We start from the raw sequence: 144,179 nt of genomic DNA, 5'->3' as shown, positions 1-144,179 counted from the left end.
GCATTCTAGTCAGGGACATAGGTCCATGAGAGTTTCATTATCCAGTTCATCTCCCGTTCTAGGTGAGAGCTGCAATTTTCAATTATTATTTTCAACTGCGTATATTTTCAATCACAGAATTGCTAACTGATTTCCCTGCTTACACTATGGTTTTAAAAATGAATATGCCAAGATAGATAAGGAGTGTCAGGAAGCATGCAGGACATCCACCACTGTCACCTGTCACCTCTCACTATCCTCCATCTTGTCCGCCTCTTCACCACCAGTGCTGTGTTCCCCCCAGTCTTTCCTCGAGCACCTCGTTATCTGCATGTATCTGACGGTGCTTGGTGCAAGTGTGGGTCTTGATGGGTGGTGCTGTGAGATTGTTCTCCCTCTAAAGAAGCATGGGATCATTATGAGTTTATAAACACATTTATCTATTTTGGTATTATATTGTCATTACATACGCATTAGTCATTCCCACACAATCAGTCTGTAAGGACACATTAATGTAACATCATAGAAAATAATATGGTACATACCATTTGGACTGCACACGTGTCTACTTCACTACAACTTAATCAACTCTGACTCTTTCCAAATCTTCCTTTCTATCAGTGTCAAGTCTATCAAATATACTCTCATAACTCAGGAGTGAGTGGACATCCTGGAAAAAAATGCAAATTTTTTACAAATTTTCAAATGAGAAATGTGAATTTTTCTCATGCTGCTGCCTACAGCTACTTTCTTACCAAACATGTTCTACCTGTTTGAATTCCCAGGGCTTCGGGTTGGAGGGAGGGAGGTGGTCCCTATTGCTGCTACTGATCCTAAATCCACCCATAGCAGCACAGGGAGCTACCCCACAGTCTGAAGCCTGGGAATTCAAACTGGTAGGACAAGTGTAGTAAGAAAGCAGGAGCAGTCAGCAGAGTGGGAAAGGGGTGCATCTAGGATGGAAACCAGATGAAAAGCAGTGGCCTCCCGTCCTCTCCTCCTACCATCCCTTCCCCCCACCCACCCCACAAGCCCACTCCCCACTCCCCCACCCCACAGGTTCACCCTTGGTCTGATTGGCCCCAACACGCTTCAGTTGTACAAGGTGAGACCGCACCTGGAATACTGCGTACAGTTTTGGTGTCCATACTTAAGAAAAGACATACTTGCTCTCGAGTCAGTACAAAGAAGGTTCACTCGGTTAATCCTGGGGATGAGGGGATGGACATATGAGGAGAGGTTGAGTAGATTGGGACTCTACTCATTGGAGTTCAGAAGAATGAGAGGCGATCTTATTGAAACATATAAGATTGTGAAGGGGTTGGATCGGGTGGATGCGGGGAGGATGTTCCCGATGATGGGTGAAACTAGAACTAGGGGGCATAGTCTTAGAATAAGGGGCTGCTCTTTCAAAACTGAGATGAGGAGGAACTACTTCACTCAGAGGGTGGTAGGTCCATGGAATATGCTGCCCCAAAAAGCTGTAGAAGCTACATCATTACATAAATTTAGAACAGAAATAGACAGTTTCCTAGAAGTAAAGGGAATTAAGGGTTACGGGGAGCAGGCAGGAATTTGGACATGAGTCTAGGTTCGGATCGATCATGGCCCTGTGGGTAGTGGAGCGGGCCCAGGGGCCATGTAGCCTGATCCTGCTCCTATTTCGTGTGTCTAATTCTGTTAGATTCAGGAGATGGTTCTGTGATAGTAGATTGGCGGTTAGGATCAGATCAGCCATGATCTTATTGAATGGCGAAGCAGGCTCGAGGGGCCGATTGGCCTACTCCTGCTCCTATTTCTTATGTTCTTATGTACCACCTGCATCAGTCTTTGACCGCCCCAGGCCTGCAGTTGATCTGCGATGGTTTATAAGAAGAAAGAAAGTATGAACTTGCATTTATATAGCGCTTTTCATGATCTCCCAAAGCGCTTGACAGCCAATGAAGTACTTTTGGAGTGTAGTCACTGTTGTAATGTAAGAAACGCGGCAGCCAATTTGCGCACAGCAAGCTCCCACAAACAGCAAAGACCAGATGATCTGTTTCAGGTGTTGGCTGAGGGATAATGTTGGCCAGGACACCGGGAGAAGTCTTCTTCATATAGTGGCGTGGGATATTTTACATCCACCTGGCTAGCTTTTCACCCCGGAGTGCGAGTAGCTCTAACAACGTCCACCCCTACACTTAGCCTTCCCCGGGCTCACTGGCTGCTCTTTGCCAGTGGGAAAGTGGCTGTTCACTTTTAAAGCATTGTTTCCAATTCTAATAAATCCAAGTCACAATTACTTGTCTGATATATTATAAGCACTATGGGTACTTTAAAAGTCCGTTTCCCATTGGCCAATGGCAGCCAATGAGCCCAGAGCTACCGTGGCAAAAGCCCAAGAAGGGAGAAGGCTGACATTAAGACTGGAACAAAAGGGATATAAGAGGGAAATAATGGGAGGCCAGCAGCGAGGAGAGGAGGAAAAGGGAAGAGGAAGTGAGAAATGATTACGGAGGCGAGGGCCAACAGCAAGGGAAGGGGGAGAACAGAAGGATTGAGTGAGGGGAAGGGGAGAATGAGGAAGATGGATTGAGTGAGGGGCAATAATGAAGGCATGGAAAAATAAAAGTTGTCATGGTGCACACTGTAGTTCCACAGGTGCTGGGTGATAAACTACAACATCTCTCTCCCACACACACCTGCCAACAGGAGCTGGAAATCCCTGACCCTGTTAAAGGAGCCATAGTTGTCATGTGACCTGAGTTTTGTGTGTGCACTTTGCATATTGTACTTTCACAGGAGTGGAGTGAAACCCTGGTTCCCATTCTCCATTCTCCATCACACATGTGTCCGCACGTGACTCTGTCCCACAATATGTCATTGACTCTTAATGCCCTCTGAAGTAGTCCTAAGCAGAAAATACAAAAAAGTCTTAAAAAGAGACTGTAGTTAAAAACTATGATGCAATCTGTGCTGTAAATACATTGTAATACTTTCTAAATGCAAAGTAACAAATGTATGATGCTGCAATTTGGTCAAAATGGCATTTTGTGTATGAGAATATAAAAGTCATGCACTCAGTGTAGACTTTTTATTGTAGCATACTGGATATATCGCCATAGGGACCTTCTAGAGACATAGTATGCTTAATGAGAGAGAGAAAGTAAGCCTGAACAATTCTTTCAGGTTCGCCAAAGCACCAGGACAAGAGGGTGCAGGTACAGGGTTGCAAGATTAGGATAGAGATCAGGAAGTATTTCTTTGTGAAGAGGGTGATCAATAGCTGGAATGGGTTTCCAGGAAGAGTGGTTGAAGCCAGGACACTGGACTCATTTAAGAAACAGCCAGATACTATGCTGGGAAGATAGCAGGATTGGTATTCTGAAAACTTGAGATCAAAAGTAGCCAAAAGGCCTGTTTCGTTGGAATTATCTTGTGCTCTTGTGAGAGCTCACTGTATCCTGTTCATTCTGGGCTTGCACAGTGTGTAACATGTGTATTTGAGGTTATCTTAGTAGACCAATGAAGCAAGTGGCTAAACCTTAGCCCTGTACCCTGACTAAAGAAGCTTCCCTTTGGATGGATGCTTTTCTGATTTAAAAAAAAATCTGCTGAGTGCAAAAAGCTAAATAGGAACTAAATAATTATAAACATGAACTTCTAGTCCCACCAGATAGCTGCCTTCTACAGCAATCAAAAAGCTGCTGGCACTGACCTACTTTTCAACAACTATATGCCAACTCAAAGAATTAATGCAGCATGTTTTTTGTTAATGTTAGTATCAAGCCGTCCTCATTTAGTTGACTCTTAATTCGTTTTCTTTGACCTTTTCTGCATAAGTTGCTGAGGTTCATTGAGTTTGTTAGTACCTTCTGACGCAAGTAGAATCATGCTATGGCCACATGATTCAAATATCCTGCAATGGTGCAGGGGCAAGTAGGACAGAATGTTCACTTCCGAACACACCAGTGCTTCTTAACCATTTGAATTATGTAACATTTAACAGGAGGAGCACACCTTCTGGAATATTCACTTGGACTTAACCCGCCCCAGTAAACGTTCACAATTTTCCTGTTCAATCACTAATTTGGCTCTTAGGCTGAAGGGGAGGAGGGAGGGGAAGGAAGGAAATGATGCACAAAGTGTAGTGTGGTAACCCTGCAAAGGCTGCATTAAACCAGTGACCAGAAACGAGCCTGAAATTATACCGTGGGATACCAGCGTATGATGTGTTCAGCTGAAAACCCCCTCTTTATTGTAGTGGAGGCATTAACCTCATTTAAAACAAACTGGCTAATGCCGCAACTGAAATAGCACAGAGAGGAGTTTTCAGAATGCATTAACATACATTAGTATCCCCTGATATAATTTCGGGGCCATCGTTTCATGCTGAAAACAACGCTTAGTTATTGGCCTGTGCCAGGGAAAACATTTAGCATTTGTTAAAAATAACAACAGAAAATGCTGGAAAAACTCAGCAGGCCAGGCAACATCCGCGGAGAGAAAATAGAGTCAACGTTTCGGGTCAAACCCTTTGTCAAGTCTAGTCTTGACAAAGGGTTCACCCGAAACGTTGACTCTATTTTCTCTCCACGGATGTTGCCTGGCCTGCTGAGTTTTTCCAGCATTTTCTGTTGTTATTTCGGATTTCCAGCATCTGCAGTATTTTGCTATCGTACTAGCATTTGTTAAACATGCTCGCAGTAATGGGTCAGTAATGGAGGAATAGGGTCATTGGTTTGGGGCAGCAGAGCAACCCATCTGCTCTTCATTTTAACAATTATGATTTATATAAAGGGGGAAAATATAATTCTGCGGCCTAGTTCTTCAAACTTTTTGAAAGAAGTGATTTCCTGTAGCAGGGTGTCAAATCTGAGTTCCTAGGGCCACCTGTAGCCTTGGCCAGTTGGGCCTTGAAGCCCAGACTGTGTCAGCCATGGCTCAGTTGGTAGCACGCTCACCTCTGAGTCAGAAGGTTTTGGGTTCATGTCCCACTCCAAGGGACATTAAGCACAAAATCTAGACTGATACCAGGGTAGTACTGAGGGAGTGCTGCACTGTCAGAGGAGCTGTCCTTTGGATGAGACGTTAAGCTGAGGCCCTGTCTGCCCTCTCAGGTGGAAGTAAAAGATCCCATGGCACTATTCTGAAGACAAGAAGGGTAGTATCTTGGCTAATATTCTTCCTTCCACCAACATCATTAAAATAAATGATATTGTCATTTTCTCATTGCTGTTTGTGGGAGCTTGTTGTGCGCAAAATTGGCTGCCGCGTTTCCTACATTACAACAGTGACTACACTCCAAAAGTACTTCTGATGAAAGGTCATCGACCTGAAACATTGGGGCAGAAATTCCTCCCCAAACGCGTGAGTACGGAAGGGGTACTCACGCGTCTGGCCGGAGGAAATGCCGGTTTTCAGCATGCACAGCGCATGCGCTGAAAACCGGCATTTCCTCTCCTCCTACCCAAGAGTTGAAGAGGCTAGCACGTGCGCTGTAGGGGGCAGCGCGTGCGTCTTGGATTTCCTCTGTTTTGGGGGATTTGCGCATGTGTAAAGGCCTCCGGTCTTTACGCTTGTAAAAAGCACACGTAAGTATTTATTTTTACAGGTAAGTGGTGTTTTAGTGTAATTTAGAATTTTTTTCCCACAGGTTTATTATTTTAAAGAATCTACAATAAGGTAAGTTTAGTTTTAGACCCTTTTTATTAAAAATTTATTTTTTTCAAAAAAAAAATTATTGTTTAAATTATTTCTTTTAACTTATTTATACTTAATTTAATGATTGGGATGTTTTTTAAATTTTTATTTAAAGTTTAAATAATGTTTTGGGCCCCCGTAGTTTTCATGAGTTTGACAGTTCTTACTCTCAAACTCATGAATGAACCTTCCCCTCCCCTGATTGGTTGTACAGTGCTCACCTGATCCCAGCTGGCACATCGCACTAACTACGCCGCTGGATCAGGTAAGCACTGCGCGCTGACATCTGAACCGGGCCTGTGACAGGAAATGCAAGCAGGCCCGGGCTTCAGATGTCAGCGCGCAGGGTGAGTGCAGATTGGGGGCTTGCACCCGTGGGAAGCCCCCGACCCGAATTTTTGGCCCATTAACTGTTGCTTCTCGCTCCACAGATGCTGCCTGACTTGCTGAGTATTTCCAACATTTTCTCTTTTTATTTCAGACTTCCAGCAGCCGCAGTATTTTGCTATTGTACAAAAGTATTTCATTGTCTGTAAAGTGCTATGGGACGTCCTGAGGTTGTGAAAGGTGCTATATAAATGCAAGTTCTTCCTTTCTTTCAGACAAGTCAATCCCATTTGCGCTTATATTTTTTATTTGCTGGTTTGCCCTGTTTGAATGTTGTGGGTCTGCAGGCTTGGAATTGTCTGTGTTATGTGCTGTTGCCTCCTCAGAGGAGCTTTACTGCATGGCCATCGAGATAAAGAGAGAGGAATTTAAAAGCCACTAAACAAGATGCCCTTCTCTCCCATTCTGCCAGCAGTTTTCTTCCTATCCACCTTAAAACAACTGAAACAAATATTTTTAAATGATAGATTTGCCACACACCATAGAATCTGCCTGTGCTTTATCCCTATGTGAAGGGAGAAGAGAAGATAGCTGTCAGTCTGTGCTACTTGCTTAGTCCCAAAATTAATTTATTTAAAACACACAGGAGAACAGTGGCATGCCTAGCTTATTTTCTGAATGAAGATCTTTATAACTTACTTGTGAGCTGTGCAACTAGCTGACTCTCCCCTAATTGCCGGGACACTGAAAAGCTCTTTGACGGAAATATACCAGTGCGCAGTGGAAATTTACAACATCTGTAGCCTCATGCTTTCAGAATCTTTCAGGCTCGTGTAATGGCCCTGATCTCAATCAAAAAACAAACACAACAAGGAAAGTAAACATAATCTTCCTATCTCAGGTAAATACTTTGTCAGATGAGGTTGCAATGATAATTTTACCCCTTCACCCTCTCCCCCAATCAAATGTTGGTGAGGGTTTGAACTGGAAGCAAGTTTTGGCTGGCGGGGGGGGGGTGGGCGGGGTAGTGGGGTAGTAGTGGGCAGAGTGAGTGGCAACCCCCCCCCCCCCGTCCCCTCACACCACCCCCACCCCCGACTGGATCAATTTGAGGCCTATTTTAACTCCTGGGCCTTATTTACATGCTGGTTTCCGCCAGGCAGGGGGGCAGTTATAAGATCCCCCCCTTGTCTGTGCTTATTATCTTCATGGAGACTTGTTTGACCAGCCCCGTTTACTGTTTGTTGCAGATTTTCCTCTTTTTATGCTTGGGGGTGAATAATCATCTGAGCAGATCACATCGAGGAAAATCAGACAGGGAGGATTGTACATCAGTCGTGGATCCCACCCAATTTACTGTCCATTAATTTAACGGGACGAAACATCAGCGACTCTGTTACGGGTATGTGCACCTCACTGCCTACCTGTCCTCCGTGCGCTCCACACAGCTGGTTATCACCTGTTGCACTGTGCCATACATAATCTATATCAACAATTATAAGGGGGAAGTGAAAGGGAAGAGCTATTGGGGATTGGCTGGCTTCCAATAGTTGGTTGAGCTTTCAGTCCTTCCTACCTGCAAGAAGAAACATAAAGGTTTCTCTTTTTTTGAGGTGGAACTGAGCACCAGGACATCTCCGATATAGACTGCGTTAATGCTGCTGACGAGAGAGGTTCAGTGCATACATGCAATAAGCATGGCAGAAAGGGTGGATTGCGTGAATCATCGAGGGCAGTGGTCAGAGAAGCAGAGAAATATATCAAGAAAGCAAGAAGCCAATATCATGATTCATTGTTCATAAAAATACTCCTTCACAGGCCCTTCATCGCAACCAGAAACTGGAAGGGAAGCAAACCCCTTTAATTGGTCTGATTAAAGCAAATAGAAAATAAAATATAGGAAACGTGAAGTAAAAAGAGTCAATTGTGAAAGCACACAGCAGGTGTGCCAGCACTCTAAAAGTGAAGAGACAGGTCAAGGTCTGGGAGCATAACCCCCTGCCAGCACTGTGTTCTGTGAAGGGTCCACATCTAAAATGTCAATCTGTCTCCCGCCCATCAGACAGCTAAGGTCTCAAGTTGTTAAAGTCAATATTCAGACAAGAGAGTTGTAGAGTGCCCAGGAGGCAAATGGAATACCATTCCTGAAGTTAGCACTGAGCTTGGTTTGAACAGTGTCGGAGGCCATAGAGGTGAGAGAATAATCACTATCCAAAAAAGAGCCACCAAATTTTGGAATCACCTTCAAATGAGCAACCCCCAATGCTATCACTACGACGCCCTGAAATGCCAAGAGCTGACCATAAAGAAGAATACCCTCAGTCAACTAGTCCTGGGACTCAGCGAAGTAACTACTAACAATACTAACAATAACCAGCCCCAGGACAGTGACAGGGTAACACAAAGAATTCGACCCAACACAATCGTCGCTAAGCAAAAGGAAAAATATCTGACATATTGGGCAGAAACAACAAAAACCCAAAGCAAACTCAATTGCTACTTGGCCCTAAACAGACAATACAACATAGCTGATTACCTGACCATGGTAAAGGATAACAAACTGAGAAGAACCTTGACAAGGTACAGACTTAGCGAACATAGCCTAGCGATCGAAAAAGGCAGACACAGGCAGACCAGGCTGCCAAGAGAAGACAGGATATGCTCTCACTGCAGTCAGGGAGTAGTGGAGACAGAGATGCACTTCCTCACAGCCTGTGAAAAATATCAGGACATCAGGGAGAATTTCTACCAAAAATTCTCACAAATATGCCCTGAATTCAGAAATCTGAATGACAACCAAAAACTCCCATACCTACTGGGAGAGGAGAGAAGCTGTGTAACACTGGCGGCACACTATGTTACAGCTTGCCATGAACAGAGGGACAACCAGTAAACTAAGAAAAGAGTATATATAAAAAATGCGAATGTATATTTATACACTCAGGGATATACCTGTTTATACAATGTATGAATAGAACTGCGTTTATGTGTTCAACCATAAATGTATTTTGATGCTTTGGCAACATAAGATGTACCTTATCATGCCAATAAAGCGATTTGAATTTGAATTTGAATTGAGAGCAGGAATGGAAATGATGAGTATCAAGGTGGTCAGGGTCACAGTTGCAGACAGAGTGGAGGTGTTCTGCAAAGCAGTCGTCTAATCTGTGTTTGGTCTCCTCAGTGTAGAGCAATGAATACAGTATATTAAATTGATCAAGTATATGTAAATTCCTGTCTTATATGTTTGAAGCCCTAGACAAGCAGTGTAGGAAGAGGTGAATGAACAGCTGCTGCATCTGCCACAGCTGCACAGGAAAGTGCTGGGGAAGGGCAGCTGGAAGTCATGGTGGTGGAAGAATGAAAAAGGCTATCCCAGAAGGAATGTTCCTTGCAGAAAGTGAAGGGGGAAGAGAAGATGCATTTGTTGATTGGCTCATGTTGGAGGTGGCAGAAAATGATCGAGCGACTGTGGAGAATAGTGGGGGGTGGGGGTGGGGAGAGAAGCTGAGGACAAGAGGGGCCTTGTCATTGTTGCGAGAGGAGAGAGGGGATAAGAGTCGAGCTCTGGGAAGTGTGGCAGACACAGTCAAGAGCACGGTCCATCATACCAAGCGAACAAGAAAAAGGAGGACATTTTATAAGTTCTGGTGTGGAATTTGGAATCATTAGAGCAAATTCGACAGAGACGGAGAAAGAGATTGAACGGTACAAAGTAGGCGATAGGGAATCAGCAGCCCGTTTTACACTTTGCCCGAGCTGCACTAATGCCTATTTTGTGCTGCTGCCCGAGATGAATTTGACCCCCTGAGTCTTTACAGAAACCAGATGGGAATAAACACAATCCTGGGAGTGGCAGGAATCTGTGGACGACCATTACCAGCCATATTGTAGACAGCATGAAAAGTACAGTGATGTACTGTGACCGTCCAACATTTTCAAAATGGAAAATTCTTTAAAGATAAGAATATGGGAACAAACAAATATGGAGAAAAATTCCACAGAAATGCTCAGTATTGTGAAACGCAAATCAGTAAGTCTGCAAGAAATAGCAATGATTCATAACAAAACATTAAAACCACAGTGGAAATGATGTTATGCTCCTCAAAATGGCCAAGACTATAAAACTAGTCAACAGAATAAAACAGAACTGGAAGAATTGATCAAGAGACGCATTAGATTAGCTCCTACACTTTCTTCCATCAGTTAGTTCTGTTGAAAAGTTTTATATTCGTGGCCATTTTCAGGGGCATAATGTCATTTCTGTTGTGAGGTGAATTCTATTGTGACCCTCCATACTTACCAGTATTATACATTTTCTTAGTACGTGTTACAGAATATTGAGTTCTGTTTGCCATATTTTTTCACATATTGTGAAACAAATGTTTTTTCATGTATGAGCTTTTATTTTCACGGCGATTTCGTTTTTGTATTTTGCGCTTCTCTGTCATTGCGTTAAGTTATAGGAGAAAAATAAATACATGGAGAAACTACACAAAGGAGCTTGGTTTAAGCAAAAGAAATGGGGCGCCGCTGGTTTGGAAGAAATCAACAACCATATAAAAGACATTCCCTTTGTATGACTAACACCTGAAAGCCAAACCGTTTAATCATCTGAGGGGTTAAGAGTTTTATTGATGATATTCTGAAATTACCCTCTGATAGCGTTTGTATTCATGAGAAAGTGCGTATCTTGAATTTTTAGTCTGCTTAGAGCGCAGAAACACCAAGATCCAGTCACGCAAGATAGTAATTACCAGTAATTACCAGTTACGCTTCTGTAGAATCCTGATGGATTAAGTTTATAGAAAATATATCATTGGGTTGTCTTAAAAAAAACATAATTTATAACTTTAAAAAAAATATTAAATATATGGTAGGTCAGCCCACTCTGATTTTCTTCAGCATACAACAGGCTCATGCTATGTTGGCTGAACACTATATTTATCTCTGTACTGCAGTAAGGTTTATCCCTCACACTAAAGTAGGGCTCCTTTCAAATGTTGCTACCCGCCCAGAAGTTAATAGCCAAACCTAGTAAATTTGGAAAATGAAATTAACACTATAACAGACATAACTGCAGCTTCTAAAACCCTGCTGGTGCAATTACTTTACAATTCATTTCATCAGTCAGCTGTACTTGTCACAGTGCCAGGCTAAGCAGTCTGAAATTAAAGCAGGCAAGAAACTAAAAGGCTGCAATCCACAGAGCTGTGTGCTGGATCCACAGCACCTCCTGTGGACTGCTAACATTTTACATAAGAACATAAGAACATAAGAAATAGGAGCAGGAGTAGGCCAATCGGCCCCTCGAGCCTGCTCCGCCATTCAATAAGATCATGGCTGATCTGATCCTAACCGCCAATCCACTATCACAGAACCATCTCCTGAATCTAACAGAATTAGACACACGAAATAGGAGCAGGATCAGGCTACACGGCCCCTGGGCCCGCTCCGCTACCCACAGGGCCATGACCGATCCGAACCTAGACAATTGCAGCCTCATTGTAACCTGTAAGGAGAAAACATTTATAACAACAGAAAATGCTGGAAAAACCCAGCAGGCCAGGCAACATCCGTGGAGAGAGAAATAGAGTCAACGTTTTGGGTCAAAACCCTTCGTCAGGACTGCTGTAGAAGGGTTTCGACCTGAAACGTTGACTCTATTTCTCTCTCCATGGATGTTGCCTGGCCTGCTGAGTTTTTCCAGCATTTTCTGTTGTTATTTCGGATTTCCAGCATCCGCAGTATTTTGCTATCGTAGGAGAAAACATTTGTTCATTTGCAAGTTATCTGTAAACATGCAAATACTAAGAGATACCTTTCAGCAAGAAAAATAAATGAGGATATTTCATTTATATTCTCCCCTTTTGCCCCCTCTTTGTAGTCCCAAGCCATGGCTAACAGGCAGCTAGGCAGCAGCTCCTGGATCTCTGCCAATACAACTCTATAACCGGCCACGAGGGGGTGCAAGAGGAATGACCTGAAATATTTTGGGGGTGAATTCCCTGGAGTGCAGGGAAATAGGAGTGCAGCCTTTAGAAAGACAGTTCAGCCTGCCCATTTAAGACGGAGATGAGGAAGAATTTTGTTGTTTATGTACCTTTAAGGGAATAACTGGTCTTAGACTGCAGTACCGGCAGTGACCACCCCTGTATAAAAGGCCCTAGCAGGCTTCTGTATTTTTAGTCTGACGCTGCCTCCTGTTCAGTAAAGTACCTGTTAAACTATTCTCCCGAAGTCCGTGTATTATTGAGGCGCGGACTTTACAGTGGCGACGAGTAAGTTCGAACTCACCTGCAGTGTGGCTTCATCTCACGGGGATCTCGCCTGAGAGGAGGGTCCTGGAAGGTCGTAGTCTGAGCAACGGGCGTCGACCGAGGGCAACCGCCCAAAGAATTCATCGATGTTCGGAGAATTGCGGGAGAGACTGTGGAGAGCTGTGCTTGGCTCCCCAGTTAAGGTGTTCCAGCAAATCGTGCTGGTAGCAGGTAGCGCGCTGACCCTTCCGGACTGCGGCGGGCTCAAGCTCGATCGAGCGGCTCTACAAAACGAGCCGCGCAGCGTCGCCGGGAAAAGAAAACAAGAGAGAGAGAGGGTGGAGCGCACAGGGCGCGGTCGATGCTCAAGAACAGGGCAGCGGAGAGAAACTAAACGGGGGGGAAGGAAAGCGAGAAGCGCCGAAGCTGCGGGTCGCCGCCATTACCCCGTAGAATGCTAGGAGCAGCATGGCAGCAAGGGGAAGAAGCAAAAGCGCAGGAGGCGCCATTTTATCCTGTTGGGGAAGAAGCAAAAGCGCAGGAGGCGCCATTTTATTCCATTGGGGAAGAAGCAAAAGCGCGGGAGGCGCCATTTTAAATCACCCAAGATGCCAAAAAGTGGTAGTATCACTGCTTTTGACAACGAGGTAGAAAACTGGACCACGTATGTGGAAAGAATTGAAATGTACTGCAAGGCAAGGGAGGTGGCCGATGGAAAGAGGGCGTCGGTATTATTAAATCTGATGGGTGCGAGTACGTACGGCCTATTGCGGAATTTAATTACCCCAGCTAAACCAATGGAGAAAAGTTTTGCGGAGATTGTTCATATCTTACAGGAACACCTAAGCCCTACACCACTGCTGATAGCAGAAAGATTCAAGTTCCATAAAAGAAACCAGCACAAAGATGAGAGCAATGCTGACTACCTTACGGAACTACACAAGTTATCGAAGCACTGCCAGTTCGGAGCAGGACTGGCAGACACCTTACGAGATAAGTTTGTCTGCGGGCTCCAGAGTGAAGGAACCCAGAAACGACTACTTTCAAAAAAGGACCTGACGCTAGAACAGGCTTTCAGCGTGGCAGTATCCTACGAAGCAGCAGCACGGGGAGCTGCGGAAATACAACAGAAACCACAAGAATACAGCGCTAACGAAATGGCGTATGGAGCAGAAAAGTGCTATCGCTGCAGCAGAACAGCCCATGAGCAGAAGGACTGCTGGTTTAAAGACAAAAGATGCAGGCAATGCGGAAAAATGGGACATATTGCAAGAGTCTGCAGGTCGGGAAAGAAACCCAACACGACAAGAACTACTAAGGAACAGTACAGGAAAGTAAAGAAACTGACAGACAGTAGTTCAGAAGATCAGGAGAGTGATAAGGACTCTGGGAGCAGGCGACTAAGTTGTTTAAAGTTACACAACGTGATCGCAAAGGAAGATCACCGAACCATTTGGGTCACCCTCATGATAGCAGGGTCCCCAGTAAAGATGTAATTGGACACAGGATCAGCCCTAACTGTCATGAATCGACGAGACTATGAGTGGCTATTCTCACACATACCCTTAAAGGACACGTCCATTGTATTGAAGACATACATGTATATACTACGAGATGGACGACCACCATTATTGGGACGTGAATGGATCCGAAAACTACAATTGGATTGGCATTCCATTCTGGCACTAACTGTGACTGACAAAAAAGATGATGACGTCGCACCTGGACATCTGTCACAAATTCTATCTGACGCGGAGGAGGTGTTCCAACAAGGACTTGGGACTCTAAAAGGAGTAACGGCAACCATAAAGATTGAGGATAACGCAACCCCAAAATTTTTCAAGGCCAGACCAGTGCCATACGCAATCCGCCCAGCCATGGAAGCTGAACTGGAGAGTCTGGAGCGTTCGGGGGTGCTGTCTAAGGTGGACTGGAGCGAGTGGGCCACACCCATCGTTCCTGTAATGAAGAAAGCATTGAGCAGCACGCCTGGGGAGCCAAGGAAGGTTCGCATCTGTGGGGACTTCAAGGTGACTGTGAACCCAGTCCTGCACACAGTACAGTATCCGCTTCTGCGGATAGAAGATATTTTCACCTCACTATCTGGAGGGAAACGTTTTACAAAGATTGACCTGGCTCAAGCGTATCTACAAATGGAGGTGGAAGAAGCATCTAGGAAATACCTCACGATAAACACTCACAAAGGCCTTTACCAGTACAATCGACTGGTATTCGGGGTAGCGTCGGCCCCGGCTATTTGGCAGAGGGCAATGGAACAAGTCCTGCAAGGGATCCTGGGGACCCAGTGTTATTTGGACGACATCCTGGTTACAGGCGAAAATGACAATGAACACCTTGCCAACTTGGAACCGGTGCTCACGAGATTGCAGGAATATGGGCTACGAGCCAACCGTCCCAAATGCGAGTTTTTCAGGAGACAAATCTCGTATTGTGGCCACATGATTGATGAGGAAGGGTTGCATAAGTCGCCGGACAAGATTGAGGCTGTAGTCAAGGCTCCAGCACCGGAAAATGTGTCGCAACTGAGGTCGTTCCTCGGGTTGGTGAACTACTACCATAAGTTCTTGCCGAATTTATCCAAAATTCTGCACCCACTGAACGCCCTGCTTCAAACTGGTGTAACATGGAAATGGAGTGATGAGTGTAAGCGTGCCATTCAGGAATGTAAATGCCTAATCACTTCAAAAGAAATATTGGCCCACTACAACCCAACACTACCGATTCGGTTGGCATGTGATGCATCACCTTACGGCATTGGAGCGGTGCTGTCACACAAATTCCATGACGATTCAGAGAGGCCAATAGCCTTTGCATCGCGCTCGCTAACCTCAGCCGAGCGTAACTATGCCCAGATTGACAGGGAGGCCCTCAGCCTGGTGTGGGGGGTGAAGAAGTTCAATCACTATCTGCACGGGCAGAAATTCACCCTAATGACTGATCATCAACCCCTGGTCTCAATTTGTAACCCAAAGAAGGGCGTTCCGGTGATGACGGCGCAACAGCTGCAAAGATGGTCACTTTTTCTAGGGGCACATCAGTATGACATAGAGTGCAAAGGTACGAAACAACATGGAAACGCTGATGGGCTGTCGCGCCTACCGTTGACTACGGCAGAAGAAGCACCTGCAGTGGACCCTGTGGAGATATTCCATGCGACCATAGTCGAACGTTTGCCTGTTACAAACGCAAGTATTGAGAAGGAAACCTGAAATGACCCGACACACTCTCGGGTCTATGATTTGACAGTGAAGGGATGGCCAGCATATGGCGACTCACTGTTGCCAGCATTCTCGCCAAGGAGAGAACAGCTGTCAGTGTGCCAGGGAACCTTGATGTGTGGATCCCGAGTGGTAATTCCACCCAAGTTGAGAGATAGAGTGCTCAATGAGCTTCACGAGGGTCATCTGGGAGGGGTAAAAATGAAGAGCCTAGCCAGGGCGTTTGTGTGGTGGCCGGGAATCGATAAACAAATCGAGGGTATGACCAAGAGATGCACAGGATGCCAGAAGGTCCAAAACGCTCCACCACAGGCCCCGCTAAATCCATGGGAGTGGCCCTCATCTCCATGGCAACAGGTACAGATTGATTTCGCTGGTCCATTTATGGACTCAATGTTTCTAATCGCTGTGGAAGCCCATTCGAAATGGCCAGAGTTCATTAAAATGTCCTCCACCACCACGGAGAAAACTATTGCAGTTCTAAGGACCATCTTCGCCAGGAATGGGTTGCCAGAACAGATTCGTTCCGACAATGGCCCACAGTTTGTGTCTGAGGATTTCCGGAGGTTCCTGAAGAATAATGGGGTGAAACATTACACATCTGCCCCATATCATCCAGCCACAAATGGATTGGCTGAGAGGTTTGTTCAGACCTTTAAAAAGGCCATAAAGACAATGTATAAGGACGACATACCACTGCAACACAAGGTGGATAACTTCTTGTTTGCTTACCGGAATGCGACACATGCAGTAACCAACCAAACTCCAGCCGTACTGTTTTTCAACCGGAGACTAAGATGTCGCTTGGACTTGCTCAAACCAAACATAAGACGAGATGTTGAGGATAAGCAGTTCCAGCACATAAATGAGAAGCCAACCAGGAGCTTCAAGATAGGGCAACCAGTCTTGGCCCGCGACTACCGAACAGAAAAATGGCAGCCAGGAACGATATGCACACAGCAGGGACCACTAATGTACACAGTGGACGTTGGAGAGAGCATCGTGAGATGCCATGCTGACCAGATTCTAGAGTCACAGGAACAAGCCAAACCTATACCACAAGCATGTGCACCTGGTAATGAGCCTGAAGTACAGATTGCATCTACCTCAGAAGCAGGGGTATTGGAAGCTGACGAACCAACCAATGACAATGAGCCAGAATTGACTCCACCGCCAGAACAGGATACTCGAGAAAGGCGCTATCCAGTCAGGATCAGGAAGCCTCCTCAAAGACTGAACTTATAAATGACTATTTCAGTTGATGTATATAGTACCGAGAAAATTGTAATTGTAATTAGTTATTATTTAGTTGTTAAATGAATGTTATGTACTGTTTATGTAAAAGGGGAGGAATTGTTGTGTATGTACCTTTAAGGGAATAACTGGTCTTAGACTGCAGTACCGGCAGTGACCACCCCTGTATAAAAGGCCCTAGCAGGCTTCTGTATTTTCAGTCTGACGCTGCCTCCTGTTCAGTAAAGTGTTCTCCCGAAGTCCATGTATTATTGAGGCACGGACTTCACAAATTTCTTCTCTCAGAGGGTCGTGAATCTTTGGAGAGAGCTGTGGAGGCGGAGTCATTGAATATATTCAAGGCGGAGCTTGACAGACATTTGAACTACAAGGGAGTCACGGGGTATGGGGAGAGAGCGGGAAAGTGGTGTTGAGGCCAAGATTGGATCAGCCATGATCTTATTGAATGGCGGAGCAGGCTCGAGGGGCCGATCGGACCACTCCTGCTCCTGTTTCTTATATTCTTATGTTCTTAATTCGCGCACGGTAATGCAAGTTATGGTCTGGAGAGGTATTTACACGAGGGTTTCCTGGGTTAGCTTATTTACATACCCACTGGAATAGTGATTGGCATAAATCCCAAATAAAATGGGTGTAAGCTGCTGGAGTGCAGGGAAATAGGAGTGCAGCCTTTAGAAAGACTGTTCAGTCTGCACACATTAGCAGCAGACTGGGGGACAATCAGGTTAGGAGGGAGCAGTGCTTGCCTCTCAGGTAAGTTCACTGCCTGTCTCATCAATCTTTTTACGATGCTTCCCAAGAATGTCAACAGCAAGCCCCTCTGGAGCAATCAGCCAAACACAACAGTTGGGCACTCCACCAAGGCACAAGAAGAACACAGAATTTTTCTGACTCAGCCCTCCAAGCCCTCCTCAATGAAATAGAACTAAGGAGGTTCAGGCTCCTGGAGGTTCATGCCAGCAAGCCTGCCAGGAATGTCATACGGGCCACCTGGCATATGAGGAAAAAGTCGTGGAACTCATGGGAAGGTCCTCTGCTCTTACTGTGGGAGACATTGAGCACCAGGTTAGTGGCTGAGTACTTACACTCATCCTATGAAACCCCATACAGATACAACCTTCCACTCCATTCTCTATATCCTTAACCCAAGAAAATAATGCTCATCCATTCTTAGCTTATACTCTCCTTTCTGCAAATCCACTATAGCAATGGGAGGAGGGGAGGCACAGGAGGAGGAAGATGATGATGAGGAAGAGGAGGAAGATGAACAGAGACTTGACTACCTTATGATCAACTTTGGCGATGACCAATAGGATCATGATAAAGAGGAAGATGAAAGCAGACTGAAACTTACTCATGAGTTCCTGCACAGAACTTCCACCCGTGGACAATTAGATAGATAGTGTTAGTGAGGACGTGGCATAAGGTGATTCACAAAGCACAAGGGAGCCAGAAGACTGGGAAGTGGGTGAAGATGTGCCACCTTCCCAGTGGAGGCTGAGGAGAAGGCTTCATGGGACCCAAAACTCATGGGTACTCACCTGAAAGGAAGGTTGTTCGAGGAACATTGTACCTCCATGGAGGGTCTGAGGCCAGTCTCTAAGGATGTGTGGTAAGTGACAGGTGTGACTCTTGAGTTTACAGCTCTCCTTTGCAACAACATCAGGGAAAATTTTGCTTCATTACACACATCCCACTCGCTCCATACAACTATGCCAGGTCAATCACCCCCCGCCTTTGTACCATCCCTATATGTTTGACCCAAATGCCAACAGTTATATGTTCCTTTTCGCCAAGATATCATCACCAAGTATTCCAAGAAAGGTGCAATTAGATCATTTCTCAGCTTCACATTTGTGGCCCTGCATCAATGTTTGCTTCCCTGCCGCTTGCCCTTGGTGAAAGTGTGGGACATGTGTTGTCTATTTTCTAATCTCCTGCTCCTTCTAAGTGCCAGCTCAGTGGGAGCAGCAAGTGTGGTGGCACACTGCTGCTTTTCAATGGCTATCTCCTGATTGTGACGAATGCCCTGTTTTTGCTGGGTCATGAGGTAACCCTGTCTCTTTTGCCAACAACTCAGCCTGTACTGGCTGGCTGCTCCTGTCTCCTATCTGCCTCTTCTGTAGACATCTGAGGGGCTGGCTAGGAGGGGCAGATGGAACCTCACCCTGATAGATGACGTTCTCATCCACTTGGCCTCCTGCTATAATCTAATTGCTGCCGGCCCCTTGCAGATGACCAGGGATCTGTGTGTGGACAGACCCTTGGTTGGCATAAAAAAGCACAAAATCAGCTATCACGATCCTCTGAAGCTAATCCCATAACCCCTGTAGACCAGAAGTAAGAAACTCCTGTAAGTTAGAACCAAAGGTCTCAATGGTGGCAGGCATAGGCTAGTCAAACTGGATCAGCATCTACCCCTCTGCCCTTGGTTGCCCCCCACAGGATACCCTAGACTTGTCATTCCCTGCAGATTTCCAAAACCCTATCTCATGCCGATACAGATGTCGCAGCAGCATGGCTGTACATTCTCTGACATTCCATGCGGGAAGATCTGAAGACTCACAGGGATGCATGTAAAGCTTCTGCTCATTACTGAGTGACGCTTGGCATGCAGCTCCTGTTAGGTGCAAATCTGTGGGTCCTGGAGCAGCTGCCTGTGTGGCCTAAAGCCTCACTTCCTCCAATTGCTACTCATCTGTTACTACGTCAACCTGCTGCTCCTCACTGGTGCTTCATGCTTCACCCGGCACTCCCTCTGAACTATCTAATCTCATTGAAATAGATGTATCTGAGCTGGGTGCTTGTGGGATGAGGAGTGCTTGATGGGTGCTGATGTTATGGGAGTGCTTTCTCCTCCTCCCCCCCCCCTCCCTTGTGCTGGCTTCCTCATCTTGGGACACCCCTACACTAAGAAAAGAAATCATATGTTACCATAGTGAATGCAGCTAATGGCTGTGCGCACAGTAGGGAGGTCACTTGTCAGATGTATCTGCCTGTTAGTCACTGATTGAGTGTTAGCTACTAGCAAGCAGACAAAGTTGAAGCAAATCCTTACCTGTTGGACTGGCATGGAGCCACCAAGCTCTCCCTCGCCTACTCCCTCAGTGGGAGGACCCTGCTCCTCATAGTAACTGAAGCATGGCAGGTTAGCTGATTCACCGCCAGTGTGGGCTCACTGCTGATGTCTATGCAAAGCCTTCTTCTTTGAAACAAGACCAAAAGGACCCTTTGAGAATTAGAAGGTAAAAGTAAGCAACCTACATTTCATCTGGTTTCAAAAAATTAGCAGAGAGCATGAAAGTAGTTCTAGGAGTCATATAGTGAGGTGGTGAGAAAGCATAGAAACTTACAGCACAGAAGGAGGCCATTCAACCCATCGTGCATGTGCCGGCTCTTTGACAGAACTATCCGATTAGTCCCACTCCCTTGTTCTTTCCCCATAGCCCTGCAACTTTCTCCTCTTCAAGTATTTATCCAATTCCCTTTTGAAAGTTACTACTGAATGTGCTTCCACCACCCTTTCAGGCAGTGCATTCCAGACCATAACAACTCGCTGTGTAAAATAAACCCACCTCATCTCGCCTCTGGTTCTTTTGTCAATTACTTTAAATCTGAGTCCTCTGATTAAAATGCCGCAGTTATGTATGTGAAAGGAAGCCCAAAACCTTTTGCATCCATCAAGTTGAAGGTACAGCTTCAGATAGTAGAAGGTTTAAGAAGTGATAGGTGGGCCTATGGTTTGCAGGCTGCATTACAGATGTGGCAGTATATTGTGGGCTAAATACCTTGTGTATGCAGAGTCCAGCTATGTCCTTGCTTTGAGTGGGCACTGAGAAAGCAACAGCAATAGCACACAAGACTTCGCTGGCTGACTAAAGTCAGCTGATCTAACTTGTACTATAGAAAACTGCGTTCTGCCCCAACTCCAGCCTGAATTCCACTCTTGTGAATTCCACTGCACGTTGAACGATCAGCGGTTCCAGGCTTGGCTATGACACCCACCTCCGGTGTGGTTAAATAGCCTGCTGACACTCGCTGATTACTCAATGGCTAGACTGAGACAGGAGGCCATTTGGGTGAGGTGCTAGAGGTTTTCCAGCGCCTGTGTGTAACCATAGCATTAGTCAGCACCTTCAGGAGAGGAGGAAAGGGTAGGAAATTGAGGGAGGAATATTCTTGACATATAAGGTGTCTGGACAGTAACAGCAAGAATATAAGACATCAGTTTGTTGCTTCTGCAGCCTGTTACGGTCACCTTAACAACACAGCAGTAGGACCCAATGCTGACCTCAGTGCTGGTGCTAGCCTGTGAAAACTGGGGGATGAAACCTTTCGTCACATTTTAACAAAAATAACTGCATCGTTCAGCTTCTTTAATGAAACAAATTTATTTTGTTAGTGCATTTGCTCATGTTTCTAAGTACTATAATTATTTATTTTGGCAACGGGGCTGTAATATGCAGTCACAACTGTTTCCTGCTGCACACCACTTGGTAGCAGCAGGCCAACATTTTAAATGGGCTCTTTCAGCCTCACCATGACTGTTTCCCCAAGTCTCCAGTGCTCACCTGTTTAGTAATGGCCAGTTGACTAGTTCAAATGAAATCTTATTTGCCCCTGCAATTTTTAATGTGTGAAGTAGCACCTTTTTGCTAAACTATATTGCAATTCACCCTTAATGAACACTACTTAAGAGTACACTCCTGATGAGCATAAAATGATCATACATACACCAAATAGACTTGTGTGTGTTTTTTTAATGCAGGGAGCCCAAGTAACTATCCCTTGGAACGTTAGATCTCCAAACGTTTTCTCCCTAATTCTCAGTCGCAGTTTTAATCCCTCACACTGATGGGCAAAGCCCTCAGCCTCAGTCACAGCAAAAATAACAATGGTTTGCAAACCTCAAGTCATCAATCACTAGTCAAATGGAATTCAATTTCCCTTAATTCCCACAGATAACATCGCATTTAAAATGGGCTCCAGGAACCCTGGTCAGACAAATGTTGGCTGCGGTCAAAATTGGAAATGTCTGTTCAAAAGTTACTTCTTCTGACAGAAATTAGGCTGGCCTTTAATTATTTGACTTGCGGCCTTCTGGATTTGTTTTAATAAATGATAACATGAAGTGTTCTGTTCAGTGTCAACTTCTCTTCATCAATTCATTCCACTCTATTTACTGTCAGCTTCCATTCATGTAAACATGAACCAGAATGTCTTTTGTTTTAAAGTATTTTATATGGTCTACAATATCTGGTTTCATTGCCCAGTGCAAACTAAAGTGATTATCAGATGAGTTGCAAGAACATTAATTGGGTTCATCTGCTTTTTTCCATGCTCTTCAGTAACAATCACACGTCTCCTCAGTGAAATTCTATCAAGCCACAGCAGGAAAGCACTGTTCCATCAGTAGTGCACAATAATTAAATTCAACATGCTTCTTGCCTCATTGATTTTTTTCAATCTTCCAAGTTGTTCTTTATTGCTATTGTACCCTAGTGACTACCTGTTTTCTATCTGGCAGTATTTTATTTTGGCCTTTTATACACATAGGCCTAGAAATTCGGTGGGCTGCGCCACCAGTTAGCACCTAAAGAGGGCACTCAGTGGCTTTAGCACCACTGGCCACACCTCCCGCGAAATTTAGTGGGGCACTAATGGCGGCGCTAGCCTGTAGCGCTGCGCCGCCACCGATGACGTCATCAGTGTGCACAGCGCCCCGCTACCGCCCCGAACGCGATATTGGGTCACGCCCCCCCGTAGCACCGGTCGAAAACCGCGACCGGTACAGGGGGGCCTAACTGTGGCGGTAGTGGCGCAAATTAAGGGGGAGGTGCAGGGCGGCCATTTTTTTCGGTGCCCACCTGCCAGCACCTCCTCACGCCGCCCTCCCCAGCCTCCTGATCCCCCCCCCCCCCCCGGGCAGTGCCAGCTGTGTCCTGAGAGCCCGGGCTCTTTTGCCGGCACTCGCGATCGGTGATCGCGCTGGTGCAGGCCCCTCCCCTTTAAGAAGGGGAGGAAGGCCTGCAGTACCGCAGCGCGCCGTGCCGCAGCGTGTGGCGCTGCGGCACGTTGCGCTGCGATATTCAGTTTGAACGCCCCAAGAGGGACACGGGGCGCCTCGAGTAGCGCCCCGCGTCCCTCTTGGGGCGATCAAACTGAATATCGGGGTGGCGCTCCCGGCTCCTTCCAGGGCAGAACTTCCGGCGCCCAGGCGAGCTTGGCGCCCCAAACATGGCGCCACCGAATTTTTAGCCCATAAACTTCAAAATTAACTCTGGATCATCCTGCTCCAACACTTCCGGTTTATCCCTGCTGAATAGCTTCCCTTCTGATCTTATGTATAAGATTTTCAGTACATCTAACATGTTTCCAACTCCTTGCTTTTAACTATAAACTGTACATTTATCCCATTAGTTCTTACTTGGTCTAGTGTCTCACCCTTTTCTTACTGTGGGCTAATCTGCTAGTGGGTTAACCCAAGGGGAGATCACTTTAAGAGTAAAAAATAGGGAGTCACACTCATGTATTTAGAAATCGAGGGGGCTAAAATGTCATGGCCTCAAACAGATGGTTTCTGGGTAGGCAGGGGCGGAATTTGTGATGGGATTTGTTTTGCTGATGTGCCCAGCCACACTTTTGCACTAGAATATCTGGTGGGAGTTCGGTGTAAGGGGTCCCATCACGGTTGTGCAAGGAGAGGGCAGGAGGTGAGAGCATATGCACTGGAAATGGGTCAGTCCTGTTGACCACTGTGGAAGGAAGTCTTTGACAGAGGAAAAAGGAGGACATTTCAGAAGCTCTGATGCAGAAGCTGGAGTCATCAGGGCAGATGAAATGGAGATGGAGAAACTGGGAAAAAGGGATGGAGACTTTACAAGAATGGAGCGGTAAAAAACATAATCCAGGTGATGGTGGGTGTCGGTAGACTTTAATAGATGTCTGTGAAAAGCTCATCATCAGATATAGAGAGGGAAGTCCAGAAAGAAAAGACAAGTCAGAGATGGACCATGTAAAGGCGAGGATTGGGTGGAAAATGGAAGCATAATTAGTGAAATACTCAGTATCAGAGCGAGCAGGAAGCAGCACCAACACAGGCAAGAGAGGAAGTGGCCAGATAGGGGCCTCCTGAGTAGGATTGGAATAAAGATTGTTCCATGTATCCTACAAAAAGACAGGCATAGCTGCGACACATTGGGGTTTCCATCGTGACGCCTTTTATTTGGTTGACCTGAGTAGAGTTAAAAGAGAACTTGGCCTCGATTTTAATACCCTCCCAACCTCCCTTGGGCAATAGAGGGTCAGGGTGGGGTTAAAATATCGGGATCGACCAACCTAACCCCATTCCTACACATTTAAAATTTTACTAACACAAATCAGGCCATCAACAATGCTCCGCAAAAGGCAGATGGGGGCCTAATTAAAATTAAAAAATCATGGCTCAATGACATCATCGGCGCCACAACTTAAATTTAGCAGTAAGTCAGGGGGAGGCCCGCGCTGTGGAATTCCAGCAGCAGATCCAAGGCAGGAGGTGCCAACCGGCCAAAGTAAGTGCTGAAGATCAGCTCCTTTTAGCACTCCTTGTGGGCCAGGAGGAGCAGGAATGCACAAGGAAGCCTTCGGCCTCCCCCAGCCCTGATTGCAACCCCGATGTCCTCACTCCCCTCCCCTTAAGAGGAAATTACTTTGGTGGAACAGGAGCAAGCTGAAACAATCTGTGTTCCATTACAACATCTCCGGAAGAGATGAGATCAGTATCTGTCTGGAAACTAATGGTTTGGTGTCCGGTAGAGAGGTCCTGGTCTGAACGGAGGTAGGAGTCATCATCAGGGAGTTTACATTCAGCCTCAGCCATCTAGAGAACTGTTATTATTGTAAAAGCTTGATTCTAGCCCTCTAAACACCAATGATGTCATTTTGCCTCAAAGAGACAGAACTGAGCTATTGACTGGCATAAAAGATGCATTGGTAGTAATGAGGGGGTGCGTTGCTGATGTAAATTCAGATACATTTTGGCTCCTTGTGACCAATCTCTGCTGCTCTGCAGACTTACACAGTTCACTTTAGTTCTGGTTTATCATCAGAGTGGGGGTCAGTTTGACTTCGTGTAATAGTGTAAAACGGGCAATATTGGATCAGTCGGCCGTTATACATCTCTCCTTCAATAGAAATGAAAATCGGGATGTATAATGGGAAAATAATCCACTATTGGGGTGGTGCCAAAGGACTAGAGGATTGCAAATTGTTCAAAAAAGGAGAGAAGGATAAACCTGGCAATTACAGGCTAGTCAGTTTAGCAGCAGTGGTGGGGAAGCTTTTAGAAACAATAATCCAGGAGAAAATTAACAGCCACTTGGACAAGCATGGACTAATAAAGGCGAGCCAGCACAGATCTGTTAAGGGCAAAACATGTTTGACTAACTTGATCTGAGTTTTTTGATAAGGTAACAGAGAGGGTGGATGAGGGCAGTGCTTTTTGATGTTGTGTATATGGACTTTCAAAAGGCATTTGATACAGTACCACATATTAGGCTTGTTAGCAAAATTGAACCCCGTGTGATAAAAGGGGCAGTGGCAGCGTGGATACAAAATTAGCTAAGGGACAGGAAACAGAGAGTTGTGATGAATGGCTGTTTTTCAGAGTGGAGGGAGGTATACAATGGAGTTCCCCAAGGTTCAGTACTAGGACCACTGCTGTTTTTGATACACATTAATGACTTGGACTTGGGGGTACAGGACACAATTTCAAAATTTGCAGATGACGCAAAACTTGGAAGTGTAGTAAACAGTGAGAAAGATAGTAACACACTTCAAGAAGACATAGACAGGCTGGTGGAATAGGTGGACACATGGCAGATGAAATTTAGCACTGAGGAGTGTGAGGTGATACATTTTGGTAGGAAGAATGAGGAGAGACCATACACACTAAATGGTACAATTTTAAAGGGGGCAAAAGCAGAGAGTCCTGGGGGTGTTTGTGCACAAATCTTTGAAGGTGGCGGGACAGGTTTTTAAAAATTCATTTATGGGATGTGGGCGTCGCTGGCAAGGCCAGCATTTATTGCCCATCCCTAATTGCCCTTGAGAAGGTGGTGGTGAGCCACCTTCTTGAACCGCTGCAGTCCGTGTGGTGAAGGTACTCCCACAGTGCTGTTAGGGAGGGAGTTCCAGGATTTTGACCCAGCGACGATGAAGGATCAGCGATATACTTGCAAGTCAGGATGGTGTGTGACTTGGAGGGGGACTTGGAGGTGGTGGTGTTCACATGAGCCTGCTGCCCTTGTCCTTCTAGGTAGAAGAGGTCGCAGGTTTGGGAGGTGCTGCTGAAGAAGACTTGGCGAGTTGCTGCAGTGCATCTTGTAGATGGTACACACTGCAGCCACGGTACGCCGGTGGTGGAGGGAGTGAATGTTTAAGGTGGTGGATGGGGTGCCAATCAAGCGGGCTGTTTTGTCCTGGATGGTGTCGAGCTTCTTGAGTGTTGTTGGAGCTGCACTCATCCAGGCAAGTGGAGAGTATTCCATCACACTCCTTACTTGTGCCTTGTAGATGGTGGAAAGGCTTTGGGGAGTCAGGAGGTGAGACACTCGCCGCAGAATACCTAGCCTCTGACCTGCTTTGTTGCCACATTATTTATGTGGCTGGTCCAGTTAAGTTTCTAGTCAATGGTGACCCTCAGGATGTTGATGGTGGGGGATTCGGCGATGGTAATGCCATTGAATGTCAAGGGGCGGTGGTTAGACTCTCGCTTGTTGGATATAGTAATTGCCTGGCACTTCTGAGGCGCGAATGTTACCTGCCCATTATCAGCCCAAGCCTGAACATCGTCCAGGTCTTGTTGCATGTGGGCATGGACTGCTTCATTATCTGAGGAGTTGTGAATGGCACTGAACACTTGTAGGGGGTGGCGGGTGGTGCGTGCGTCCAGTCAGTTATGCCCCTGACTGTCTGTGAGCGGTTCGAATCGCTCCCACGCCCCTGGGTTCTAGACACCGGACTTAGGTACAGGCGGCGATACAGAAAATCGAGTAGACAAGTGGTTTGGTGTAAGAAAACCAAGATTTTATTAAACAGAAATAAAACACAGTCTTATGAGAAGTCACTGGTATAAAATACAGGCAAATACAAAATTTATACTTACACAGGGAATGGGGAACACACGGCACATCGAGGGAAAACAACTACATTAACAATCCCCTTATCCTTATCCCACCCCCTATACCTAACTAGATTAAGCTATGAGGGGTCAGAATTCATGCTCACCAATCCAAAGCCTGTTGCTTTAACGGATGCGGGTTTTGAGGTTTGGTCTTCTGTCCTTTTAGGTATTCCGTCGCCACGTGGTCTCAGGGCGCAGTGCTGGAGCAACTGCTGCGACACACCTTTCTTCTCCTCAGCGACCGTCGTCGTCTCATCGCGATGGGTTTTCTTCTTCTTCTCCCTCGGGTGGTCGTCGGCAGTAACGTTGTGTTTATAGGACAGTTGGCAGTCTTCACTGCTTAGATTTTACTACCCATGCTTCGAACGCCCGTTTATTCGTTGCGGCGTGGACACCTGTGTTTATTCGCAGTGTTCAACACGGTGCTTCCCCCAAGCGCCAGCTTATAACTAGGCGCTTGGCCTTTATCGATGCGTTTTTCGCTGCCCTGCTCTGCTCTTATCGAATTGTTACCTTCTTCTTCATCTCTCCTCGTCTCGTCTCGTTTTCGTCTCGCCCCTTTTTGCGGCCTGTGTGTCCTGTATGACTTTGGACTCGGGTCTAGCTCCCCCGCCTGCAGTTGGTATGGATGTCCTTGGCTGCTTAACCCAATGCGGGGAGCGAGAAGAGGACGCGCCACGAGGCCAGGGCACAAGTACGAACGGCGGCAGCCCAAGATCAGACGAGAGGTCAGAGTCAAGAGAGTGATTGCTACAAAGGGCCTACAATTATACCCATTGCTACCACTCCTATCTGCGTGCCAAATCAGATTAGTCCATTATTTCACTTTTGGCAGGCTTTTTAACATGATTATACCAATCTAAGTTAACTGGTTTTTAGGTGGCTGTTTATCGCACCTGATGGCCTTAATGTCCGGATTTGTATTGTCATTTAATGCATTTTAATCAGCCTGTCCAGCCTTGATGGCTCTCTTGAGCTGTTTCCGATTATTTATGTGGACAAACTAATGGCCTCACGTATAGGCCTGACTGGGGTTGATCTGTCTACGATCTGACGTAATGCATATTCAGTGTTTCTGTCTGTTTTCGAAACACAAAATCCCTTTTCACAGAAACTGCATTTTAAGTTTCGATTTCCCAAAGCTGCTTGTGCTGCTTCAGAGTCCAAGCTTTTAAAATCTTGCAAGCTTTTGGTCACGAGGTGCGGATGCCATCTTTTGGGTACCCTTTTTAATAATGTTCATGCAGGGTCCCTTTTGTTAATAACCTTGGGGGAATGTGGGAATTTTGCAAATCTTACACACTTTGCAGTCATCAGCAAACATCCCCCTTTCTGACCTTATGTTGGAGGGAAGGTCATTGATGAAGCAGCTGAAGATGGTTGGGCCTAGGACACTGCCCTGAGGAACTCCTGCAGCGATGTCCTGGGGCTGTGATGATTGACCTTCAATCACCACAACCATCTTCCTTTGTGCTAGATATGACTCCAGCCAATGGAGAGTTTTCCCCCCGATTCGCATTGACTTCAGTTTTACTAGGGCTCCTTGATGCCACACTCGGTCAAATGCTGCCTTGATGCCAAGGGCAGTCACTCTCACCTCACCTCTGTTTGGACCAAGGCTGTAATGAGGTCGGGAGCCGAGTGGTCTTGGCGGAACCCAAACTGCACATCAGTGAGCAGGTTATTGGTGAGTAAGTACCACTTGATAGCACTGTCGATGACACCTTCCATCACTTTGCTGATGATTGAGAGTAAGCTGATGGGGTGGTAATTGGCCGGATTGGATTTGTCCTGCTTTTTGTGGACAGGACATACCTGGGCAGGTTAACAAAACAGTTACTCAAGTAAATGGGATCCTGGGCTTTATAAATAGAGGCATAGAGTACAAAAGCCAGGAAGTTATGCTAAACCTATAGAAAACATTATTTCAGAACCAGCTGGAGTATTGTGTTCAATACTGGGCACCACACTTTAGGAAGGACATGAAGGCATTGGAGAGGGTACAGAAGAGATTTACTAGGATGGTTCCAGGGATGAGGGATTACAGTTACATGGATATACTGGAGAAGCTGGGATTGTTCTCCTTGGAGCAGAGACGGCTAAGAGAAGATTTGATAGAGGTGTTTAAAATCATGAAGGGTTTAGATAGAGTAAATAAAGAGAAACTGTTTCCAATGGCTGAAGGGTTGATAACAAGAGGGCACAGATTTAAGGTGATTGACAAAAGAACTAGCGGCGACATGAGGAAAAACTATTTTTACGCAACGAGTGGTTAAGATCTGGAATGCACTGCCTGATTGGATGGTGGATACAGAGTCAATAGTAGCCTTCAAAAGGGAATTGGATAAATACTTGAAGGAGAAAAAATTGCAGGAATATGGGGAAAGAACAGGCGTGTGGGACTAACTAGTTGGTCCTTCGAAAGAGCCGGCACAGACTCGATGGGTCTCCTTCTGTGCTGTACTATTCTATGATTCTTTGATTCTATATCATCCATTTTGCACTATTGCACAAAGTCAAAATTACCCCCCGTGAGTCCAGACATGATTGTAGACATAAAATGGGGGATTTCCATGGAAGAGAAGATGAATAACTAAAACAGAGATATGTACAAACATATGTAAAGAAGGGTGACAAAAGACTAGAATCACAGAATCATAGAATGGTTACAGCACAGAAGAAGAGCATTTGGCCAGTCGAGCCTGTGCCGACTCTCTGCAAGAGTATTTCAGCTAGTCCCGCTCCACCAGCCTTCTGAGTAGCCCTGCAAATTTCTTTCCTTCAGATACATACCCAATTCGCTTTTGAAAGCCATGATTGAATCTGCCTCCACCATCCTTTCAGGCAGTGAATTCCAGATCCTAACCACCCGCTGCGATAAAAAAGTTTTTCCTCATGTCACCTTTGGTTCTTTTGTCAATCACCTTAAATCTGTGTCCTCTGGTTCTCGACCCTTCTGCCAATGGGAACAGTTTCTCTCTATCTACTCTGTCTAGACCCCTCATGATTTTGAACACCTCGATCAAATCTCCTCTCAACCTTCTCTGCACTGAGGAGAAAAACCCCAGCTTCTCTAGTCTATCCACGTAACTGAAGTCCCTCATCCCTGGAACCATTCTTGTAAATCTTTTCTGCACCCTCTCTAAGGCCTTCGCATCCTTCCTATAGTGCGGTGCCCAGAATTGGACACAATACTCCAGTTGTGGCTGAACCAGAGTTTTATAAAGGTTCATCATAACTTCCTTGCTTTTGTACTCTATGCTTCTATTTATGAAGCCCAGGATCCCATAAGATTTTTTAACCGCTTTCTCAACCTGCCCTGCCACCTTCAACGATTTGTGCAGGTCTCTCTGTTCATGCATCCCCTTAGAATTGTACCCTTTAGTTTATATTGCCTCTCCTTGTTCTTCCTACCAAAATGTATCACTTTGCACTTTTCTGCGTTAAATTTCATTTGCCACGTGTCCGCCCATTCCACCAGCCTGTCTATGTCTTCTTGAAGTCTATCACTATCCTCCTCACTGTTCACTATACAGTACTTCCAAGTTTTGTGTCATCTGCAAATGTTGAAATTGTGCCCTGTGCACCCAAGTCCAAGTCATTAATACATATCAAGAAAAGCAGTGGTCTTAGTACCGACCCCTGGGGAACACCACTGTGTACCTTCCTCCAGTCTGAAAAACAACCGTTCACCACTACTCTCTGTTTCCTGTCACTTTGCCAATTTCATATCCATGCTGCCACTGACCCTTTTATTTCATGGGCTTCAAATTTGCTGGCAAGCCTATTATGTGGCACTTAATCAAATGCCTTTTGGAAGTCCATGTACACCACATTAACAGCATTGCCCTCATCAACCCTCTCTGTTACCTCATCAAAAAACTCGATCAAGTTAGTTAAACATGATTTGCCTTTAATAAATCCATGCTGGCTTTCCTTAATTAATCCACATAGAGTCATAACGGCACAGAAGGAGGACATTTGGCCCATCGAGTCCATGCATTTGTCCAAGTAACTGTTAATTTTGTCCCTGATTATCATTTCTATAAGCTTCCCCACTACTGACTGGCCTGTAGTTGCTGGGTTTATCCTTATACCCTTTTTTGAACAAGGGTGTAACATTTACAATTCTCCAGTCCTCTGCCACCACCCCTGTATCTAAGGAGGATTGGAAGATTATGGCCAGAATAATTCCGCAATTTCCACTTTAACTTCCCTCAGCATCTTAGGATGCATCCCATCTGGTCCTGGCGACTTATCTACTTCAAGTACAGCCAGCCTTTTTAGTACCTCCTCTATCAATTTTTATCCCATTCAGTATCTCCACTCCCTCCTCTTTCACTATGACTTTGGCAGCATCTTCTTCCTTGGTGAAGATGCAAAGTACTCATTTAGCACCTCAGCCATGCCCCCTGCCTCCATGTGTAGGTCTCCTTTTTGGTCCCTAATTGGCCCCAACCCTACCTCTTATGACCCATTTACTATTTATATGCCTATAGAAGACTTTTGGATTCCCTTTTATGTTAGCTGCCAATCTATTGTTATACTCGCTCTTTGCCCCGCTTAATTTCTTTTTCACTTCCCCTCTGAACTTTCTGTATTCAGCCTGATTCTCACTTGTATTCTCAACCTGATATCTGTCATATGCGCTCTTTTTCTGCTTCATCTTACTCTCTATCTCTTTTGTCATCCAGGGAGCTCTGATTTTGGTTGCCCTACCTTTCCCCCTCGTGGGAGTGTACCTCGACTGTACCTGAACCATCTCCTCTTTAAAGGCAGCCCATTGTTCGATTACAGTTTTGCCTGCCAATCTTTGATTCTACTTTACCCGGGCCAGATCCATTCTCAACCCACTGAAATTGGCCTTCCTCCAATTAAGTATTTTTACTCTAGATTGTTCCATGTCCTTTTCCATAGCTAATCTAAACCTTATGATACTATGATCACTGTTCCCTAAATGTTCCCTGAATGACACTTGCTCCACTTGACCCACCTCATTCTCCAGAAACAGATCTAGCAATGCCTCCTTCCTCATTTGGCCAGAAACGTACTGATCAAGAAAGTTCTCCTGAACACACCCAAAATTCTTCCCCCTCTCTGCCCTTTACACTATTACTATCCCAGTCTATATTAAGATAGTTGAAGTCCCCCATTATCACTTCTCTATAGTTCTTGCACCTCTCTGTAATTTCCCTGCAAATTTGCTCCTCTATATCCTCCCTACAAGTTGATGGCCTATAGAATACACCTAGTAGTGTAATGGCACCTCTATCATTTCTTAACTCTAACCAAATAGATTCTGTCCTTGACTCCTCCAGGATATCCTCTTTCTCCAGCACTGTAACATTCTCCTTAACCAACACTGCCACCCCACCTCCTTTCTTTCCTTCCCTATCATTCCTTAATAGCCTCTTCAATTATACAATACTAACAGAACTAGACAGACTAGATGCAGGAAGGATGTTCCCGATGGCCTGGGAGTCCAGAACCAGGGGTCACAGTCTAAGGATAAGGGGTAAGCCATTTAGGACTGAGATGAGGAGGAATTTCTTCACCCAGAGAGTGGTGAACCTGTGGAATTCTCTACCACAGAAGGCAGTAGAGGCCAATTCATTAAATATATTCAAGAAGGAGTTAAGATATATTTCTTAAGGCTAAAGGGATCAAGGGATATGGAGAGAAGGCAGGGACAGGGTACTGAATTTGGATGATCAGCCATGATCGCATTGAATGGCGGAGCAGGCTCGAGGGGCCGAATGGCCTACTCCTGCTCCTATCTTCTATGTAATGCTTACCCTATCCTTGTGCACCAGTATCCCCAATAATTGGCAGTGCTAACGCGTGGAGCAGACAAAAAACACAGAAAAAATACTATGGCCAATTTGAGGAAATTTCCCAGCTCACTAAGGCAATCAAACGGCTCCAAGAATCTATGGTTACCCATGATACATTATTCAATTAGCCCACATACCCCCAGGTAGACATGGATATGGTTTTAATGAATACTTTGCGTCTGTTTTCACTAAAGAGAGGGACGATGCAGACATTGCAATCAGGGAGGAGGAGTGTGAAATATTAGATGAAATAAACAATAAATAACAAGTGCCCTACTCGGAGCTCCACAGCAAGAGAGCCCCAGTGGGCAGAGGAAATGCTTCATGGCCACCCTCAAAGCCTCCTTGAAAAAGTGCAACATCCCTACCGACACCTGGGAATCCCTGGCCCAAGACCGCACAAAGCATCCGGGAAGGCGCCGAATACCTCGAGTCTCTTCGCCGGGAGCAAGCGGAAGCCAAGCGCAAGCAGCGCAAGGAGCGAACGTCAACTCAAGCACCCCAACCACCCACCCCTTTAAGCACCGTCTGCCCCACCTGTGACAGAAACTGTAGACCCGTATTGGATTCATCGGTCACCTTTTTTAACGTGGAAACAAGTCATCCTCGGTTCCGAGGGACTGCCTAAGAAGAGAAGAGAAGAAATAAACATAGTGAAAGAGGAAGTATTAAGGGGTTTAGCATCTTTGAAAGTGGCTAAATCCCCAGGCCTGAAGGAAATGTATCCCAGACTGTTAAGAGAAGTAAGAGAGGAAATAGCAGAGGCTCTGACCATCATTTTCCAATCCTCTCTGGCTACAGGTGTGGTGCCAGAGGACTGCTAATGTGGTACTGTTGTTTAAAAAGGGAGAAAGGGATAGACCGAGTAATTACAGGCCAGTCAGCCTAACCTTGGTGTTGGGGAAATTATTGGGAAAAATTCTGAGGGACAGGATAAATCTTCATTTAGAAAGACACGGATTAATCAGGGACCGTCAACATGGATTTGTTAAGGGAAGGTCGTGTCTGACTAACTTGATTGAATTTTTTGAGGAGGTAACAAGGAGGGTCGATGAGGTAGTGTGTTTGATGTAGTCTATATGGATTTTAGCAAGGCTTTTGATAAGGTCCCGCATGGCAGACTGGTCACGAAAGTAAAAGCCCATGGGATCCAAGGCAAAGTGGCAAGTTGGATCCAAAATTGGCTCAGAGGCAGGAAACAAAGGGTAATGGTCGAAGGGTGTTTTTGTGACTGGAAGGCTGTTTCCAGTGGGGTTCCGCAGGGCTCAGTACTGGGTCCTTTGCTTTTTGTGGTATATATCAATGATTTGGACTTGAATGTAGGAAGTATGATTAAGAAGTTTACAGATGATACAAAAATTGGCCGTGTGGTTGATAATGAAAAAGAAAGCTGCAGACTGCAGGAAGATATCAATGGGTTGGTCAGGAGGGCAGAACAGTGGCAAATGGAATTCAGTCTGAAGAAGTGTGAGGTAATACATTTGGGGATGGCTATAAAGGCAAGGGAATACACTATAAATGGTAGGACACTGAGAAGTGTAGAAGATCAGAGGGACCTTGGAGTGCATGTCCACAGATCCCTGAAAGTAGTAGGACAGGTAGATAAGGTGGTTAAGAAGGCATACAGGATCCTTGCCTTTATTAGCCAAGGCATTGAATATAAGAACAGGGAGGTTACGCTTGAACTGTATAAAACACTAGTTAGGCCGTAGCTAGAATACTCTGTACAGTTCTGGTCACCACATTACAGGAAGGATGCAATTGCACTAGAGGGGGTGCAGAGGAGATTTATGAGGATGTTGCCTGGGCTGGGGAATTTTAGCTCTGAGGAAAGATTGGATAGACTGGGGTTGTTTTCTTTGGAACAGAGAAAGTTGAGGGGGGACCTAATTGAGGTGTATAAAATTATGAGGGGCCTAGATAGAGTGGATAGGAAGGACCTATTTCCATTAGCAGAAGGATCAATAACCAGGGGGCACAGATTTAAAGTAATTGGTCAGAGGTTTAGAGGGGATTTGAGGAAAACTTTTTTCACCCAGAGGATGATGGGGGTCTGGAACTCACTGCCTGAAAGGGTGGTAGAGGCAGAAACTCTCATCACATTTAAAAAGTACTTGGATATGCACCTGAAGTGCCGTAACCTACAGGGATACGGACCAAGAGCTGGAAAGTGGGATTAGGGTGGATAGCTCTTTGTCGGCCGGCATGGACAAGATGGGCCGAATGGCCTCCTTCTGTGCTGTAACTTTCTATGATTCTATGATTCTAGGTAGGTAAAGACATCAACAGAAGGACAGTTACATTACTCTTTTTTTTAATATGGGGAAATACTTTATATTGAAAGCGCTTCCCGTGGCTTATTTGTCCTTTGTGTTATTTTTGCCCTTAGTTTTAATTCAATTAAGAAAGTGCCTTTGTCAGCAGGTAGTTGGTATTTTGCCATGATTTTCATATGTCCAGGCATGCTCAATTTATTAAGATGGTGCTGAGTTGAAGTGCTGTCACAAGAGTTTTGTATGCAATTTTTAAAAAAAATCATAATATCCATAACATAATAGTGAAGCAGTTTCATTGTAGGAACACATCCTGCTGCCCCGAGCGATGCAAACATCAGCAAAAACAATAATGGCCAGCAAACACGCCTCAAAGAGAACTGTCACTCCTGAGGCAGTTCAGTGTCCCATTTGGTCAGTGTGAAAAGAGGTCATGTTTTTCTCTCTCAGTTTCAGGAACAATCAGCAGTACTGTGTACTTCCTACTCTAATAGGGTGCCAATTAAACTGACCTAAGTCCCTTAATTCTGATTTTTGCATAATAACAAGTCAGATCCAATTATGTTTTTAACAATGATTTGTGTAGTTACGTGCTGTGCCCTCCACTGCTGCAGGTTTGCCATGTTAAACGACTGACCAAACTCTTTTACTGGGAAAGGTTTCTGATTCTTATTTTGTTAAAAGTACACTGTAACAATTTATTTTCATGTCCACCGTTAGCTTTCAAATACTCCCTGGCCAGGAATGTCACACCTGGATGCAGAATAAAGCTACCCCAACAATGTGCCTTATCCCCAAACTCTAAAGTGGACCCCCTCCATGTCCCCTCTTCCTGCCGCCCTTCCCGCCCCCCCCCCCCCACTCAACCCAGCCTAAGATAAAGCTCCATTTCCCACTCAGCTGCCATTTTGGGTTCTGAGTGAGACTAGCCAATTTGTGCCAATTATGGGTAATTTATATTGCCATTTGACGCCACGATAAATTGGGTTTAATCTGGCTATACTAATTTTCTCATGGACAACTGCCAGAGAAGGAGAGAACGAGAGAGAGGGAGGGAGAAAGAAAGGAGACTTTAAATTCAGGCTAGGATCATACCTGGTTCCAGAGGTGAAAAGACAAACCACTACCCCACTGCATCATCTAGTCTGCTCATCCATGACTAAATAATGTTTATGTCATAACAGCACCGAGAGTATTCAGGGATGGTCCTGTTTGTGTTGCTCAGCACAGCCATGGGCAACTTCCAATTATAGCTGAGAAATGTGATCAGTAATAGGAATTCACAAGCCCTAAACTTTCTCGGCGACAGGAACGAACTGGCAGTGCTATCAGGGTGAGCGAGGAATAGCGGGGCGCAAATTGGGTTGAACCCGATTATGCTGCATCTCCACCCCATTCCACGATGTACTGGGATTTCCTGTGGGGGCGGGAGTAGGTGGTTCTTGCGTCTGGCCCCTTGCAGCTGGACTTCAGGAAAATAGAGGCAGACCTGGCGGGATGACGTCACCTGCCAGACTTCCCACCAATCCTGCCTCTGTTGCCCCCAACATACTGTATTGTATTCCGACAAGAGAACTGTTTAAGAGGCCAGCGTCAAGGCCTTGGAGAGTCAAGCAAACCAGCTTTTAGCTCGGTTGAAAGCGTCCTTCCTAGAAAGGGAATAGAAGCAGAAAATGCTGGAAACACTCAGCAGGTCAGGCCGCACCTGTGGAGAGAGAAGCAGAGTTAACGTTTCAGGTCGATGACCTTTCCTCCTAGAAAGGGCCCCGTTTATCTCTTTTGTACAACCTTCAGGTGGACCTGCCAGCCCTGCCCCCGTGCAGCTAACCAACGCTACATATCCCGAACCCCAGCCGTCCAGCTGCCCCACCTGTGTCAGTACCGATGCCGGTGTCTGCACGTTGCTTCACCCTGGGAACACCGACAGGGATGGGGCATGCAAACCTCCAGCACATTGGCAGGATGTGGGCTGGGGGGGCGGGGGGGGAAATCTCTCTTCTGAAAAGAAAGGTCTTTTGGGCCCATTCATTCTGTCTGTTTCAATGCCTCTCCCTAGTACTGTGACTTATTCCACATTATTCTTATTCTTTATTGTCCTTTGGGTGCAAAGGACCATTTACCTTCACTTCTTATTCCTAAGTGCATAATTTTTTACGTTGGAGCTTAAAAGGAAAAAGCGAGGAAAATTCCGAGGAGCAAGGACTATTCTTTTCGATGGTTACTGTCATGCTGATAAGATCGACACATGAAAAGATTGTGATGGAGAGAAAAACAACAACGGAAAATGCTGGAAACACTCAGCAGGCCAGGCAGCATCCGTGGAGAGAGAAACAGAGTTAACGTTTCAGGTCTGGGACCCTTCATCAGAACTGGGAAAAGTTAGGGATGTAACAGGTTTTAAGCAGGTGCAGAGGCAGGGCAGGGAAAGGGGAGGGAAGGGAGGAAGGAACAAAAGGAACGATCAGTTTCTCTCTCCACGGATGCTGCCTGGCCTGCTGAGTGTTTCCAGCATTTTGTTGTTGTTTCAGATTTCCAGCATCCGCAGTATTTCGCTATTGTGTGTGATGTAGAGAGAGTTTGGTGGCTACAGGTGAGCGAGTAATCATCTAACAATAAACCTAAACAGCTTTGCAATTTCACCAACCCTGTGCTCCCAAACAGAGAACAGTGTTTGAAGGGAGTGCAGGTCAAATGGCGGCTACAATACTGTAGTGTCAGTTCTTCAACCTGCACTGCCTTCAACCATGGCTCCGCGTTGGGAGTGAATTTACCCGAACAATTCATGTAGAAATCAATAACAGCAAATTGAAAGCAAAAATTAGAGCAATGCATTTTAACCCTCCCCCTTCTATATTGATCTATTGGACTTCCACTAACATCGGCACTGCAACTTTAAATCTGTTAAAAGCATTGGAAACTGTAAAGTTGGTGCAGCTTTTCTCTGCCTAATTGCTTTTTAACTCAGTGGGCATGGCATTTGCACAAGCCAAATTCCGTACATAGTTGATCTACCTCAGCTCTGCTGCAATAAGTAAGCAAATATATAAACAGCCAATAAAATCTCTAAAATCGTAGACAAGGTTCCATTTGATCGGAATCGAGCATTTCTGCTGTTCTGCATTTTTCCGGCTTGGAGGGTAATGTACATATTAAACCAGTTGGCAGATAATTAAACCTTCCCACTGCAATCCACCCAAGGTGGGTACAGTACTTTGAAGGGCAGTTGCTGCAGATTTTGCATCAACTTGTCATGCCGCTGACATTGCACCCACACAGAATCTGTAGTTTACGTCAAGATAACTCAGATTAGTAACTTTTACAAACTCAAAATTTGAATAAATAGACAAGCTGACACTTTTAAATTGGCCAGACAAGTCCAAATTCTACTGGGCTGTTACATTTGACCTCATTGCCTCAGAATGATGCAGGGTTCCCATTCCTAAACATTATCCAGTGATCTTGTTGGAAAGTGTACATGCGTGGATAGCAGGATCAGTCTTGAATATGATGTCCTACACATTCAAATTGCCCTCCAATACTGACCAGGCCCCTCTGTTAGGAACCTTTAACATCGTGTAAAGGCCCCATTGGAACAAAATATCATGATACTACTTGCACTTGTAGAGCTCCTTATAATGTCAAAATGTCTTAAAGTGCTTCATGAAATGAGCTACTTCAAAGGATAAGTTTTGCAAGGCTCTGCCAGCGGCACAGAGCCTTGCATTAATCCCTTCCACATACTCTTGTCTGAAAAGGACAAGGGGGCCAGCTCCCCAGATTGGTTGAGCTGTTAACACATGCTAGTTTCCCGCCAGTCCTGGTTCGCTCTCCCTGTGGTTGTGCGCATCCTTGGCCTGTAAGTAGAACACATTTAAGAAGATGATAGAAAGTACCTCATCTCCTCAAACAGCACCTTCTATGCTCCAGCCATCTGTCTACAGGGGTACAGGACTTTGCAAATTGGATGTTTCTGCTGGCAGTACTGTTTGCAAGCTGGGCTTTGAATTTCTGTGAGGCTGGTTTCACTGTGCCCCTCTGTTTTTGTGCCCTCCACCAACTGTTGCATGAAAGTGTGCTGTGAGAGAGGGTAAGTGGTCTCTGAGTGCAAATTCATTTGAGAGTGCAGGACAGAAACATTGACACTGCTCAACATCTAAGAATAAAAGAAGGAAAGGAAGACTTGCATTTATATAATGCATTTCATAACCTTAATTTTTTTTTTAATTCATTGATGGGATGTGGGCGTCGCTGGCTAGGCCTGCATTTAGTGCCCATCCCTAATTGCCCTTGAGAAGATGGTGGTGAGCCGCCTTCTTGAACCGCTGCAGTCCATATGGTGTAGGTACACCCACAATGCTGTTAGGAAGGGAGTTCCAGGATTTTGGCCCAGCGACAGTGAAGGAACGGCGATACAGGTCCAAGTCAGGATGGTGTGTGGCTTGGAGGGGAACTTGTAGGTGGTGATGTTCCCATGCGTCTGCTGCCCTTGTCCTTCTAAGTGGTAGAGGTCGCGGGTTTGGAAGGTGCTGCTGAAGGAGCTTTGGCGAGTTGCTGCAGTGCATCTTGTAGATGGTACACACTGCAGCCACAGTGCGCCGGTGGTGGAGGGAGTGAATGTTGGAGGTGGTGGATGGAGTGCCAATCAAGTGGGCTAACATAAAAACATAGAAGATAGGAGCAGGAGTAGGCCATTCGGCCCTTCGAGCCTGCTCCGCCATTCAATGAGATCATGGCTGATCATCCAAATTCAGTACCCTGTCCCTGCCTTCTCCCCATATCCCTTGATCCCTTTAGCCTTAAGAAATATATCCAACTCTTTCTTGAATATATTTAATGAACTGGCCTCCACCGCCCTCTGTGGCAGAGAATTCCACAGGTTCACCACTCTCTGGGTGAAGAAATTCCTCCTCATTTCAGTCCTAAATGGCTTACCCCTTATCCTTAGACTATGACCTCTGGTTCTGGACTCCCCGGCCATCAGAAACATCCTTCCTGCATCTAGTCTGTCCAGGCCTGACAGAATTTTATAGGTTTCGATGAGATCCCCTCTCAATCTTCTAAACTCCAGTGAGTATAAGCCCAATCGACACAATCTTTCCTCATACGTCATTCCTGCCATCCCAGGTATCAGCCTGGTGAATTTTCGCTGCACTCCTTCCATGGCAAGAACGTCCTTCCTCAGGTAAGGCGACCAAAACTGCACACAATACTCAAGGTGCGGTCTCACCAAGGCCCTGTACAACTGTAGCAAGACATCCTTGTTCCTGTACTCGAACCCTCTTGCTACGAAGGCCAACATACCATTTGCCTTCTTAACCGCCTGCTGCACCTGCATGCTTACCTTCAGCGACTGGTGCACAAGAACACCCAGGTCTCTTTGCACTTCCCCTTCTCCCAATCTATTGCCATTCAAATAATAATCTGCCTTCCTGTTTTTGCCACCAAAGTGGATAACCTCACATTTATCCACATTATAGTGCATTTGCCATGTTTCTGCCCAATCACCCAACCTGTCCAAATCGTACTAGAGTTTCACGACATCCTCCTCACAGCTTACCCTCCCACCCAGCTTTGTGTCGTCTGCAAATTTGGAGATATTACATCCTTCCCTCGTCCAGATCATTAATAAATATTGTGAACAGCTGGGGTCCGAGGACTGACCCTTGCGGTACCCCACTAGTCACTGCCTGCCACTCGGAAAATGACCCGTTTATTCCAACTCTTTGCTTTCTGTCCGCCAACCAGTTCTCTATCCAAGTCAATACCTTGCCCCCAATCCCATGTGCCTTAATTTTGCACGCTAATCTCTTATGTGGGACCTTATCGAAAGCCTTCTGAAAGTCCAAATACACCACATCCACTGGTTCTCCCTTATCTATTTTACCAGTTACATCCTCAAAAAATTCCAGTAGATTAGTCAAGCATGATTTACCTTTTCTAAATCCATGTTGACTTTGTCCGATCCTGTCACTGCTTTCCAAGTGCTCTGCTATTGCATCTTGTATAATAGACTCCAGCATTTTCCCCACTACCGATGTCAGGCTTACCGGTCTATAATTCCCCGCTTTTTCTCTACCACCTTTTTTGAATAGTGGGGTAACATTAGCTACCCTCCAATCCATGGGTACTGTTCCAGAGTCTATCGAGTTCTGGAAGATGACCAGCAATGCATCTACTATTTCTAGGGCCACTTCCTTAAGTACCCTAGGATGTAGATTATCAGGCCCTGGGGATTTAGCGGCCTTCAGTCCCATCAATTTTCCTAACACCATTTCCCTACAAATACTGATTTCTTTCAGTTCCACCCTTTCATTAGACCCTATGTTCCCCGGCATCTCTGGGAGGTTATTTGTGTCCTCCTTTGTGAAGACAGAACCAAAGTATGAATTTAGTTGGTCTGCCATTTCTTTGTTTCCCATTATAAATTCCCCTGATTCTGACTGCAAGGGACCTACACTTGACTTCACCAATCTTTTTCTCTTCACATATCTATAAAAGCTTTTACAGTCAGTTTTTATGTTACCTGCAAGCTTACTCTCATACTCTATTTTCCCCCTCTTAATTAATCCCTTTGTCCTCCTTTGCTGAATCCTAAACTGCTCCCAATCCTCAGGTTTGCTGCTTTTTCTGGCCAATTTATATGTCCTCTCCTTGGAACTTATGCTATCCCTAATTTCCCTTGTTAGCCACGGTTGAGTCACCTTTTTTGTTTTATTTTTATGTCAAACAGGGATGAACAAATAGAGGCATAGAGTACAAAAGCAAGGAAGTTATGATGAACCTTTATAAAACATTGGTCCGACCACAACTGGAGTACTGTGTCCAATTCTGGGCACCGCACTTCAGGAAGGATGTGAAGGCCTTAGAGAGGGTACAGAAAAGATTTACGAGAATGATTCCAGGGATGAGGGACTTCAGTTACGTGGAAGCTGAGGTTGTTCTCCTTAGAGCAGAGAAGGTTGAGAGGAGATTTGATAGAGGTGTTCAAAATCATGAGGGGTCTAGACAGAGTAGATAGAGAGAAACTGTTCCCATTGGCAGAAGGGTTGAGAACCAGAGGACACAGATTTAAGGTGATTGGCAGAAGAACCAAAGGCGACGTGAGGGAAAACTTTTTTACGCAGTGAGTGGTTAGGATCTGGAATGCACTGCCTGAGAGGATGGTGGAGGCAGACTCAATCGTGGCTTTCAAAGGGGAATTGGATAAGTACCTGAAGGAAAACTTTTGCAGGGCTACGGGGAAAGGGTGGGGGAGTGGGACTAGCTGAAGTGTTCTTGCAGAGAGCTGGCACAGGCTCGACGGGCTGAATGGCTTCCTTCTGTGCTGTAACCATTCCATGATTCTATGATTCTATAACCTCAGGATATCCCAACGCACTTTACAGCCAATGAAGTGCTTTTGAAATGTAGTCACTGTTGTAATATAGGATAAATAGGTAGTTGAGTGAAAAGGGAATAAAGGGATATGAGCACACAGAATTAGGACTGCTGCTCGTGGAAGAGAAACATCAACACGGACTGGTTGGGCCGAAAGGGCTGTTTCCACATTGTAACTTCTGTGATGAAATAACAACAGAAAATGCTGGAAAAACTCAGCAGGCCAGGCAACATCCGTGGAGAGAAAATAGAGTCAACGTTTCGGGTCTAACCCTTTTTCAAAACTGGAAAGGAAATGAAATAGATCGAAAGGCAGGGCTGCGATAGAACAAAAGAAGTGAAGAGACATTAAGAGGTATTCAAAATGAGACGAGATGGTGATAGGACTAGTGGAGACAAAAGACGGCTCTAGATTAGGTGTGAAATGTTCTGGCAGAATGAGAGACAGCTGCCATGTGGAAGAGAAAAAAAAAAGATTGGGGGGGGGCGGAAAAGGCCCAAAACAAAGATGTGGATAAAATATAAGCAAAAATGTAATGGGGGCCGAGGTTACGATCTGAAATTGTTGAACTCAATATCGAGTCCGGAGGGCTGTAAAGTGCCTAATCGGAAGATGAGGTGCTGTTCCTCGAGTCTACGTTGAGCTTCCGTGGAACAATGCAAGAGCCCGAGTGCAGTGAGGTCTGAGTGGGAATGGGGCGGTGAATTAAAGTGACAGGCGACCGGAAGCTCGGAGTCATCCTTACGAACTGAACGGAGGTGTTGTAACTTCTATGCCTGTTTCTCCCGACCCACTTCTGTTCTTTGTTTTTCTTAGTGTCCATTCCTCAAATAGTGCATTTTTTCGACTCTGCTCTTAAATACATTCTTTCCAAATTGTTCAGTATATGTTTTTTTCCAATTCCCTTGCCTCTTCCATGTCTCACCTGAACCATTATCTGTATTTCTGTTGTTGCTGCCATTTGATGTTTGTGTATAGTGACACCCCTGGACAGCCAGAGAACTGCAAGAAGAGATTTCCAAACATTCCACTATTTTAGCACTCTGACCACCAATGTTTAACACAATGCAATGACCTGGATTTTGCCGTCAGCGACAAAGGGACGGTGCTCGCCATTCACCTCACTGAGAGCTGCTACAAAATTTCCGTGAGCTTTAAAGCGCAGATTTGCTCTAATCCGGTATCTGATCCAGCACAGCACCCTCTACAGGGGATCTGTGGTGTGTGTTAGCATGCAAAGAAACAGTGAGAAATAACAACAGAAGACGCTGGAAAAACTCAGCAGGCCAGGCAACATCCGTGGAGAGAGAAACAGAGTTAACGTTTCAGGTCGAAACCCTTCTTCAGAACTGAGGGAAAAAAAGGCAAGAAATGCAACCAATCAGATTGAAGAGTCCTCTCTGAGCCACACAGGCCTAGAAATTGGACATCGATAGAAACCTGCCAATGTCACTGCGGCCTCAGGTTTACGGCTGCTGAAAATGGCCGCAGCGCTGCCAGGCAAGAATTCGTGCTAGGGGCTGGAGATTTGTAGCACAGCACTAACTTACTGTGTAACACTATCCGAGTGGCATAGTGGAGGCATCCGACCCGAAGTGTCCATCCTGAAGTGGCGTTGTAGCTTCTTACAGCCGCTGGGAGCGAAGCTGTGGAGTTCGCAAGGAATTGCTTTCCCGCCCTCCCCTCACCACTGCTCCACACTTGTGCCTTCCTCATTTCACACACCCAAGAAATGCAGCCTGACCAGCCAGTGAGTGACCAAGAAGAGGGAGAGGTGAGATGAGAGAGGAGAGTCGAGAAGAAGAAGAAGAAGAAGAAGAAGAAGAAAAGAAAAGCACCATCACTCGATTTCACACTCCCAGCCACCAGCTCCTCAAGGTCAACCAGCAAGGCCATTTGCAGTGTCCCCCACTGAAAGTCAGCAGCCACTGGGGTAGCAGTCCGTGACATCAGTAAGGTAAGCAAAGGCACACACAAGACAGTCACTAAGAGAATGCAAAGGGTGATGAGTTGCTTTCTTGATGTCATATTAGATAGATAGATGTATAAAGTTGGATTAGAAAGTTTGCTTTGTGATGGCTTTTATTTCAGCATCGTGGCCAAGAGGACGCCGTGATGGTCAGTAACAGATGGAAGGTAAGGTGTGGGACTAATGTTGAAAGGGGAGTTGGGGTTGTGGTCACTGAGACCGCAGACGGATGATTCCATCCCGGATATCCCAGCCAGAAAGGAGCTGTCTGGGTTGCATCCTTCCTTCTGTTTCCTCCTCTTCTGTTTCCTCTTGTTCTGCTTCCTCCTCCTCAGCTTTTTCCTCTTCTGTTTCTTCCTCTTTGGCTTCCTCCTCTTCTGTGTCTTCCTCTTCCCTCTACGAGTGAATGGTGTAAATCTGAAATGACAGCATAAAATGCTGGAAACACTCAACTGGTCAGGTAGTATCTTGACCTGAGACGCAAATTCTATTTCTCTCTCCACGGCTGTTGCCTGACCTGCTGAGTATTTGCAGAATTTTCTGTCTTCTCAGAGGCCTTCCTTTACCATCTGAGGCCTTGCATGTGTCCAGCAGCATTCCCTACACACTTAAAAAAACTTTTAACATCTATTGCATAAGCCACTACTTCAATAAAACCAAAAAAAAGTCCAAAAGTTTAAATGAAAACTTACCTAACAGATGTGTGTGCCCCTTTAAGAGGTGCTGACAGTGCCTCTGTTAGTCTGCTGAATGCTGGGTTTATATAGCCTGCTTAGGACCCAGCGCTGAGCACTAAAGTCAAAGTTTGCCATGGTGAAGGCCTTAGAGAGGGTGCAGAAAAGATTTACGAGAATGATTCCAGGAATGAGGGACTTCAGTTATGTGGATAGACTGGAGAAGTTGGGGTTGTTCTCCTTAGAGCAGAGAAGATTGAGAGGAGATTTGATAGAGGTGTTCAAAATCATGAGGGGTCTGGACAGATTAGATAGAGAGAAACTGTTCCCATTGGCTGAAGGGTCGAGAACCAAAGGACACAGATTTAAGGTGATTGGCAGAAGAACCAAAGGCGACATGAGGAAAAACTTTTTTACTCAACAAGTGATTAGGATCTGGAATGCAATGCCTGAAAGGGTGGTGGAGGCAGACTCAATCACAGCTTTCAAAAGGGAGTTGAATTAGTACCTGAAGGAAAAAAATTTGCAGGGCTACGGGGAAAGGGTGGGAGAGTAGAACTAGATGAAGTACTCTTGCAGAGAGCCAGCACAGGCTTGACGGGCTGAATGGCCTTCCGTGCTGTAACCATTCTGTGATTCTAAGTCGCCATTGCAAGCCAACTGACGTCACCACTCCGCCATTTATTTTTGCAGGGCATTGCTTCATAACGTGGTGTGGAGATGCCGGTGTTGGACTGGGGTGGACAAAAGTAAGAAATCACACAACACCAGGTTATAGTCCAACAGCTTTATTTGAAATCACAAGCTTTCGGAGCGCTGCTCCTTCGTCAGGTGAAGTGGAGAGATGCATAAAAACACAGCTTATATAGTCAGAGAATAATGTCAGATGTTTACAGGTAATCTTTCTAACTGCCATTTATCACACCTCGGCAGAGAGATAATCACAGCAATCAAAAGTGTAAATGGTGTCCAAACAGGTCAGTCAGGAAAACATTACATCAAAGAGCAATGAGGTGGGGTCACAAGGGGTCAAATGTTGCAGATGCTGGGGTCTGTATGAAAAACAAAAAAAGACAAAAAACATTTTTTTTGCTGCACACAGATGCGGCCGGACCTGCTATGATTTCCAGCAAAAAAAATGTTTTTTGTCTGTTTTTTTTGTTTTTCATACAGACCCCAGCATCTGCAACATTTGACCCCTTGTGACCCCACCTCATTGCTCTTTGATGTAATGTTTTCCTGACTGACCTGTTTGGACACCATTTACACTTTTGATTGCTGTGATTATCTCTCTGCCGAGGTGTGATAAATGGCAGTTAGAAAGATTACCTGTAAACATCTGACATTATTCTCTGACTATATAAGCTGTGTTTTTATGCATCTCTCCACTTCACCTGACGAAGGAGCAGCGCTCCGAAAGCTTGTGATTTCAAATAAAGCTGTTGGACTATAACCTGGTGTTGTGTGATTTCTTACTTTTACTTCATAACGGCAGCGCTACCTGGACTTCAAAAATGGAGGACGCCGCAGGACCCACCACCAGCTGGCAGAAGAGCAGCGGCCGCTGCTTTCTAGACATTACGCCGCACTAACGGGTGGCACTAAGGTAGGGAATTTCTTCCCCCTAGAGTCTAAACCATGAAGTATAAAGCAGGATATGGAAGTTAGATTTAAATCATGTCCAGAAAGCGAAATAAAAATTGGGAAATACAGATGGGATTAACAGAGAGGGATAAAAGAGACAAACAGAAACAGTAAAAAAAATGTTTTTAAACTCTCCAACACTAATTAACTTCTGATGGAATGAGACTCCACACATGTAAAATTAATTTTTCAGTGCCAGAGATGTTGTTTGGCAATAATTATGATGTAACACGCCGTTAAAAATTTACTTACTCCTGAATGCACCAGCCTAACTTATTCAGCCGTTTTAGTGCAGAACTAATGGGCAAGTGCAGCAGGTTCATGCCGTTGCAGTCATTTCAATGCCGAATCTATTGAGGACTGCAACAGCGCACTTTGTGGAGGAGCAGGGTATCTTTGACAGCAACTTCCAGATTTCCGCGTTTATCTGTGCATGTGCATACTCCAGAAGTTGCTGGCCGATTTACCCCATTATAATGGTGAGCACTGTTAGCCTCACCATTATTCTTATCGCAAAATCTGGCCCATTATAAATTATAAATCATTTTGTAAGCTAATGCAGGACATAAGTTTTACATTTGGTAACATATTACAAGATTGTGACAAACTTAACACTTGAGAAACAGTTAGTAATTTTTACCCAAAGGATGACTTAACATAAAAAAAAGTTCCAAGGTGCTTCACAAGTAGGTGATTAGCAGAAGAACCAAAGGCAACATGAGGAAAAACTTTTTTACGCAGCGAGTTGTTAGCTTCTGGAATTCACTGCCTGAGAGGATGGTGGAGACAGACTCAATCGTGGCTTTCAAAAGGGATTTGGATAGGTACCTGAAGGAAAAAAATTTGCAGAGCTACAGGGAAAGGGTGGGGGAGTGGGACTAGCTGAAGTGCTCTTGCAGAGAGCCGGCACAGGCTCGACGGGCCGAATGGCCTCCTTCTGTGCTGTAACCATTCTATGATTCTATTCTATTCTATAAACATCATGTTCGCCCTTGACAGTAGGTCCCACTTATTAAGGAAAAAGGGTGTTGAACCAGAAGAGATTAGGTGGGATGACAGAAAACTTGGTAAAAGAGATGGGTGTTGAGGAGGTAAAGGCAGCAAAAGAGAGAGGATTTGTAATGACTTTCAAAGAGTAAGAGCAATGCAGCTGCAAGATCTGTCACTAATTGTTGGTTAAATATAAGGGGAAAGCATAGATGACTGGAGTCAGAGGAATGGGGTGTTTGAGAGAGGGGATAAAGAGCTGGAGGAGATTTCAGCGATAAAATGGGGCAAGACATCGAGGAATTTGTAGACAAGGATAAGAATGACCAGGGACAGCTAATAAAGCAGAGACTGTAAATGGATTCAAAAGTCAATTAGGTGCATTTTGAAGAGGGAGGAAGTTATGCAGGGCTGAGCTCTGAAAGAGAAATGTGCTTGTCAGCCCCAATTGTCTTTTCATGTGTACTAAGGTTGGAGGTGCTGTCCTTCGGATGAGACGTAAACGAAGGCCTCGTCTGCCCTCTCAGGTGGACGTAAAAGATCTCTTGGCACTATTCAAAGAAGAGCAGGGAGTTCTCCCCAGTGTATTGGCCAAGATTTATCCCTCAAACAGCATCACTAAAACAGATTATCTGGTCATTATCTCATTGCTGTTTGTGGGAGCTTGCTGTGTGCAAATTGGCTACCGTATTTCCTATATTACAACAATGGCTACACTTCAAAAGTACTTAATTGGCTGTAAAGTGCTTTGAAACATCCTGAGGTTGTGAAAGGCGCTATATAAATGCAAATTATTTCTTTCTTCTACATTTCCAACTACTCCAATCTACTTATCCACAGCTTCATATAAACTTAATGATGCCAGGACTCTCTTAAGCAGTAGCATTCCTTATTAACAGAGTAACAGAGCCATGTAATAAACTATGTGAATAAATAGGTGAAAATGTACTTTTGTTTTGCTGTGACCTTGCTAAGATCTTCAGTGCAGAACAGGCCATGGTCTAATACAACAAATATAGACCAGCTCCTTCTCCTGCAGCATGGGTTTTCCTCAGCAGAGCAGCTTTCTCTATAATAAATTCTTGTATTACGATGCATGTATCACCTTGATAGAAGTTATATATTTAGTAAGATTTAGTAAGCAGGGGTAGGGTTGGGAAGGCAGAGTGATGGGGATGTGATGAGAGGCACAGCAGGATGAAGTTGAGTGTAGCTTTGCACTCACCTTTCCTGGTCTAATGAGATTATTGAAACATTTCTGGCACTGCACCCAGGTCCTCCTGACAACAGCCCTGGTGTTGACCTCCTCTGCTATTTGGAGCCAGGCTCCTTTGGTCTGCTGGGGAGGTCTCTTCCACCCACCGGAAGGGAAGAGGACCTCCCTGCGTGTCTCACCCCCTCCACAAGCATATGGAGGGAGTCACCTGTGAACCTGGGTGCAGCCCTCTGCCTCTGTGCAGTCATGTTTGCTCGTCTTTCCAGCACTCCAATGGTGCAGTGCAGTGCCTGCACAATCCTAGATGAACCTTCAAATGCAATGTGGCCAAGGCTCCTTTAAGTATCCTGGCTGAAAATGCATCATCGATGATGTCATCAGACCCGCACCATTTAGTAGGGCCGGGTAACACGCAGGGCGGTCTTAATAGGTGCCATTGAGGGAAAGTCGATCTCAGGAGCGGGATGGAATGAAGAACGGGGTCACGACCCACCGCAGCGACCGCCCGCACCCAACCCGCCCAGGTACAGAAAATTCCGGCCAAAGTTACAGCCAGCAGAAGTGCACAGATAAACATGGCAGCAGGCTAAGTCTTTCACTGCAACACTGGCAGCACGGTGCCATATGTACACAAAATGGATGAAGAAAAGCTGGAGCTTGGCCCTACCCATTTCCCAAATAAAACAGGAGTCCTTCTATGTTAGGTCAGTGACAGTTATACTGTGGTAAAACAAGTTAACCAATGTATATTGCTACAAAAACAGTCATTAACCTACCTCGCCATATTGGCAGTTTGCTGTGTCAATCTGACTGCACACAAGCCACCTCCTTTTCTTGGTGAACCTCAGAGATGGTGAGATGAGAACGTGGAACCACAGACCGCAAGGGGGTTGAGGCTGTGCTTTTGGTCAGTCAGTGACATGGGTGTGTGTTAAAGAGGAAGATTTGGGGAACCTTATCAGTTTGTTTAATCAACCTCTCCCTCACCTTCTCACTTAGTCAATGACACATGCTATCTCGAGCACATTTTCCAGAATTTTTGAGATAAATTGTTTAGCAAATCACCTCCACTTTATTGCACTTTTTCATCACTGTTTCAAATGTCCTAGATCGAATTTATAAATCACCTCACAGCTCGGTGATTGAAGCAAGTGTTCCCGAGCCTTGCTACTTGCAGTATATGTGAAGTACACCATAGCAACAGTCCACTGTGGCCCCTTTGCTGAAATTTGAAATCGAATCTTTGTGGTCCAGGAAAATCTACCCTTCTGCTTTTTTATATTTGTGTATGGAATCTTGAGAGTTGGTCATGCTGTGGTGACCACTTTTATTTAATAAGCCGTGAGGATCTTATTGAATGGTGGAACAGGCTCGATAGGCCGTATGGCCTACTCCTGTTCCTATTTCTTAAGTTTCTTACATTTCTTATGTTAATGCTGCCTGGAAATAGGCTGCCCGAGTGGACACTTAAAACATGCTGTATTTGTCGCACATGTTAATGTCACTTCAAAGGAGTCACTGAGCTAACTGTTGAGTTAGACTATTTAACAAATATTAGTTGCCAAGAATATTAATGAGTGACACGTGAGCCACACAGGTGCTGCATGTGCTTGCACACAAATAGGCCGAAGTCAGTTCATTTGCATAATTCTGTGGTGCTCTGGACATGTCTCTCATGAGGGACTGGGAGCTTCAGGGCCACTATTCCAGCACCAGCTAGTACAGGAAACTTTGTGATATCCAGCACCGACAGGACCGAGCTGTTGTCGTCCCCTCAAAACTGCCGGACAAACCAGCGCTAATGTTGAAACATACGGAGATTTTGAGCTCCGTATCTGGCAACAAACCCTGCAACAGCTTCTAAACAGTCGGCCGTACCTTGCAAGCGTCTCTGTAGCTTAGCAACAGCTTCAGCGAGACCTTGCAGAGTCTGACTGGTGGAAAAAAAAGCAACGAAAAGAAAAAAAAACTAACAAAACGGCTCCTGATTTTTGCCGGTGGCTCAAGCATTCCAGACAGTTAACCTCCGGATAAACCAAAGTTTCCTGTAAAAGGGTGCTGGCTGCCCTTTGTGCAATGGGTAATTGTCCGCCATGGCAGGAGGGACACTGGACATGGATTGGGGTGGAACACGCTAAGGGCATTATGGGGTGGTGGGTGCAGAAGTGCCAAGAGAGAGGGGTGACTAAATTTTTTTTAATTGTTTAATGATGGCCTCCCATTCACTGCCCATTCCAAAAAGCCTACGTGGCAGGATCATTGTTAAGGCATTCCAGCTGCATTATGGGGTAGCCTCTGAATCTCTGTTATAGTCAAGGGTCTAAAAGCGGAAGCAGCATGCTATAGACAGAGCTAAGCCATCCCACAATCAATGGATCAGATCAAAGCTCTGCAGTCCTGCCACATCCAGTCGTGAATGGTGGAAGACTATTAAACAACTAACGGGAGGCTGAGGCTCCATGAATATCTCCATCCTCAATGATGTTGGAGCCCAGCGCGTGAGTGCAAAAGACAAGGCTCAAGCTTTTGCAACCACCTTCAGCCAGAAGTGCCGAGTGGATGATTTATATCAGACTCCTCCTGAGGTCCCCACCACCACATAAGCCAGTCTGCAGCCAATTCGATTCACTCCACGTGATATCAAGAAACGGCTGATACAGAAAAGGCTATGGGCTCCGACAACATCCCGGCTGTCGTGCTGAAAACTTGTGCACCAGAACTAGTCGCGCCTCCAGCCAAGCTGTTCCAGTACAGCTACAACACTGGCAACAATGTGGAAAACTGCCCAGGTATGTTCTGTCCACAAAAAGCAGGACAAATCCAATCTGGCTAATTACTACCCCATCAGTCTACTTCAATCATCCGCAAAGTGATGGAAGGTGTTGTCAACAGTGTTATCAAGCAGCACTTACTCACCAATAACCTGCTCACTGCGGCCCAGTTTGGGTTCCGACAGGACCACTCGGCTCCCGACCTCATTACAGCCTTGGTCCAAACATGGACAAAGGAGCTGAATTCCAGAGGTGAGGTGAGAATGACTGCCCTTGACATCAAAGCAGCATTTGACTGAGTGTGGCATTAAGGAGCCCTAGTAAAACTGAAGTCAATGGGAATCGGGGGGAAAACTCTCCACTGGCTGGAGTCATACCTAACACAAAGGAAGATGGTTGTGGCGATTGAAGGTCAATCATCACAGCCCCAGGACATCGCTGCAGGAGTTCCTCAGGGCAGTGTTCTAGGCCCAACCATCTTCAGCTGCTTCATCAATGACCTTCCTTCCTCATAAGGTCAGAAGTGGGAATGTTCACTGATGACTGCACAGTGTTCAGCGCCATTCACAACTCCTCAGATAATGAAGCAGTCCATGCCCGCATGCAACAAGACCTGGATGACATTCAGGCTTAGGCTGATAAGTGGCAGGTAACGTTCGCGCCACAGAAGTGCCAGGCAATGACTATTTCCAACAAGCGAGAGTCTAACCACCTCCCCTTGACATTCAACAGCATTACCATCACCGAATCCCCCACCAGCAATATCCTGGGGGTCAGCATTGACCAGAAACTTAACTGAACCAGCCACATAAATACTGTGGCAACAAGAGCAGGTCAGAGGCTAGATATTCTGCGGCGAGTGTCTCACCTCCTGACTCCCCAAAGCCTTTCCACCATTTACAAGGCACAAGTCAGGAGCGTGATGGAATACTCTCCACTTGCCTGAATGAGTGCAGCTCCAACAACACTCAAGAAGCTCGAGACCATCCAAGGCAAAGCAGTCCGCTTTATTGGCACCCCATCCACCACCTTAAACATTCACTCCCTCCACCACCAGCGTACCATGGCTGCAGTGTGTACCATTTACAAGATGCACTGCGGCAACTAGTTTTAGCACTACCCTTACATGGGTTTTGGATCTGGAGCACAGAAGGAGGCTATTCGGCCCATCATGCTTGTGATAAAAATAATAACTTCCGGGAAGTTATGTCATCACTTCCTGTGAACTGTGAACTATGAACTATGAACTGTGTACATACCTCACTTCCTGTCATGTGTCACTTCCTGTTGGACTGGTATAAATACTGGTCTGTTCAGTATTGTAAGAGGCTTCTACCAGAGGCATGGTAAAGACCTCTCTTGTATATAGTGTGTTTATAAGTTACTTAAAGCTTACTTTAAAGTTACTTGATGGTAAGCCTCCTTTTTCTTACATCAATTTAAGTAACTTAGTATTTACACTCACGAATACTAGACCTTCGGACAAACTCGGAATTAAGGATCCAGGGAACCACCCATCATGGAGAAAATCCTTAGACCTATTCGTCTGGACTTGGACCCGAATGCACCAGCAGCTGGCAGGGTATGGAAGCATTGGTACCGTACTTTTGAAAATTTTCTGGATGAATGTGAAGCGGATGCTCCTGCTAGATTGAAGATATTTATCAATTATGTGACCCCAAAAGTGTTCGAATATGTTGATGAATGGGATAATTACGATGAGGTGATTCGGGCACTTAAGAAACTGTATGCCAAGACCCCAAATGAGGTCTATGCTAGACATCTACTGGCCACAGCCCGACAAGGGCCAGGGGAATCAATTGACGAATTCCTGCAAGAACTTCGCAGGCTCAGCGTAGATTGTAACTTTCAGGCAGCCTCAGCTGAGCTGTACCGCCAAGAAATGATTCGTGATGCTTTCATCTGCGGGATTGCCTCTCCATTTATATGCCAGCGTCTACTAGAAAGTAAAACACTTGAGCTACAAAAAGCTTTTGACCTAGCTTGTTCACTGGATTTGGCAAAGAGAAATGCAGACCTCTATCAGCTGCCCAGATCTCGATCTGCTGCTGTAGCTGCAACCAGACAATTCAAGCGGTCTCAGGTGAACCCTATCATGGGGGAATCTAATTCTGATAATTCTGATGAAGAAGAGGAGGACGACCCCACTTTAGCAGCCTCTTGGCAATCTAGGAAGGAATGCTTCTTTTGTGGAGATGCTTTTCACCCTAGGAAAACCTGCCCTGCTCGCAATGCAATCTGCAGTTATTGCGGGAAAAAAGGACACTTTGCTAAAGTTTGCCTATCAAGGGCCTCTACGAGGGCCAATCCAGCTAAGGCCTACCGAACTGCCCCAATTAGGGCCTATCAAGATGCTCCAGCTAGGACCTATCAAACTTCCTCTCGAGCTCTCTCCCGAAGAAGCACACCGAGAGTTTTAGCCACTCTCTGTGCAACAACACCAATTACAGCTGCTTGCCCACAGAACCTGTCTCATGCTGCCACAAAAATTTCAATTAAAGGGCATACCTTAGATGCCTTAATTGACTCAGGAAGTACTGATAGTTTCATTAAGGAACAGATTGTTGCGAAATTGAAACTACATGTCTTCCCATCGGACCAGGCAATTGCGATGGCCCAGTCATCACTTAATACCAGAATCTCCGGCTTTTGTGTTGTTGATATGACACTTCATGGTCGTATGTATCCCTCCACCCGACTTTCGGTGCTCAAGGACTTATGTAGTGATCTCCTCTTAGGACTGGACTTCCAAAAACAGCATAAGAAACTCACCATTGAGTTTGGTGGATCCAAACCCAGACTTACTATTTCTAATATACCGTCTAAATTACCATTTTGTGCATTATCAGCAGCTTCACTTGATGAACCCTCATTATTTGTCAGTATTCCGCCTCAATGCCAACCGATAATAACGAAATCGCGGCGCTTTAATCAAGAAGACCAATCTTTTATTGCGGCTGAAATCTCTCGACTTCTAGCAGAGGATATCATTGAACCATGTTCGTCGCCCTGGCGGGCTCAAGTCGTCATTGTCAAGAACCCTCTAAAACCTCACAAACAGCGACTATGCATCGATTATTCGCAAACCATCAATCAATATACCGACTTGGACGCCTACCCATTGCCACGCATTGATGATATGGTTAATAAACTGGCCGAATACAAAGTGTTCTCAACTTACGATTTAAAAAGTGCCTATCATCAGTTACCCTTGAAGGTCTCAGATAAGCAGTACACAGCCTTTGAGGCTAATGGACGGCTGTACCAATTTCGTCGCCTCCCATTCGGGGTTACTAATGGAGTGGCTGTCTTTCAACGGGCAATGGATGGCCTGGTTAAGCAGGAAAACCTAAGGGACACTTTTCCCTATCTTGATAACATTACCATTGCAGGTCACGATCAACAGGAACACGACTCCAACCTCCAAAAATTTCGGGATGCCCTCCATCGCCGTAATTTGACCCTGAATGAATCCAAATCTGTTGAGTCGCAACCGACCATCAACATCCTTGGCTACTGTGTAGGCAATGGTATCATTAAGCCAGACCCAGAAAGACTTCGCCCGCTCCAAGAGCTCCCGTCACCTAAGAATCCGGCTTCTTTACGTCGGGCTCTCGGTCTGTTTGCATACTACGCTAAATGGATTCCTAATTTTTCGGACAAAATCCAACCCTTGCTGCATGCTAGATCATTTCCACTGGGAACAGCAGCTGTTGCAGCCTTTAACCTTCTCAAAAAACAGTTGGAGAAAGCGGCTCTTCACTCCATTGATGAGAATCTCCCTTTCGTGGTTGAATGTGATGCCTCGGAGGTGGCGATCTCGGCTACTCTGAATCAGGAAGGTCGTCCTGTAGCATTTATGTCCAGGACCTTACAAGGTGCCGAGCTACATTATCCTCCGGTTGAGAAAGAAGCCACAGCCATCATAGAGGCAGTATGGAAGTGGAACCATTTTCTAGCTCGCCAGCACTTTACATTGATCACGGACCAACGATCAGTTGCCTTCATGCTCGATAATCGAAAACGAACCAAAATTAAGAATAATAAAATACAACTTTGGAGGATGGAACTGGCCTCTTTTGGTTATACCATTCTCTATCGGCCTGGCAAGGAGAATGTGGCCCCGGACACCCTCACACGGGCATTCTGCTCCACTATGTCATCCTCCACCCTCATGGATGTCCACAATGGTTTGTGCCATCCTGGCGTTACGCGCATGCTACATTTCGTACGATCACGGAATCTCCCTTTTTCCACTGGAGATGTAAAGAAAATATGCTCAGAATGCCGGCTTTGTGCGGAATTAAAACCTCAGTTCTTCCGCCCCTCAGATGGTATACTCATACATGCAACCCAACCGATGCAACGACTTAGCATCGATTTTAAGGGCCCAGTGCCCTCTTCAACTCGGAACACATATTTGCTCGCCATGATCGACGAATATTCACGTTTTCCGTTTGCCTTCCCCTGCTCCAATATGCTGGCGTCCACAGTAATCTGCTGCCTTGAGCAGGTATTTTCTCTCTGTGGCATGCCGGCTTATATTCACTCAGATCGGGGTCCATCCTTTATGTCGAGGGAACTCAAGGACTACCTCTCAGAACGGGGAATTGCTACAAGCAAAACAACACCATACCATCCCATCGGAAATGGGCAGGTAGAGAGGTATAACGGTATCATCTGGAATTCCGTACGTCTCGCTTTAAGATCTTGGGGCCTACCAGACCAGCAATGGGAAACAGTGCTTCCGGATGCATTGCACTCTATACGGTCCCTGCTTTCTACAGCCACAAATACTACACCTCATGAGCGGTTCTTTGGATTCCAGCGTCGCTCATCTCATGGGACATCACTCCCGTCATGGCTAACTACTCCTGGACCTGTATTACTCCGAAGATACGTTCGGACGTCTAAAAATGACCCTCTTGTAGACGAGGTCGAACTAACCGATGCCAACCCCACCTATGCAAACATACGATATTCCGACGGCTGAGAATCTACCGTATCATTACGGGATCTGGCTCCCTGCCCACCAGGACCTAGTGGGACATCGGGTGATGGCATTTCACCAGGAAACTCTTGGGACCTATCGGGTACCCCTCTCCAGGATCCTGATCGGACACCAACTAGCTTGGTGCCGGTAGAACCCCGTGCTCAAGGTTGCGACCCTCCCAGTACCACGCATGAAAGTACTGGTCTGCCACAGACCAGCTCTGCACCTCCCTCTGAACAGAGGCAGTCTGACTTTGAACCTATTGGGGCTCGTACTCGAAGCCATGATCTCCCTGACCCTTCACAGGGCAATCCAGGCCACACGGACTCTGGCCAATGGCCAACCGCATGTAAGCGGACCAGCGACCCTCTACGACGGGAATCCAAACGGGTGCGACTCTTCCTTGTTCGGCGGCTGCAGACCAAAAGGTAGACCACAGCCTCCTAAACCTGCAGGAGGGAAGAATGTGATAAAAATAATAACTTCCGGGAAGTTATGTCATCATTTCCTGTGAACTGTGAACTATGAACTATGAACTGTGTACATACCTCACTTCCTGTCATGTGTCACTTCCTGTTGGACTGGTATAAATACTGGTCTGTTCAGTATTGTAAGAGGCTTCTACCAGAGGCATGGTAAAGACCTCTCTTGTATATAGTGTGTTTATAAGTTACTTAAAGCTTACTTTAAAGTTACTTGATGGTAAGCCTCCTTTTTCTTACATCAATGCTCATGTAAGATTTGACCATGGAGTCCTGTTGCTTCCAACTTCTTCATGAGGGATGCATGGGACACTAGATCAAGGATCTAATGAATACTGATGAAAGCTGCATGGCACTCTGCTATAAAGCTACACCCTGCCTCACATATTCTTAACAGGATCAAAATCAAGCCAATTCCTTTCTGATTACTCCATGGGCCTCTGAAGCAACCAATGTACTTAGGGTTCTGATCGGACATGGTTCTTCGGGACAACAGTGAAAAGGGTGATGGATTACTTGTGCTTGTCAGACACCCAGCTGACTAATAAAAAAAAACTTGAATCCCATGAATTTCACTTATGCTAGTTCTTCCTGGACAGAACTCTAATGCCATTTATGTGAAATGTGTAATCCACAAAACCATTTAATCGCACTTGTACGACCTATTTGCTAACAGTCTCGTCGTGAGATTCCCACAGCTGCACCGCAGAGCATTGCATATTGCACATAGGCCCACACGTACGGCCAAACCTTAGACTCAGCCAAAAATAAACACCCACCATTTGCCTGCTCACTGCAGCATAAACCAAATACTACTAAAATGTCAGAAAGAAATATTAAAATCCACCAAATTATTAAATAAACAGAATTCTGTCACACGAGCACACTTAATTTCAAGGGGATTATTTGCAATGGAATATTTCTAACCCAAGTTTTTTTTTACTGCAGAATTGAGTGACATACACATTTTACACATTTAAAGGGATCAAGGGATATGGGGAGAAAGCAGGGACAGGGTACTGAATTTGGATGATCAGCCATGATCGCACTGAATGGCGGAGCAGGCTCGAGGGGCCGAATGGCCTACTCCTGCTCCTATCGTCTATGTTTCTATGTTTCTATGAAAGCAGGACTTTTAACTGCCCTCCCTCAAATCAATTGTTAACAACAGACTGTAGCACTCTCCATATTCCCAGCTCCACATTACCACCCATCACCAGCTCTATAAAACCGCTTACTATTAACCACTCCACAGAGCTCAACTCTCCTCATAATATTAAGCATGGCAGAAGTGACACAAGTTTCAGAAATCAGACCAAACTGGTGCAGTGGATATTGCCACAGCTTTAACTTTCAAATTGGCAAACTCACCAGTGACTTTCCGAATAAAGTAACGCTTCAGAAGACCTGAGGTAAATCTTTATTTTTTTCTCTTGAAAGAGAAATCTTCCCAGTACAAGAGACACAGGTAAGCGATGGTTCATATCAATTCCAGTCTGAACTGACACTCTGCAAACACACAATTGGGCTGGATTTTCCAAGCCCTGTGGAGGCGGGTTTGGAGGCGGGAGTGGGGGGAAAATTGCAGAATCGGGGAGCACGAACCCTTCCCGCCCCCAACCCGCCTCCATGCCCGTTTCCCAGGAGGCGGGTACCTGACCAGTGCTGGGAGCCACCTCCCTGAGGCGGGAAGGGGATTAGTGCCAATTAACTGCCTGTTAACAGGTAGTTAACAGGCAGTTTTTGCCCTAAACCCTATTTTTAGCCCTGAAGTGTGGGCTTCCCAACGGCTCCAAACCACGCCAAGTTAGCGAGGCAGACTGTCGGGCTGAAGGACTTGGAGGGTTCGAGATGTCCGGTGTTCAGGTGAGTGATGGGTGCATGTGTGCAGAGGTAAGTGTGTTTGGTGTGTGTAAAGTGTTTAAATAAGTTTTACTTACCTTTACTTACTAATGCAGGCTTCCCTCCTTCAGGTCTCGGGAGTCCCTCATCTCACCGGCACAGAAAGCAGAATGGCCGCCAGCTGTCAAAAGCTGCAGCATTCAGCTTTCTGTTCTGGAGAGCTCTCTAACTGAGTCTCTGGAGAAGGACTCAAGTTAGAAGTCAGATTGTCAGTGTTTGACAGCTTCACAGAGCTGTCAAATGCTGATATTGCATCTGTCAAAAGCTCTTGACAGATGAAATGTCAATCCCTGACGTCAACTGCAACTGGGTGTCCCTTAATTGGCCTGCTGAGCCCGCTGGGCGGGCTCAACAAGGCCAATCAAGGGAAAAATCGCGTGGGTTGGCCACAAATCGATGGAGGCGGGACTACAACCCAAAAAGTGGAAGTCCCACCTCCATAACGTCCCCATTGACAAAATCCAGCCCATTCCTGAAAGACACTCAAAAGCAGTAAATAAATTCCACAAAGTGTCACTCATACAGAACGTTAATACAACCACAGGAAATGAAAGGCAGCTTGTCAACGTCTCTCACTCTGCAACTCCACCATCACACTGACATCTAGATTCAAATAAATTCAAAATTATGATTTAAGGAATGATTATATGAAATGCTAACTGAAAACACTCAAAGCTAACTAAAGCTGACATGGTACCTGCATATTAGCCTTCATTCACCCCAGGAAATATTCAGCAAGCTTCACTTCAAGCTGCATTCTTGAGACTGTCACCTGCTCATGTCCAGCCTCTCAGTGCCATCCTAACTCCTGCCCCTTTTCTCTTTCCTCTAGTACCTTCTCAACACGTAGACACTGCAGAAGAACATACCTCACTGGAGAACACTGCTCCTGAGGATGCATCGCCATGCACTACATCCCTCCCAAGTACCAGCACACACCTTGGCACTTCCTGTGGGTTAGATAGTCAGCCAGAGGGGGCGGCACATGGTGAAATATCCAGCACGAATGAGCAGCAGCAGGTGCTGGTGGCAGGGACAGCCCAGAAGATGGCTCGTCAGTGTGGGGGGGGGGGGCGGGGACAAGGTTCTCTCCCAACTCTGCTAAGCCAGACAGAGATGATGACTTCAGGGAGCCAGCTATGAAAGGAAACTGCAGTTATACCAGGTATTGGAAGGCATGCCAAGGAGTTTCAGTACTATGGCTGGAAGTATGGAGGACTCTGCTTACAGCCTATGTTTTTTTAAATTCATTCATGGGGTGTGGGCGTCGCTGGCAAGGCCAGCATTTATTGCCCATCCCTCGTTGCCCTTGAGAAGGTGGTGTTAACTCGAATGGCATCAGCACTCTGGAGTCTACCCTGGAGAGTGTGGTCACCTCCAGGGAGGCTGCAGTTGGGCCCTCACAAATGGAGTCAGTGTCACCAGCCTTTGAAGCTTTGGTGGAAGCTCAAACAGCTGCCATGCAGGCTTTGGGCTCAAACCTGTGCTCTGCTTTGGAAAGGCAGATGTACACTTTGGAGAGACTGATGGAGAAAATGGGTAGGAGCTTTCAAGGCATCACCCATCTTCTGCAGTCTGCTCCTCCTCAGTGGAAGTGCTGAGCCCCAGCCCCACGGGAATGGCAGAGACATTTTGGAGTAGTATGTATTGCCCTCTCTCAGGATGTCAGCATGTCTGCTCCTTCGCCACCCCCTCAACCAACACCCTGTCAGGGCGGCTGTCACGGGGCCGTGTAGACACGGGGCCGTGCTGTCCGGGTGAGGCTGGTTCTGGACCCAAGTGCAGACAGACGAGGCGAGAAGCAGATATGCAGTCTTAAATAACAGTACTTTACTAGAATCACACAGGTAAACAGTTACGAAACATAGGAGCTCAAGACAAGCTACCACATAGGCAAACGGCTAGTCAAGATAGGAACTCAAGACAAGCTACCGTGAGGCAACCAGCTTGTCAAGACTGAGCTCAAGACAAGCTACCCCAGGGCAACCGGCTTGTCAAGATAGGAACTCAAGACAAGCTACCATGAGGCAACCGGCTTGTCCAAACTGAGCTCAAGACAAGCTACCACAGGGCAACCGGCTTGTCAAGACTGACTCCCTTGTCAGGACTGAGCCACTTGTCAGGACTGAGCCCAGAGGGAAGAAACCCCAGAACTTAAATACAAGCAAAAACAGGTGAAACCAATAAACCAGATAAAAGGCAGTTAAATAATAAACACAGGGGAAATTAGTAACAATTAACAAAGGGAAACCAACCAGTGAAGGTGCCATCTAGGGGTTACTGAAGGAACTGACCGGCACCCTCACACACCCGTCATGGTGCCAGCAAGTAATGTGGGCCAGACTGATCTGACAGCTGCCGAGGTGCAGCAGTCTGAAGCCAGGCCCTCAGAGGCTCGAGCACCCAGAAGTCACTGGCCACGATCATCTCAAGGGTCTCCATATGAGCAACAGCAGCCTTCCACCACCTTAGCTAAGGCTAGTAGGGGAGAGCCCTTTAGGAGTACCAGAGTTAGTAAATCTTCTTATAAGAAAGGCACTATGGGTTGACACTTGGGTGAGAAATGAATGGAAAGCAATTATTGTGCTGGGAATTAAATTCATCACCTTTATCACATTTGGCACTTGTAGTCCAATTTGTGGTTTTATAGCAGCTTCTGAGTCTGCATTGTCAGTATGTCATTGATATGGAAGCTATCTGAATGGTTTCAATGCAAGATTAAGGGAATGGTGAAGGATATAACAAGGACTGTTAATGCAGAGGGGCTTTGTGTAAGTTTTCAGAGCTGGGAAATAAGCAGGTCACTGGAATCAGTGCAATGATCTCATCCCTGACATCTCTTGCTTAAAGGGGTTATGGGGACCCTCCTTCTGCTGTTTCCTTGCCTTCCCCCTGGTCTTCCTTATCCGATGAGGACTGCTGCTATTGCTCTGCCTGCTCCAAATGCAGGCCTCTGGGCCCCCGTGGAATTGCGATCCTGGGCCTCCTCCAACTGCCGGCGCACAGTGCTTACGTATCCCAGGGGCGCAGTTAGTTCGATGCGTCCCCTGGGATCACGTGAGCCATGGAGAGCCAATGGTAGCAGGGAATGCTTCATTCATCAGTTTGACAGGAAGGGCTGTCAAACTTATAAATACTATAAGCCCCAAAACATCACTAAATCTTCAAATAATTTTTTTTTTAAATCACATTTTTTAAATAAACTATAAATTACATGAAATAACAATTTTAAACGATAATTTACATTTTTGAAAAAAATTATTTTATTTTCTAATGGGGCTAAAAATAAACTCACCTTTCTTTAAAGTGTTTAAAAATAATAAACCTGTGGAAAAATGTTTTAATTTTAATTAATTCACCACTTACCTTGTAAAAAGCAGGCCTTGCGATTGCTTTTTAAATGTCTAACTTCTGGAGACTTACCCTCCCGGGAAAACCTGCAAAAAAAAGTAAGTTTGATGCGCACGTGCTGCCTCTCCTGCGCATGCGTTCGACCTCTGAACCCCTTCTTTCAGGGGAACGGAAGTGCCAGTTTCCCGCGCATGCGCAGTGCATGCACGAAACCGGCACTTCCATTGGGCTTACGGGTGAGTACCCCGTGCGTACTCACCCGTGGAGACCCGAATTTCTGGGCCTATGTGCTCAAGTCTCTGGAGTGGGGCTTGAACCCACGACCTTCTGACTCAGAGGTGAAATTGCTGCCAAAGTTGAACTTATTGCAAGATAAAACATACTGTACTTACATTTCGCCAAGTGTGTCCCATCAGATATAGAGTTTTAAGAGTCCTTCATGTATTTTTTTATTGCTGCTATATGACAAACCCCAGTTATTTGGCAAAGTATTGTGTAGGGTGCCAGTGCTCACTAGATCTGATTTTATGGTAAAGGTACAAGGAAGTAATAATTAAACTGAGTATTTTAAAAATAGCTTTTATGAGCACCATAAAAATGATATCCATGAACTGTGCAAATGATTATGGGTTGTCGCTTAGCTTAGCTGTCCTTTTTTAAGTCCTTTGTGTTCTTGAGTTTTAACAATGTCTCAAATAAATACATATTTTTACTGACTCTCTCCAAATTTACTTAGGTTTTTTGGGGTTCATTCCCCCCCTCCCCTAGATTTTCTCCCACATTCTGACTTTAAAAACAGAGGGGAGAAAAAGAACAAGTTTCAAATTGGCAACAAAAAAACAGCTTTAATGATCTAGCTGTATACTGTAGATATGCACAATTACTCATATAAACAGCTACAGAGGGTTATGAATTGAAAAGAGCTTATACTATAATTATAATCAGCATACAATCCATCTACATATGTGCAGAAAGCTTACCACAACATTAACAGCTTATAGTGTCAACCTTTGCCTTCATTCTGTGCCCACGGGAGCATTTAGCACAATGAGGGTAATTAATTAATGTAAATCAAGGAGATATCATTAAATCGATAATTTGCTATTAGTTTTCTGCACTTACTTTTAGAATGGTTTCCAGAGTAATTCAAGAAAGCCATTATCACCACTCCAAGTCCTATAAATTCAGCCACGTAGTCCCCGCTTTTCGGGCACTAACCGACCTACTAAGCCCATAATATGGTGAACAGAAAACGCACACGTATCTACGACCAAAAGTGCGTGGCCTGCCATATTGGCAAAGGAAAAAAAAATATCATAGTGCCCAAGCGTAAAGCAGGCCCTTGGCGTATGCAAATGAGGGGCCGATCAGCTGTTTGAGGCCCCCATGGTTCGTCCTGTGACAGCCGACACTTAGTAAAGCCAGACCATGGGTCCGCCTACTACCAAAAAGGTATGTTTTGGAAATTTACTTATCTGAATTTTTTTTAATTAGTTCCTGGGATGTGGGCGTTGCTGGCAAGGCCAGCATTTATTGCCCATCCCTAATTGCCCTTGAGAAGGTGGTGGTGAGCCGCCTTCTTGCACTGCTGCAGTGCGTGTGGTGAGGGTACTTCCACAGTGCTGTTAGGGAGGGAGTTCCAGGATTTTGACCCAGCGATGATGAAAGAATGGTGATATATTTCCAAGTCAGGATGGTGTGTAACTTGGATGGGAACTTGCAAGTGATAGTGTTCCCATGCGTCTGCTGCCCTTGTCCTTCCAGGTGGTAGAGGTTGTGGGTTTGGGAGATGCTGTCGAAGAAGCAAGCCTTGGTGAGTTGCTGCAATGCGAAGGAGCAGACATGCTGGCTTGATGTTATTGAGGTCCAAGTCCCAACACCCAAGCAAACTTCCATTAGTTCCCAATTGTGCATTTTCTTCTACTTGGGTATAAATTGCTTTTTATGGCATGTGGGAAGGAAATGCATTTGAACCACACTTAAGCCTGAATTTTCTGATCAGTGTTACTTTAACAATGATGGTAACACATATAACTAAATGGGTTATCAGCTGCATCAAAATAACACCAATCAGAAAATCCAGACTTTAAAGTCCCAGACCAGATGTCAGAGCACTCCTTCGCCAGTGGGTGGAACCATAACATCAAGGTGAAATGCCAGCTTCTCGCTAATGACTAATGTAAATAAATGGTCTCACTGCCTAGCTGGAATAGCCTGGGTGCAGAAACAGACTAATTTCTGCTGACAGGACATTGAGCAAACCTACATAGTGTCAAGGAATAGGGTCAAGAACACCCAACGAACACTCACTTCGTTTAGGGTCCCATTGTCAGCAGAGAGACAAGTCTTTCATCACATCAGCTATCATGTCGGAAGTGAAAGGACAGTGTGCTGACCCACTTTGCCACCCATCAGAATCCATTCTCAGACAACTTACTGGGCAACTTAAAATAAACAAATCAAGACAATATAGTTCATAATTCACTTTATTTTTCAAAATTACATTTTATATTTTTAACGTATTCAGATGACTGATGCGTTCAGCCGATAAACTATATGACGTATTGTTAAGGCTTTGCCTCTCATCACAATGTATGGACAATACTGCAGATCCGTACCTCACTAGTACAACACGATTATAAGGCTGTATTTGCTCCTGAAGAATTACAGTAACATCACTGATAAAACATTACTATTAGGTATGAATTATTGTTTAATGGCATTTCTTCCTGATCCATCCCTGTCTGTCCCCTTGAGGTAGCTCAGAGGGAAAGGAGATATCAGCTTATCCTCTTGGAGACCTGCACCTCTTGAAGACTTTGATGGTAACACATGTAAATAAATGTTGCTCTGCGCTCAGCAGTGTCCACACACTGAGGCATGACTATTCTTTCTCTCCCCATCTCCCATGGATGGCAGCCTACCATCACTAAGCATCCTGGGTGGCACTCCATTCCACACTATTACAACTGATAGATATAATTTAAATATTTTTTTCCTATAAAATTTTTTTGCATTTAAAACAATTACTTATTTTAATTATTTAAAGTTAATGTTTCACTCACTCATTATGTGTGAAGAGTCAGTGTTTTATAGTAATGGTTTTGACCTCTGTGAAAAACTCAAATGAGTCTTTGGCCCCTTCCCTGCCAACTCCAGAGGCTTTCATGCCACCAAATGGCAAATTCAGGTCACGAATAAGCCAGCAATTGGTCCATACCATTCCGGTATGAAGCTTCTTGGCAACCCGATGTATTCGGCCTACATCGCGTGACCACACGGTAGCAGCCAAACCATACTTCACATTATTTGCTCGCTGGATAACCTCTTCTTCATTTTCAAAGGGTACTACACAGGTCACTGGACCAAAGATCTCCTCTTGCATACAGCGTGAGCTGTCCGTTACTTCTGTGATTACTGTGGGCAAGAGAAAATAGCCGGTTTTGTTTTTATTGGGAATTTCCAAGGAATCAATTCCTTCGCCACAGAGGATTTTAGCTCCTTCATTCTTGGCTAGATTGACATAGCCCTTTACCTGTTCAGGAAAGCAGTGAATTCATTATTATTGGCAAAAAAAACTCATTTCATTATTGATATACAAATCATCCAGTGAAGCCTACTGTTAAACTAAATCAATAACAACTTGTAAGTATGTAGTGCCTTTGTCACAGTAAAATGTTCCGCAGGTGTTTCACAAGGGCTCAAACAGATGCTGAGTCGCAATAGAAGTTTTAGTGGAAAGGACTAAAAGCATGGTCAAAGAAGTAAGTTTTCAGGAGGCTTCTGAAGGCGAGGAGAGGGTGGAAGCGTTTAGGGAGCGAGATCCCATGTGTGGGGCCAAAACGACTGAAGACTCTGCCACTGAAGGTGGAGTGGAGGTGGGGGGAGGAATCCAAAGGAGGCCAGAGCTGGAACATCAAGGGAGGGATGTAGAAGGTTGCAACGGTGTGAGGGCCAATAGAGTGGAGGTATTTATAAAGAGGGTTGAACATTTTGAATTCAATATTAGGCAATGGAGCCAGTAAGGACACAAATGATAGGGTAATGGTACTTAGTACAGAATAGGGTGTGCGTGGCGAACCTGTGGATGAGTTAGGAGTCTGTATTGAGTGAAGCTCGGGCCCAGCAAGGAAAGCATTGAAAAAGTCAAGCCTTGAGGTGACAAAAGCATGGATGAGGTAAGAGAAGAGGTGAACAATATTGAAGAGTGCTGACTCAAGCTGGGGTATAATTTCACCCTCTGGTACCTCACCGACTGGTCATTCTTAATGTGTGAGCCCAAACAGTGCGACAGCAACCTATTCATCCATGTTATCAGAGTTGTGCCTGATTCTATTCTCACCAAACTTCACACATGTACACTTTCCGGCAGGAGTCGCTACATTGTGTTTGGCTGCAGATACCATAGTTGAAATTTCCTTCTCCCTAGCTCACAGGTAAAGAGGTCGATTGCAGCTTGCTTCCTGCCACACAGGATTAGATCCGTTGGCTCAGCACAGAACAGGGTTCAAACCTGGGCCTTTCTGGTCTGTATGGCTCAGTCTTTGCCAACTGAGTTATTGCGCCCAGAGTCCAGAATCTCTGGTGCCTTCTGTCATCCAAGTGGGAGGCTGCCCAGTCCCGTACACCCCCAGGAAAAGCTTTTCTTCTGCCCTTCAGATGCCTTTGTAAGTGGCAAATAAATATTTTACTTCAGGGGTCTAGGCCACTTCCCTGTCCTGGACACCCCCCACCCTAGTGGAATTCGGTTGCTTCTTTCCGGGAGCCAATATACCCTTTCTAAGGTGCAGTGTCCAGAACTGCACACACTACTCCAGATGTGGTCTAACCAGGGCTTTGTATGGCAAAACTTCCTCCCCTTTATATTCTAGCCCTCTAGTTATAAATGCTAACATTCCATTAGCCTTTTAAATTATTTTTTGTACCTGACCATTACATTTTAGTGATCTGTGTACATGGACCCCTAAATGTCTTTGGACCTCCACTGTTCCTAGCTTTTTTTAATTCATTTTTATGGGGTGGGCGTCGCTGGCAAGGCCAACATTTATTACCCATCCCTAATTGCCCTTGAGAAGGTAGTGGTGAGCCGCCTTCTTGAACTGCTGCAGTCCGTGTGGTGAAGGTACTCCCACAGTGCTGTTAGGGAGGGAGTTCCAGGATTTTGACCCAGCAACAATGAAGGATCAGTGATATATTTCCAAGTCAGGATGGTGTGTGACTTGGAGGGGAACTTGGAGGTGGTGGTGTTCCCATGCGCCTGCTGCCCTTGTCCTTCTGGGTGATAGAGGTCGTGGGTTTGGGAGGTGCTGTCGAAGAAACCGTGGCGAGTTTCTGCAGTGCATCTTGTCGATGGTACACACTGCAGCCACGGTACGTCGGTGGTGGAGGGAGTGAATGTTTAAGGTGGTGGATGGGGTGTCGATCAAGCGGGCTGTTTTGTCCTGGATGGTGGCGAGCTTCTTGAGTGTTGTTGGAGCTGCACTCATCCAGGCAAGTGGAGAGTATTCCATCACTCCTGACTTGTGCCAAAAAATGTTTAAAAATACTCAGCTCTATCCTTTTTTGGTCCAAAATGGATGACCTCACACTTTCCTATGTTGAAATCCATCTGCCACAGTTTTGCCCACTCACTTGATCTATCAATGTCTCTCTGAAAATTTATGCTCCCGCCTACCTTATTGTGTCACCTATCCTTGTGTCAGCGGCAAACTTGGATATATGGCTCTCCATTGCGTTATCGAATCACTCAATAAATATAGTGAATAGTTGAGGCCCCAGCACAGATCCTTGCGGGGCACCAGTTGGAGAGCAAGTGCGGCAGAAGGCCCAGGCAAATTCAGGAGGCACTTTTTTTTAAAAAAAGCAACTTAAATACAAAGCATATTAAACATGTTTTTACTAAACAACAATATTTATTTTTTGATTAATTCATCAATGATCAAAAATAGGAAATTAAATTGTTCAAGGCTTTTTTTTTAATTGCATTTCTACTTAATTGAAAGCAGTCTGCAATGGTGCATACAAACCTTTTCTAGATGCGCTTTGCTAATCAGAGCCCCCATGTTGGCATCTGGGTCAGAAGGAATGCCAACCTTCCATTTTCGGGCACACTCCACAAACTTCTCCAAAAACTCATTGTAAATATTCTTTTGCACAAAAATTCTGCTTGTACACAGGCAGACTTCACCCTGTCAAAAGAGAAAAAAAATCTTCAGCTTCACTCTATTAATAGTAATAAATAGGGGGGAAGAGAGAGTGAATAGTTTTAATTAACTGAAAATTTAGTATATATAATGCAGCTTTGCTTTAATTTCAGGAGAAGGAGATAAAAGTCAGGCTCACACTAAACACTCTTGTCGCTATAGAAACATTTTCGTAAAGAATGTCAGATGGATCGGTAGAACGTACTCAGGGATATTCAGTCATCAAATTATATTGTTCAGCACTGGTAATGCTAGGACTCAAGAATAATTAATTCATAGATTAAAGGTCTAACCACATCAAAGGGGAAAAAATGTACAGGGGGAGCTCCACAACTTATATATGCAGAGAAAGTACAATCATAATTTTTTTTTCCAGTTTAAAACAATGTTCAATTTCCCACACCAAAGAAACATATTATCGAGTTACATCGAACATACGGCATAAAAACAGGCCATTCGGCCCGACTGGTCTATGCCAGCGTTTATGCTCCACACGAGCCTCCTCCCACTCTACTTCATCTCACCCTAACAGCATATCCTTCTATTCCTTTCTCCATCGTGCTTATCTAGCTTCCCCTTATATGCATCTATGCTATTTGCCTCAACTACTCCTTGTGGTAGCATGTTCCAATCTTACCGCTCTTAGGGAAAAAAGTTTCTCCTGAATTCCTTATTGGATTTATTAGTGACTGTCTTATATTTAGAACGTTAGTTTTGATCGCCACCACAAATGGGAACATTTTCTCTATGTCTACCCTATCAAACCCTTTCATTATCTTAATGACCTCTATCAGGTCACCCCTCAGCCTTCTCTTTTCTAGAGAAAAGAGTCCCAGTCTGTTCAGTCTTTCCTGATAAGTATATCCTCTCTGTTCTGGTATCATCCTTGTGAATCTTTCTTACACCAATGCCTCTATATCCTTTTTATAATATGGAGACTAGAACTGTGCACAGTACTCCAAGTGTGGTCTAACCAAGGTTCGATTTAAGTTTAACAAAACGTCTCTGCTTTTCAAATCTATCCCTCTAGAAATGAATCCCAGTGCTTGGTTTGCATTTTTTTTATGGCCTTACTAAACTGCGTCACTACTTTTAATGATTTGTGTTTCTCTACCCCTCAATCCCTTTGCTCCTCTACCCCATTCAGACTTGTTATCCAAGGAGTGTGTGGCCTCTTTATTCTTCCTACCAAGATTCACCACCTCACACTTATTTATATTGAAATTAATTTGTCAATTACACGCCCATTCTGTAAGCTTATTAATGTCTTCCTGTATTTTGTTGCATCCATCCTTTGTATTAACTGCACCTCCCAATTTGGTGTTCTCCGCAAATTTTAAAATTGTACTTCCGATTACATAAGAAAATAAGAATTAGGAGCAGGAGTAGGCCATGTGGCCCCTCGAGCCTGCTCCACCATTCAATAAGATCAAGGCTGATCTTCCACCTCGTCCAAAGAGACCTGCCATTTTGGGTCTACTTCCCTCCAGACACCCTCTGGTGACATCACTGATAGAAAGCAGCTGTCTCCAACCCCAAGAGGCTATAACATTGTACCAGCCTGGAAGGCAATCTAGAGCTGCCTGACCAGAGAAACAAATTGGCTGGTCCAAACATGCTGGTCCAAACAAGCTGGTCCAAAGAAGTGCTCCCTTTTAAAATGAATGCAGACACCGTCCAACTTGCATTTGCCTCCATAACCCACCCCCACCAGTGACCACTCTTTCCCCACCCGATGTATGCAAATAGTGGTGGTGTGGGGCAGGGCCTGGTGACTGCCTCACTTACCACCACTTCTCAGGACCATCATGTTAAAGATGGCAATAGGCTCCAGGAAACCGTGGTAATGGCCCTCAGGTTCAACCCCCACCCTAAGGACAAAGAGTATTGACTTCCTCTCCCTCAAATTTCACTTCCGCTTACTTTCTTTTGTAGGCCTCTGCCAGGGCCTACAGGGCAACCAAATTTCCCATCTTCTGGGCTCTAATGAACCTTTTCAAAGCCCGACCACTTTTTCTGGTACAGTAGCGGTTGGCCCTGTGCAGCACCGCCAGTACTTTGGAGCTAGTAACTGGCCAGCTCCCTCTTGGCAGTGGAAATCCTGTCGTAGGAATGGGCAGAAATCCCACCCCTGCTGAAACTCTGCCCGAAGAGGTGAATCCAGCCCAGGCAGTTCTCCCCATCAATGATATTACAGTGGGAAGGAGACCCAAAATGGCAGGTCTTTGTTGGAGTTGGAAATTTGACTTTTTAAACCAATAAGGAATATTTTAATTTTTTTTTTTTACTTAGACACTGTGGGAGTACTTTGCATAATGCACTCATATTGTTTTTTAAATATTCTTTCCACTTTAAGGGGGAAAAATTTGGTTGTTTTGCGCCTCTCGTTAGCACCCTAAGAGGGCGCAAAGCAACTAGCGCCCAGGCGCGGCGCCACCAACGCCGCCCGTGAAATTCAGCGAGAGGTTAGCGGCGGCAGTAACCATTAGCACCCCGCAGTGCGGCGCCGCTGCCAATGACATCATCGCCATGCGCAGCGCCACGGCCGCGATCTTCGGTAGTGCCCCCTGACTTACCTCCGGACGCTATGTCTGACGAGATCAGGGGGTTCTACCTGCGGCCAGGGCAGCGCTAGTTAAAGGGGAGGTGGTGGGCAGCCATTTTTGTTGCTGGCCGCCTGCCAGCACCTGCCCCCGTTGCTGTCCCCGGCCCCCGTGACGTCCCCCCACGGGGTGCCGGCTGCTCTCCGTGAGTGCTGGGCTCGTTTGCCGGCACTCCCGATCCCTGGTGGCCCAGCTGGGTGCTGGGACGCGCTGCGCCAGGCCCCTACCCTTTAATAAGTGATGCTGCGGCACGTAGCGCCGCAATATTGCCTCGCAGCTTCCAGTAACGCCCCTCCTCCCTCTCGGGGTGCTACCTGGGAAAATTGGCCGCGGGGGCGCTAATCTTTTTGGGGCACTAAAAGTAACGCCCTGGTGAAGTTAGCACCCCAAAGGGGGCGCGACTCAATTTTTCTCGCTAAGAGTCTAAAACCTAAATTTTGTACAATGCCAATGCATGTTTAAAAAAAGCTTCAAATATTGTTGCAGCGTACTTATTTTTTGTCCAAAACTGTAATTTCTGCAAAAACATGGCAAGACCATCACCTCCACATCTCAAGAGAAAAAGCTCCTTTATCCAACCTATGTGTTCAAATTCCTCCTTGGTCTCGCCCCTCCCTTTCTCTGTAACCTCCTCTAGCACTACAACCCTCCAAGATCTCTGCGCTCCTCCAATTCTGGCCTCTTGGCATCTCTGATTTTAATTGCTCCACCATTGGTGGCCGTACCTTCAGCTGCCAAGGCTCTAAACTCTGGAAATCCCTCACTAAACACCTCCACATCTCCACCTCTCTCTCCTCCTTTAAGTCGCTCCTTAAAATCTACCTCTTTGACTAAGCTTTTGGTCACCTGTCCTAATATCTCTTTATTATGTGGTTTGGTGTCAAATTTTGGCTGAGAACACTACTGTGAAATGCCTTGGGATTTTTTTGTACCATGTTAAAGGCGCTATGTAAATGCAAGTTGTTGTTGTTATCCATTCATTCTGATTAAAGTGTTTGCGTGCAAAGTACTTGACAGTTTCTCTACCACAGTTGTTGTTTTTCCCCCCGCTCCCTCTCAAATTGTCCCTCTGATTTTCTTCCCTCCTCTCCTGAAGACAGTCACTCACACTGGAGCATGGATGATGCCACCAGCGGCTGGCCTTACTAAGGTGACCCTTCGTTATGTTTGCACCTGGACGGTGAGTGCTGGCAGGCTATGTGACCACTGCCCCTCCCCCATCGTGGGAGCTGCAAAATAATAGCTGAGCCCAACCTGGTCCTCGCCCAATGTTCACACATGCTCACTGGGTAGCGATCAGAAGATTGTTTTTTCTTTCTCTAGGCCAGGGCGCTATGGGCAATCTAGCTTCCCCATTGCCACCTCAGCTGGGATTGGCCAACTCAGCATACACCCTGGGTGGCATCCTCCTTTTTATTGGGACGCCCAGATGAAGGGCCAAGACCCACAATACTGGACACCACCATGAATGAAAAGAGACGATGAGATAAATCAGAAAGTCGAGATTAAAATTTAAAAGCCTGATTATTGTAGGAGGAAGGGACGGCTTAGGGAGGTAAGGAATTCTGCAGTTTTGGGGATCCTGGGAAAGGGTTAGTAGATGGTGTGTTTCAGTAGAGGGAGCAGGGAATGTTCGCAGGATTTAAAGCTTAGGAACAACATGACAAACAAGTTCAAAGAAGCAATTACCTTAATAGTATCAATAAAACAAAGAGGGCAAAGAATGGTTGTATTACAAAGTGGCTAAAGGCTAGACAGAGGGATTGCTTTTCAGATGAGAAGTATTTTTTTGCGACAGAAGATCAGTGGGAGATGTTCAAAAAAGAATTTAATGTGATACAGAACCAGTTTATACCCCCGAGGGGCAAGAGCTCTACTTGCCAATAAAAACAGCCCTGGATGACTAAAGAGGTAAGGGACAGCATAAAACTAAAAGAAAAAGCAGACATAAATGCAAAAAATAGCACACATTCTGGCGAATGGGCAAGATACAAAGAACAGCAAACGGTCACAAAACAGATAGTAAGAGCTACAAAAAGGGAGCATGAAAAGAAACTTGCAAGGGATACCAAAATCAACACTAAGAATTTTTACAATTCTATTAGGAAAAAGAGGCTAGTCAGGAGCAATGTCAGCCCCGTAAAAACTGAAAGTGGTAATATTGTCAATGATAATAAGGAAACGGCAAACATGTTGAATAAATACTTTGCATCAGTACTTACAGTAGAGGAAGAGGTAGCATGCCAGAAATCCCAAGGAAACTAATATTAAATCGGGGCAGGGACTCAATAAAATTAACGTAAGTAAAATAACAGTAATGAAGAAAATAATGGCACTAAAGAGTGACAAATCCCCAGGACCAGATGGTTTCCATCCCAGGGTTTTAAAGGAAGTAGGTGAGTACATTGCAGATGCCCTAACTACAACCTTCCAAAGTTCTCTCAATTCAGGAATTGTTCCTTTAGATTGGAAAACTGCGCATATCACTCCGCTATTGAAGAACGGCGAGAGAGGGAAACCAAGGACTTATAGACCAGTTAGCCTAATATCTGTTGTCAGGAAATTGCTAGAGTCTATAATTAAGGTTTGGGTGACTGAAAACCTTGAAAATTTTCAGTTGATCAGAGAGAGCCAGCATGCATTTGTGAAAGGTAGGTTATGCCTGACAAACCTGATTGAATTTTTTGAGGAGATGCGGCATCGGCAGCGGGTGGAGGCGGAGCAGCGCGGCAGAGCGACTACAAGAGGCCCCAGAGGCTCAGGTAGGCCTCAGTGCGGCATCGGCAGCGGGTGGAGGCGGAGCAGCGCGGCAGAGCGACTACAAGAGGCCCCAGAGGCTCAGGTAGGCCTCAGTGCGGCATCGGCAGCGGGTGGAGGCGGAGCAGCGCGGCAGAGCGACTACAAGAGGCCCCAGAGGCTCAGGTAGGCCTCAGTGCGGCATCGGCAGCGGGTGGAGGCGGAGCAGCGCGGCAGAGCGACTACAAGAGGCCCCAGAGGCTCAGGTAGGCCTCAGTGCGGCATCGGCAGTGGGTGGAGGCGGAGCAGCGCGGCAGAGTGACTACAAGAGGCCCCAGAGGCTCAGGTAGGCGTACCAATCTCCAATCTCAGGCAAGGAGAGAGGTAAAAAGTATTCAAGGTGTGACGTCACCACAAAACAGGTAGGTGATTGGTTGGAGTATTTCTCTCATTTTAAAACTTTACGTCTGTGGTTTATAGTTTTTACGGTTGGTGTGGTGTACCAAGGCCTTTCTGGTGCAGAGTGACTGTTGGTAAACCATTTAACTGGTGTAACTAGAGGGATTGATTTAATTTAAATCCAATTAATTAAAGGGGATACTAGCATCTAAAATCGGGCAGAGGGTGTCCATAACTAACAATAAAAAATTTAATTAATTACATAGAATGGAGCAGGTGATGTGTTACTGTTGCGAGATGTGGGAGCCGGTGAACCCCATTGAGGCTCACGGTGATTACGTCTGTGACAAGTGTCTGCTGCTGCAGGAACTCCAGTTCCGTGTTGATGAGCTGGAGTCTGAGCTTCAGACACTGCGACACATCAGGGAGGGGGAGAAGTACCTGGACTCTGTGTATCAGGAGGTGGTCACACCTATGAAGTTAAGTAATTCAGATGTAGCCTATGGTCAGGGACAGGACGGTGTGACGACGAGTGAGGCAGGTACGGGGATCCAGGAGGTAGAGCTGGAGGAGCCGCAGCCCTTGCTCTTGACCAACAGGTTCGAGGTTCTTACTCCCTGTGGGGACAGGAGCAGGGACTGCAGGGAGGATGAGCAACCTGGCCACAGCACCGTGGAACGGGGGGCCATTCAAGAGGGGGGAGTAAATAGAAATGTTGTAGTGGTAGGGTATAGTATTATTAGGGGGATAGATAGAGTTCTCTGCAGCCGAGAGCGAGAGTCCCGAAGGCTGTGTTGCCTACCCGGTGCCAGGGTTAAGGACATCTCCTCTGGGCTGGAAAGAAACTTGCAGTGGGAGGGGGTGGATCCAGTTGTCGTGGTCCATGTTGGTACAAACGACGTAGATAGGACTAGGAAGCCGGTTCTGTTAAAGGAGTATGAGCAGCTAGGGGTCAAATTAAAAAACAGAACCTCAAGGGTAATAATCTCTGGATTATTACCTGAGCCACGAGCTAATTTGGCTAGGACAAATAAAATTAGAGAGTTAAATGCGTGGCTCAAAGACTGGTGCGGGAGAAATGGGTTTTACTTCCTGGGACACTGGCACCAGTACTGGGGCAGGAGGGAGCTGTTCCGTTGGGACGGGCTTCACTTGGCCAGTGCTGGGACTAGAGTCCTGGCGGATCATGTAACTAGGGCTGTAGAGAGGGCTTTAAACTAACTAGTGGGGGGGAGGTTCCTAGAGAGCAAATAATAAAAATGACAACAGAGAAGGTCATAGACTTAGGTAGCAGTGGGGAAATTAAAAACCAGAGCGTGTCGGGAAGGGGCAGAAGGTATGGAGTAAAAGGTAAAGTAATAAAAAGGGCAAAAGCAGGAACTAAGTGTCACAAAACATATTTGAAAGTTCTCTATCTGAATGCACGTAGCATTCGTAACAAAATAGACGAGTTAATGGCACAAATAACTACATATGGGTATGATCTTGTGGCCATTACAGAAACATGGCTGCAGGGTGACAATGCCTGGGAATTAAACATACCAGGTTATTTAACGATCAGGAAGGACAGGCAGGAAGGAAGGGGAGGTGGGGTGGCTATGTTAATAAAGGAAGGAATCACTGTAATACAGAGAAATGATATTGGGTCAAAAGATCAGGATAATGAAACAGTTTGGGTGGAGGTAAGGAATAATAAGGGGAAAAAAACACTAGTGGGCGTAGTCTATAGGCCTCCGAACAGTGGCAACTCTGTTGGACGGAGTATCAATCAGGAAATAGTTGAGGCTTGTAATAAGGGAGCATCTATAATTATGGGGGATTTTAACTATCATATTAATTGGACAAATCAAATTGGGCAGGGCTGCCTTGAGGATGAGTTCATTGAGTGTATTAGGGATGGGTTTCTTGAGCAGTATGTAACTGAACCGACCAGGGGGCAAGCAACCTTAGATCTGGTCCTGTGTAACGAGACAGGATTAATTAAAAATGTCCTAGTAAAGGATCCCCTTGGAATGAGTGACCATAACATGGTTGAATTCCATATTCAATTAGAGGGTGAGAAGGTTGGATCTCAAACAAGCGTGCTAAGCTTGAATAAAGGAGACTATGAAGGTATGAGAGCGGAATTGAGTAGAGTGGATTGGGAAAATAGATTAAAGGGTAAGACGATACATGATCAGTGGTGTACATTTAAGGAGTTATTTTACAACTTCCAAAAAATATATATTCCACTGAGAAGAAAAGGGTGTAAAAGAAAAGACAGCCATCCGTGGCTAAGTAAAGAAATTAAGGATAGTATTCGACTAAAAACAAGGGCATATAAGGTAGCCAAATCTAGTGGGAGGATAGAGGATTGGGAAAACTTTAAAAGACAGCAAAAAATAACAAAAAGATTGATTAAGAAAGGGAAGATAGATAATGAAAGTAAATTAGCAAAAAATATACGGCTGAAAATTCAGTAGCCTTAGCGCCTCATTTGAGGCGCTAGAGGGCCTTGCGCCGGAGTTATGGCCAGTAGTGAAATTCCCTGGGGCCCTAAATCGGCATTGCTCCGGTAGCGCTGCGCTGGCACCGATGACGTCATCGGTGTGCGCAGCGTCCCGGTTGCCGTGGTAACCCGCCCGAACTCCGAAATTGAGTTGCGGCCGCCTCGCCCGTGGCAGCCGCAACCAGCGTTTTGTCAGAGGTGCCTTACTGCAGTTAGCGCCGGCGCATTAAAGGCCCCGCGGCGGCCGGCCGCTTTCCCGCCGGCCGCCTGCCCGCAGCTCCCTCCCCGGACTTCTCTCCGCACCCCCCCCCCGGAACAGATGCAAGCCCGGCACTTGTCCGAGGTGCCGGGCTCATTTTTAAGCAGATTTGCGCGGGCCGCGGCCGGGTGCAGGCAGCTCCTCCTTAACGGAAGGAGGAGGCCTGCACTTCCCCAGCCTGCCGCACCGCATGCCGCAGCACCGGAATTGCGGCGCGAAACGGCAGTTAGCGCCCTTTTCCAGGCGCTAAGACCCTTCAGTAGCGCCGGCAGCCGTTTGGGCGCGGCGCCACTGAATTTTTGGCGCGCGCAGGGGACTTAGCGCCGGCACTAATTTCCGGCGCTAAAGCTCTGGCTAAGCCAAAGCCCAATTTCTAGGCCATAAAAACAGATAGTAAGAGTTTTTATAGTTATATAAAAAGAAAAAGGGTGGCTAAAGTAAATGTTGGTCCCTTAGAGGATGAGACCGGGAAATTAATGGTGGGAAGTATGGAGATGGCAAAAACACTGAATTAATATTTTGTATCAGTCTTTACAGTAGAAGACACTAAGAATATCCCAACACTGGACAAACAGGGTGCTATGGGGGGGAGGAGCTAAACACGATCAAAATCACTAAGGAAGTGGTACTCGGTAAAATAATGGGACTCAAGGCGGATAAATCACCTGGACCTGATGGCTTACATCCTAGGGTCTTGAGGGAAGTGGCGGTAGGGATTGTGGATGCATTGGTAATAATTTTCCAAAACTCCCTGGACTCAGCAAAGGTCCCGGCAGACTGGAAAACTGCTAATGTAACACCCTTATTTAAAAAGGGCAATAGACAGAAGGCTGGAAACTATAGACCGGTTAGCCTAACATCTGTGGTAGGTAAAATATTGGAGTCCATTATTAAGGAGACAGTAACAGGACATTTGGATAATCATAATTTAATAGGACAAAGTCAGCATGGTTTTATGAAGGGGAAGTAATGTTTGACAAATTTGCTGGAGTTCTTTGAGGAAGTAACATATAGGGTGGATAAAGGGGAACCAGTGGACGTAGTGTATTTAGACTTCCAAAAGGCATTTGTCAAGGCGCCACACAAAAGATTATTGCTTAAGATAAAAAATCACGGGATTGGGGGTAATATTCTGGCATGGATAGAGGATTGGCTATCTAACAGAAGGCAGAGAGTTGGGATAAATGGTTCATTCTCAGACTGGCAATCAGTAACTAGTGGTGTTCCACAGGGGTCAGTGCTGGGTCCCCAACTCTTTACAATCTATATTAACGATTTGGAGGAGGGGACCGAGTGTAACATATCAAAGTTTGCAGATGATACTAAGATGGGAGGGAAAGTAGTGAGTGAGGAGGACATAAAAAACCTTCAAGGGGACATAGACAGGCTAAGTAAGTGGGCAGAGATTTGGCAGATGGAATACAATACTGGAAAGTGTGAGGTTATGCACTTTGGCAGGAAAAATCGTAGAGCAAGTTATTATCTTAATGGCAAAAAACTGGAAAGTACTGAAGTACAAAGGGATCTGGGGGTCCTGGTGCACAAAGCTCAAAAGGTTAGTATGCAGGTGCAGCAAGTGATTAAGAAGGCCAATGGAATGTTGGCTTTCATTGCTAGGGGGATAGAATATAAAAATAGGGAGGTATTGCTTCAGTTGTACAAGGTATTGGTGAGACCGCACCTGGAATACTGCATACAGTTTTGGTGTCCATACTTAAGAAAAGACATACTTGCTCTCGAGTCAGTGCAAAGAAGGTTCACTCGGTTAATCCCGGGGATGAGTGGATGGACATATGAGGAGAGGTTGAGTAGATTGGGACTCTACTCATTGGAGTTCAGAAGAATGAGAGGCGATCTTATTGAAACATATAAGATTGTGAAGGGGTTGGATCGGGTGGATGTGGGGAGGATGTTCCCGATGATGGGTGAAACTAGAACTAGGGGGCATAGTCTTAGAATAAGGGGCTGCTCTTTCAAAACTGAGATGAGGAGGAACTACTTCACTCAGAGGGTGGTAGGTCCATGGAATATGCTGCCCCAAAAAGCTGTAGAAGCTACATCATTACATAAATTTAAAACAGAAATAGACAGTTTCCTAGAAGTAAAGGGAATAAAGGGTTATGGGGAGCGGGCAGGAATTTGGACATGAGTCTAGGTTCAGATCGGTCATGGCCCTGTGGGTAGCGGAGTGGGCCCAGGGGCCGTGTAGCCTGATCCTGCTCCTATTTCGTGTGTCTAATTCTGTTAGATTCAGGAGATGGTTCTGTGATAGTAGATTGGCGGTTAGGATCAGATCAGCCATGATCTTATTGAATGGCGGAGCAGGCTCGAGGGGCCGATTGGCCTACTCCTGCTCCTATTTCTTATGGTCTTATGTTCTTATGTAAAGTAGTGGACAGGGGAATGTCTATGGATGTTATTTATATGGACTTCCAGAAGGCATTTGATAAAGTCCCACATAAGAGACTGTTAACTAAGGTAGAAGCCAACGGAATTGAGGGCAAATTATTGACCTGGTTAGGAAATTGGCTAAGTGGCAGGAGACAGGCAGTAGGGATAATGGGAAGGTACTCAAATTGGTAGGATGTGACTAGTGGTGTCCCGCAGGGATCTGTGTTAGGGCCTCAACTATTCACAGTATTTATTAATGACTTAGATAATGGCATAGAAAGCCATATACTGTATCCAAATTTGCTGATGACACAAAGATAGGCGGCAGTGTAGATGAAAGCATAAAATTACAAAGGGATATCAATAGATTACGTGAATGGGCAAAACTGTGGCAAATGAATTTCAATGTAGGCAAATGTGAGGTCATCCACTTTGGACCTAAAAAGGATAGAACAGGGTACTTTCTAAATGGTGAAAAGCTAAAAACAGTAGAGGTCCAAAGTGATCATTAAAATGTCATGAACAGGTACAGAAAATAATCAAAAATGCCAATGAAATGCTGGCCTTTATATCTAGAGGACTAGAATACAAGGGGGTAGAAGTTATGTTGCAGCTGTACAAAACCCTGGTTCGACCACACCTGGAGTACTGTGAGCAGTTCTGGACACCACACCTTAGGAAGGATATATTGGCCTTGGAGGGAGTGCAGCGTAGGTTTACCAGAATAATACCCGGACTTCAAGGGTTAAGTTATGAGGCGAGATTACACAAATTAGGGTTGTATTCACCAGAATTTAGAAGGTTAAGGGGTGATCCAATCGAAGTTTTCAAGATATTAAGGGGAACAGGTGGGGTAGATAGAGAGAAACTATTTCCGCTGGTTGGGGATTCTAGGGCTAGGGGGCATAGTCTAAAAATTAGAGCCAGACCGTTCAGGAATGAAATTAGGAAACACTTCTACAAACAAAGCGTGGTAGAATTTTGGAACTCTCTTCCGCAAACAGCAATTGATGCTAGATCAATTGTTAATTTTTGATAGATTTTTGTTAACCAATGGTATAAAGGGATACGGGCCAAAGGCGGGTACATGGAATTAGATCGCAGATCAGCCATGATCTTATTGAATGGCAGAACAGGAGCAAAGGGGCTCAATGGCCTACTCCTGATCCTATGCTCCTATGCTTTTTTATATAAAGGTAAATGCTAAATGCTGCCTTATCTGTATAGCACAGTGTAACACTACATAGTACATTTCCCCACTGAACAATTAGGGGAGGTTGAACCTGTCATTTTACAGTTATCACCTGTTGAATAGAACAGAAACAGAAATGGGGAGAGGTGTTTACCGGGTGGCCGAGCCGATAGCACACGTTTTACACTATCCTCCAAAGTCAAAATTACCCCCCAGAAGTCTCCAATTAACCCAGCACTTTCAGTGCTAGCATTCTCTATTGATAGAGTGGAGCCAGCACTTAATCACCTTTCTAAAAGTCAACTGAACATACTAATTTTGATTAGTAAATTCAGTAGAAGTAGCTTTAAAACAAGGATTCCTGAATGACTTTTAAAAACAAAAGCATTACAAGGTCTCAGTGCTGGCTAAGGACAAGCCTTGTGTCGATCTCCCTTGCCCTCTATGATCAGAATATATCAACATTAATCTTTTATCTTTCTTTAAGCAAGAACATATTTGATACTTGCATGCCTGTGAGTATAAGACTGTGAATAGTGTGTGGTTTTCTAACTTCCTAGCGAGAGCGGGAAGTAACACCACCTCACACAAGTTGTATCCCCAGTCCTTATCTATTTGTAACAGTAGTTTAATGGTCTGTGGTCGGTTAGTATGGATCCCTTCCTATGTTATCAAGTTGCTTTCAGACTTGCTGCTTTTCCTGACCTTGATACAGATTGTGCACTGTCTTCAGTAGCAGTAGCATCCAGGAGGCACAGAACCATATCTGGCCATGCTTCCGGGGTTTGTTTTTCTTCATACTATAGTTATTGTACTGTGAGTAGTATTATCGGTCATTCTTCCCAATAGGTTTTCCTTTGTATTCTATGTACTGGGTAGGGTAGGGTAGTGGTAGTGGTACTGGACTAGCAACCCAGAAGTTGTGAATTCAGTTCCCACTGTGACAACTTAGTAAAGTGAATTTTCTAAATCTGGTCATTTGTGGGTTATCACCAGAACATAAGAAATAGAAGCTGGATTAGGCCATTTGGCCCTTTGAGCCTGCTCTGCCATTCAACAAGATCATGGCTGATCTTCTAACTCAACCCCACTTTCCTACACTATCCCCATATCCCTTAATGCCCTTCGTTCCCAAAAATTTATCGACCTCTGTCTTGAATATACTCAATGACTGAGCATCCACAGCTCTCTGGGATAAAGAATTCCAAAGATTCACCACCCTGAGTGAAGAAATTTCTCCTCATCTCAGTCCTAAATGGCCTGTCCCTTATTCTGAGACTGTAACCCAGTGTTCTAGATTCCCCAGCCAGGGGAAACATTTTCTCAGCATAACCCTGTCAAGCCCCTTAAGAATTTTATATGTTTCAATTAGATCAACTCTCATTCTTCCAAACTCGAGGGAATATAGGCCTAGTCTACTCAATCTCTCCTCATAGGGCAATCCCCTCATCCCAGGAGCCAGCCTAGTGAACCTTCGTTGCATGCCCTCTAAGGCAAGTATGTCTTTCCTTAGGTAAGGAGACCAGAACTGTACACAGTACTCCAGGTGTGACCTTACCATTGCCCTGTACAATTGCAGTAAGACTTCTTTACTCTTATACTCTAATCCCTTTGTAACAAAAGCTAACATACCATTTGCTTTCCTAATTGCTTGCTGTACCTACATGTTAACTTTCTGTGATTCATGTACAAGGACACCCGGTCCCTTTGAATGCAAACATTTCCCAGTCTCTCACATTCAAAAAATATTCTACTTTTTTGGTTTTTCCTACCAAAGTGGATAACGTCACACTTCCCCACATTGTATTCCATTTGCCATGTTCTTGCCCACTCAGTCAACCTGTCCATATCTTTCTGCAGCCTCTTTGTGTCCTCCTGACAGCTTACTTTCCCACCTAACTTTGTATCATCAGCAAATTTGAATATGTTACACTCAGTCCCTTCATCTAAGTCATTAAAATAGATTGTAAATAGCTGAGGCCCAAGCACTGATCCCGCTAGTTACAGCCTGCCAATCCAAAAAAGTCCTGTTTATTCCTACTCTCTGTTTTCTGTCCATTAACCAATCCTCAATCCATGCTAATATATTACCCCCAATCCCATGAGTCCTAATTTTGTGTAATAACCTCTTGTGTGGCACCTTATCGAATGCTTTTTGAAAATCCAAATACACTGCAACATACAAAAATTCTTTGAAACATACAAAATTCTTACAGGGCTTGATGGGGTAGATGCAGGGAGGATGTTTCCCCTGGCTGGGGAGTCTAGAACCAGGGGTCACAGTCTCAGAATAAGGGGTCGGCCATTTAGGACTGAGATGAGGAGAAATGTCTTTACTCAGAGGGTGGTGACTCTTTGGAATTCTCTACCCCAGAGGGCTGTGGAGGCTCAGTCGTTGAGTATATTCAAGACAGAGATCGATAGATTTTTGAATATTAAGGGAATCAAGGGATATGGGGATAGTGCAGGAAAGTGGAGGTGAGGTAGAAGTTCAGCCATGATCTATTGAATGGGGGAGCAGGCTCGAAGGGCCAAATGGCCTACTCCTGCTCCTATTTCTTATGTTCTTACATCCACTGGTTCCACCTTATCCATCCTACTACTTACATCTTCAAAAACTCTAACAGATTTGTCAAACACAATTTCCCATTCATAAAAGGACTACATAGAAAAATTACTATTGTTGTAAAAACAGAATTGGTTCATTAATGTCCTTCAGGGAAAGCAACCTAACACCTTTACCTAGTCTGGCCTACACGTAATTTCAGTTCCACAATCTGTGGTTGACCTTTTAATGCTCTCTGAATTAGCCTAACAAACCATCCAATTGTCAGGGTAACTAGAAAGAGGTGGATAAGCAATGAATCTAGCCTTACCCACATCCTCAGAACAAATGAAATAAAAATGTTATAAATAAATAGTAAAGATAAACTTCCCTCGATGGAGGACAATCATAAAATGGTCCGAATTCACTCAGGGCAAGGGCTTTTCACAAGTGCTTAGCCTTTAAACACTGCCGTTGTATATGGGATGAATTGGTGCCTGCATTTCAGTAAACTTTCTACCTGGTTAGTAAAGCTGGATCGCACAGTGGTTGGAATGCATTCATCAAGGTTTGCATCATCAAAGATAATGGCTGGGTTCTTCCCTCCCAGCTCCAGCGAGATCTTCTTACAGTATGGAGCACTCTTCTCTCGAATGTGCTGAGCAGTGAGTGTGCTCCCAGTGAAGGATATCAGCGGCACATCGGGGTGAGAGACAATTGCCTCCCCAGCCCTTGGACCGGTCCCAAACACTATGTTCACTACACCAGGTGGAATGCCTAGGAGAAAGGAAGGACATCATTTCTAAACAGCAATCAGGTTTAGAATAAGCCTTTATACTTTGGAACAGTTGAGTGATATGATGCAGCAGGAATTTAGTTTGCCTGATATTTGTGTAAGGGAAACGAAATCCAAGTGAAAATCAGTAACATTGCTTTCATGAAAATGTCAGTAAGATAGGCTTCATAGAAGCAGTCACACTTCCCAACAACATCATCTTAGCCACAATTCAAAACAGCACAATGAGCCTTTGTCAACAATGCAGAGCTAAAAACAATCAGTGATTCTGACCACCGCAATAAGCAAAATATGCCTTGTGCAAGGAATGAGCAATCACCTGAGCATGAAATGCTCACATTGTTCTTCACAGAAAAGTTGCAAAAAAAGTTACAACAAAGGCATTCTGCATCTATCAGTTAGCATCGCCCTACCTGCTTCATCCAAGAGCTTGCACATCATCCAAGCGGTAACTGACGTCATTTCACTGGGCTTGGCAACAACGGTGTTGCCTGTGGCGATGGCTGGAGCTATCTTCCAGGTCAAGAGGTACAGTGGTAAATTCCAGGGACTGATGAGGCCGGCTGAAGAGACAGAGTAAGGAATTAGCATTAGTCACTCCGCATTATGTGAAACTGTAGCTGGCAAGAAAAAATAAAAGTCCCTTGTACAGCTACAGCATGGACATTAAACTCACGTAGTTGGTAATATTACTACAATCCTTTTTATCTTTTCCTAAATTCCCCATGCCTCATGCCAGGGGTTCCCAAACTGTGGTACGGTACGTGCGACATCTCTCAGGGGTATGCAGGAGAAATTGTCCAATGGTGGGCTTTGTTTATTATTTATTTTATTTATGTATTGCATTTTTATGATAGGTTACTCAGACAAACCTTTAAAACTCTGTAGGAATTTGTTATATAAAGTAGTTAATTTGCTTCAAGGTGTACCAATGTACAATGCTTGGGCATTAAAGGGGTTAAAATATTAAACCTGTGTGCTGGTAGGGGTATGCAGGGCAGCTGGTAAATCTGGAAGGGGGTATGCAATAAGTAATATTTGGGAACCTCTGCCTCATGCCATTTGGTGGCTGAGAGGCTGGAACAGAATCAGCCCCCAGGTTTCTGCACCTGATACTCTGGATCCAGTTGCTAGGAGAGCTACAGGAGCACCCTGGGATAACTCTCCTTGTGATATTCATTCCTGTTCTCTGGGAAATCACCTCACTTCCATTCAATGCCTTCCCCAATGGCTTTCTGGCGCCTGGAAAGGGAATGTGTGCAGCCCTTGACTTCATACAGCACCTGAGAACACCAACATGCTACATTACTGGGCCATCTGTGCAACATTTTTAGAAGTTTATGATTCCCTTAACTGTGCTCTTGACAGATTTGACGTTGCTAATCATATCAGGAGCTCAATGACCTTTGAGGACATTTGTTGTATTAATCAATAACACGTTAACAGGGGCACCACGTGAAAGTTGTCGTCGCGCTCCTCAATGATGGTTTATCTCAAGGATCTGTGCTAGCTCCCTCACTATTCAACATCTACTTTAATGACTTACCTGATAGAATTTCATGTATGTTCATTTATACTGATGGCATCGCCCTTCGACACAATGTAAAAGACCTCACCACCATAGGCGAGACTCTTTTTATCGAGCTGCAGTTATTAGCAGAATACTTTCAATACTGGCAGCTCTGCCCCAACACCTCCTAAACTTTGGTTACAGCCTATCGCCTAAACAACAAAGCTGCCAAGGAACCATTTAATATCACATCTTGTGGCCAATGGGTCCAAAATGAGCCCTTTCCAAAATATGTGGGTGTAACCTTAGACAGAAGCTTGACTTTTAAAGCTCATCTGGAAAAGACTTGCGAAAAGGTAAAAGCAAGTACGGTACCAGCCACGAAAACTCATGGACACCACAGAGGGTGCCGATACACTCACATTAATCAACATCCATTCATTGGTTGCCCATTGTGGCACATATCCCTTTTCGAAATCCAGAGACTGCTGCTCTTTGCTGTTTTTAGTTTATCAGTGATGAGATGGGAAGACTGTTTTTCTTCTCAGTCGCTTATTGCTTTGCGTCTCATTTCTCTACCCCACTCTGTCAATATTTAACAAAGGAAGATGAAAGTGGGACGGCAGAAGTACCTGCAAAGGATGTGGACAAGCCACTACTGAAAATAAATACTCAAGAGGAAACTCATGCTTGACTAAGTTAACTGAATGTTTTGAGGAAATCACTGAGTGTATAGATAAAGGAAATGTGGTAGATGTATATATGGATTTTCAGAAAACATTTGTAATGTGCCAAGTAAAAGATTCATTACAAAAATTAAGGCACATGCTATTATAGAATATATAGCTGTGTGGATAAAGAGATGGGTAGGGGACATAAAGTAAAGAGAAAAAGTAAATTAATGTATTTCAGATTGCAGAAAGTGGGTAGTGATATGTCCTAATGATCTGTGCTGCGACATCTTTGGTTTTACATTTATATAAATTATTGGGACTATGGGGGCGATTTTCTCAGCCCCGAGGAGGCGGGTCTGCCTGGAAAATGGCAGAATTTGGGGGCGGGTGCCCAACCCGCCCCCAACCCACCTCTGTGCCCTCTTGCCAGAAGGTGGGAAGCCGTCCTGCGTCAGGTTCCGTCTCCTTGGTGGCGGGAAGGAATTAAAGCCTATTAACTGCCTTTTTGTGTCCTGAAGTGCGGGCTTCCTGACCTGGGGGAACCCCGCCAGGGTATAGGAGGCAAGCAGTGGGTCGGAGGGAGTCGGAGGGGTCTGAAAGTGCACTGTAGAGGTGAGTGATGGGTGCAAGTGTGGAGTGGTAAGTATGTGAGGTGAGTGTAAAGTGTTAGTAAATGTTAACTTACCTTTGTTTCTTCCTGCAGCTTTCAGCCGCTGTGGAGCCGGAGTCCCCGACATCTCCATTGTAGAGATCACAGACTGGCTGCTGCGTCCTCCGATGCAACAGTCATCTGATTTCTACAAAGTAGAAAGGTTTGCTGAGTCTTGAACACAAGACCTCATCAAACTACACAGAATGTCAGTGTTTGACAGCTTCACAGAGCTGTCAAACGATGACATTTCTTCTTTCAAAAATTCTTGACAGATGACATGTCATATGTTGACGTGCTCTGTAACCGGCTTCCTCCTAATTGGCCTGCTAAGCCCGCCAAGCAGGCTTAACAAGGTCAATCAGGGGAAAATCCCACTGGCTGGCTAGAAGCTGATGGAGGCGGGACTGAAACCCGACAAGTGAGAGTCCCACCTCCAAAAACTTCCCATTGAGAAAATCACCCCCATAGGCACCAGAGGAATGATATCGAAGCTTGACGATGATATCAAATTAGGGGCATGGCAAACCGTGAGGGCGAATGCAGGCGGATATAGACAGGTTAGCAGAGTGAATAGATGGGTGGCAGACGTAATCCAATATAGAGAAATACTAAGTAGTGCATTCTGAAGACAGAGGGGGAAATTTTAACACCCCAGGGCAGGTGGGGTGGGGGAGGGGGCTAAAAAAATGTTTAAATGGGCAACCTAATCCCAAGCCGACCACTTCCGTTTTTAATGGAGGCGGGCGACCAATCCGCTCTCAGGAGGCGGGTCAGTCACTAAAATATTTTAAGGAGGCTGCGTGCCTCCATTTTAAGTTTTATTTTTAACTGCTGCAGGCCAATTTCCCGGGCTTTGGGAAACCCGGCAGCTGAAGGGAGGCAAGAAAGGCCAGATCCATCAGCCTTTACAACAATGCTTGTGGGCCAGGAGAAGCAGGAGTGCTTCCCCCCAGCCCAATAAGCTTCCCTGTCTAACCCCCGCGATCAGCCGACCACCCCACCGGCAATGTCCGACTCCCTCAAAACTCTCCCCCTGCCCTCCCCACCAGCACCGATGTTCAACGCCCCCCACCTATCCCCACCACCCCAGACTTACTGCCGATCCGCTCCCCGGCTGCTTTAGAGCCTGATAGCCTGTTGAAAAAAAATTAAAACAGGCCCTACCGTTAAATTCGACAGGACCTGTGGGAAACCCTTACTTCCGGGTTGCCCAGAGAGTGATGAATCCATCCAGATTATCCTCTGGCCCTGGGCAAAATACACCTGCTTCCCCATGGATAGCAGCGTCCACCCTCAACTCCCTCAGGGAAGCTACTCCCTCCAGTAGTTGAGGAAAAGAAGGATACTCTCAATGATTAATATTTTAACAAACTGGAAGAAAAGAGGGGTTGAAGGGATCAGATAAATTGATTTTTAAAGATGGGAATACAGATAGAAAAGGCCATTAAAAGGCAAATGGGATCCTGGGATTCCTTCAGAGGTAAACTGAATATAAAAGCAAGAAGATAATGTTAAATTTTTACACGGCATTGGTTAGCCCACAGTTGGAGCACTGTGTGCAGTTCTGGGAAGCTCATTATAGGAAGGAAATCAGAGCAATGAAAAGGCTAGAATGATACCAGGAATGAGATGTTATCGTTAAGTAGGGAACTTGGAAAACTGGGTCTGTTTCATTGGAGTAGTGAATATTAAAGGGGAATTTAATAAAGCATTTCAGGGTTAGGAAAGGTTTTAGGAGGGTGAGAGTGAAAGATTGTTTCTGCTGACTACCCAATCGGTAATAAGGGGGCATATACTCAAGATTATCACTAGAAGAACTAAAGGGAAAGTTAAATAAAATTTTCACATAGAAGGTTATTGAAGCAGAGACAATAAAATAACTTAAAAAGGAAATGGATAAATATTTGAAAAGGAAATAGGGAAAAGGGCAGGGAAATAGGTTTAGAGCATACAGATTCAGTTGAAGAGCTAACACCCGCACCAGCACAATGGACTGAATGGTCTCCTTCTGTGCTATAATTTCTTTTATCACCTCAATAAAATACACAGGTATATTTTCACAAAAATATTTTAAAATTATATATAATGAAAGAGAACATTATAGACCTTCAGTATTCACTCTTTGTTGCCTCACCTACTCCCACTGGAGTCCGTGTGGTGAAGTGTGTACAGCCCATATGCTCCATCTCTGAGCATTCAGTTGTGTTGTGGAGGATAGTTGATGCAAAGAAACGGAAATTATAAACTGCTCGAGGTATTTCCATGCTTCTGGCTGCAGTTATTGTTTTCCCTGAAATTTGAAAAGGGAAAAAGATTTATGAAATGATTTAATTGGCCCCGTTTTATGAAACCATGCGCCCAGCGTGGAGTCTCGCCCAACAGAAGCACCTTCAGAGGGTCCTGGTGCCCGCCCCCTACATCTCTTAACATGACACATTGATAATGTCTAAAACTTCCATATTCTACTCCTACATAGAAACATAGAAGATAGGAGCAGGAGTAGGCCATTCGGCCCCTCGAGTCTGTTCTGCCATTTAATGAGTCATGGCTGATCATCCAAATTCAGTACCCTGTCCCTGCCTTCTCCCCATATCCCTTTAGCCTTAAGAAATATATCTAACTTGTTCTTGAATATATTTAATGAATTGGCCTCAACTGCCTTCTGTGGTAGAGAATTCCACAGGTTCACCACTCTCTGGGTGAAGAAATCCCTCCTCATCTCAGTCCTAAATGGCTTACCCCTTATCTTTAGACTGTGACCCCTGGTTCTGGACTCCCCCGCCATCGGGAACATCCTTCCTGCATCTAGTCTGTCTAGTCCTGTTAGAATTTTATAAGTTTCAATGAGATCCCCTCTCATTCTTCTAAACTCTAGTGAATATAAGCCTAATCAACCCAATCTCTCTTCATACGTCATTCCTGCCATCCCAGGTATCAGCCTGGTGAATCTTCGTTGCACTCCCTCCAGTGTTTTTCAGTGCATTCTGGTTTGTTTCATTGATGGAGACTTGTTGATTTTGTCTCGATCTCCACAGACATGTGCAAGATCCAGGACTAGGTTCTGAGGTGGATTTGAAAAGGGAGGGAGGGAGGGTTCCAGCTTACAGCAGCTGTCGTCAGCACCATTAAGGAGAGTCAGCCTCGTTCAATCTCTTTACCAAAGCCCCTCACATGATCACCCGGATTAAGCAATTGAGGACAAGTGAACCTGGTATGCGGTATTGAACTTGGACATCTAGAACATCAAGATGACACATTGCAAGCTGCCCTGCATGGGTCCTTTCACCGCACTAAACACAGATATAAACAATGAAGAAACACGAAGGGGGAAAAATTCAGTATCGCCCCGTTTGGGGCGCCATTAACGGCCGTGCGCAAAGTTTAGCGCCTGGTGCTAATTATCGCCTCCAACAGCAAACTTGGCTTTTATCGCCCCTGGAGATGATTGGAGCGCTAAATCAGGCGCTTCACACCTGTCTTAAGGCGCAAAGGCCGAGGAGCGAGGCGCTACCTCAGAGCGCTGGCGAAGCAAGGAAGGGCAAATCAAAATAAACCTGCAAAGTGCTACTTGGTACTCAAAACTCCTTCACACAGCGTTGAATCTCTCCAGAAGTCTCTCTTTCTCTCTCTCTCAGAATGCATGGTGCAAAAATGTCACCGACAAAAAAAGGCAGGAAGCGGTCGCCTTTAAATAGCGCTCCCCTAGTCCCTTTCTGACAGCATAACGCTCCCCTCAACCTGTCGTTGCTAGCGGCAGGCGGTAAGGCAGGGGGCGCCACTCAATATCCGGTCCGGGGCGCTACCGGGGTGTTGCGCACTCGACTGACCTCACAATCTGCCGGCGCAGGAGATCGTGGCGGTAGTGTTTAGTGCCACCGCAAAATGTCTAGTTAATTTCGCGAGCGGCGCAAATATCGCCGTGCCCGGGTGCTAGTTGCTTTGCGCCCCATTAGCACCCTCTTGAGGCGTTAACGGGAGGTGCAAACAACTGAATTTTTCCCCCTAAGGCTTGGCATGACGGCTGTTGAAAGGCATTACCTGGAGGCTGGCTATGAGAACACACTCATATAAATCCAGAGTTTGAGTTATTTAAAAAAAACAGGCTATTCATTTCATTGCCATTTGTGAGATCTTGCTGTGTGCAAAATGGCTGCAGCGTTCACCTGCATAAGAACAATGAGTGCATTTCCAAGTAATTCATTGCATGTGAAATGTTGGAATGTTTCTGCGAGCCATGATTAGGCACTATTTAAAGGCAAGTTCTTTGTTTCTTTACTCTGAATGGGTTGCACATATTTGCTGGTGAAGCTCTGCACCTCCAACTGGGAGAACCACTATACAATGGGGTGTGGTGCGTAGCCATGCTAATTAGGTCTGGAGGATGGTGCCAATGTACTTACACATTTCACCATGCTGCTCGTGAGGAGATCCCAGTATCCGCTGTCCTCTTAGCGAGGGCCCAAACCCTCGTGCTTATCAACTGTTTGATGACCAACTCGTGGCTATTCTCTTTGTCAAGCAAAAGCAGAGTCTCTTTGGGGCCTAGTTGTCTCCAGCATGTCACGCCTGGCAATGGAAGATCGGAACTGAGTAACCTTCCATAGCGGACTTGTTAATCTGATCCTGAGCCAAGAAAGGTTACAGTACTCCAGGGCACTGTTGATGATTGACCAGCCAGTCTGGGTCATTAATGCAAAGGTTTTCAAACTGGGGTCTTTGACCTAGGATGCCAGGTCATCAGATTTCTGTCCACCTGACATTAGATTTCTAAATATTGCTGTGTAGGTTGAATGACTGGCATGTTATTGCTGCTATGTGCTAATAAAACAAGTTTTCTACATCGACAACACTGTTCTTTTTGCTAGCTGGCAGGCACTGTCTTTATCGGTTAAGGCAGAGAGACCCTAGGAATCTATAAATATTTGCAGGTGGTCCCCCAGAGTGTGTTACTCTGAGCCCCTGCGCCAAAAGTGAGAACTCGCAGCGTAGGGAGTCCTTGACCTCAGCCCCACCTCCTCCCTGGAGTTACAGCGGGATTCTGCTGGAGCGGCCAAGAGTTTCACCCGGTAATGTCAGCAGCTGCTTTTCTGAGCACACGTGGGAAATCAGCCCCCTAAATGCACCCTTAGAGACCAAAAAACTACAATTTAGATCGAGTACTGCTGCATCGTTGAATTTACTTCATGTGCAAAAAACCCATAACTCAAGGATGCGGCAAGCACAAGTGAAATCAAACCAGCAATGATTAGGCGATGCAGTTTGCTCTTTGCATGAATCAGTCATTCATGAAAGAAAGACTTATGAAATAATACTGAGCGGCCTGCGGGTGGCGCTGTCCAGGGAGAGTATAAATACTCAGGCATGGGCCCAGCTTGCGCAGGACATTCTTAACAGGAACTAGTGAAGGACACAACTAGACCTCCATGTTGTAAAACTGTTGATTAAAGCTTTGTTTAACGCTTAGACCAAGTGCCTAGTAGTTTTCTTACATCACTCTTCAAGTTATGGGAGCGATTGACATTGAGCCTACGTTTGTTACGTGATTGAGTGAAGGTAGAATTGGGACGAGTAACTGGAACTGTGATTTTCAGTAGGATTGTCATGAAGAAAGTCTATTTAGTTAACAGTTTAAATCTTACCCTCTGTTCATTTTTGGCTCCTGTTTGAGTAGCAAACTAAACTTGACTGTTATTGAAACATTTTTGTCAATTACCTAGTTCTTTTTTGGGTAAGTAGAACATTTGGGTTTCAGTTACTCCGCCTGATTCAACCTTCACCCAATCACACGACAAACATAGACCCTAAATCAATTGCTACCATAACATGAAGAGTAAGCTGTGCATTATCATTACTTCTGATTTCGCTCATTATTTCCTGCTTTATCTCTTATCTTTCCTTTTCTTCCAACCTCAGTAGTGTCCTGCGCAAGAGGCCTTGGCTTTAGGTCTTTCAACGTTAAAGCTACTCGACTCTTCCACTTGTTCATCAGTAAAGCAGATAGCCACCAAATGGAGTGAATGAAGGCTTGCTTAGTTGAAGCATTTAAAGGCAAAGATAGGAAATAAGACAAGTCTATAACCAGGCCGGGAGGGAGATGACAATCGTCTGTGGTTGAGCCGTACAGACCAAGAAAGTCCCACATTCAATCTGTGCTATGCTGATCACAGCCAGAGTAGCAGCAGGGGCATTATAATTGGTGTGAGTGCTTCTGGCTTAGGGAGGGAAACGTCATCCACAGTTTGCCCTCATGTTCACTATCCAGTGGCCCATGTACCCCCTCCCTGCCAGAGGTGTGCACCTGTGGCCAGCGCCAGGCTCAGCCGTGACGCTCCCTATAGCTGGGTAATCTGCTGAGACTTGCTGTAGCACAGCTACCTGTGTGAGGTACCAGGGGATGGCTAATGTCATTGAACCATATCTCAGCAAGGAGTCATTGCTTTCAGAAGAGGAAAAGAGCAAGTGGCAAAATTAGAAAAAATAATCTCTGGGTCCTGATTATGGATAGGCCGAGCAAAGTAGGCTAAACAGCCATTTCTCATCATCAGTTTGGAAATGACCCTAAATTATATTTATATCCAACATTGCTCCAATATGCAACATTTCATCTGTTGAAAGTAAAATGCTAGGAGGGTGCAAATACTCCGTTTCAATTCTCACTGTTGCGTGAGTAAATTTGCATAACAGGGTGCAGCTGGAGGCTTCGATATGGACAAATATCTCACAGATTAAACTCTGATAATATTGGAAATACAAAAAGATTTGAAAGCATTGTATGATGGCACCAATAGGCAAGTCACAGATTTCCCATAGCCTGATGCGTGGTCCTGCAACCCTTATTGACGGTTAACTCTGCACTCGAACTGCTGCACACTGGCAAGAAACAGATAAAAGGCAACAGCATTAGAAATATGGAAACAGTAAAGATCTTCCTGTCCATCAGTCCCATTCTTTCAAACATCACAGAGCCAATTTTACCATTTGTGAAACATCTGTCCATATTGCAGCTTCCTCTTCTATCCATCTCATATTTGAATACTTCCCACTGCTGATCCATCATCCTGATTGCTAACTTTTCTGTCTCATTAATCTGGGCCAAATCCTTCCTTATCTCAATGAACTCTTTTTTCCAGTCAAGCGCCTTTATCTTTGGCTGTTCATTATGCCTTTGTATTATTAAATGAAACCTACATTATGTTGTGATTACTATTTCTAAATTATTTTCCGACTCTCACATCAGTTATTTGTCAGAATTAAACCAGTCCTTATTTACAACCTGCTTTATTATGGATCCTACTCAGTCTATTTTATCATCTGAACGGAGTTTAGGCGCCACGCGGCCTTCGAAGGCACCAAAATGGCAGGCAAGAAACAAGCGACCATTTTCAGCCAGAGGTGCACCATTGGGAAAGGTCAAACAAAAGGCGTCATTTACCCATTGGCTGAAGCAGGCGTTCGGCCATTTGCATATGCAAACAAGAGGCCTACCTCCTGCTTCAGGTCCCTGCTGCAACATTGGTTCGCCTGGAGGCAGCCATCAACTCTAAACATCGTGTAAGTGAAAATAGCTAAGTACTTATCATAATCACTGCCGCTCCCAGTCCCGAGATCCCTGACTTCCGCCATCCAGGCCCAGGGCCCAAACTCTGACCTCCCTCCTGGCCTCCAGGCCCCCCCCAAGCCCTCGATCCCTCCCGCCCTCCCATCCGATTGTTCCTCCGAAATCCCGATCCTCCCACCCTCCACCCCACCCCCACCCAGGTCCCCCGCTGGTCCTGACCTCGACCCCCAATCCAGCCTCCCCAATCCCCTGACATCCTCTCCGAGGCCCCAATGCCAACAATCCCAACTTCTGATCACGATGTCCATGGCCCAACCGATCCTGCCCACCCATCCGCCAACCCCAACAAAAATGAACAATGCATGGAATAGAGGCATCCTATTGGCATGGATAGGGAATTTAAGATACAGATACGGGTAGATGGATTTAAGATACAGATCAGCCATGATCTAATTGAATGGAGTAACAGGCTTGAGGGGCTGAATGGCCTGTTCCTGTGTTCCTATTTTCCCATGACACCCACGATCCAGCCCGACCACTTACCTGTGGGCCGCTGTGATAGTAATAACTTGGAGCTCTTACCTGTGCGGCCCTCTACCACAGCGCCATCTTCATTATGGTGAGGTCGGAGGCCCAAAATCCGGGGCTCCTTGAACCCACTATTTGTGCGTGGGGTGCTAATACTGTGCGGGGGAGTGCCCAAAAATGGGCGCTCCCTGATTTAACCCCCCACCTCCCCCCCCCCCCCCCCGGCTCGTTCTATCTTTCTTATATTCTTGGCTTGAATAATAAAAGGATTTGTACAATCAAACAAATGCTTAGGTTGCACAGTAGTTGAATGTCGCAAGGCAAGCAGCAGTGTTTTTAGCTGAGTCCAGATGAGTTCAGGAATATTCCATTTTAAGAGGCAAGTACACTGTGTCACCAATCTGTGTCATCAGCAGATCCACTACCTGCTTCCCACCAATTCAGCTAACTGTGGGTGTAGATGCTACCAGATAGTGTCCTAGCCCCATCTCTCCCACTCTCAACATGCTCACAGGAGCAGTCGGGCGCTTCCATCACCTTGATCCTTTGATTCCGCTTGAGCAAATTCCTCCAGGTGAGCCTCTATCAGATCTGCCAGTTTATGAAGTATCTGGGAACGCTGCAAAGGACTCTTCGCTGACCATGCAGGGAAAGCATCTTTGGCGGCATTTACAGCAGCATCCACCTTTAAAGAAAGAAAGTTTAAAACAACAAGCCAAGTCACAAGAATTCAAACACGCTCCACTTCGTTAGAGTGCATTTTCTAAAGTTGTTTTAACAATCTTCATTTAGTCAATTGCTTTAGTTTACTTGACTGGACCTGGATCAATGAGACCCCACATTTCTAAACATTGTATTGTTTATGATGACAGAAAGTACACTCTTTTGCCAGTTTTAAATCTCAGTAAGTGTCCCCATTTCACTAAGGCATGTGAACCTCTTATAAGTTCTGCTCCTTAGCCTAGATTTTCCGATTGGGTTCACACAACTTACACCTGTGAATCAGACAAACGCAATTAGAAATTGGACTCGGGCTCCCTGCCCATGTATGCCCCCGTCCAATTCTCCGATGACTCCAAGCGGCATCCGCCAGTTTGCAGATGGATGTATATAAATGAATGCCACCATGACGTCATTGGCACGGTTTTTCATCTCTTCTGTCGATTTAATACTGTTTTGTTTGTCCACCCATACAAGTTTACGTTTTCTAGATGCTTAGCTCCATAGGAAAATCAGTTTAAAGAGAGCAGTAAGGAGTTAGGCCACGTTATCAGGCCATTGCTGAAGTTTATCTCTTGATTTAAAAAAATCTATTTTCCTGTTGCCCCTGAAGCCTGCATTGCCTTTGTGGCAATTGCTGTGGTGCTGCCTTTTTCTACTCCTTTGCACCATAGCAGGGTTCCACTGTATCTATTTTATGGAGGAAGAGGACATGCCAGGCAGGTCAGGCTGCACCACAAGCACTCTGCCCCTAACCGTCAATTTTCAGGCGGAGGCCCACGTACTTCCACTTGTCCAAGGGGTGGTGTCTGTGGGGGCTTTGAAGCTGTGGCAGAGTTATACCACATACTGAAAGCCGACGTACAGCCAAACTCCACATACAGACAAGCACTGCCAGTGGTTGTAAAAGTCACAATCGCAATCGGTTTTATGCATCAGAATTGTTTCAAGCTGCCACTGAGGTCATTGCAAATGTAAGTCAAATATAAGTACAGATGTGTGATGCAAGTCATAGATGCATTGCTTGCTAGAGCCACCTGGTTCACCTCCTTCCCCATGGACAACCAACAGTAGCCCAAGAATGCTGTGCAAGTCACAGAGTGATAGGCTTCCCTAAGTGCCTAGGGTTCACATGGTAGTGTCAACCAGTGGCTCAGCTGGTAGTACCTTTGCCTCTCAGTCCAAAGGTTGTGGCTTCAGATCCCACCCCAGAGACTTGAGCACAAAAATCTAGGCTGACACTCCAGTGTAGTACTGAGGGAGTGCTACCCTGTCAGAGGTGCCGTTTTTCGGATGAGACATTAAACCGAGGCCCTCTCAGGTGGACATAAAAGATCCCATGGCACTATTTCAAAGGAGAGCAGGGGAGTTATCCCCATTGTCCTAGGCAATATTTATCCCTCAATTAACTTCACTACAAAAAAATTATCTGGTCATTATCACATTGCTGTTTGTGGGAGCTTGCTGTGTGCAAATTAGCTGCTGCGTTTCCTACATTACAACAGTGACTACACTTCAAAAAAAAAGTACTTCATCAGCTGTAAAGCTCTTTGGGACGTCCTGTGGTGGTGAAAGGCGCTATCTAAATGCAAGTCTTTATTTATTTATTTCTGTCAGTGCATAAGGGGTTAAAAAGCAGCTTCACTCACAGAACAAAACATGCCCCAGTTTATTTTAATATACATATGTTGTTGAGTTGCTTTCTCTCATCTTAGTGTTCAAGGAAGGGGCCAAACCATTCAATTCAAATATAACATTTTGAGGGAGTTGTTCAAGTATATATTTGATTGAGAGCTCTTTTTTAATTATGTGTTCGGAGGACGGCTTTAAACCTGAAACGACAACGAGCCCCTATTTTCTCGACGGATGCTGCCTGGCCTACTGAGGGTCTCTAGTGTTCTTCGGTTTTGTTTAGGATTTCCAGCAGTATTTTACTTATGGGTCATTTAAATTAGTTTGGTCTGGTTGTTTTCTGGAAAGCATTTCTCAGCCTGGCTGGTTCAAATTGGACAGTATTTCTAAATCCTTCAGAGTGTCCTTCAGAAAGGTTAAGTATTTCCCATGGATAGTGAGGAAAGGAAAAAAGAACTGTCATGTAAGAATAAATAATTTCCCACACCGTTCACACTTGTTATTTTCTACTTACTTGATGAGAAACTTAAGTTTAATAACTACAGCAAAATCTATGCTGTGTCATTGCTATTCTTCACTTATCCTTTACTGTTTAATCATTTGTTTAGTCAGTTAAAGGCCAAGTCACTGTCGACTGTAGTGTTATTCTGCCACCTTCTGGAGTTAAGGAATTGCGTGAGAGCACACGATAAACCAGCAAGCCAAAATAAAGTGAAAAGTGTTTTCTGTTCTATCCCTGGGCACACATGACAACTTTAACTAGATATCTGGCCAAGTGAACGTGCTGTCTGAGACACAGAGAGCATGCTGAACCCAAAAACTAGAGTAAAAAAAGGAGGTGGGAGGTAAAAAAAAATTTAAATCTCAAACTCGCCCGCTGCCCCCCCCCCAAATCTCTGACACTCCCCCCCAATCTCCAACTCCCGACCCGATCTCCTACTCCCCACCCACTGATCTCCAACTCCCCCACCCCCGATCTCCTACTCACCATGCGATCTCCCTCTCCCCCCGCGATCTCCCTCTCCCCCACCCACCGATCTCCGACTCTCCCTACCTCCCCCGATCTCCTACACCCTCCCCACAATCTCCAACTCCCCCCACCCTTACTTCTAGGTTTCCCGTCTGAAATACCTCCTCCCGTCCACCACCCACTCCGCTCTCCTGAGAGTCCTGCTACTAATGGAAGGAAGCCTGGCTGCTGCTTTCTGAGGTTGGGAATTATTACAAGAACCTGCCGACAGTATGCAGCAGCCAGGATCCTTTCTAGTACTTCATTGGCTGTAAAGCACTTTGAGACGTCCGGTGGTCATGAAAGGCGCTATATAAATGTAAGTCTGTGGCGATATGCCACCATTGGACATAATCCGCTCATGGCAGCACGGACAGTTTACGCAGACGCACTGCTGGCAGCAGCCGCCCCCAGCCATGGGCCCTTTCCTCCGGCAGCTTGTTTCCCGCAGGGACAGGCTGCCTGGAGCACTTCCTGTCTGGGGAGTATTTAAGTGGTTGCGCGGGCTTTTTAAGCACTTGTTTTTGCCATGATGTAAATTAAAGCAGTTGTGTTCCATCAACTCTGGTCTCGACTCCCACGTTTGCCGCGGTATCTCAACACTGGTGACCCCGACGCTCAGGACGAATCCTAAGCTAGCATGGCGGATACAAACGCAGTCACGGTTAAACTACCGGACTTTTGGGAGAACCTGGCCGAGGCCTGGTTCGTTCAAGCCGAGTCCAGATTCCGGCTGAGAAGCATTACAGTCGACGCCACGAAGTACGACTACCTCGTCGTCGCTCTCACCTGCGCCACAGTCCCTAAGGTTTGGGCAGCGCTGCAGGATCCACCAGAGGAAGGCAAGTACGAACATCTGAAGGCCGCGCTCCTTAAAAAATTTCAGGCGTCCTCCTACCAGCGCAACTGCCAACTCCTCGACCTCCCAGGCCTTGGTGACGCTTCACCATCAGACCTGCTTTCCCACATGCTGTCCCTTTCGGACGACAAAAAACCCGGCGCCCTCTTTCGCACGCTTTTCATTCGGCAGCTCCCCGCCAGCATCCGCCCGCTCATTGTGGAGTCTGGCTCCATGGACCTGAACGAGATAGCCGAAAAGGCCGACCGGCTGCTCTCCGCGCAAACCGCCCGCGACGTCGCGCCCGACCTCACGGCAACGACCACGCGGTCCCCCCAGCTCACTAGGCCTGACCGCCCTTCCACTCCGGGTCACTGCTACTACCACACCCGTTTTGGCACTAGGGCCCAACGCTGCACGCCACCGTGCACCGGCCCCCACGATGGCCGCGGGGCAAAAGGGGCCCCTACTGTACGTCACCGACGACAGCACCAACCGCCGATTCCTGTGCGACACAGGAGCCCAGCACAGCATCACCCCCGCCTCCGCCCTTGAAATCCAACGCGGTGCACGGGGTGTTACGCTGCCTGCAGCCAATGGCTCTGACATCCGCACATACGGCACCCGCATCGTCACGCTCGACCTCGCAGGCCGCCGCTACCGCTGGGAGTTCCTCACAGCCAAGGTCCTCTGTCCACTCATCGGCGCCGACTTCCTACGCGCCCACGGCCTCCTTGTCGACATTCCGAGGCACCGCCTCGTCGACATCAACACTATGGCCCCCATCCCTGGCGCAGTCACCCCGGCCCGTTCGGCCGGCCTGACGACCTACTGCCTTGCCAGAGCCACGGACGACTACTCGGCACTACTAGCCGAGTTTCCCGCCCTCACTAACCCGACCTTTTCGGCCAAAGCCGCCAAACACGGTGTGGAGCACTATATCCCCACCACCGGCCCCCCGGTCGCTGCCCACGCCCGCAGACTCGACCCGGCCAAGGTGGAAATCGCGCGGGCCGAGTTCACCACCATGGAGCAACTCGGCATCATCCGCCGCTCCAGCAGCCCTTGGGCCTCGCCCCTCCACATCGCCCCCAAGCCCGGCGGAGGCTGGCGCCCCTGCGGGGACTACCGCCGCCTCAACGATGCCACCACCCCCGACCGATACCCGGTGCCGCACATCCAGGACTTCTCGGCCCGATTGGCTGGACGAACCGTCTTCTCCAAGGTCGACCTGGTGCGCGGTTACCACCAAATCCCCGTACACCCCGCGGACATCCCCAAAACGGCCGTCATCACCCCATTTGGCCTGTTCGAGTTCCTGAGGATGCCCTTTGGCCTCAAGAATGCAGCCCAGGCTTTTCAGCGCCTTATGGACTCAGTCCTCCGGGACCTGAACTTTCTATTCGTCTATCTAGACGACATTCTCGTGGCCAGCTCCTCCAAACAGGAACACCTCGAACACCTTCGCATCCTGTTCGGGCGCTTAGCCCAACACGGGCTTATCCTCAGCCCGGCGAAGTGCCAATTCGGCCTAGCCGAGATCGATTTTCTCGGCCACCACATCACTCCTGTTGGGGCCGTCCCCCTGCCCAACAAGGTGCAGGCCGTCCAGCAATTCCCCCGCCCTAAAACCATCAAGGGCCTCCAGGAGTTCCTCGGGATGGTGAACTTTTACAACAGGTTCATCCCCAGAGCTGCAGCCCTCATGAAGCCCCTATACGATTCCCTCCGAGGTAAATCCAGCAAGATGGCTGTAGCCTGGACCGCTGACACGTCAGCCGCCTTCGACGCCACCAAAAACGCGCTCGCCGACGCCACCCTGCTCGCGCACCCGAGGGCTGATGCCCGGGTCGCGCTCACCACCGACGCCTCCGACCATGCGGTCGGAGCCGTGTTCGAGCAGTGGGTCAATGGCGCATGGCAGCCACTTGCCTTCTACAGCCGCCAACTGCGCCCCCCGGAGGTCAAATACTCTACTTTCGACCGCGAGCTCCTCGCGCTCCACCTGTCGGTCCGCCATTTCAGGTTCCTCCCGGAGGGCCGCCCCTTTACCGCGTACGTGGACCACAAGCCGCTCACATACGCGATGGCCAAGAACACCAACCCCTGGTCCGCTAGGCAGCAACGCCAGCTCGCGGCCGTGTCCGAGTTTACCACGGACATCCAGCACGTCTCCGGTAGAGACAACGTTGTCGCCGACTGCCTTTCCCGTCCTGCCATCTGTGCGAATCACCTAGCGGTCGACTACGCGCAACTAGCAGCGGCCCAGCTCACGGACCCAGGCCTCCTCTCGGCGGCTACCAGCCTGCCAGGGCTACGCCTAGCCAAGGTCGCGCACGGGCCCGAAGCCACGGCAGTCACTTGCGACGTCTCACTCGGCCAACCCAGGCCGGTCGTCCCTGCAACCTGGCGCCGCCGCATCTTCGACGCGCTCCACAGGCTCTCCCATCCGGGTTCCCGCGCATCCGTTAAACTCCTCTCCCAGCGCTTCGTCTGGCGCGGCCTCAGCAAAGATGTTCAGACTTGGGCCAACTCCTGCCTCGCCTGCCAACGGGCTAAGGTGCAGCTGCACACAAAAGCACCCCTGGGAGACTTCGAGGTACCCAGCCGCCGCTTCGACCACGTACACATCGACATCGTCGGTCCTCTGCCGCCATCGCAAGGCCAAACTTATCTTCTCACGATGGTCGACCGCTACACACGCTGGCCTGAGGCAGTGCCGCTGACCTCCACCACCACAGCCGACATCGCCAGGGCGTTCGTTAACACCTGGGTCGCGAGGTTCGGCGTACCGGCTGACATAACCTCCGACAGAGGCGCCCAGTTCACCTCCGAACTCTGGACGGCCACAGCACGCAACCTCGGGGTGACGCTCCACCGAACCACGGCGTACCACCCGCAGGCCAATGGGCTGTGTGAATGCTTCCACAGGTCACTCAAGGCCTCGCTCCGCGCCAGCCTGCAGGACAGTACCTGGACTGACCGCCTACCGTGGGTGCTACTAGGCCTACGCACCGCGGTCAAGGAAGACCTCCAGTCCTCAGCAGCGGAGTTAGTCTACGGACAACCGCTGCGCGTACCAGGCGAATTCCTTCCGGAGGCTACCACGCCTTGGTCGGCCGAACAGCAGCGGTTCGACTCTTTCTCTTCCGCTCAACAGTTCGCCCCACTTCCGGTCAACCGACACAGCGAACTCGCACCTTATGTCCCGCCAAACTTACAGCAGTCACGCTTCGTCTTCGTGCGACACGACGCACATCGCGGACCCCTGCGACCCCCGTACGACGGACCGTACGAGGTACTACAAACCGGGGACAAGGTCTTCAAGCTGCGACTCGGCGACAGGGTCGAAACGGTCTCAATCGACCGACTCAAACCAGCACACACAGAACCAGGGGAACAGGTCCCCGTGGCCCGACCTCCAACTAGAGGCCATCCCGCCAGCAAGCTAGCACAGCCGGCGGCGAACCGCCCGGCCCCAACTAGACCGGCGGCCACTCAGAGCCGCTCCGGCAGAACCATTAGACCACCGTCACGACTCGTCCACTCCTCCTAAGCGGATTCTGGGGGGAGCTCTGTGGCGATATGCCACCATTGGACATAATCCGCTCACGGCGGCACGGGCAGTTTACGCAGGCGCACTGCCGGCAGCAGCCGCCCCCAGCCGTGGGCCCTTTCCTCCGGCAGCTTGTTTCCCGCAGAGACAAGCTGCCGGGAGCACTTCCTGTCTGGGGAGTATTAAGTGGTTGCGCGGGCTTTTTAAGCACTTGTTTTTGCCATGATGTAAATTAAAGCAGTTGTGTTCCATCAACTCTGGTCTCGACTCCCACGTTTGCCGCGGTATCTCAACAAGTCTTTCTTTCTTTCAGTAGCAGCAAGTGCCTGTGTAGTGGCAGCACTAAGGGAAGAGGAAAGGGGGGGAAATAGATAGCAATGAGGGGGAAGGGAAAAACGGATGGCACTCATTAACGGTAACCCCTACACGGAGCAGAATTGCTATGGCTGCTAAGCCCCACACTTCGGACATTTTGGGCTACTGTGTGGTAACACTGACTGTAAAAGGCACGGACTACAAGGATTTTAAACTCCTCGTGATGCCAGAACTCTGTGTTAATGTAATCTTGGGCCTGGACTTCCAGTGCCACCACAAAAGTGTCACGCTAGCATATGGCGGGTCCCAGCCGCCACTCAGTCTGTGGCCTATCAACCTTAAAAATCAGCCCGCCCTCTTTATTCGCTAATCTCGCTCCGAACTGTAGGCCCATAGCGACCAAAAGTAGATGGTACAGTCTGGAAGACAGACATTTTATCAAGGCGGAAGTGGACAGACTCCTGCGGGAAGGCATTATTGAATGCAGTACCAGTCCGTGGCGTGCCCAAGTAGTCATAGTTAAAAATAGCGAAAAGAAACGGATGGTAATTGACTACAGCCAGACTGTTAATATTTATACCCAGCTGGACGCCTACCCTTTACCCCGCATTATCAGAAATGGTCAACCAGATTGCGCAATACCGGGTCTTCTCGACTATCGACCTCAAATCCGCGTATCACCAGCTCCCCATTAGAACGGAGGACCGCCCATACACCGCCTTTGAGGCAAACGGACGCCTCTACCATTTTCTCAGAGTGCCCTTTGGGGTAACAAATGGGGTCTCGGTCTTCCAACGTGAGATGGACCGCATGGTTGACGAGAATAAACTACAAGCTACCTACCCCTATCTGGACAATGTCACTATCTGCGGGCACAACCAGCAAGACCACGATCTAAATCTTGCGAAATTTTAAAAAACTGCCCTAAAGCTGAATCTAACCTACAACGAAGACAAATGTGTCTTCAACACAACCCGTCTCTGTATCCTCGGCTGTGTGGTGGAAGATGGGGTCATTGGACCGGACCCTGACCGATTACGCCCCCTAAAGGAACTGCCCCTGCCACACAATCCCAAAGCTTTAAAAAGGTGCCTGGGATTTTTTTCGTATTATGCCCAATGGGTGCCCAATTACTCTGATAAGGCCCGACCCCTCATTAAATCGACGTCCTTCCCACTATCAGCTGAAGCTCGGGAGGCTTTCACCAGTATCAAACAGGACATTGAAAGGGCTGCACTGTGTGCAGTGGACGAAAGCATTCCCTTTCAAGTCGAAAGCGATGCGTCAGACTTTGCCTTAGCTGCGACCCTCAATCAGGCTGGGAGACCTGTGGCCTTCTTCTCCCGAACCCTTCAGGGACCTGAAATCAGGCACTCTTCTGTCGAGAAGGAGGCACAGGCTATAGTGGAGGCAGTGCGTACACTTCACACCTAATCTCAGCCTATTACCATCTCGTCTGGCTTCGTATACCTTTTATTGTCTCTTCCACTTCTTTTGTCTCTTTCACTTCTTTTGTCCGATCGCAGCCCTGCCTTCGATCTATTTTCTTTTCTTTCCAGTTTTGAAGAAGGGTTCGACCCGAAACGTCAACTCAAATTTCTCTCCACGGATGTTGCCTGGCCTGCTGAGTTTTTCCAGCATTTTCTGTTGTTATTTCAAAAGAGCTAGTGTCTGTTATGGAGGTGCTTTAGATTTGAATAGGTATTTTTGTATTGCTGTAGAGACATGCAAATCCAAATTGCTTGTAACTGTCTGGAATTCTAGACAAGTTGGTAAAAGGTGAATAAGGAGTGAAGTTGACTACAAATTGAAACATTTTAGTTACTTTAAGAACATAAGAACTGTAATGTATACAACATTGAAGGGACTACTTTGTTTTGCGGATGTACATCCTTAGTTGCGAGCGTATATAACAGACGCGTATCGATTTGTACAGTCAGTGCCGAAGTTCCAGTTACCCAGTAAAGATCACTTGAAGTTACTCTCAGTCTCTGCTACTTTATTATTTTATGTAGTTGTGTATAGCGGTACAAACACAACAAGAACATAAGAAATAAGAGCAGGAGTAGGCCATACGGCCCCTCGAGCCTGCTCCGCCATTGAATCAGATCATGACTGATCATTGACCTCAACTCCATTTTCCCACCTGATCTCCATATCCCTTGATTACCCTAGAGTCCAAAAATCTATCTATCTCAGCCTTAAATATACTCAAAGACTCAGCATTCACAACCCTTTGGAGCAGAGAATTCCAAAGATTCACAACCCTCTGAGTGAAGAAATTCCTCCTCATCTCAGTCTTAAATGGCCTACAATTTATCCTGAGACTATGCCCCCTAGTTCTAAACACTCCAGCCAGGGGGAACAACCTCTCAGCATCTACCCTGTCAATCCCCCTCAGAATCTTGTATGTTTCAATGAGATCACCTCTCATTCTTCTAAACTCCAGAGAGTATAGGCCTCTTATCATAGGACAGCCCTCTCATCCCAGGAATCAATCTAGTGAACCTTTGTTGCACCGCCTCCAAGGCAAATATATCCTTCCTTAGATAAGGAGACCAAAACTGTGCACAGTGCTCCAGGTGTGGTCTCACCACGGCCCTGTCCAATTGTAACAAGACTTCCTTACTCTTATACTCCAACCCCCTTGCAATAAAGGCCAACATGCCATTTGCCTTCCTTATTGCTTGCTGTACCTGCATGCTAGCTTTCTGTGTTTCTTGCACGATCACTGTTACTGAAATCAGCAAAAGAGAAGCTCTTTGTACCATGACAATACTTTGTAATTAATCATTACCTCTGGGTGCACAGTTAAATATATAGTGTCAGTTCAGAGGACAAAAGGTTATTGATAATGCAGTAAAAAGATGTTGAGATATTTAGATTGCATAACGCATCTGACTGATTGAGTGATTTATTTTTTATGACACAAGTTTCAGAGAACTATATTCTGACAGGATTATTGAGTATATAATGAAAATCCGTTACTTTATTTTACTTTTCACTCAACCATATTGAACAGTATTATGGGGGAAAAATTCAGTTTTGCCCCGATTAGGGCGCCATTATCGGCCGTGCGCAAAGTTTAGCGCCTGGCGCTAATTATTGCCTCCGACGGCAAACTTGGCTTTTATCGCCCCTGGAGGTGATTTAAGCGCTAAATCAGGCGCTTCACACCTGTCTTAAGGCGCAAAGGCCGAGGAGCGAGGCGCTACCTCAGAGCGCTGGCGAAGCAAGGGCAAATCAAAATGAACCTGCAAAGTGCTACTCAGTACCCAAAACTCCTTCACACAGCGTTGAATCTCTCCAGAAGTCTCTCTCTCTCTCTCAGAATGCGTGGTGCAAAAATGACACCAACAAAAAAAGGCAGGAAGTGGTCGCCTTTAAATAGCGCTCCTCCAGTCCCTTTCTGACTGCAAAACGCTCCCCTCAACCTGTCATTGCTAGCGGCAGGCGGTAAGGCAGGGGGCGCCACTCAATATCCGGTCCGGGGCGCTGCGCACTCGACTGACGTCACAATCTGCCGGCGCAGGAGATCGTGGCAGTAGTGTTTAGCGCCGCCGCAAAATGTCTAGTTAATTTCGCGAGCGGCACAAACATCGCCACGCCCGGGCGCTAGTTGCTTTGCGCCCCATTAGCGCCCTCGTAAGGCGCTAACGGGAGGTGCAAACAACTGAATTTTTCCCCCTAAGGCTTGGCATGACGGCTGTTGAAAGGCATTAGCTGGAGGCTGGCTATGAGAACACACATATAAATCCAGAGTTTGAGTTATTTTTAAAAAACAGGCTATTCATTTCATTGCCATTTGAGATCTTGCTGTGTGCAAAATGGCTGCAGCGTTCACCTGCACAAGAACAATGAGTGCATTTCCAAGTAATTCATTGCATGTGAAGTGTTGGAATGTTTCTGAGAGCCATGATTAGGCACTATTTAAAGGCAAGTTCTTTGTTTCTTTACCCTGAATGGGTTGCACATATTTGCTGGTGAAGCTCTGCACCTCCAACTGGGAGAACCACTATACAATGGGGTGTGGTGCGTAGCCATGCTAATTAGGTCTGGAGGATGGTGCCAATGTACTTACACATTTCACCATGCTGCTCGTGAGGAGATCCCAGTATCCACTGTCCTCTTAGCGAGGGCCCAAACCCTCGTGCTTATCAACTGTTTGATGACCAACTCGTGGCTATTCTCTTCGTCAAGCAAAAGCAGAGTCTCTTTGGGGCCTACTTGTCTCCAGCATATCACGCGTTGCGCACTTGACTGACGTCACGATCTGCCGGCGCAGGAGTTCGTGGCGGTAGTGTTTAGTGCTGCCGCAAAATGTCTAGTTAATTTTGCGAGCGGCGCAAACATCGCCGCGCCCGGGCGCTAGTTGCTTTGCGCCCCATTAGCGCCCTCTTAAGGCGCTAACGGGAGGCACAAACAACTGAATTTTTCCCCCATTATGTTTACAAAGTACATTTGAAGTTACTGCTAACTCAGCCTTCAAATTTAGTTTCAGACTTTATTTTAACAAGTTAGCAAGGGGTAGGGGGGAGAGAGAATTAAACCAGTCTTTTGTTATAACATGGCTCAGAATCCATGATATGGCTAGTTGGTGGGGAATTACAAGTCAGTTAATTTAATTGAGGGGTTCCGATAACGTTCAAAAGCCACTGACACTGAAAAGGTATGTTCATCGGCTGAGAGGCACCTCCTGCTGCCTTGAACCCATTCCCACTAAACCACTGAACACCGTTCTTTCCTTCCTGGCCTCCATGCTGTAGTGATCAATAGCATGTCATTCTATAGTGGACACTAGGTGGAGCCATAGAGCTGTATATAGCTGTATGTATAAGACTACACTACCCAGCTATATATTATATTAAAGACTACATTACCAATGAGGCTAGGCTACCCACAAGGCAGCAGTCAAGATGGAAGCCTCTACAAGATGCTGTACAAGTCCACATGTGCTCAATAAAGTAACTAGCAAAAGCTAGCTGTGTTCATAATAAGAATGTCTATTTATTAATGAACATAACATGGTACCAGGGTGGTGAAGATCTGCTGAAAATTGTGAAAAGCGACATGGAGAATTTGAAGACACCAGAGCGTTTGAAACTCACAGAAAAAATCGACTACAATTGGCAGACTTTTAAACAGCAATTCGAACTCTACATTGCAGCCATCGGATTCGGTACGAAGCCAGACGCAAGGAAGATAGCGTTGCTGCTTACGGTTGCAGGCCCACAGGTGATAGAGGAATGGTGTCATGTGACAATATCAAAAAGGATATAGAAAATGTGCAGCCCTCAGAAATGGACAATGCTGAACATAAAGTTAATGCAGTAAAAGAGGACAAATGGATGATCCCACTGCAGGTAAATGGGGCATTAGTTACCTTGAAACTAGACACTGGGGCAAAAGCAAACTGTCAGTATGAGTGACATTAACAATATGAAAGAAAAGCCCAAAATACAGAAAAGGTCAGTACTACTGTGTGGTAAACCACTGCTAACTCTGTACATGTCTGTGTGGTAAACCACTGTTAACTCTGTACAGGTCCGGGCATGTCTCCGCCCCTGGCTCCACCCCTAAGCCCGGGTATAAAGGAGACTCACCACCCTTCCCCCGGGAGCTCTTAGGATGGATCCACTAGCAGAGGCATGCTCCAGTTCTTAGTCAATAAAAGCCTACTTCGTATAAGTTCAACTCGTAGTCTTTGGTGTTGTTGATAGTGCATCAATTTTATTGACTAAATTTTCGACATGGAGCAAATCTTGAAGCCGGAACGTTTAGACCTGGATCCTCAAGCAGCAGATGCAGCCAATAACTTTGAACACTGGCTGAGCTGTTTCGAAGCCTTCCTGGAGGCCTCCAGCACTACCGTCACTACAGATGACGTGAAACGGCTTGCCTTGAACTCACGGGTGAGCCACCGAGTCTACTCGATCATCCGAGACGCCACAACTTACGCGGCCGCCATCGCGACGCTAAAGGAACAATACGTGAGGCCTGTTAACGAGGTCTACGCCAGACACCTCCTGGCTACCCGAAAACAGCGCCCCGGGGAATCGGGCGCCGAATATTTACTGGCAGAGAGTCCTCGGCCGGGCCTGTAATTGCAAAGCGGTGACGGCCAAGGAATGCACGGAAGACCTGATCCGAGACGCCTACGTAGCCGGCATCAGGTCCAACTATACTCGGCAGAGGCTGCTGGAACAGAGGGGGCTCAACCTGCAGAAGACGGTGGCCCTCGCTAACTCGTTAGACGTGGCCCTCCAGAACATGGACGCCTACCCCCCTGACCGGATGGCCACGTGGATGTCACGGGAGCAGCCATCTTGGGACCCAGTAAGGCCACAAGCCGCCAGCAGCCCAACTACAGCTGCAATGACCACAGGCCAGAAATGCTACTTCTGCGGCCAGGCCAAGCACCCCAGACAGCAATGCCCAGCAAAGGACGCGACCTGCTCCAAATGCGGCAAGAAAGGCCAATACGCGAGCGTGTGCAGGGCGAAATCGACCCCCAATTCCAGCAGCGCCGCGTGTGAACCGTGCAGGCCGCCATTTTGGACCCCACTAACCACGTGTGAGCCGCGCGGGCCGCCATTTTGGGCACCACCAGCCGCGGGGGAGCTGCCATCTTGGACACCATTTCGGGACCAGGCCCCCGGCGCGGGCGAATACTACAGCGACCCACCGACCTCGACGATGGCCTCCATCACCCTGGACCAATCTAGGCCCCATCAACTAGCCAGGTCCATGATGAACGTAAAGGTAAATGGCCATGCCATAAATTGCCTTTTCAACTGCGGAAGCACAGAGAGCTTCATCCACCCCGACACGGTGCGACGCTACTCCCTATCGGTTATGCCCACACGTCACCAGGTCTTTATGGCCTCAAAGTCCCATACGGCGGACGTCGGCGGCTACTGTGTAGCGACTCTGACAGTGAACGGCGTGGAGTACAGAGATTTTTAATTCCTCGTCCTGCCACAGCTCTGCGCTCCTGTACTGCTAGGATTAGACTTCCAGTGCCATCTGGAGAGCGTCACGATGGCATATGGTGGGCCCCCGCCCCCACTTACAGTCTGCAGCCGGCAGAATTTAAACACGGCGCCGCGCAAAGTATGCAGCCTGTCCACCCTGAAGGTCAAACCCCCCCCGTTGTTCGCTAACCTCGCCAAAGACTGCAAGCTAATTGCTACTAAAAGCAGGCGGTACAGTGCCGGGGATAGGAGCCTTATTAAATCAGAAATAGAAAGACTCCTGAGGGAAGGGATTATCGAGGGCAGCACCAGCCCATGGCGAGCCCAAGTGGTGGTAGTGAAGACCGGCGAAAAACAGCGCCTGGTTATTGATTACAGCCAGACGATCAATCGATACACGCAATTAGACGCATACCCACTTCCCCGCATATCTGACATGGTCAACCAGATAGCACAATACCGGGTATTCTTGACGATTGATCTGAAGTCGGCATACCACCAGCTCCCCATCAGGCCTGAGGACCGCCAGTACACGGCCTTCGAGGCCGACGGTCGCCTCTACCACTTCCTCCGAGTCCCCTTCGGCGTCACCAACGGGGTCTCGGTCTTCCAAAGGGAGATGGACCGGATGGTTGACCAGAACGCGCTGCAGGCCACCTTCCCCTATCTAGACAACGTCACCATCTGCGGCCATGACCGGCATGACCACGACGCCAACCTAGAAAAATTCCTCCGTACGGCCCAATGGCTGAATCTGACATACAACAGAGAAAAATGTATGTTCCGTACCACGCGCCTCGCTATTCTTGGCTGCGTGGTGGAAAACGGAGTCATCGGCCCCGACCCCGACTGAATGCGCCCCCTCCTGGAACTACCCCTCCCCCACTGCCTAAAAGCCCTGAAGAGATGCCTAGGGTTCTTCTCTTACTACGCCCAGTGGGTGCCCAACTATGCGGACAAAGCCCGGCCCCTCATCAAGTCAACCTCCTTCCCCCTGACGGCAGAGGCCCGTGCGGCCTTCACCCTCATAAAAGAGGACATTGCGAAGGCCACAATGCACGCAGTGGATGAGTCCATCCCTTTCCAAGTGGAGAGCGATGCATCCGACTTCGCCCTAGCCGCAACCCTTAACCAGGCGGGGAGACCCATGGCCTTCTTTTCATGGACCCTCCAGGGCCCCGAAATTCGACACTCCTCAGTCGAGAAGGAGGCCCAGGCGATAGTGGAGGCTGTACGGCACTGGAGGCATTACCTGGCCGGTAAACGTTTCACCCTGCTCACTGACCAACGGTCAGTAGCATTTATGTTTAACAACAGACAAAGGGGGAAAATCAAAAATGATAAGATATTGCGGTGGAGGATCGAGTTATCCACCTACAACTACGATATTATACCGGCCCGGGAAACTTAATGAGCCCCCAGACGCCCTATCCCATGGGACATGTGCCAACGCATAAGTCGATAGGCTACGGACCCTCCACAATGATCTCTGCCACCCGGGGGTCACCAGGTTCTTCCATTTTATTAAAGCTCGCAACCTGCCTTACTCCATCGAGGAGGTCAGGACCATGACCAGGAACTGCCAGGTCTGCGCCGAATGCAAACCGCATTTTTATAGGCCAGACAGGGCACACCTGATTAAAGCCACCCGCCCCTTCGAACGTCTCAGCGTCGATTTCAAGGGGCCCCTTCCCTCCTCTGACCGCAACACGTACTTCCTCAATATTATTGACGAGTACTCCCGTTTCCCCTTCGCCATCCCCTGCCTGGACATGACCAGCGCCACAGTCATCAGGTGCCTCAACAACCTGTTCGCCATATTTGGCTTCCCCAATTACATCCACAGCGACAGGGGCTCGTCGTTCATGAGCGACGAGCTGCGCCAGTACCTGCTCGAGAAGGGCATAGCCACGAGCAGGACTACCAGCTACAACCCCCGGGGTAACGGACAGGTAGAGAGGGAGAACGCAACGGTGTGGAAGACCGCCATGCTCGCCCTAAAATCCAAGGGCCTCCCAATCTCCCGCTGGCAAGATGTCCTCCCCGATGCGCTCCACTCCATACGATCACTGCTCTGTACTGCCACAAACGCCACCTTTCACGAGAAGATGTTCGTCTTCCCCAGGAAATCCACCTCGGGGACATCACTACCGCCATGGCTGACGTCTCCGGGACCCGTCCTGCTCAGGAAACACGTGAGGAGCCATAAGACGGACCCCCTGGTCGAAAAGGTTCACCTCCTCCACGCCAACCCACAGTACGCCTACGTGGCGTATCCTGACGGGCGGGAGGACAGTCTCAATTCGAGACCTCGCACCCTCAGGTACCACCCGAAACACCATCGATCACCATCCACTACCTCCACCCACCACCACTACCCACGACGCACCACCGGGGTGTCTACCACGAACTGACGACATGCCGGTGCCATCCCTACCCCGAGAGGACGACACACCAGTGCTCCGTCCCACGCGAGAAGCGGCCGCGGGCAAAGAACCGCCGCAACCGGCACCACGAAGATCATTACGGCAGACAAGACCCCCGGAGAGACTTTCGTATACGAACTTTTGAAACACTTCACCCCGCCGGACTCTTTTTTAAGCGAGGGGTGAATGTGGTAAACCACTGCTAACTCTGTACATGTCTGTGTGGTAAACCACTGTTAACTCTGTACAAGTCCGGGCATGTCTCCGCCCCTGGCTCCACCCCTAAGCCCGGGTATAAAGGTGACTCACCACCCTTCCCCCGGGAGCTCTTAGGATGGATCCACTAGCAGAGGCATGCTCCAGTTCTTAGTCAATAAAAGCCTACTTCGTATAAGTTCAACTCGTAGTCTTTGGTGTTGTTGATAGTGCATCATACTGAAGGACTATAATGGACAGAAAATAGATAGCTTAGGTGTATGCAGACTTAAAGTGACAGTCAAAGACAAAGTGCATCATCTCATGTTTTCTGTTGTGGCTGAAAGGCTTGATTCACTACTGGGTGACAAAGCTTGTGAGGACTTAGAACTGGTCAAAAGAGTCTACCGTATAAACTGTGCCATAAGCAGACCAGATGACTCGGTGGATTCTGTAGTGAATAATTTCCAGGATATGTTCAAAGGATTTGGAGTTCTACCATTCACTTACAAGATCCAGCTAAAGCAGGATGCTCAGCCAGTGGTACATGCTCCACGAAGAGTTCCAGCACCCCTGCGTGACCGGCTCAAGAATGAACTGGACAGAATGACCACACTAGGAGTCATCAGGAAAGTCGAAGAGCCAACAGACTGGGTTAACTCCATGGTATGTGTAAAGAAAAAGAACAATGATCTAAGAATATGCATGGATCCAAAGGACTTAAATGCAAACATAAAACGTGAACACTACCAGATTCCCAAGCGAGAAGAAATCACCAGTGAAATGTCAGGTGCCAGGTACTTTACAAAGCTCGATGCCTCACAAGGATTTTGGCAACTAAAACTGGATGAAGAGAGCACCAAATACTGTACCTTCAACACACCATTTGGCAGGTATTGTTTCCTCAGAATGCCTTTCGGGATAATATCTGCATCTGAAATCTTTCATAGAGCGATGGAACACATAATTGAAGGTCTGGAAGGAGTTCGGGTCTATGTTGATGACATCATCATCTGGGGCTCCACACTGAAAGAACACAATGAGAGACTGACTAAAGTGCTACAGAGCATATGCCGGAATGGACTGAAGCTCAACGAAGCCAAGTGTCAGTTTGGCGTCCAGGAAGTCACTTTCCTAGGAGATAATCTATCTGGTAAAGGAATAGAGCCAGATATGGAAAAAGTAAACGCCATACTCAAAATGCCCCGACCCACTGACAAAAAAGGAGTGCTACGCATCATGGGGATGATAAACTTCATTGGAAAGTTCATTCCTAACTTGTCAGCCAAGACAGCCTGTCTGCGAGACCTGCTACATAAAACAAATGAGTTCGCATGGACAGAAAGACATGAACAAGAGTGGATAAACCTCAAAACAGTGCTGACAACCACACCTGTACTCACCTTCTTTGACCCAACCAAAAGAATCAAAGTGTCAACGGATGCATCAAAACATGGCCTAGGTGCGGTCTTGCTACAAGCAGAGGGTGAAGGTTGGAAGCCTGTTGCCTATGCCTCCAGGTCTATGACTGATACTGAGTGTCGATACGCCCAGATTGAAAAGGAATGTCTAGGCTTGGTAGTTGGACTAGAAAAGTTTCATGGCTACATATACGGACTTCCCACCTTCACAGTTGAGACAGACCACAGCCCTCTGGTTGCCATCATAAAAAAAAAACCTGAATGAGATGTCTCCAAGGATTCAACGACTCATGATGAAGCTGCAAAGATATGACTTTGAACTGATCTACACACCAGGCAAATACATAGTGTTAGCAGATGCACTATCCCGAGCACCCACAATGAGTCATGTGAGCTCTACTGAAGAAGACGTGGATGTTCATGTGAGTATGGTCACTGCTGCGCTGCCCGTGTCTGACACAAAATCAAAGCAAATAGCAGAAGAAACAGTAAAAGATACAGTATTACAAACAGTAATAGAGAACATTCACCATGGTTGGCCAAAAGGTTCCTGTCCAAAATATTTTCACATAAGGTCAGAATTGAGTGTCGCAAGTGGACTATTACTAAAACAGAACAGAATAGTCATTTCACAGGCTCTACGTCAAGACATGCTCAAAAGGATTCATGAGGGACACCTCGGAATTGAAAAATGCAAAAGGAGAGCAAGAGACACTGTTTATTGGCCTGGCATAAATAAGGACATTGAGAACATGATAAGCAAATGTGAGACATGTCAGAAACACCAAAACAAACAAGCAAAGGAACCAATGATAGTAGCTGACATACCAACAGCAGCATGGCAAAAGGTTGGTATGGACCTTTTTCATTTAAATGGTAAAGACTATCTAATAGTGATTGACTACTATTCTAACTATCCTGAGATGGCGCTGCTTTCAAGCACCACAGCAAGCAGTGTCATAATGCATGTGAAATCCATCTTCGCCAGACATGGAATTCCCAGGATTGCCGTTAGCGACAATGGTCCGTGCTTCAACTGTAAGGAGTGGCAACAGTTTGCAGCACATTATGACTTTCAGCACATCACATCCAGTCCTTTGTATGCTCAGTCAAATGGTAAGGCAGAGAAAGGTGTTCAAGTTCTCAAGCAGCTGCTGAAGAAAGCGACAGAAAGCAAGTCTGATCCTTATCTCGCCCTGCTGAGCTACCGAGCCTCACCTTTAGGCTGTGGTTCTTCACCTGCTGAACTACTAATGGGTTGCAAGTTGCGCACCACGCTACCCTGCTGTGCAAAAGAACAGCAAAGTGAGGAACTGAGACAGAGACTTCAACTGTTAAAGCTGAAACAGAAATCATACTATGACAAGTCATCCTGTAGTGTCCGTGTGTAGATAAAGACACTGAAGACAGGAGTTGGTTCATAGGTATTTACTAAACAAGTCTGGGGGGGGGTTTCTAAAGGATATACACAATACACAGGCTTATATAGCCCAAGTGGCAATTACCAGCATTATGCACACCTGGGGCTCTTAAAGGCACATACACCATAATTGCTCTTAAAGGCACATACACCACAATTCCTCCCCTTCTAGCTAACTAGTACATCATATTTTAAGTAATTATTAATTACATGTTATATGCAAAATAATATACATTGCTGTATTAATTAATTATAAGTTAGTCTCTCAGGAGGCTTCCTGACTCGGTCCGGATAACGCCTCGGGGGTGTAGTCGTTTCTGGTGGTGTAGTAGGTTCTTCTGGCAAGGCTGATTCGGCTTGAAGGCCAGTGTCGGGTTCATCGGGCTCCAGTATCACCGGATCGGAGGTAGATATGGGTATCTCTACTTCATCGTTAGATGTATAGAGTGGTGGTGTAGGTTGTCCCTTTTCGGATGACTTGATGATTTGGTCAGCATGGCGCCTTATTATGCTGTCTCCGATGTCCACGGTATACATCAGTGGTCCTAATCGTGTGCAGATAGTTCCAGGCTGCCATTTCTCGGTACGGTAGTCCTGGGCCAAAACCGGTTGGCCTATCTGGAAGGCCCTAGTTGGCCTTTCATTCATGCCCTGAAACTGCCGGTTCTCCACATCCCTTGGACCAGCTTGACCAAATCCAGCCGGCATCTTAGGTTTCTATTGTAGAACATCATGGCGGGAGTTTGCTTAGTAACTATATGCGTTGCATTCCTATATGCAAATAAGAAGTTATCCACCTTGTGCTGAAGTTTTATGTCTTCATTACCCATGGCCTTGATGGCCTTCTTGAAGGTCTGGACAAACCTTTCAGCCAATCCATTCGTGGCGGGATGGTATGGGGCGGACGTGTAGTGCATTACCCCATTGTTCTTTAAGAACTTTCTGAATTCTTCGGACACAAATTGCGGTCCATTATCAGAACATATCTGCTCCGGCAGCCCATTCCTGGCAAATATGGTCCTTAATACTGTGATGGTTTTTTCCGTGGTGGTGGAGGACATCTTTATTACCTCCGGCCACTTGGAGTGTGCACCAACTGCGATTAAGAACATTGAGTCCATAAATGGACCAGCAAAGTCGATGTGCACCCTTTGCCAGGGAGATGAGGGCCACTCCCATGGATGTAGAGGGGCCTGTGGCGGAGCATTTTGGACCTTCTGGCATCCTAGGCAGCTCTTGGTCATGTCTTCGATGTCTCCATCGATACCTGGCCACCATACAAACGCCCTAGCTAGGTTCTTCATTTTCACTCCACCCAGATGCCCCTCGTGAAGCTCCTTTAGCACTTTATCCTGGAGTTTGGGTGGAATCACCACTCTGGATCCACACATCAAGGTTCCTCGGCACACTGACAGCTGCTCTCTTCTTTGCGAGAATGCTGGCAACAGTGGTTCGCCATGTGCTGGCCATCCCTTCACTGTTAAATCGTAGACCCGTGAGAGAGTAGGGTCATTTCTTGTCTCCCTTTCAATGGCAGAATTTGTCACCGGTAGACATTCCACTATGGTAGAGTGGAATATCTCTACTGGGTCTACTGTAGGTGCCTCTTCTATCGTTGGCAACGGTAGGCGTGATAAACCGTCAGCATTCCCATGCTGTTTTGACCCTTTGTATTCAATGTTGTATTGGTGTGCCCCTAGAAAAAGGGACCACCTCTGTAGTCTTTGTGCCGTCATAATGGGGACACCTTTTTTAGGGTTGAATATGGAGATGAGGGGTTGATGGTCAGTCAGCAAGGTAAATTTTTGTCCGTGTAGGTAATGGTTGAATTTCTTCACTCCCCATACCAGGCTGAGTGCTTCCCTGTCTATCTGGGCATAGTTACGCTCAGCTGAGTTCAATGAGCGTGACGCAAAAGCTATCGGCCGTTCCGAGCCATCAGGGAATCTATGGGACAATACCGCTCCTATGCCGTAAGGGGATGCATCGCACGCCAGTCTGATTGGTAGTGATGGGTTGTAATGAGCCAAAATTTCTCGGATGTGATTAAGTCTTTACATTTATGGAAGGCACGTTTACAGTCTTCGTTCCATTTCCAAATCACTCCTGTCTGTAGAAGATCATTAAGAGGGTGTAGAATAGTTGATAAGTTTGGTAAAAATTTATGATAGTAATTTATTAATCCCAGGAATGACCTTAATTGTGAAACATTTTCAGGTGCTGGGGCTTTTATAACTGCTTCAATTTTTTCAGGTGACTTATGCAACCCTTCCTTATTAATTATGTGGCCACAATATGATATCTGATTTTGGAAAAATTCGCACTAGGGGCGATTTGCTCGTAGGCCCCGTTCTTTCAGCCTAGTGAGCACCTGCTCCGAATTGGCAAGGTGCTCGTTGTCGTTTTCTCCTGTTATAAGGATGTCGTCTAGGTAGCATTGAGTCCCCGGAATCCCTTGCAGGACTTGCTCCATAGCTCTTTGCCAGATAGCTGGAGCTGATGCTACTCCAAAAACCAGTCGATTGTACTGGTACAGGCCTTTGTGTGTGTTTATTGTGAGATACTTTTTAGAGGTCTCCTCAACCTCCATCTGTAGATATGCCTGTGCCAAGTCAATTTTTGTGAAACGTTTCCCTCCGGATAGTGAGGCGAAAATATCTTCTATCCTCGGAAGAGGATACTGTACCGTGTGAAGGACCGGGTTTACAGTCACCTTAAAGTCCCCACAGATGCGAATTTTTTTCTGTTCCTCAGAGTTATTTTTCAATGTTTTTTTCATGACTGGAACGATGGGTGTTGCCCATTCGCTCCAATCTATTTTGGATAATACGCCTGCCTTTTCCAAATTCTTCAGCTCTGCCTCGACTGCCGGACGTATTGCGTATGGCACCGGTCTTGCCTTAAAAAGTTTTGGAATTGCTGTATCTTCCACTTTTATTGAGGCGGTGATGCCTTTCAAGGTTCCTAGTTTCTCTTGAAACACTTCTTTGGCGTTGGCCAAGATGTCTTTTAATCGTTCAGGTATGATGTCATCATTGTTTTTTTCCTTACTGGTCACCGTCAGTGCCTGAATGGAGTGCCAGTCTAAACGTATCTTCCTTATCCATTCACGTCCCAACAACGGTGGACCACCATCTTGTAGAATGTATAAATACAACTTTTGTATTTCTTTGCCGTTGTATACCACAGGCACCCTTATTTTTCCTTTGGGGTAGACTTTCTGCCCCGTATATGTTTTTAAGATAATGGATGTGTCTTTTAGAGGTATATGCGAAAATAGCCTCTCGTAATCTCGTCGATTTATTACGGTTAGAGCTGATCCTGTATCTAGCTCCATTTTAACTGGGGACCCTGCTATTGTGAGGGTAACCCAAATGGTTTGGTAATCCTCTTTGGCAAGTACATTATGTAATTTGAGACAGCTTAGTCTCTTGTTTCCGGAGTCGCTATCGCTATTCTGGTCTTCGGAGCTACTGTCCGCCATCATTTGTACCTTCCTGTACTTTTCTTTATTGATTTTTTGTTTTCTGTCAGTGGGTTTATTTTGTCCAGATTGGCATACCCGTGCAATGTGTCCAATCTTACCACATTGCCTGCATGCTTTGCCCTTGAACCAGCAGTCCCTCTGGTTATGGGTGGATCTGCCGCAGCGGTAACATCTTCCGAACTCCTGTGTCATTTTATGGGTGCCGAAGTCCTGTGTCTCTTGTTGTATCTCTGCAGCTCCTTTTGCTGCTGCTTCGTATGATACAGCCATACTGAAAGCTTTGTCCAATGTTAAATCTTTTTCAGAAAGCAGTCTTTTTTGTGTTCCTTCACTTAAGAGACCGCAAACAAATTTGTCTCGAAGATAATCCGATAGTCCTGCTCCGAATTGGCAGTACTTTGATAGCTTTCTTAATTCGGTTAGGTAATCAGCGTTACTTTCATTCTTGTGTTGATTTCTCTTGAAGAACTTGAATCATTCCGCTATCAGCAGCGGTGTTGGGTTTAAATGCTCCTGCAGGGTATCAACAATTTCTTTAAAAGTCTTGTCCTTTGGTTTGGCTGGAGTGATTAAATTTCGTAACAGCCCGTATGTCTTCGCGCCCATTAAGTTCAGAAGTACTGAAGCTTTTTTTTCATCTGTTATTCCATTTGCAGTGCAATAAACCTCTACTCTTTCCACGTATGTGGTCCAATCTTCTATTTCACCATCAAAAGCCTCAATATTACCAGATTTAGGCATTTCAGAAAAGATATGGCGCTTCCCGCGCTTTTTTTTTCTCTCTGTAGCAACGATATGGCGCTTCCCGCGCTTTCCCGCCACTGCTACCGATAACAACGCTGTTTATTCACTGTTGGAGACTCGTTCCCGATGGAGGTCTAAACGCTGACCTGCTTGCCGCGCCGGCTGTCTCTCGAGTGCACCCTCCCAGTCCGTTATTGCTTGCCTCCGATTTCGCTGCCTGTCTCAGCTGTAGAGCCCGCCGCTGGAGCTCCAGCCTGACGCCCAGGAAGGATTAGCGCAGTACCTGTCACCAGCTTGGCCAGCTGGTGAAACCACAGTTTCTCTCACTTCCTTGAGTCTTCTGGACGCTGGAGGAATCGATGTCCTTGAGGTGCTGATGAATTGCAGGTAAGTCCGTTTCCACTTCGTCGCCACTGTAGTGTCCGTGTGTAGATAAAGACACTGAAGACAGGAGTTGGTTCATAGGTATTTACTAAGCAAGTCTGGGGGGGGGGCGGTTTCTAAAGGATATACACAATACACAGGCTTATATAGCCCAAGTGGCAATTACCGGCATTACGCACACCTGGGGCTCTTAAAGGCACATACACCATAATTGCTCTTAAAGGCACATACACCACACATCCAAAACTCTAAAACCATTGACAAAGGATGATGTTGTCAGGATTGAGGATCCAGATGCATGGAACAGGAAAGCTACAGTTCTTGAGGAAGTAGGACCAAGGTCATACACTGTTAGAACTGAGGAAGGATAGATTCTCAGGAGGAACCGCCGTTCCCTCCTAAAAACACAAGAGACTATTCAAGACCAGATTGATGACAATGCCGCAACTGCATCTTGTCATTCACTGCCAGAACAATCTCATGAAGACACATCAGACTTACCTGTGTTGAGAAGATCCACACGTGAAGTAAAAGAGCCTGATAGACTTAGGCCTAGAAATTGAGTAGCCTTAGCGCCGCATTTGAGGCGCTAGAGGGCCTAGCGCCGGAGTTATGGCCAGTTTAGAAATTCCCTGGGGCCCTAGAATCGGCGGTAGACCGGTTGCGCTGCGCCGGCACCGATGACGTCATCGGTGTGCGCAGCGTCCCGGTTGCCATGCCGACGGGCCCCAGCGCCGAAATTCAGTTGCGGCCGCCTCGCCCGTGGCAGTCGCAACTAAGACTTTGGCAACAGAGTCTTACATCAGTTAGCGCCTGCGCCTTAAGGTCGCGCGGCGACCGGCCGCTTTCCCGCCGGCCGCCTGCCTGCACCTCCCTCCCCGGACTCCTCCACCCCCCCCCCCCGCGGAACAGATGCTTCCGGGCTGCGAGCCCGGCACTTCCCCGAGGTGCCGGGCTCATTTTTGAAAAAATCAAACGGCCAGCGATCGGGTGAAGGCAGCGCCTCCTTAACGGGAGGAGGAGGCCTGCACTTCCCCAGCCTGCCGCACCGCATCGGGTGCCGCAGCGCCGGATTAGCGCCGCAATGCGGCACTCAGCGCCCATTGGGAGGCACTCACGCCCGCCAGTAGCGCCGGCAGCCGTCTGGGCGCGGCGCTACTGAATTTTTGGCGCGCGCAAGGGAATTAGCGCCGGCGCTAAATTTCCGGCGCTAAAGCCCTGGCGCGGCGTCAACTCAATTTCTAGGCCTTAATCTTTGAGTACAATGTAAAGCTTTGAAAATGTGTTGACTGTTTTGAAAATGTTTATGTTTATAGAACACTAACAAAAGTGTTACTGATATTATCTTTATTGTTTTCTTGAAAGTTGATTGATATTGATTTTGTTAAACCTCAAAGAAAGGGGGATGTAGTGATCAATAGCATGTCATTCTATAGTGGACACTAGATGGAGCCGTAGAGCTGTATATAGCTGTATGTATAAGACTACACTACCCAGCTATATATTATATTAAGACTACATTACCCATGAGGCTAGGCTACCCACAAGGCAGCAGTCAAGATGGAAGCCTCTACAAGATGCTGTACAAGTCCACATGTGCTCAATAAAGTAACTAGCAAAAGCTAGCTGTGTTCATAATAAGAATGTCTATTTATTAATGAACATAACACATGCTAGCTGACATTGTAAATAGTTGCCTCTCCTCAGGCACTGCCCATCTCCATTTCAAAACCACCATCATCAATGCCCTCCTCAAAAAACTCAACCTCGACTCTCTATCCTTGCAAACGACTGCTGCATATTCAACCTCCCTTTCCGCTCTTAAGTCCTTGAACATATTGTTGCCTCCCAAATCTGCACCTATCTTCCCCGCAGCTCTCCAATTAGGTTTCCACCCCTGCCATAGCACTGAAATGATCCGAATCAAAGTCACAAATGGCACTGTTTGTGACTGTGATGTATTTTCCCTCTTTATTCTCTCTGCAGGCTTTGACACATTCAACCACACCATCCTTCTCCAATGCTTCTCCTTCACTGTCCAGCTCAGGGACACTGCCCTCACTTGGTCCACTTTTACCTCTCTAATTTTAGCCAGAGCGACTTTTCCCACTCCTTGACCATTACCAGTGGAGTCCCCCAAGAATCTACCCCCGACCCCCTCTTTCTCATCTACATGCTGCCTCTTTGCGAAATCATTTGAAGATGTGGGGTTAGCTTCCATATGTACGCTGATGAGACCAAACTCTATCTCTCCACCACCTGCCTCAACCCCTTCACTGTCTCTCTGCTGTCACACTGCTTTTTTGACATAGTCTTGGATAAGCCACAAATTTCTTCAATTAAGCCATCATCTTTGGTCCCCACAACATACTCTTTAGTCTTACCACTGATTCTATTGCCATCCCCAGCCACTGTTTTGGGTTCAAGCAGATTGTTCACAACCTCGGCGTCCTGTTCAACCCTGAGCTGAGCTTCCCAAACCATATCCTCTCCATCATTAACCTACTTCCACCTCCATAACAACAACAACAACAATTTGCATTTATATAGAAACAGAAAATGCTGGAAATACTCAGCAGGTCAGGCAACATCTGTGGAGAGAAACAGAGTTAACGCCGCAATTTTCCCTACCTCAGCCTCCGACATGACTGTCCCCTGATTGGGCTTGTTAAGCCCGCCCAGCGAGTTTCCCGGCTAATTGAAGGAAGCGGGTCTGATGACGTCATTTGATGACGCATCATCAGCCGGTTTCCTTAAAGGGACCATGCGCAAATTTATTTTGACAGTTGTGCTGTCAGTGTTCTACAGCATTTAGGTGCTGCAAACACTCACAAGCACTGTACAAAGGTGCAGGACTGCACCCAGGTGCTCCCATGACTCCCTCCCCCACAGCACAGAGGGAGGTTCTCTTCCCTTCCAATGGGCGGAAGAGACCTCCCAGAACACCAATGCAGCCTGGTTGCACATTGCACAGGAGGGCACAAGCAGGGATGTCGTCAGGAGGACCAGGCTGCAGTGGTGCAAACCTTTTAATGATCTCAATAGATCATGAAACGTTACTGCAAAGCCACACTCAACCTCATAGAATCATAGAAAATTACAGCACAGGAGGAGGCCATTTGGCCCATCTTGTCCGTGCCAGCTGACAAAGAGCTATCCACCCTTGTGAAGGAATAGCCGTGATTCAGAGAAACACACAATACTATGAACAGAATTCTGATGTTATTAATACAGAATATACTAGGTTTAAAAATTTAAAGCTTAAAAGACACAAGTCTCGGCAGACAAGGCTGTAAACAGAAATACAGGCTTCTGAGAAAAGATCAGTTGATAACAAAGTTGTAAACAAGCTTTGAAATGGGAATTACTTAAATATACTAAAACAATGAAAGATTGAAGCAAACCACTGGTGCTTCCGAAAGGTCTACGGTTTGCAACGAACACAATGAGAAGGCCCAGTTTAAGGTATTACAAACTAACACGTTGGAACAGAAACACAAACATTAAAAGAGGCATGTGCCTTTGAAAACATGACATCAAGTAAAGAAACATCTGCTGGTCAAATAGTTTTATGTTAAACTTGGAAAACAGGAACCATACGATTAAATATACAACCAATTGAGATAGCTAGAAATGCATGAAATATTCAGTTGAAGTGTCTTTCATTTAGATATAGTAAAAACCATACCAGCAAGACTTTGAAGATATGACATCAAATAGATGACACCAAGCAATTGCATTGTGTTTGTATTAAACTTGAAGCAGAACGGAGTCAAAATGTCTACTAAAAAGCAGTTAAGCCCATATTAAGAATTGAATGGAAAGCATTTTGTAAGAATGACATCAAACAAAAACCATAGCTGTCATTGTTTTTATGATGGTTTTTGGAACACCTAAAGGTAGAGAAATAATTATGCATGTAATAATAGAATTGATAGTAAATAGAAAGCATTCAAAAGAGGTATCAATAAAGACAATTAGCTGACATCAGCAGAGAACATCAAAGAAGAAACCAATGCCAAAAGGGTATAAAAATAAGACCTTTTTAACAGAAAAGTCAGAACACGTTGAACGGGCAGAGCATTTCTCAACTTTCCAGAGGCATCTCTGTAAGTCTTTAACTATGAGTCTTGAGTAAATCAAAGTGATTGATTTTGGTGGATATTCTGGATTTAGAAATAAGTAAGAAATAAGAAATGTAACAAAGTAAAGATTTGAGAATACGAATCTCTGAGAAATAAGAAATGTAAGCTAATTGTATTTTGAATTGTTAATGTTGTGACTGATTCAACAGATGTTAACTGAATGTCGGCTCTTAAATAAAACTATATATTTTTAGATAGTCTCAAAGAGTGAATCTGTATAGACTCGCGAACCCACAAATTCTGTACACTATTTTGTAAGGAGTTGCAGAATTCTGGGGGGTATTCCAGACCCCTATAATATCCAGAAGGTTACAGTCTAGTTCAACTTATTAAAAGTACTATCCGGAGGATGGTAACATCTTTAGTCGTTCCTTTCCTTTAGGGAGAGATAGCCTGAACCTTTAGACCCATTTAAGCGTCTTATGGAATTTGGCTATCTCTAACTTAAGTTGAAGGTGAACGTCTGGGGAATACGCCTGATCTGGAATAGCTCAAAAGGGCTAGGACTGTAATTACCCCTTCACCCTAATCCCACTTTCCAGCACTTGGTCCGTAGCCTTGTAAGGTTACAGTACTTCAAGTGCATATCCAAGTACTTTTTAAATGTGATGAGGGTTTCTGTCTCTACCACCCTTTCCGGCAGTGAGTTCCAGACCCCCACCACCCTCTGGGTGAAAATATTTTTCCTCAAATCCCCTCTAAACCTCCTACCAATTACTTTAAATCTATGCCCTCTGGTTATTGAGCCTTCTGCTAAGAGAAATAGGTCATTCCTATCCAATCTATCTAGGCCTCTCATAATTTCATACACCTCAATTAGGTCTCCCTTCAGCCTCCTCTGTTCGAAAGAAAACAACCCCAGCCTATCCAATCTTTCCTCATAGCTAAAATTCCCCAGCCCAGGCAACATCCTTCTAAATCTCCTCTGCACCCTCTCTCATGCAATCACATCCTTCCTGTAATGTAGTGATCAGAATTGCACAGAGTATTCTAGCTGTGGCCTAACTAGTGTTTTATACAGTTCAAGCATAACCCCCCTGCTCTTATATTCTATGCCTCGGCTAATAAAGGCAAGTATCCCGTATGCCTTCTTAACCACCTTATCTACCTGTCCTGCTAGCTTCAGGGATCTGTGGACAAACACTCCAAGCTCCCTTTGATCCTCTGCACTTCGCAGTGTCCTACCATTTATTGTGTATTCCCTTGCCTTGTTAGCCCTCCCCAAATGCATTACCTCACACTTCTTCGGATTTAATTTAATTTGCTACTGTCCTGCTGTGCCTCTCAACACATTCCCATAACTCTGTCTTCCCTAACCTACTCCTATGCATCCTTACTCACACCAACTTACCTTGCACCTCCACCCATCCCTGTCTATCTACATTATCACTTCCACATCTCACGAGCCACCCCTCACACTCACCCTCATCCTAGTCCAATCATACCAACTAACACACATGGGTAGGCACTTGTGTGTTTTAGCCAATGTTCATGTGAAGTTTCTGTTAATGTAGTGTCAAACATTGAAATCTTTATTTTCAACACTTTGCGTTCTTGGACAGATTTGTGTGCACCTTTGGAAGTGGCATTGTGAGTTGCAGTGAACGGTGAGACTTAACGGTACCCACCGCAATGGTGGTATCAAAGGAATGGCTTGGGCATTGTAGGGATGCTTTGTTGTACGAGGCCCCTTGGGTCGGAGCGATCATAATATGATAGATTTCTTCATTACGATGGAGAATGAAGTAGTTGTCTCAGAGACTAGGGTCCTGAATTTAAATAAAGGAAACTACGATGGTCTGAGGCGCGAGTTGGGTAGGATTGATTGGGGAATGTCACTCAAAGGGTTGACAGTGGATAGGCAATGGCAAACATTCAAAGATCGCATGGATGAACTACAGAATTTGTTCATCCCAGTTTGGCATAAAAATAAAACAAAAAAGGTGACTCAACCGTGGCTAACAAGGGAAATTAGGGATAGCATAAGATCCAAGGAGAGGACATATAAATTGGCCAGAAAAAGCAGTAAACCTGAGGATTGGCAGCAGTTTAGGATTCAGCAAAGGAGGACAAAGGGATTAATTAAGAAGGGGAAAATAGAATATGAGAGTAAGCTTTCAGGGAACATAAAAACTGACTGTAAAAGCTTTTATAGATATGTGAAGAGAAAAAGATTGGTGAAGTCAAGCGTAGGTCCCTTGCAGTCAGAATCGGGTGAATTTATAATGGGGAACAAAGAAATGGCAGACCAATTGTGGTAAACCACTGTTATACCTGTCTGTGTCTGTATGTGTATTCCACTAGGTACAGGTCTGGACATGCCTCGGCTGACTCCTCCCACTATTCCAGGTATATAAGTGACTACCTCCCAGTCCCTTAGTATTCTGGACGGGTCGACCACTCGAGACAAGACCTTCATTCTTTAGTTAATAAAAGCCTGATTGTTACTCGCTCAACCTCAGTCTTTTGAGTAATTGATGGCGCATCACCAATTAAATACATATTTTGGTTCTGTCTTCACAAAGGGGGACACAAATAACCTCCCAGAGATGTCGGGGAACATAGGGTCTGATGAAAGGGAGGAACTGAAAGAAATCAGTATTTGTAGGGAAATGGTGTTAGGGAAATTGATGGGATTTAAGACTGATAAATCCCCAGGGCCTGATAATCTACATCCCAGGGTACTTAAGGAAGTGGCCCTAGAAATAGTAGATGCATTGCTGCTCATCTTCCAACATTCGATGGAATCTGGAACAGTACCCATGGATTGGAGGGTAGCTAATGTTACCCCACTATTCAAAAAAGGTGGTAGAGAGAAAACGGGGAATTACAGACCGGTAAGCCTGACATCGGTAGTGGGGAAAATGCTAGAGTCCATTATAAAAGATGCAATAGCAGAGCACTTGGAAAACAGTGACAGGATCGGACAAAGTCAACATGGATTTACAAAAGGTAAATCATGCTTGACTAATCTACTGGAATTTTTTGAGGATGTAACTGGTAAAATAGATAAGGGAGAACCAGTGGATGTGGTGTATTTGGACTTTCAGAAGGCTTTCGATAAGGTCCCGCATAAGGGATTAGCGTGTAAAGTTAAGGCACACAGGATTGGGGGCAAGGTATTGACTTGGATAGAGAACTGGTTGGCAGACAGAAAGCAAAGAGTTGGAATAAACGGGTCTTTTTCCGAGTGGCAGGCAGTGACTAGTGGGGTACCACAGGGATCGGTCCTTGGGCCCCAGCGATTCACAATATATATTAATGATCTAGACAAGGGAACTAGATGTAATGTCTCCAAATTTGCAGACGACACAAAGCTGGGTGGGCGTGTGTGCTGTGAGGAGGATGCCAAGAAACTCCAGGATGATTTGGACAGGTTGGGTGATTGGGCAGAAGCATGACAGATGCAATATAATGTGGATAAATGTGAGGTTATCCACTTTGGTGTCAGAAACAGAAAGGCAGATTATTATCTGAATGGCAGTAGATTGAGAGAAGGGGAAGTGCAACGAGACCTGGGTGTCCTTGTGCACCAGTCGCTGAAGGTAAGCATGCAGGTGCAGCAGGCGGTTAAGAAGGCAAATGGTATGTTAGCCTTCGTAGCGAGAGGGTTTGAGTACAGGAACAAGGATGTCTTGCTCCAGTTGTACAGGGCCTTGGTGAGACCACATCTTGAGTATTGTGTGCAGCTTTGGTCGCCTTATCTGAGGAAGGATGTTCTTGCCATGGAAGGAGTTCAGCGAAGATTCACCAGGCTGATACCTGGGATGGCAGGAATGACGTATGAGGAGAGATTGGGTCGATTGGGCTTGTACTCGCTGGAGTTTAGAAGAATGAGAGGGGATCTCATTGAAACTTATAAAATTCTGACAGGACTGGACAGACTAGATGCAGGAAGGATGTTCCCGATGGTCAGGGAGTCCAGAACCAGGGGTCACAGTCTAAGGATAAGGGGTAGGCCATTTAGGACTGAAATGAGGAGGAATTTCTTCACCCAGAGAGTGGTGAACTTGTGGAATTCTCTACCACAGAAGGCAGTAGAGGCCAATTCATTAAATATATTCAAGAAGGAGTTGGATATATTTCTTAAGGCTAAAGGGATCAAGGGGTATGGGGAGAAAGCAGGGACCGGGTACTGAATTTGGATGATCAGCCATGATCGCACTGAATGGCGGAGCAGGCTCGAGGGGCCGAATAGCCTACTCCTGCTCCTATCATCTATGTTTCTATGTTTATGGTGTTGGTATGGGGTGGTGCCAAACTGGCGCATCATGTGGTAGCCAGAGTGTACAGCATCAAGTGAAGTAAATCTGGCCATGGTGAAGCCATCCCTGACGTCCCGGGCAGCAATGTGGTCGGTTGCTGATGCCCTGTGTCATAGAGTCATAGTCATAGAGTCATAGAGTTTTACAGCACAGAAAGAGGCCCTTCGGCCCATCGTGTCTGCGCCGCCCATCCATCCCTGTCCAGTCTAATCCCATTTTCCAGCATTTGGTCCATAGCCTTGTATGCAATGGCATTTCAAGTGCTCATCCAAATGCTTCTTGAATGTTGTGAGGGTTCCTGCCTCTACCACCCTTTCAGGCAGTGAGTTCCAGCTTCCAACCACCCTCTGGGTGAAAAAGTTCCTCCTCAAATCCCCCCTAAATCTCCTGCCCCTTACCCTGAATCTGTGCCCCCTTGTTATTGACCCCCCTACTAAGGGGAAAAGTTCCTCTTTATCTACCCTATCTATGCCCCTCATCATTTTGTACACCTCAATCAGGTCCCCCCTCAGCCTCCTTTGCTCCAAGGAAAACAACCCCAGCCTGTAGAGTCTCTCTTCATAGCTAAGGCGCTCCATCCCAGGTAACATCCTGGTGAATCTTCTCTGCACCCTCTCCAGAGCAATCACATCCTTCCTATAGTGAGGCGACCAGAACTGCACACAGTACTCCAGCTGTGGCCTCACCAGCGTTTTGTACAGCTCCATCATAACCTCCCTACTCTTATATTCTATGCCTCTGCTAATGAAGGCAAGTATCCCATATGCCTTTTTAACCACCTTATCTACCTGCTCCGCTGCCTTCAGGGATCTATGTACATGTACACCAAGGTCCCTCTGACCCTCTGTACTTCCTAGGGCCCTACCACCCATTGTGTATTCCCTTGCCTTATTTGACCGTCCAAAATGCATCACCTCGCATTTTTCCGGGTTAAATTCCATTTGCCACTTTTCCGCCCATCTGACCAACCCGTTAATATCGTCCTGTAGCCTGAGACTTTCCTCCTCGCAATTTACCACCCCACCAATTTTCGTGTCATCCGCGAACTTACTGATCATACCCTTTACATTCTCATCCAAATTGTTAATGTAGATCACAAACAGCAAGGGACCCAGCACCGATCCCTGAGGTACCCCACTGGACACAGGCTTCCAGTCACAAAAGCAACCTTCGACCATCACCCTCTGCCTCCTGCCACTCAGCCAGTTTAGGATCCAACGCGCCAAGGCCCCCTGGATCCCATGGGCTCTTACCTTCTTGACCAGTCTCCTATGCGGGACTTTGTCAAAAGCTTTACTGAAGTCCATGTAAACCACATCCACAGCATTTCCCTCATCTACACAGCTAGTCACCCCCTCGAAAAATTCAATCAGATTGGTCAGACATGATTTACCCTTGACAAAGCCATGCTGACTATCCCCGATTAATCCTTGCCTCTCCAAGTGGAGACTAATTCTGTCCCTCAGAATTTTTTCCAATAGTTTCCCTACCACAGATGTTAGGCTCACTGGCCTGTAATTCCCTGGTTTATCCCTGCTACCCTTCTTGAATAATGGTACTACGTTAGCTGTTCTCCAGTCCTCTGGTACATCCCCTGTGGCCAGAGAGGTTCTGAAAATTTGTGTCAGAGCCCCCGCAATCTCCTCCCTTGCCTCACACAACAGCCTGGGATACATCTCGTCCGGGCCTGGGGATTTATCCACTTTTTGGCCTGCTAAAACCGCTAGTACCTCCTCCCTCTCGATGCTAATATGTTCAAGTATGTCACAGTCCCCTTGCCCGATTTCTATGCCTACATCATCTTTCTCCACAGTGAACACGGAGGCAAAAAATTCATTTAAAACCCCACCTACTTCTTCTGGCTCTACACACAGCTTGCCACTTTGGTCCCTAATGGGCCCTACCCTTTCCCTGGTTATCCTCTTGCCCTTAATATACTTATAAAACATCTTAGGATTTTCCTTTATCTTGCTCGCCAGTGTTATTTCATGGCCCCTCCTCGCCCTCCTAATTTCCTTTTTAAGTATGCCCCTGCACCTCTTATACTCCTCTAGGGCTTCCACCGTCTTTTGTCTTTTGTAACTGCCAAAAGCCCCCCTTTTTTTCCTAATGCATTTTTGTATGTCCTTTGTCATCCAAGGTTCCCTTTGCTTGTTGGTCCCACCCTTGACCCTTACAGGAACATGTTGGTGTTGTACTCTCTCTATTTCCCTTCTAAAGCCTCCCACTGTTTTGATGTGGATTTTCCTATAAGTAGCTGCTCCCAGTCCACTTTGGCCAGATCCTGTCTTATCTTATTAAAATCTGCCTTCCCCCAATTTAGAACCCTTATTTCCGGGCCGTCTTTGTCTTTTTCCATGACCACCTTAAATCTCACCGAATTGTGGTCACTATCGCCAAAATGCTCTCCTACAGACACGTCCACCACCTGCCCGTCTCCATTCCCTAGAATTAGGTCCAGCACCGCTCCCTCTCTTGTAGGACCTTCTACATGTTGGCTCAAAAAGCTTTCCTGAATGCACTTTAAGAATTTTTCACCCTCCAAGCCTTTCACACTCTGACTATCCCAATTTATATTGGGGAAGTTGAAATCCCCCACTATTATTACCCTATTATTTTCGCACTTCTCTGAGATTTGCCTGCATATCTGTTCCTCTATCTCCCCCTGGCTGTTTGGGGGCCTATAGTACACTCCCAGCAAGGTGCTTGCCCCCTTTTTGTTTTTAAGTTCTACCCATATGGCCTCATTAGAGGAACCCGCTAATATATCATCCCTCCTTACAGCAGTAATAGACTCCTTAATTAATATTGCAACACCCCCTCCCCTTTTACCCCCCCCTCTGTCTCGCCTGAAGATTCTATACCCCGGAATATTCAGCTGCCAGTCCTGACCCTCCCTCAACCATGTCTCCGTGATAGCCACAATATCGTACTCCCATGTGTTCATCAACAACTTCAGTTCATCCACCTTATTTGCAAGACTCCTTGCATTAAAATAAATGCATTCCAGCCCTGCCATATTCCCTTTTGCCTTCACATCTTTGCTCTGCCTTCCCTGCTGACTTGTTTTTTCCTCCGTATTTGGCTGTACCTCACCCCCTACTATAGCTCCACTCTGTATCCCATCCCCCTGCCGAGTTAGTTTAAACCCCCCCCAGCAGTGCTAGCAAACCTCCCCGCAAGGATATTGGTTCCCCTCTGGTTCAGGTGTAAACCGTCCGACTTGTACAAGTCCCACCTGCCCCAGAAGCAGTCCCAGTGATCCAGGATGTCCTGTGCAGCATCAGCTGATTGCGGATAAGGTTGGTGCTGCTGGTGTGCCTGTTGCTTCTGGTATGCCTGGTGATGCTGGTGTTGGGGCTGATCGTGGTAGGATTTTATTCGTTTGTGGGATGTGGGCGTCGCTGGCAAGGCCAGCATTTATTGCCCATCCCTAATTGCCCTTGAGAAGATGGTGGTGAGCCACTTTCTTGAACCACTGTAGTCCGTGTGGTGAAGGTACTCCCACAGTGCTGTTAGGTAGGGAGTTCCAGGATTTTGAACCAGCGACGATGAAGGATCAGCGATATACTTCTAAGTCAGGATGGTGTGTGACTTGGAGGGGAACTTGGAGGTGGTGGTGTTCTCATGAGCCTGCTGCCCTTGTCCTTTTAGGTGGAAGAGGTCTCGGGTTCTGAGGACCAAGGTGGGAGAGTATAAAGTGCACCAATGCTGATGGAATAGATGGCAGGTGAAGTAGAGATGACAGAAGCCATCTGTCAATGGTGGGCGAGGTAATGAGGTCAAGCTGGATGGAGACTTGTGTAAAGACTTGCAGCATTCTGAATCTGTAGTGGAAATGCAGTTTAGAGAAGCTAGTGGTTAAGGGAACATTTCTCAATCAGCTGGGAGCTTTGACTTGACATTTGAAGCTGTCAACTCATCAGCTGATTCAATGGCCAATGACCTCCTGCCTCAGCTTCACAGATGAGGTCTAGGCACAGCGGGAAACTGGTGGGCGACCTGTCAAATTCAAAAAGCTGGGAAAAAAGCATTGTTAAGTGGCTGTAAACAAGCCACTAATGATTTGAATTGGGTCCACCACTACTGCCTGTCAGGTCTGCTCAGCACTGGCAGATCCGACATCGGGAAAGTCCAGTGTGCGTGTTTTGACAGCGGGTTCCTGAAACAGAATATTTTTTAAATTGTGAGAAACTATTAAATATTGGTGTTCAGAGAGATTTAGCTGTCCTACACAGGAAGACAGCATGAAGGTACAGCAAGCAATTAGGAAGGCAAATGGCATGTTGGCTTTTATTGCAAGGAGGTTGGAGTACAAGGAGGTATAGCACTTGTAACATAGTAAAACGTCCCAAGGCACTGCACAGGAGTATTTTAAGACAAAAAATATGACACCGATCCACATAAGGATAAATTAGGGCAGGTGACCAAAAGATTGGTCAAAGAAGTAGGTATTAAGGAGCGTCTTAAAGGAGGAAAGAGAGGTAGCGAGGTGGACAGGTTTAGGCAGGGAATTCCAGAGCTTAGGGCCTAGGCAACAGAAGGCATGGCCACCAAAGGTTGAGTGATTATAATCAGGGATGCTCAAGAGGGCAGAATTAGAGGAGCGCAGATATCTTGGGGGGTAGAAGAGTAAGGAAGTCTTATTACAATTGCACAGGGCTTTGGTGAGACCACACCTGGAGTACTGTGCACAGTTTTGATCTCCTTATCTGAGGAAGGACATACTTGCCTTACAGGCGTTGCAGCGAAGATTCAATAGATTGATCCCTGGGATGAGAGGGTTGCCCTATGAGTAGAGATTGAGTAGATTGGGCCTATACTCTCTGGAGTTTAGAAGAATAAGAGGTGATCTCATTGAAACATATAAGATTCGGAGTGGTATTGACAGGGTAGATGCTAAGAGGTTGTTTCCCCTGGCTGGAGAGTCTAGAACTAGGGGGCACAGTCTCTGGATAAGGGGTGGCCATTTAAGACTGAGCAGAGGAGGAATTTCTTCACTCAGAGGGTTGTGAATCTTTGGAATTGTCTACCACAAAGGGCTGTGGATGCTGAGTTGTTGAGTATATTCAAGACAGAGATAGATAGCTTTTTGGACTCTGGGGAATCAAGGGATATGGGGATCAGATGGGAGTTGAGGTCAAAGATCAGCCATGATCTTACTGAATGGGGGAGCAGGCTCAAGGGGCCATATGGCCTACTCTTGCTCCTAATTTTTATGTTCTTATAAGGAGATGTTAGGGCAGGTGACCAAAAGCTCGGTCAAAGAGGTAGGTTTTAAGGAACATCTTAAAGGAGGAAAGAGAGGTAGAGAGGCAAAGAGGTTTAGGGAGGGCGTTCCAGAGCTTAGGGCCTTGGCAGCTGAAGGCATGGTGGCCAATGGTGGAGCGATTATAATCAGGAATGCTCAAGAGGCCAGAATTGGAGGAGCGCAGATATCTTGGGGGGTTATAGGGCTGGAGGAGATTACAGAGATATGGGGGGGGCGAGGCCATGGAGGAATTTTAAAACAATGGTGAGAATTTTAAAAATGAGGTGCTGCTTAACCGGGAAACAATGTAAGTCAGCGAGCACAGGGGTGATGGGTGAATGGGACTGAGTTCAAGTTAGGACATTGGCAGCAGAGTTTTAGATGGCCTCAAGTTTACGGAGGGTAGAATGTGGGAGGCCAGCCAGGTGTGCGTTGTAATAGTCAAGTCTAGATGTAACAAAGGCATGGATGAAGGTTTCAGCAGCAGATGAGCTGAGGCAAAGGCGGAGACAGGCAATGTTACGGAGGTGGAAATAGGCGATCTTAGCAATGGCGCGGCTATGTGGTCGAAGCTTATCTCAGGGTCAAATATGACACCAAGGTTGTGAACAGTCTGGTTCAGCCTCAGACAGTTGGCAGGGAGAGGGCCCATATCAGCCTCTGCCTCACCTATTTGCTCTTGAAACCCTCATCCATGGTTTCGCCACCTCCATACTCAACTATAAAAACCGGCTCCACCAACGAGGCCCAACCAGAGGGAGCAGCGAGGCGAGGTGAGGCGGAGCCCGGTATAAAAACCGGCTCCACCAACGAAGCCCGACCAGAGGGAGCAGCGAGGCGAGGTGAGGCGGAGCCCGGTATAAAAACCGGCTCCACCAACGAGGCCCGACCAGAGGGAGCAGCGAGGCGAGGTGAGGCGGAGCCCGGTATAAAAACCGGCTCCACCAACGAGGCCCGACCAGAGGGAGCAGCGAGGCGAGGTGAGGCGGAGCCCGGTATAAAAACCGGCTCCACCAACGAGGCCCGACCAGAGGGAGCAGCGAGGCGAGGTGAGGCGGAGCCCGGTATAAAAACCGGCTCCACCAACGAGGCCCGACCAGAGGGAGCAGCGAGGCACACCAAATCAACAGCAGAGGAGAGAGGTAAAAAGTAATCAGAGTGTGACGTCACCAGGGAGCAGGTAAGTGATTGGTTGGTGAGTATTTCTCTTTTTTAAACTTTAACTCTGTAGTTTATAGTTACTAGGGTCTTTTCTGGTATAGCAGGGACTGTTGGTAGACTATACAAGCGCCTTAGAGATATCTTTAATTGGTGATAGTAAATTAATTTAAATTAATTAAAGGGAAGGTCATGCCAGGAGAGCCCAGCCCCGTGATATGCTCCTCTTGCTCTATGTGGGAATTCAGGGACACTGCCGGTGCCCCTGATGACCACGTGTGCCGGAGATGCATCCATCTGCAGCTACCAGCAGACCGCATTGAGGCGCTGGAGCTGCAGGTGGATGGGTTGTTGAGCATTCACGATGCTGAGAGGGTCGTGGATAACACGTTTAGTGAGTTGGTCACACTGCAGGTAAGGGCTGCACAGGAAGATAGGAAATGGGTGACCACCAGGCGGAGCAATAGAAGCAGGCAGGTAGTGCAGGAGACCCCTGTGACCATTCCCCTCTCAAACAGATTTTCCGTTTTGGATACTGTTGAGGGGGATGACTCACCAGGGGAAGGCAGCAGCAGCCAACTTCCTGGCACTAGGGGTGCTCCTGCTGCCCAGGAAGGGGGGAAAAAGAGTGGGAGAGCAATAGTGGTAGGGGATTCTATAGTAAGGGGAACAGATAGGCGTTTCTGTGGCCGTAGACGTGAATCCAGGATGGTTTGTTGCCTCCCTGGTGCCAGGGTCAAGGATGTCACTGAGCGGCTGCAGGGCATTCTGGAGGGGGAGGGTGAACAGCCAGAGGTCGTGGTCCACATTGGTACCAACGACATAGGTAAAAAGAGGGATGAGGTCCTGCAGCAAGAATTTAGGGAGCTAGGTAGAAGATTAAAGAGCAGGACCTCAAAGGTTGTAATCTCTGGATTACTCCCGGTGCCACGTGCTAGTGAGTATAGGAATAGGAAGGTAGAACAGATGAATGCGTGGCTAAAGGGATGGTGCAGGAGGGAGGGCTTTAGTTTCCTGGATCACTGGGTCTGCTTCTGGGAAAGGTGGGACTTGTACAAGTCGGACGGTTTACACCTGAACCAGAGGGGGACCAATATCCTTGCGGGGAGGTTTGCTAGCACTGCTGGGGGGGGGTTTAAACTAACTTGGCAGGGGGATGGGATACAGAGTGGAACTATAGTAGGGGGTGATTTACAGCCAAATACGGAGGAAAAAACAAGTCAGCTGGGAAGGCAGAGCAAATATGTGAAGGCAAAAGGGAATATGGCAAGGCTGGAAGGCATTTATTTTAATGCAAGGAGTCTTGCAAATAAGATGGATGAACTGAAGTTGTTGTTGAACACATGGGAGTACGATATTGTTGCTATCACGGAGACATGGTTGAGGGAGGGTCAGGACTGGCAGCTCAATATTCCGGGGTATAGAATCTTCAGGCGAGACAGAGGGGGGTGTAAAAGGGGAGGGGGTGTTGCAATATTAATTAAGGAATCAATTACTGCTGTAAGGAGGGATGATATATTAGCGGGTTCCTCTAATGAGGCCATATGGGTAGAACTTAAAAACAAAAAGGGGGCAAGCACTTTGCTGGGAGTGTACTATAGGCCCCCAAACAGTCAGGGGGAGACAGAGGAACAGGTATGTAGGCAAATCTCAGAGAAGTGCGAAAATAATAGGGTAATAATAGTGGGGGATTTCAACTTCCCCAATAGTAATTGGGATAGTCAGAGTTTGAAAGGCTTAGAGGGTGCAGAATTCTTAAAGTGCATCCAGGAGAGCTTTTTGAGCCAACATGTAGAAAGTCCTACAAGAGAGGGGGCGGTACTGGACCTAATTCTAGGGAATGTAGCCGGGCAAGTGGTGGAAGTGTCAGTAGGAGAGCATTTTGGCGACAGTGACCATAATTCGGTGAGATTTAAGATGGTCATGGAAAAAGACAAAGACGGCCCGGAAATAAGGGTTCTAAATTGGGGAAAGGCCGATTTTAATATGATAAGGCAGGATCTGGCCAAAGTGGACTGGGAGCAGCTACTTATAGGAAAATCCACATCAAAGCAGTGGGAGACTTTCAGAAGGGAAATACAGAGAGTACAACGCCAACATGTTCCTGTAAAGGTCAAGGGTGGGACCAACAAGCAAAGGGAACCTTGGATGACAAGGGATATACAAAAATGCATTAGGAAAAAAAGGGGGGCTTTTGGCAGTTACAAAAGACTAAAGACGGAGGAAGCCCTAGAGGAGTATAAAAAGTGCAGGGGCATACTTAAAAAAGAAATTAGGAGGGCAAGGAGGGGCCATAAAATAACACTGGCGAGCAAAATAAAGGAAAATCCTAAGATGTTTTATAAGTATATTAAGGGCAAGAGGATAACCAGGGAAAGGGTAGGGCCCATTAGGGACCAAAGTGGCAATCTGTGTGTAGAGCCAGATGATGTAGGCGGGGTTTTAAATGAATTTTTTGCATCTGTGTTCACTATGGAGAAAGACGATGTAGACATAGAAATCGGGCAAGGGGACTGTGACATACTTGAACATATTAGCATCGAGAGGGAGGAGGTACTAGCGGTTTTAGCAGGCCAAAAAGTGGATAAATCCCCAGGCCCGGACAAGATGTATCCCAGGCTGTTGTGTGAGGCAAAGGAGGAGATTGCAGGGGCTCTGACACAAATTTTCAGAACCTCTCTGGCCACAGGGGATGTACCAGAGGACTGGAGAACAGCTAACGTAGTACCATTATTCAAGAAGGGTAGCAGGGATAAACCAGGGAATTACAGGCCAGTGAGCCTAACATCTGTGGTAGGGAAATTATTGGAAAAAATTCTGAGGGACAAAATTAGTCTCCACTTGGAGAGGCAAGGATTAATCGGGGATAGTCAGCATGGCTTTGTCAGGGGTAAATCATGTCTGACCAATCTGATTGAATTTTTCGAGGGGGTGACTAGGTGTGTGGATGAGGGAAATGCTGTGGATGTGGTTTACATGGATTTCAGTAAAGCTTTTGACAAAGTCCCGCATAGGAGACTGGTCAAGAAGGTAAGAGCCCATGGGATCCAGGGTGCCTTGGCGCGTTGGATCCTAAACTGGCCGAGTGGCAGGAGGCAGAGGGTGATGGTCGAAGGTTGCTTTTGTGACTGGAAGCCTGTGTCCAGTGGGGTACCTCAGGGATCGGTGCTGGGACCCTTGCTGTTTGTGATCTACATAAATGATTTGGATGAGAATGTAAAAGATATGATCAGTAAGTTCGCAGATGACACGAAAATTGGTGGGGTGGTAAATTGCGAGGAGGAAAGCCTCAGGCTACAGGACGATATAAACGGGTTGGTCAGATGGGCGGAAAAGTGGCAAATGGAATTTAACCCTGAAAAGTGCGAGGTGATGCATTTTGGACGGACAAATAAGGCAAGGGAATACACAATGAGTGGTAGGACCCTAGGAAGTACAGAGGGTCAGAGGGACCTTGGTGTACATGTACATAGATCCCTGAAGGCAGCGGAACAGGTAGATAAGGTGGTTAAAAAGGCATATGGGATACTTGCCTTCATTAGCCGAGGCATAGAATATAAGAGCAGGGAGGTTATGATGGAGCTGTACAAAACGCTGGTGAGGCCACAGCTGGAGTACTGTGTGCAGTTCTGGTCGCCTCACTATAGGAAGGATGTGATTGCTTTGGAGAGGGTGCAGAGAAGATTCACCAGGATGTTACCTGGGATGGAGCGCCTCAGCTATGAAGAAAGACTAAACAGGCTGGGGTTGTTTTCCTTCGAGCAAAGAAGGCTGAGGGGGGACCTGATTGAGGTGTACAAAATGATGAGGGGCATAGATAGGGTAGATAAAGAGGAACTTTTCCCCTTAGTAGGGGGGTCAATAACAAGGGGGCATAGATTCAAGGTAAGGGGCAGGAGGTTTAGAGGGGATTTGAGGAGGAACTTTTTCACCCAGAGGGTGGTTGGAATCTGGAACTCACTGCCTGAAAGGGTGGTAGAGGCAGGAACCCTCATAACATTCAAGAAGCATTTGGATGAGCACTTGAAATGCCATTGCATACAAGGCTATGGACCAAATGCTGGAAAATGGGATTAGACTGGGCAGGGATTGATGGCCGGCGCAGACACGATGGGCCGAAGGGCCTCTTTCTGTGCTGTATAACTCTATGACTCTATTCCAAAGCTCTGCTGCTTGACTCCCATCTTCCGCAAACTTTAGCTCATCCAAAGCTCTGCTGCCCACATCCTAACCCACACCAAGTCCTGGTCTCCCAACATTCTTATCCTTGCTAAACTGCATTGGCTCTCAGTCCAACACCTCCAATTTCAAATTCACATCCTCCTGCTTACATCCCTTCATCCCCTCCCAATCTCTGCAACCACCTCCTGCCTTATAGGCCCCACCGCACCCCCCCCCAACACCCCCCGCCCTCCCCTCTCATTGTACTCTCTGTTCCTACAACTCTAGTCTCTTATGCATCCCTACTCCTTCCACTCCACCACTGGTGGCCTTGCCTTCAGCCAAACATCATGCTAAACTATAAACCCCTCCACCTCCATCTCCTCTTTTAAAAGCCTCCTTAAAATCTTACACTTTGACCAAACCTTCGGTCACTCCTCCAAATATCTCCTTCTTTGGCTCAATATCAATTTTTGTCTGATTATGCCTATATAAAGTATTTTGAAATATTTTTCTATTTTAAAGATGCTATATAAATGCAATTCGTTGTTCTTGTAAATTATACTGCAGTTATGTTGCAGGTACCTTTTGACACTATTATTTGCTTTTAGAGTGTGTGAGGGACATCAGAGTTATACTGCCAGCTTACACCACTCTTCAGTCAATGGAACAGAGCCCTGCATATGTATACATAACTGCGTTCACAGCCTCTAAATGCCTGTTAACTTTCAAATCTTAGAAGACAGTGATGGGACAGTCAGCTCTTTTTTGGCATTGAAAATTTAAATGTGGATCAATGGACTCCTGGGATCCTTTTATGTTTCAATTTTAAAGTTTAAATTGGTTGTCATCAATTGCCGTTTAACGGCCACTGGTGCAAAGCTCAAGCAGTTCAAACCTATCTTCTCTTGGTGCTCCCAAGCTCAGTGTCAAATGCTGATCTGATAGTGGTTTGGCTGTTGCTACACTATGATCTCTTATTGCTCTGAAGCAGAAATCACTTTGCAAAGATTGCAAGATGTGTAGTATAATTTGACGGTTAGGGCTTGCAACCCCTGGCCAGCACTGGCGTTATCATCTAGGATTCTGGCAGAAATGTACCTGATGGTTTTAAAGGAAAAAAATCTGTCCGTATTCTTCAACAAATCATCAACCATGGCGGCATAAAATTTACCATCAGCCAAAAAAAGACAATCAATCAGTATTTAGCTGCAATAACTCACAATGGTCATCTTGACTACCAGAATGAAGAGACTTAACTTAGATAAATGACAAATTTTCTCCACTTCATACAGTTAGTAAACAGAGAAAAATGACTCCCATGACAGACACACTATGGAAACCTGAATTCTCTTTGATGGCTTTATGTATCCTTGTAGAATAATTTACAGAATGACAAAGTACATTCCCAGACACAAACAACTGTGGCCATCATTCAGTGTAGTCATTCTGGTTTCTAAATCATTGCCAAAAATCAAAATGTTTCCAAACCAGCTGGAAGATTACAAACTGTTAAAAAAAAGCATTTAGGTTTACCATGTAGCACTGGACAAAAAAAACCCTACAATCCAACATAGTGATATGCAAAAACAGATCAGAACAAGGCCAAAGCAAAAGGTGTTGTGCCTTGTGAAATGTGAATCTCAAATTTCTGATTCCAGTGATTCCAGTCAGTGTTATACTGTTTGCTCAAATCCTATGTTCTATTAGTTTGGGACTATAGTATCATCTATATACAACACCTTCAAACCACACATAAATGTTCTTGTCCATAATTAATTTTTAAGATCTGCATAATTTACAGTCAGCTTTCTCAAGTTTAACACTCTTAAAATCTTCTTATGATATAGTCCTCATTTATGTACAGTATATAGTCCCACTAAGCAAAATTTTGCCCCTACATCTCAGCAGGTGATTCTTCCACATTGATGTCCTTAGGTCAGGACAACAAGATCAGAGAGAAGGAGGAGTCTGATAAATGCAAGGACAGCTTCTTTGGCTGAGGAAGCCATAGAGGTTGAACAAACCTAGGATTCTATAGTCATGTGGAGAGAAGCAATCTCTTCTTTGATGGCGTCCTCCCCAGGGCCCACACATGATACATAGGCCAGTGTTTACAGGTGCTGACTCAACTCCACCACAAGTAGGAGGGAGCATTTAGAAATGTTGGAGGCTGGATACACATTGTAGACACTGTGTAGCATAGGTGTGGGGGCACAAGTACTTTACAAACTGTCCAGCAATATTATGCAGTCTGCTTGTTACACCATGCATTTCTCTGGCCTATGTAATCCACTCAACCTATAATTCTCTATTAATTTTCTTTACCCCACCAGGATGTCACCACTCTGACCTCCATACAGTCAGCGTTGGGACACCTTGAGAAGAATACTGGAGCATCATCCGGTGCCAATGCACAGGGCCATCCTGACCCTGTGAACACCATCTTCACTGAAGATTTCTCCCAAAATTCTTCTGCCAATGACATGTGAAATCTGTAAATAAATACATGTACTCAGTGTGACTGCAATCTGCCATTCAAATATTAGCATTTATCTCCCTCACAATTAATACTATAGCTACATAAATACAGCTCATATTTTAAGCTTTTATCTGGCATTAACTTATATAGTACTACTTCAACACTTGGCAATAAGGCTACTGCATTCCATTACTTCTTGCAGATATTCATGTGTACTTTAAGTTATGAAGTGAATATAATTTAATTTAACTTTAATGACGTTTACAATCTGAATGTTGTTCCACTTACCGGAACAGCTTTTGTGTAGCTTGGAATCAAAGTTTTGTGTCAATCACTCTTGTTCCTGCCTTTCTTTCTCGTGGCCATGATGTTTCCTTTTCCCAATTTATATAAAAGCTGCACATCAATTCCAAATTGGCAGTGGAAGCTGAGGTGTGGCTTCTGGTGAGTTTCTGGAATCTTTTATCCTGTACATCCTGCTTTCATTTACATATCAATGCAGCTTATGGTTTAAATTATGTACCATTTACAGATAGATACATTATTTGTCAAAACTATAAATTTTTAAAATCATGGTCCAAACCATGATATCACATGATATCCCATAGTAAGTTGAAGTATTTCTTTAGAATTGGTAAATGTGGTAAGTGTTTCAGCATTTCCTGACCACAGATATGAAGCAGAATCAGAAGAGTTCATACTTCCCCAATGTCAGAACTCACCACTTGTAGAAATTCCTGTTTTAAACTGTTTGGATCCAGTCCTTCATTCCTACATTACAATAAATGTTATTTTCAATAATATCCCTACCACTGCCTTCTCTTGGCCACAGTCACCCCTTTCTCCATAGGTAGCATCAATGTTACTTTGCCTTTGTCTGATAGCAGGTTGGGTCTAGTCCAGTGGGCCTTTTGTCGGTCACTCAGTACCTCATCCAGCAATCTGACTGAGGAATGCTGGAAGCTGTCAAAGCTGAGATTCAGATTTATGGCTCTGGGCTCGGGATTCATATTAATGGTCTCCATCTACATTATCCTTGGTCATAATGCAGCTGATAGACAGTGCCACAATTGTCGTCAATGCCATTCCTTGATCAACACATCAGAAAGTGTTACAGAAAGGATCTCCCCCGCCAGCTAGTTTTGCTTTCTTTCCCATCTCAGATGACAGCAATGAGACTGACAAGTCTCAATACAATGCCAACAGATGCTTATCTGGAACAAGATTTCAGAACCCTTATCCTGAACCAGGCTGATATCTTACCAATTTTTGATGTAATATTTAATTTGTAATTTATGCCCCCTCAATTGTAACATGCTTTAGAAGCTCTTTAATACAAACTTAATATTCGACCAGACTCTTAGTCTTAGTCATTGTTTTTGCATACACCATTTGGATACACCATTGCTGTAATAACCAGGTTACTATTTAAAAATAGCTACATACTCCTACTAGATTGACTTAAGCCACCTCCTCAATACCAACTGAAGCCTAGTGTTTTATTTAAGTTAATATTCAATGTTTAATGCTGTAAGATTAAATACTTTGCATTAGAATAGACTGACCACCTCCTGGGACGATACAATAAATATAATAGCGTGTACGCTACAAAAATCAATAATCAGGTTAACATCTGAACTACAATATACCCTGTACGGAGACAGACTGAAATCATTTTGTCACCAACTTCGGGGGGGGGGGGGTATTCTATTTGCAAATATAATGAAATAATGTTATTACAATTTTACATGAGCTGACAGACATACTGTATTGTCTGCACTGGACAAGCCTCACCTCCTCCTTACCGCTGTCTGGGACTCTGCAGTACACATCTCCGGAGGAAGGATCATAGGAATCTAGGTGTCTAGAGCACGCAACAAATTTCCCTCCAATGTAATTCTCCAGCATTAAGTGTGTTCTCTGGTGAGCCATTTTGGGCATGGTTCCTCGCTGCTTCCACACCAGCTCAGACACAACGCGCGATGCAACCACCACCAGAACAACAACCGCCCCCTTTCAAGGGCTCGGCGCTGCTGAGTCCAGCAGACTCGGTGAGCGATGTCTGCGGCATCCACTCACCGGCCCCCGACCTCAATCAGGGCCGTCAATCAACCTCTCGGCGCACCAATGGGCGGCGAGAGAGGCGGGCTCCGGGCGGCCCACTCCGCTTCACTCACTGAGTGTCGGTCCATTCTTCTCGCTCCTTTCATTGGCCCTTCCAGGGGGCGAGGACTGGGCTCAGGAAGAGTTCAATGTTCAAAGCCTGGAGCCCCAGGGAAACTAATGCGAGAAAATCAGACAAGGGAATGCAATTTAATTGAGGAGAATACGTATTTTCAGGAAATTTGTTTTTCTCGGTAGCGTCTGAGATTATTATACGCAACTAGATCCAAAGCTGTGAACGTTAGTGAAATGTTAGGAGTGAGGTTCATGGTCAGAAACAGTGAGACGGGTGCATCAAAGCAGGTGTATTTTCACAGAATCACAGAAACCCCACAGTGCAGATAGAGGCCATTTCGGCCCATCGAGCCTGCACCGACACATATCCCACCCTATCCCCGTAACCCCACGTATTTAATCCCCCTAACACTAAGGGTCAATTTATCATAGCCAATCAACCTAACTCGCACATCTTTGGACTGTGGGAGGAAACCGGAG

General features: G+C 46.3%; 1 protein-coding gene across 2 annotated transcripts; it reads right to left on the bottom strand.

Moving 5' to 3' along the window:
• Positions 1 to 64,874: 64,874 nt before the first annotated feature.
• On the bottom strand, positions 64,875 to 143,559 carry aldh8a1 (aldehyde dehydrogenase 8 family, member A1). 2 transcript variants are annotated; one of them, XM_085997561.1, is made up of 7 exons: positions 143,316 to 143,559; positions 95,476 to 95,623; positions 88,987 to 89,142; positions 84,430 to 84,579; positions 83,741 to 83,997; positions 68,431 to 68,592; positions 64,875 to 65,939 (listed from the first exon to the last, which is right to left on the bottom strand). In XM_085997561.1, the coding sequence occupies exons 1-7, from the start codon at positions 143,460 to 143,462 to the stop codon at positions 65,487 to 65,489; spliced, it is 1,473 nt and encodes a 490-aa protein (XP_085853687.1). In that variant the 5' UTR covers positions 143,463 to 143,559; the 3' UTR covers positions 64,875 to 65,486. The 2 variants fall into 2 exon arrangements, with proteins under 2 accessions (XP_085853687.1, XP_085853688.1); XM_085997562.1 differs by having other exon boundaries at positions 143,327 to 143,414.
• Positions 143,560 to 144,179: the final 620 nt, after the last annotated feature.

Source organism: Somniosus microcephalus, chromosome 9 (genome assembly GCF_052327205.1).
Source record: "Somniosus microcephalus isolate GS21.2 chromosome 9, FLI_Smic_1.0, whole genome shotgun sequence".
Classification (NCBI taxonomy): Eukaryota; Metazoa; Chordata; class Chondrichthyes; order Squaliformes; family Somniosidae; genus Somniosus; species Somniosus microcephalus.
This window is presented reverse-complemented; position numbering and strand designations above follow the sequence as displayed.

What these genes read in the sequence shown, in the direction of transcription:
- aldh8a1 (XM_085997561.1), bottom strand. Translation starts at nt 143,462, where the DNA reads ATGCCCAAAATGGCTCACCAGAGAACACACTTAATGCTGGAGAATTAC. An exon ending in GATCCAGCTTTACTAACCAG is followed by an intron (nt 68,593 to 83,740) that starts GTAGAAAGTTTA and finishes CTCTTTTGACAG; the next exon opens with GGTGAAGTCTGCCTGTGTAC. An exon ending in GCAAAGCGCATCTAGAAAAG is followed by an intron (nt 65,940 to 68,430) that starts GTTTGTATGCAC and finishes TTTCCTGAACAG; the next exon opens with GTAAAGGGCTATGTCAATCT.